General features: G+C 42.2%; 2 protein-coding genes across 2 annotated transcripts; both read left to right on the top strand.

The window, feature by feature from the left end:
• The first annotated feature begins 32,914 nt into the window (after nucleotides 1–32,914).
• LOC133345943 (inactive dipeptidyl peptidase 10-like) lies at nucleotides 32,915–120,195 on the top strand. The gene is given in 28 exon segments (XM_061557086.1): nucleotides 32,915–33,014; nucleotides 36,230–36,409; nucleotides 56,146–56,260; nucleotides 59,293–59,388; nucleotides 68,683–68,780; nucleotides 70,671–70,745; nucleotides 77,619–77,671; nucleotides 82,315–82,396; nucleotides 89,556–89,676; nucleotides 91,703–91,857; nucleotides 95,710–95,810; nucleotides 96,447–96,570; nucleotides 97,696–97,734; nucleotides 98,091–98,198; nucleotides 98,941–99,029; nucleotides 99,344–99,391; nucleotides 100,314–100,432; nucleotides 101,616–101,663; nucleotides 102,147–102,245; nucleotides 105,324–105,393; nucleotides 106,475–106,669; nucleotides 107,834–107,888; nucleotides 108,217–108,316; nucleotides 113,265–113,323; nucleotides 113,857–113,929; nucleotides 116,530–116,603; nucleotides 117,297–117,311; nucleotides 117,313–120,195. Coding segments are annotated over 28 exon segments (2,532 nt in total). The 5' UTR covers nucleotides 32,915–33,008; the 3' UTR covers nucleotides 117,448–120,195.
• A 4,069-nt stretch (nucleotides 120,196–124,264) lies between these two features.
• On the top strand, nucleotides 124,265–134,806 carry CCDC93 (coiled-coil domain containing 93). Its single transcript, XM_061557085.1, has 23 exons — nucleotides 124,265–124,424; nucleotides 126,037–126,150; nucleotides 126,514–126,608; nucleotides 126,900–127,011; nucleotides 127,178–127,276; nucleotides 127,372–127,428; nucleotides 127,563–127,663; nucleotides 127,907–127,940; nucleotides 128,197–128,286; nucleotides 128,513–128,563; nucleotides 128,721–128,807; nucleotides 129,272–129,388; nucleotides 129,619–129,681; nucleotides 129,927–130,000; nucleotides 130,829–130,910; nucleotides 130,998–131,072; nucleotides 131,460–131,531; nucleotides 131,678–131,786; nucleotides 132,182–132,264; nucleotides 132,754–132,791; nucleotides 133,189–133,273; nucleotides 133,712–133,825; nucleotides 134,259–134,806. Exons 1-23 carry the CDS (start codon nucleotides 124,332–124,334, stop codon nucleotides 134,313–134,315), a joined length of 1,902 nt encoding a protein of 633 aa, XP_061413069.1. The 5' UTR covers nucleotides 124,265–124,331; the 3' UTR covers nucleotides 134,316–134,806.
• Nucleotides 134,807–144,179: the final 9,373 nt, after the last annotated feature.

Raw genomic sequence — 144,179 nt, 5'->3', positions numbered from 1 at the left:
TCGTGCAAGTGCTCTCCGAGACTGTGGTCAAGCTGGGTTGGACACTTTGTTAACTCTTCGAGAAATATCCCTGGATAGGAAATCCGCCTTCCTATGGACGATTGCTAATGTAAGTCAATGTCGTAGGCTACCAACTTAAGTCTACCAGCATCAAGGTTTCCATCAGTGCCGCTCCATCCTCCATCCCCACTCGCCTCAGCTTACTCAAGGTCTCATGAGGATGAAGGGTGAGGGGATGAATTCTAACATGACCTCTAGAGTCCAAAGCTCTGGTGACAGCGTTATTATATTTTGGATTACTCAAGGTATATCACTGCGATCTGGAGACAGATTTCTTAAAGGATAGCACCAGACCATATCCATGGGAGCAAGCTTTTCGAGGGGATCTGCAAATAGAAACGTATTATTTGATGATCAGACAATCCAAAAGGTTCTGCCACCAAATCAGAGATCTCCATCCCCAGCAGGAAGACCAGAGCCAGCAAGTGACCATGCAGAGGTAATAACTTGTGTGAATCCCACCAAAATCACAAAGCTGGAGGAAGTCCTGACAAATTTGAGAGAGTCCCATACCGACCCAAGCATTGAAAACCTTCAGAACCACCCACATGGCAGACTGCAATACCCTGTCGACGACAACGTCTATGAATTGCTTCTCACCCTCTGGTGGACGGTAGTCGAGGACATTTCTGTACCCCAAACTTGCACGCATGATACTGTACTTTCAAAAGACTTGGTTTCTCATCTACAGGGTCCAATTTTGACCTAAAGCAAATGTCTACACCCCCACCTTAAATATACACCCAAATGCGGTGTAATACTGATAACCCGAATGGAAACGCTGCTTCCAAAACTGGGCCAGTATTTTCATCCAGCCAGATCTCGGTGATGCAAGCCAGGTCAGATGTCCCATCATGATCCGCAATTACTGCTGTCTTGTGTGTAATGGACCTGGCAATGCTTAACACCACCTGAGTAAGATGTGATTCCAAAGCAGGCCGTGCCATTTGCCTCTCCAGCATGAAGCCGCTGGGAATAAGAACCAGGCAGGGAGGACCTCTCTCATAGACCTATTTTAACGCTGAGTATATTCTAGATTTCGATTTAAAGCTTTCGTGACTGCAGGGATCCATAAAACATAATAATTATTATGTTTTATTTTTATTATTTTATTACTTCCCTTCTACGTGACTTTACCGAAAGAACCAAGAAGATATATTCTAGATCTCATGACCGCAATGCACCAACACAACTCCATTCTCACCCCAGATCCACGTGGCTGTGTATGCTCCCAACTAGCAAGAAAATAAAGAAATGTTTCAATGTTATCTCTTGCTGTTGAGCAGCAGTGCTCATTTTGTGTAAATCTGTGACTTTTCATTCGTCATACATTATTTAGTCTTAAGAAATATCATGCACAATAATATACCCTAAGCACAGACACATTTGTTATGGCACTGGATATCTGCCAAAGCCAATCTCAAAAAAGAATCCAAGTCACCAGAATTCATAAATAGTAAACAAAGCCTGACATTTCCATGATATGGAGATAAAACAGACTTTCTTTTGGTTTCTTTAGCACCTCAATCTGCTGTAAAACACCTTTACGAAAGCTCCCAGCACTTTCCCGTGCATGTGTCACCGCCACAAAGCCTGCTGATCAGTTGGGTGGGATTGGTGTGAGATTGTGGCACGAAAACTTCATCAGAGTTACAAATAATTGACAGACTTTCAGGAGAAATTAAACACCAGGGTTTTTAAAAAAGATTTTCTCAAGTGAAAAGAACCCAAAATTGAACGGGAGACACAGCAGAGCCTCACCATTCTGGCGAATTGCCCGATGATGCTGGATGCAATTACCAGCGAAACGTCGTACTCAAATTGTAAATGTTGTGGCTTCAACACACCGGTGGGCTAAAGCAGTGAACTATTTGTCTTTTGTCAACGTGACACTTTTTTACTGATTGGCCGTGTCGGGTGGTGGAGGGTTACGACACATTTATAAATAACGCGATCTAAACCCAAAAACGTTGATTATGAATAACATTGGTCGCGAAAGCCTACGTGTTAAATTGGTATTCTTGTTCTATACACATTAGTAACACGAATACATTCTTAATGGTGTATATAATATGGTATATTTGTTTTTTTTGTGTGGTATGTATTACCTCATCACAGGTGTATGATGATTGTGAGTGCATTTGTTGGATTAATATTTGTATTATTTAATATATTTGATACAGATTATAATATCCTCAGGTTGACTCGAATAGTTATTGAAGAGCAATACATGTAGTCCTGTATTTGAACTGCATTGGAAACAATTGTATTTCAGAGTAAAGTTTTATATATATTAGATTTTACTCAGATTTAAGGTTTCTGCAGCCTTGATTAGAATAAAGTTATAATCTGAATAATTCGTTTTTGGATTCCGTATTTGTTTATTTTATGCATCCGTGGGTGAAAAAAATGAATGTGTTTTTTATTTCTAATTTAGCATTCGGAAAGAATCCACAGACTTCCCATAACCATGACGGGAGAGGTGTAAAGTCAAACATGGCAAAGAGATAAAAACGCCAACTCTCTTTTTTTTAATGGAAATGATAGTTCAACACTTATGTTATCAACACTTATGATGTCACTGGTCTAGATAATGGGTGATATTCATGGAGTAGAATGTGCTTGAAGTTAATTATAGTGGATTATTTTGTGAGCAGGGCAATGCGTCTGAAATACAACATCTCGTGTTTACTGTGGCCTTGATGGTGCAAAAGCGTTATTGTCCTAATCTTGAAATATGGCACAACAAAGACAACTCTCTCCATCTCGTATCTGACATAGGCCAGCAGATGGTCAATAGAAAGCACATAATACATGAGGCTCGTAAACCAGCGGCAAGGGACACTGATGCGATGAATCAGTTTTGTGGCAAACTTTAGTGGCCGATGCAGCTCCCCGGGCCATTTCTGTGAGCTTTGGAATACACAAAGCTTTAGAACCACTTAATAAATGTTTCAGCCACACAGTCGTATGGGTACTATGGGCAGCTGGGCAGTATGAACCCCCAAGGAAGCATTCCCTTTTAATGGACTTTTCGGGACAAAAGTCAGAGGTTTGTATTATTAAAGGTCCATTCAAGTGCAATGTATTCGCATAGTGAGTTACCATTCGTTCCTTGTGCTGTTTCTTTGTGTTGTAATTTTTTGTCAGCATAAGAATGGTTTTCATAGAATTCTTTTTAAAATAATTACGTGTAAGATGTACTTTGACGGACGATATTATGCTTTTAATTTGTGAAATGTGGTTGCGAAAATATGCCTCACTTTGTTCACATTTATGTTTCGAACACTTTCTTACAACTGCAAGTTACAATAACATTTGTTTCAAATGCAATGTTCATTAACATTGCACTCAAACTACATTTTATTCTTTTTATACATTATTTTCTGGACTAAAATTTTCATCCAATCTCACCCCAAACAGAAATATTTTTCAAAAAAAAAACTTGCTTTTGCAAAAAAAGAACAGCAATAAACTAATAGAGAGTTGAACGAAAGCTATAATTTAACATGTTAATATCCAACAGCCCAATATACGCACAAGCACACATATACGATTAAATGAACAAGAGTGCTGGTTCAGTCGTTTTAAAATTCGGGGCCATATCGATAGGGGCCTAATGGACATGCACACTGAGAAAAGGAAACACATACACATGCTTGAAGTGTGATTTGCTGGAGAAGACCACGAACAACAGCTGATCAGCTAAATATACATACAAGGCTAATTTAAGGAAGCTGATTTATGAAAAAAAATATTTAATGAGATTTTCAGAACGTAATGTTGTGTTAGTGCAATGGTCTCATCTACATTTCACTTGAACCGTGGGTTTATAAACTCAAGAAATGCTCTAGTGGTTGTATAATATAAATAGATTCACTTCGACATTGGGGCCAAGTCAGGTAAATAGCAGACAAACAGGTCGCTAATCCATAGCGTGACCCTCTTGGCCATAGTAAGCTTCTAAATACAAAAGGTTTCTGGAGACAGCTCTCTGGGAAATAATTTTGAAAGAATTTACAAAACAGACCGTGATCATTGGCTTTCCATCTAAAGTACTGCATTATCTGCGCAGAGTAAAATGTGATATAAAAACACGTGGATTACACGAACAATGTTTAATTCATTAGTGCTGACAACAGATATATATATGGTGCAGGGTAATTTGGAAACGAGGATGAAAACAACTATAGGTCTTTGAAAATGTTGTATTTTTGATAATCATTACATTTAACGGCAGGATCATGTAACTGAAGTTGAGCTCTGTGATATGTTGGAGCGCACTCCACTTACTGATGCTGTGATAAATCTGGAATAATGACTCCGATGGGATGGCCATGTATTCAGGATGTCAGAGAGGAGAGGACTTTGAGTTACATTCAGCAGAAAACCAGAGAGGAAACAAAAGCACGGCAACAACAGTCAGCCATCATACTGTTCAAATTGATTTTGGGGCACTAACTTTGTTCTTAGTGTAACCTTCAGAAAGTTTTTGTTTTTTAAACAACCTTAGAACGTTGCTGAGTAATAATCGCTGCACTCAAGTGTCTTGATGATGTACAAGATACATTTTGGTGGATGATGTGTACCTGTTTGTACATATTTACATTTGTCTGATTCCTCTTTGAGCTGTGAGAGTTATAGAAATGTTGATTTCCAAAATCTTTGGGCTACATGTGGCTGACTCTGTGCCCACAAAATTTACCCAATTTGCTTTGCATGCACAGAGTGGTTTGCTTTGCGGATAAGCACATGTATCTTCTGATCCCCGGAGAAATGAGGGTGCTCAAGCCCTATTTCTCCGAGCAAACTGATTTCACGGTTCGGCAGATCACAACACGAGACCAAACAAGAACGCGGCATCCACATGGAGCGTCACTGACTGGCGAAAAGAAATTGGTTCCATATTTTACCACGTTTAGATATAAATTAAACGTTAGGAAGGGAAGTCTGGGACACCGCACAATTGCGTTTACTGAACAGCTAGCGCTTGGCAGCGCAGGTACTAAGTACACATTGCTTCTCCAGCTAAAATACGCAATGCACATTAGTGAGTTATGACAACCACAGCTACGTGATGGGTACTGGCAGGGGTTACTTGATGAATAGTGAAAGTAAAATGTACTGCATTCCTCAATAACAGCAATAAGTCGGTGGTTCGTGCCTTAAATTCATGTACAAGTCACGTTCTCATTGGTTGTTGAAAGGGCACGCATATTTGTCCCTAAATTATGGGCCCATTACAATTCTGATCACATAAAAGCTAGATAAAAACTCGATTCAAGGGATGCAGTACTGTGAAATTTCAAATCGCAACCACTTATGTCCACCTCACGTGGACCACATTACTCACGGTCTGTAGCACGCAGTCAGATGCAATGTTTTGCGAATTCAAAGATTGTTTATTTCTAAAAATAACTACTGAATACATTTTAGTAAACACTTTGTAATACACCATAATAGGTAATTATAAAACAAGAATAAAAACATATGTAATGTTTGTGCTAATGTTAAATATGTATAATGTTCATCGTGGTCCTGTGTCTGTGTTTTGTTTGCACAAACATTACATGACCGCGTTAAATTACACCAAATGACACATTGTAATTTGTCACAATGAAACACACAGACTTCGGTATAAGCAGAAGCCTCTGTGCAAATGTTCAATGTGCTCCCAAACAATCGAAAGTGGTTTCTTGTAAAAGTAAGTTGGTGCAATCGTGTTACGTTATACTACCACTGTTTCATGCGTTTCAGGTTTCTTTTTTTTTAAGCAGGTGAGAACTCCAGAAACCAGGATATTCTCATTTGCAAGAGTGACCTGGGGAAATCAGTCTTCAAGTAGGATGCAAATATTGCTATGTATAATCCAAATTGAGTAATTTGCAAGTATTTCTTGAATTTGGCAAATATGGACCCTGACGCCAGCACACAGTGGCCTACCCTTACGAACAACGTCAGATAATCTTTAGCATAGTAGCAGAATTCTTTATTACGATTATTACATCCAAAGTATTAATCAGTGAGGTAGCTGAAATCTCTGCAGCAAGCGGCAAACACACGACTGCTGTGCCGTGCCACAGAGCTGCGCTGACAGAAAGACATGCGAATTCCTCATCAATTCGTGGTCCTTCTTCGTGGTTGAAACGTGTTATTTATTTTCTCAATGTATTCCACGCTTTTAAAATAAAATTGATGGACCCTTGAAACTCATGGTAATTTTTTTTATATATAAAATAAAGTGTTTCAGACAAAAACATTTTAAATGTTCTCACTAGCATAATTCATAATCACGATAAATAGTAGTGCCACAATTGATTTCTATAAATGGAATATTATTATACTGACTACAGTGCAGTGTAATATATTACAGTTTTAGAATGCATATTTTTCCTGAAGAGTTCAAAGGTGGATTTTGCGAATTTTGCCAAAGCTGGGGAATATTTCACGATGGTGCTTCTGTTATAACATACCATTTATATCACCTTGTTGTTGTGCTTTTTGATGTGCATCAGTAAGAATAAATAGTGCTCAACACAGGCATACTAGAGGTATTTTCTATTGATTATAACTGCAAGTTCTAATGCTTATGTAATGGGTTCAATTTAGGCGCACACACTTCTTGGGAGGCAACACTCATTTATTAATTAACACAACGTTTACTCAACAGTTACTCTTACTCTACACATAGGGTGGTGACCACCGACCTACACTAGCTAACACACAATTGTATTTTAGCCGCTCCAGTGTGACCCAGCCAGGTGGCTGCTGGCAGTCCGTTCACTGTAGGTCTTCTCTTCTGGCATCTTCACGAGGTGTCTTCATTCTTCGCAGGAACAGCCCTGCTCCCCGTTCACACCACGCTTATATCTCGTCTCTCTGGCGTGGCCGGCTCCGCCCAGGCCACGCCTCCCTTCCCAGGCCACGCCTCACTTCCCAGGCCACGCCTCACTTCCCAGGCCACGCCTCCCTTCCCCCACCTCTGGGAAGGTCCGGATCCTTCCACCACGTGACCCCCCAGGCACCCCCTTTGGGGCCCCCAGCCCTCGTACGGGCCGACACAGTAGTGACCGTTCTGTCACTACATCACCCCCCCCTGTATAAACACACAGCCGTCCCCGGCTGTAACACAACTGTGCAACATCGAAAAGGTGTGCCTCCGAACCAGCAACATCAATAAATGACCGGCGACCGATAAGAAATACAATCACGTAATATATACAGAATCGACGAGGGTAAAAGCGAACCGCATAGAAAACGGGGAATTAACAACAAATATACATGAAAACTGGCTAACCCACTTACGCTACAGCACAGCCCCCCCCCCCCCCCCCCCCGTTAGAATCACGCATGCAATGACAGTCACCCGTTAGCACCCCCCCGCCTTTCCGACGTGGCGTCACAACCAGTAGCACGCGTCGGCCATATCGGGGGGGGAATTTCCATGTTACCACCCCACCGCCTTTCCGACGTGGCGTCACAACCAGTAGCACACGTCGGCCATATCGGGGGAGGAATTTCCATGTTACCACCCCACCGCCTTTCCGACGCGGCATCACAACCAGCAGCACACGTCGGCCATATCGGTGGGATTTTAACCCAGTCTCTCTCCAAGACTCGCATCGCAGCATATAGCTGTACCGACCGAGCTGAGACGACCCATCGTTCACTCACTGCACAACATGCACCCTAACAACTGAGGGAAACCGTCTCAACGTAACAGGACAACTCCACCTGAACCTTACGAATCTCCAGCCCACTGTTTCAACGCGCCTCAGAGGGTCTCAACCTCCGAGCCGTCAGGTCAAGCTGTCAGCCATAGCATGACGGGACCACCCTCCCTGAGCCATGTGAGCGCACAGCCCACAAGGCTAGACAAGCCACAGAGTGTCTCGATCTCCGGGCTGTCAGGTCAAGCCGTCAGACACAGCATGACGGGACCACACTCCCTGAGCCATGTGAGCACACAGCCCACTAGGCTAGACATACCACGGAGTGTTTCAATCTCCGGGCTGTCAGGTCAAGCCGTCAGACACAGCATGACGGGACCACACTCTCCGAGCCATGTGAGCGCACAGCCCACTAGGCTAGACAAGCCACGGAGTGTTTCAATCTCCGGGCTGTCAGGTCAAGCCGTCAGCCATTACATGACGGGACCACACTCTCCGAGCCATGTGAGCACACAGCCCACTAGGCTAGACATACCACGGAGTGTCTCGCTCTCCGGGCTGTCAGGTCAAGCCGTCAGCCATTGCATGACGGGACCACACACTCCGAGCCATGTGAGCACACAGCCCACTAGGCTAGACATACCACGGAGTGTTTCAATCTCCGGGCTGTCAGGTCAAGCCGTCAGCCATTGCATGACGGGACCACACTCTCCGAGCCCTGTGAGCGCACAGCCCACTAGGCTAGACATACCACGGAGTGTTTCAATCTCCGGGCTGTCAGATCAAGCCGTCAGCCATTGCATGACGGGACCACAACGTTCATGTTAGACACGCAACACTCACTGGGCCATCCTGGTCAGGATCTGCGCCCCAAGATAAGTGACAGCCAGCACCACAATTCCAAATCCCTGGCAGCATGTCACCATCGCAATTTAACACCATCACACCACATACAATTTGAATTATGATCCCCCACAGAACCGATCCAATGCCGAACAGGTACGCACAATTTGTGACGATCCCGAATATTCAATAGTCACAACAATACACCTCACATCCCGTATCCGTAGACATCATCTCCGAGACTCGCATTGCAGCATGCAGCTGTACCAACCGAGTGGAGAGAGCAACGCAATTTGACGTCAATTAACGGAAACGCACCCCCGATCCATGTAGAACACAAGGAGCATTCCCGCACAAAAGACATCATCTGTGCAACAACGGACAGGAACCAACCAGTGAGTTTGAAACAAACCGAACCTGTCATTTCAAAATCCCCTTCAACATTAACCATGGGACTCAGGGCATTCGAATTTTGAGAGCAAAAAAAAACTATACACAAACGCCAAGAATCGCCGAATTGATTAATACAGTATATACAGTATACGAAGTTCGTACAGTCAATCATTTGGCGCAATGTTCCATCCAGTCCCCACATGGCAACACACATAATCAATACTCCAGACAATCCGTACATAGTAAATAATCACCAGCAAGTACCCAACAGTCCATACACTGTTAACAATTTCAAGCAAAGCTCCATACGGTCTGTACATTGGCAACAATGACGATCAAAGTTTCTGACAGTTACAAGTGACAATCACGAGCGAAACTCCATACAGTATACACAATAACAATGGCGATTTCGCAACACAACGATGTAACAACACGAGTCATTAACACGGCAACATACAGGATATCAACGGAGCTCGGGACACCAACAACGAATTAATCATTAACTACACCCAGAAGATACCGATCTCGACGCCGTAATTAACAACAAACACTGGTCGCCGCGTCAATTTCTCACGCACACAACCGGACGAACACGCTCCGCAACCCAGCGAGTAAAATAAAAAAAACACACGATCGCAACCCGGCACACGCAAGATGGGTGAAGATTATTATTATTTTTCTTGGGGCCGGGTGCTTGTCATGTCATGACTCGCCTTGAAAACTGTGCATAGCGGAGGGCGGCAAGGTGGAGCACTGGGACGGCCCGAAGAATCTTCCATGGTGAACACGGCCTGCTCTTGCGAACGAACTCCCCCTCTGCAGGCGTTGATGTCGGCGGGAGCGGCATTTCGGCAGCAGGAGCGGCGTTTTGGCGGGAACAGCGCACCGACCCGCCGCCGAAATGGCGGGAACGGCGTTTTGGCGGGAACAGCGCCCCGACCAGCCGCCGAAATGGCGGGAACGGCGTTTTGGCGGGAACAGCGCCCCGACCAGCCGCCGAAATGGCGGGCCCACCGCGTGGCCCGCATGCCCGGGCCTCCCCCGCCAGCCCCCCGCAGCGACGATGGTGTCCTCTCGCCGCGGCTCCGTCGCTCCGTTCCCGATGGCGGCGAAACAGCAGTGTGATGCAAGTCCCGCCGCTCCGCGTGCAGCGCCATCTCTCTCTCTCTCTGTCACCGGGGCTGCCATCCCCGGGGCTGTCCGAAGGACGGTCGTCACACCATCCCCGTCGTACGAAGACGTCCAGATGAGTTTTGTATTTGTTTTTCGTGTGCCCATTTTACTTCCCTAGGATAACACCTAGCAATATTTATTTTTCCACAACTTCTGACACCAAATGTAATGGGTTCAATTTAGGCGCACACACTTCTTGGGAGGCAACACTCATTTATTAATTAACACAACGTTTACTCAACAGTTACTCTTACTCTACACATAGGGTGGTGACCACCGACCTACACTAGCTAACACACAATTGTATTTTAGCCGCTCCAGCGTGACCCAGCCAGGTGACTGCTGGCAGTCCGCTCACTGTAGGTCTTCTCTTCTGGCATCTTCACGAGGTGTCTTCATTCTTCGCAGGAACAGCCCTGCTCTGCCTTCACACCACGCTTATATCTCGTCTCTCTGGCGTGGCCGGCTCCGCCCAGGCCACGCCTCCCTTCCCAGGCCACGCCTCACTTCCCAGGCCACGCCTCCCTTCCCCCACCTCTGGGAAGGTCCGGATCCTTCCACCATGTGACCCCCCAGGCACCCCCTTTGGGGCCCCCAGCCCTCGTACGGGCCGACACAGTAGTGACCGTTCTGTCACTACACTTAAAAGGTGCATGCTGTCAGAAGATGATGATCTCATTATCTGGACAAAGTTTTACAAGGCACTAATTTAATGGGTAACAGCTATTAATTTAGAACTTTTACATATATTGGGAACTTTAACTGTTGTTTAATAAATATTTTGTTACGGAGTTAAAACTTTCAAGAAATAAATGAGAAATTATAATCACAATATGACAACATTTAGCAAAATGGACGATTTTTGTGGATCTTATATTATATAATATATCACAGTATCTTCTCTTGTTCGTCCATCAAAGTTGATGATGACCATGGCACGTTTGTCATTTTGTTGGGTATTGATGAGTGTGCAGATGGCTGAAGAGGCCAATCCGAGCCCGGCATTCTCTGTGGCACACTGGACACGTCAGGGAGGATGTAGAGCTCTGAGGTGCAGCCACACGTCCTTCCTTGGTAGATTTGCGTTGCTGCCTCTTCAAGATAGCACAGGAGCGTCTCCTACTCTCACAGAGGACTGCACCATCCTGTACTTTTCTTCTCCAGGCAGGTCGGTCCTGTGCTAGGGATTCCCAGCTTTGCAGGTCGAATCCAAAGCTCTTCACAGTATCACCACATTCCAGTCAGTAATCCTAGTTCGTGGTCATAGACCGAGAGCTGGAAATAAAGTTGTATGAATGACACGGCCAAAAATCTACAACATAGCAAAAAAAAGATTTGTGATTGTGCATTACGAAATTAACGAAACTGATTAAAGACAACAGTCTACCTATGGGCAATAAAGCATGGAAAGCCTGCTGCATATTTTTCATATTTTCGATCCAGATTGTAAAATATATGTCAAATGTATGTAGAATTTTAATAAGAAAACTCACCTTTGATGTGTTAAACCTGTTGTGGTTTTCAGAACTACACACGTGTGTAACTTAACTCTTTTATGTTCCCAGAGTTCACCACACCGTGATGCACGTACTTATTTCTAAAATAAACGTCAACAAATGCATCAATAACACTGTGGCTTTACAATATTTTTTGAATGCGCTTTGGAGAAAGGCCATTCCCCAAAACTAAATGTATTTTATATTTGTATAGCCACTGTTATTGATTAATATGTTGAAGTTGTTTTTGTTAATTGTGCTTGTGCATCAATGCCAACGCAGCAGCATCATCAAATAAATGACGCACTTATTTATGGCCATTAAGTGCACACGGCTGCCAGCAGGGAAGTTACATATGGCTTTCTTACATCATTTACTTGCTATTATTATTATTATACCCACAACTTTCACGCTGTTATATAGCAGAGCAACGTCAACCCCTTGATGTTGGCAGATACTTGATACCCTCTGATTTATAGTGGTGACATTCAACAGTGGTATACTAATCATTTGCATCATGTATACGCAAACCAACATACATTAATTTATACGGTATTAAATACGCAATGTGGATGTATGGATGCATATCAACATTCACGCATTGTTACACACATAGCAAAATGTTTTTGCATGCATAAACAAATGCAAAGCAAAAACAATTCGTGTCCACCATGGTCCAATATAACGTGTTGTCTATATTACAATTGCAAATGTTAGAATCGATGGTATGGAGTATGCCTACAATATAGAATTATAATCCGAATTTGACAGGCTGCAGTGACATGAGAAGTTCGCGAATACGATTTTTCAAGAAAGTAAAAGTAAAAACGTTTTAAAGTATTCACATGGCAACGTATTTCCACACTCATAAACTGCTTAAAATGCTGATGCTGCAACATAAAATACCGCTCATGGTCAACGATGGAAGCTACTCTCAGCGCTGTTGGCACTTCTGGTGCTGGTAATTTACAGGGATCTGCCTCGGTGCGTTTGAAGAAAAAAAAAGAATGATCTGGTGGGGAAAAGTATACCCTATTTGCCACTGTGGATACTATTGGCTCCTGTTAATAAATGTCCAAAATCGAAAAAAGACTACTTTTCCCGCAGGAATCATCCTCTGTGCAATTCAATTATCTATTGAGTCAAAGTTACAGAAGCCCGCAGCATACATCACCTACGAGACATTGCTGGCTGCCATGCGGCATTGTCATAGGCATGACAGGACCCGTGTTGCGATGCACTTTAATACAAATGGCGAAATGGAATTTGATTTACAGTTCTCTCCTTTGACATACTGCATTTTAAGCTGTACTTGACGCAGACACTTTTTTTCGTGTTATTTACAATACATATAATATATGTTTGCTCATATTGCTGCATGCAGGAGACATGATGGATATATATGTTGAACTTCTTTTGCACCGTACGTAGCCAACCGTGCTAATCGGAAGTGCGGGGGAAGGACACCAAACTAAATACAAAAATCAGTTCTAAAGAAATTAGTTTTAAATTAGAATTAAAATAAGGGTTTAACTCTGGGACGGACTGAATACAGTTGTTGTGTTGCCCTGGATGCCTTGCCACGTGTTACAAATAGCGTGCTATTCTAACGACATCACGACATCACAGTTACTTCGCGGCTTCTTCTACTTACTTATGTGAGCGATGTCTCCTGCGATTATGTGTTTTGTGTGCAAGTTCAGCCCGATTTACTTTGTACAATAATAACAATAATTGACGATACATATAATATTGTCCAACATGCAATGCCCTATAAATGATCCCACAGCGCCTTTAGAAACTTCTCGATGGCACACAGCCCGTGCTGCTGATGGCCTGCGGCACGAGCACACGTCCTGCCCTTCCCGGTGCTGGTGACAAGTACGCGATGTACCAGAATTGTCACCTGTGAACAAGCACAACAAACACCCGTGGCAATTGTAACGTTCAAATTATTTGTAAAGCAATAAGACAAAATACAGCTACAAACACGGCTGCCGGGGTGGTCATCTAATGAGGTCTTGGTTTCCTATGTGAGAGATTGCAAACCGTGCAAATATGCAGAGACCACAGAATGTATATGAGAATGTATATGCGAATGTAAATGCAATCGTGGCTTGGCTCTGGAACAATCGTGATGTCAAAACACAGCAGAAATTAAACTTGTAGGTGGCATCTTCTGGTGTAGGAACGATTTTCAGCAGCTCAAGTACAATCAACTTGGCCAAGATTCGTCACAGCACCAGACAATTAATATCAACCCATAATACAGTTTTTTTTTAGGTTAGATCGCATAAATATAAATGTGTTGTTAAACCCTACACCACCCTACACAACCAATTAGCAAGGTTTGTCACGTCAACAAAACATGCCAATTAGTTACTAGTGTTGGAGAGTAAACCCAGAACATTTAAAATTCGAGAACGACGTTTCACCGGTAATGAATATGAATTCGTCAAATTGCCTATCAAATCTATTTATACATCATAACTCGATGAGGTATGTGTTTAAGTTGTTTTGCTCGTTCCTCGGGTAATTGACTCAATGCCTTTCACACGCATTCCCAACGACATGTATTGTGGATTAAGCAAGTACCAAACCACGACATCCAGACAACTAATGGTCCACAGCAAAAGATTGTGGGCAGCATGTAGAATTGGTTTTATGAAGAATAGACCGTTAGTAATTACTCATTTAAAACACGAATGAGAAATGCACCATTCATGGTAAGTTCACGGGTAATTTGTAAGTTCGGTCCAGGCATGACAGCACATTCATGTAATGCAGCACCTTGCAGGTAGGGTTGGTAGATCACACACACACACAACTCATTCCTGCGGAGGGAGCTGGGAGGAACGTCGGGTTGCTCGGTCAATGGCCTGCAGGGTCAACGGCGGCGTGGTGTATTCCGCAAATATGCCCGACTGTGAGGGCGGGCACAAGCCGGCGTGAGTAGGTTAAACGTTGAGTTTTATAAGGGCACCACGGGGTGACCAGCCTCTCCACACCCAGCCCCTCCCCACCCAGCCCCTCCCCACCCAGCCCCTCCCCTCCCTCCCCTCTCCACCCAGCCCCATCCCTCCCATTTTTGGATGCACGACGGACGGGCGGACACAATAATCCCCTGTGGGCTGGTGTAACCAGGAGGTTCCTACCAGTATTACCTTGTGCATGAGGCAATTGTAGAACTGTGAGGTGGCCTGCAGAAGGCAGTACAGTGAGCAGGTTGTTGGCAGCACACTTTTTCAGCATTCGTATCTTGTACGAGTGAGTTGCCTCCAAGTACTCAAGTTTGCTCCCACACTCAAAAATGATCAGTCAATTGGCCAAACATAACCAGGAAGTGCACACGCCAAAATATTTTTTGTGTAAAAGCTGAATGCTTCTTGCGATGGCATGCGTGTATTTACAAGTGTGTAAACTACAAGATAATTTGTATTGTAATAGCTTATAATCATTACGACATTTCAGGACGCTGCACAGAAACAGTGGGCATATTTATTGTATACACTGTGGAGTTTATATTTGGTGCTCAGTCATATCTGTAATTTATCTGGTTTATTAAATTTGTCTTTTTAAATTCACATTATGTAGATGTGTGATCCATGGTGTAATAATGCAAGCAGCTGTTCAGCATTTAGATATGCTCAATCATTGGCTCTTTTGATACTGTATGGGAAAACATCGTTTGAGATAAAGTTGAACATTATTGTTTATAAAATAAATACAACACAAGCTTTGAAGACAAAAATGGTGTGTAGAGAAATTATATTAGAACGATTATCATGTTAATGCAACAAAAAGTTCCCACTATCTATGCAGTACTAGTTAAAAGTACATCATAGCTACACGTATCACATGCTTCTGCAGTGTATTCCTGGTGGATTCGAGAGATGTTAAAGGTTGCCTGTTGATCACCCTGGAGGATGGAGCTGGTATCATAGAAGAAATCTGCTCCAAAACACAACTGCTCTCCTATAGATGCATTCGACTGGATAATACTTATTTTATTTTATATCTACGTGACTTTACCGAAAAAAACCAAAGAGTATCGATAATGCTTGCTATGTGAGGTCATTATGGAAAATTTGAAGGCCCTGACTGTAGAATGCTTTACATGACCCCTTATCTTAGCAACATATCTGGCCTGCTTTCTGTCATGCTCATCACTGCATCTGTAGCCTTGTCTGCAAGATGTGGTCAGATATAGACTTGACACAGGCAGATGTGAACAGATACGACCTTGTGGTCATCTTGGACAGAGATGTGTTTGATTGGGGGATGAAGGGATTGAGTACATAGAGTCTACCGAGCTACACGAAAGTGTGGAAATGATCATTGGCTCTAACAACATAAGATATTTTTTTTTGAACAGGCATGCCGGCCCATGCAGTCCATGCCATCAGCGCTGGTGATTTACTCCAACAGGTTGGAGGTCACGCATTCTGCTGTATCCGGTGTCCCATGCCGGTCTGTGCTATGGCTATGCAAGGTGCAAAGTGAAAATGCATTGCAGTAATTGTCACATGGCGTGTCAAAAAGAGTCAATGCACACGGTAGTTTGCTTCTGTTAAACTCCTATGCTTACCCTCTTCATGTTGTGTGGACTGACTCAATGGCGATGCACACACCATGTATATATTTCATGTATTTTAAGCATTTGGATAAGCAGCCTTATTCTCTTCTATCGGAAAGAGTCACGTGTTTTTATTGGTAGCCAACAACGATGGCATCAGCTATGAACCAGCAAATCATCACATTTTATGATAATGTAGGAACAAAATACACCATTATAATAATCCCCTTCATTCAGCAATGAATCACCAAGTCGCATTGCTTACTGCTTAGGACAACACATTCCGTTTTTTTGTATTTTTAACTTTTCCTGTAGGAGGAAACTGGAGCAATAACAAAAAACTCGCAGCGTTCCAGGAAACGATTGAATACATTCCATACCTGCCAAAATTCAAGTGTACACATATTTACCAATATACAGGTATTCAACCCACATCCTCAGCCTGGTAGTTGTAGTTATGCAAGATCCATCTCTGCATGATCCATCAACCCCACATCTAAGTGGCAGGTTTATAGGCTGTGCCACTCCCTACGTGCCTGGTGGGCACTGCCTCATATTCTCTACAGAAAAGCCATCACGTGGCTGAAACTCTTCGCATTTTAAGAGCATGCAGTCCACTGGGCTAGAGGCCAGGATATACGAGACCATCCGCGAGGTTGCTAATGAAAGAGGGCCATTCAGTCCATCTCTCTCCTTCGGGCAGGAAACTAGAGACCAGCTGGACGGTTGCCAGAAACCTGCAACAAATATTTCCCCAAGCTCTGTGGTCCACCAGTAGGGGGGGCGGGATACGTGGTATGCGTAATCCCAATTGAGTACATTTTACAATTTGGCAAATTTGGAACAAGATACCGGCACTCAATGACCTACTCTTGCGCATGACGAGTTGGGATATTTAGCGTCCACTGTCATGCAAATGGCCAATACACCCACAGTATAAACCAGAGCTGCTTTTGGATTCGAACCGTGACGACAATGCAACAAGCGACAGACGCCTTACTGCTGGGCCCTATGGCCGAGCAAAACGGTAGAAGTGACCAAAACCAAGCCCCTTTAATCTCCATGCCCCTCGTTGGGCATCCCTCCCTGGATGAGGCTGACTCCACGGTGTGGTCTCGAGCACTACGGTTCACAACGACACGACGAAATGAACGGTGCGGTGCTCACTCGCTCACGACCTCCTCCCTCCACGTTGACGATAATTAACGGAGTCGCTCGCCCTGTGCCCTTAACGGAATTGGAAATTGTAAGGGCACGCCGGCGTGGGAGTCGTATATCCTGAAGGGGAATGCGCTAATGGGACATCGATGCGGACGGAAACATTTGCGTGTGCCTTAAGACGCATTACGCCGCACGCGGCCATAAAGCACCCGATGAGGGTCGGTGCAAATGAATAAAGCAGCCGCAGTTGAGGAGGAGGAGGAGGAGGTAGGAGGTGGGAAGTGGTAGGTGGGTGGGTGGGGGGAACCGGCCCATTAGGCTTAGGCAAACCCGGTGCTGCCTTCGGCTTGGAAGCGCGAGCGGTGGGCATCACAATGCGCATTGCGATGCCGGAGGGGCGACGAGGACGCGTCTTCTGTTCCGTTTCCATTCTTTTCATTTGATACATCTCGCTAACAGCACGTGCTGGAGGTGCCGCGGTGGCGAGATGTTAACTTTCTCGCCTGGTATGCAGCAGGTTCGTGGGTTCGATCCTAGCCCTTGACGCCTGTTTTATATTTGGAGTTTTCATGTTTCTCCCCGTGTCCGCGTGCCTTTTTAAATCCTTTATATTAAGTTCACTGGCTTGCTTGCTTGCGCGGTTATGACCGTGCAAATATTTCGGTCGTTTTTTAACCCACTTCCCGTGATCCAATCGAGCTGACATTTTGCACACAGACTCGTTGTGCGAGACAATTTATTTTCGTGAAATTTTTTGTTCCCAAAATTTTACACTTTTTAGGAAAAAATCAATTATATTTAATTACCAATTGGTTAATGGTGGCAGGCAATCATCTGACCCATAGGTGGCAGCCATCTCAAGCCAGAGGACGAGAGGAATCTAGCCGCCACGCATATAAAGGATTTATAGTGAAAAACTTTGTTTTTACGGGTTAATTTGTTCTCCTCCAGTTTATCCCTCCACATTTATAAACGTGGCTGCAGCTATTTCCTCTGAATAAGCCACTTTGTTCAGCTATCAACTGTGGCAATGTCGCTTCTGAAAAAGAGCTATAAAGCTCAGTGGGCCTTACCTAGTCAAATAAAAATTTTTACAGTTTTAATATATTTCGGGCAGCACTGCACGAGCTGCACTCGATGGGGTTGCATATGTGGCTATTATTTGTTTGCTTATTTTCACAACAGCTGTGCTAGGTAATGCTCATTTAAGGCTGAGTTGATTTAGGGGACAATTGACCAAGCTGGCTTCAGGTAGCACGTGTGTATGACGACCAGCAATCGAACTCGAGTTGTGGCTATTGCAGAGATACAACTTTTAGCACAAATGCCACATCCGCCAATCGCCTACACAGGATTTTGGGGCAAGTGCTGTTGGCGAGCACCTCTGGAGACTGAAACGGGGCACGAAGGGGAGTGGTGTGGCTTGCATTGCGCCCGGTTGCCTCTGTTCTCCCAGGGCTGATTGATCACGCGCCCCACCGAAACTCAAGTAAAAGTGCTTTGCTGCTCAAATGAGCATTGAGATGCTGCTCATTTCCCGTTTACAGCGCTGGGCCAGTGGTGTAAACTACACATTCATATGGCGGGGGCGAGTATATCCATTGAACAACCACTGTCAACTTTCCCACAAAGTGGTAACAATTGTATCGACCCCCGATGGATGATGGGCTAAATGAACCCCCAAACCAACATTTACATTTAGAACCTTTCGATTGCGAGCCTCTTGCTGCTCTACCGCTGAGCCACCAGGATGAGACAATGCACACGACGCCAGGTACTCATTTGAGGCTGAGTCGACGTTGGGGGAGCTGTTCAAATAAATCCAGCTGATGTTAACAGAGGCCGTGGATCGAACCCAGGTCTCCGGGTTCGCACTACGGCTCCCCACGCACACTCCCGCACACACAACCACACACATTGAGTACACACGCACGTGCACGTGAGGATACGGGGCGTTCTTCTTCAAGAGCACTCGAACGCGCAGAATTAATGCACTCGCTGCATGCACATGCACAACCCACGCTACATCAAGGAACACGCGCACGGGGCTGTGGTTCCCAGCGCACGGACTCTCGCCCCCCTTTCTCACCCCACTCCCCTCCCCCCCTCCACTTCGAGCTCCATCCCTCCACTCCTCCCCGCTCTCGCTCTCATCCTGGACTTGCTTCTAAAGCACCCTTTTGGGGCAGTGGTGTAGCCCCAGCTGCGTTAATCTATCGTGATTGAACGCCAAAGCGCACGGTTCTTTATATGAGAACTATCAAGGGGCCTTTAGAGAGTCCATGAATCATATTATTTTCTTCAATATTTTCTCTTCATTCATTCTCATTCACTCGCTCGCTCGCTCGCTCACTCTCTCTCTCTCCTCTCCGTGAGTGGCGGAGTCTCGGGATCTTTGTCCCCTCGGGTGGGCTCGAGAGTGCGAAAACCGAGCGACTCTCGTTGCGCGCCAGCTGCCTCCACCGCTGCTGCAGCAGCCGCCGCCGCCGCCGCCGCCGTCGACTCATCCTTCCCTCCGAGATGAATCAAACGGACACAGTGAGCAACGTGGTGCGGAGTCACAGCGGCTCCATCAGCGTGGGCAAGGTGAGCCACGGGGGCACCTCGCCAGCTCACCTTCATCCCGCCCCGGCAATTTCGCCAACCCCGTCGTTAATTCACTTCCACCGCCGTGCTCATTTGCGCTCTTCTCTTGCGATTGGCACGCGCGTGGCTGATAAAGGAGCGTCGGAGAGCGTTAACTGCACGTTGGGAGTTCCCCATCTCCGTCGCTTTTGTGTCGTCTAATGGATCGCGCCTCGTTCGTGTTCGGAATTGGCACAATTACAGAACGCGGCCATGCGCTCAACTTGGCAAACGCTCGCCAATTGAGCGACCCTGTATATTTCATGTGAGTGCACGGAAAGGATGCATGCATAATTAGTGTACACACACACACACTGCAGCTTGTGCACTCACATGTATTATGTATGGATACAATAACGCAGAGAGCGCCGCGTGGAGATGAGGGTCCTGGGGGAACGCAGCCTGAAATATGTTGCGAGGTGCCGAGGGAGGGTGCGGGAACTGAGCAGGTGTTTTGAGATGCATTGAAAATAAGTGGAAATTTGACAGCCCTGTGAAAGTAGACGCGGTCGTCTCACAAGTCGAGATCAAGGGCTAACTCCACGTGTCATCGTCGGCGGCGGGTGCACATCAGCCGACTGTGAATCATCCGCATTGCAGTTGCAGTGTCGTAATGATGATCGTAATAAACAGTAATAATGTGAACGAGCAGTTGCCGATATTCATTTGTGTCTGCGCGTGTTTAATTAAATTGTTTTGTGTGACCGACGGTCATCAGGCATTACACCTGGAAAGACATTGTTTGAAACTCGTGCGAAACAGGTGACAGAGGCGTCAGCAACGTGCCATTCAGTGGCTTTAATAAAAACGCTTTCTCTTCAATCAAATGGGATACATCATTTGTGTTTACACACCTGGAGGCGCGTCGAGAGAGAGAGAGGCGGGCATACGAGGTGACACTATCTCGCCTTGCCAATGTTCCACGAAGCTAATACCAATCACGCTTGAACACGGGCCTCAGCACAAATGTGCTCTCTTCACAGCGACAGGGAGCGCGACCACAATCAGCGCTCTAAAGACGCCGCACGCGTGGCCGGCTCTATTGGCCGGATTGCACCGGGGGTTCACGACAAATACGCGAGCGCGGCTTTCGACGCGCGATTGGGTGCACGGCTGCACGGGAAGGTGCTGCGGCTTGCAGAGCTGCCACTCACCCAGCCACAACGGAAATCTGCGGCGGTAGCGTTTATGATGTAGTGGGGGGGAGGGGGGGCGTGGACGCGTGGTCACGAGAGCGCGAGTTCAAGTCTCACACAGAGTCGACTCGACTCCCGAACCTTGCAGAGTGAGCGCCACTTGATGGGAAAGTCAATTTGCAGTTGTCCTGCGGATGGACTAACCCCAAACCGTCGGAACGTGGACATATCCACCAAGAGTTGCTCACGTGTGTAAACTAAATTACGTTGGATTAAAATAAAATGTGTTCGCTCAAATGATGTAAACGACGTTGAGACAAGTGAGAATGTTTTGCTCCAGGTGTGCATCTTGGACGATCGTCTTCGTCTCCATGATTTCGATGAAAGGTGGTCCTCCGTTAAGAGAGTAACGCATTATGACACCTATTTTGTATTTCATAATTAAAACCTCCGTAGGAATATAAAACTAAATTCTATTCACTCGAAAAGCATGCAAAATTGCCGACGACAAAACGTTGCCCCAAAAAAGCGAGGCGTCCCGTGAAAATGGAAACCAGGCGCGTGTGTGTTTCTGCAATCATTCACGGCCACGCCGATGTCAAGCTGTGTCCCAACTCATCGTTCCGAATCAAAAATCCGCGCGGCATCTCCAAAGAGCTGGAACGCGGCTGCTGCTGCTGCTGCTGCCCGGCGAGATGGCTTTCTGTCGGCTGCCGCAGTCAGAAAATACACTTTGTCTGCAGCGGCGCGCTATTATCGCCGCAAGAGATCACCTCTTACGTGGAAATTGGAGGCAAACTCACGTTCGGCTCAGCTGTAACATCATCCGCTCTTGCGCATCGCGGCTTGTCGATAGGCGGTGATGCATTTACGCACCGCGAGTACAATGCGAATGAATGGCATTGCAGCGGAGTGAGTCTCGTGCTGCTGCTGCGTCCAGAGTTTCCTGGCTCGAATCCAGCCCCCACCCCGCCCCTGATCACCCAACCGCCTTCTTCTCCACGATACGCTGCCGGGAGAATACGAGAGAATACGGTATTAAACGATCCGAGTAGGTGTGCTAATTCTCCGCCGACTTTAAACATTTGCGTGAGTCGACATCTCCCCGCGCGCGCACCGCGTGCTGCGGCTGTAGCTACCGGATTTGCGAACTTGCGCTGAACAACTGCGTCTTGATTGCTGCTTGGCACGAGACACAAAGACAAAGATCCCCTCCACCCCGTATAGCTTCAATAGACTGTTGGAGCAAGCGCTATGAGCGAGCACATGTGAAGGCCAGAACGGCACACGAAGCGGTGGGTGGCCAGCACCACGCCCGGCCGCCTTTGTCTCCCGAGTCACGATGTTTACACACCGCACCGGGTACTTATTTGAGGCTGAGTCGACCTAGGGGATGCCCAGGACCGGTTCAGATAATCGTCACCGGGTTTTGGTCGTGAGCGGGAATCGAACTCGTGCCGCCAGGTTCGTAGCGCGGCACGCTAACTGCTACGCTACAGCTGTCTCACACAAACACAGACACCCACACACACAGACATCCACACACAAAGACACCCACACAGACACCCACACACAAAGACACCCACACACAAAGACACCCACACACACACAGACACACACACACAACAACAACCGCTATTCGCCACTAAGTGGCGGTGACGTCACCATGACGCTTGTGCCAGGCAATGTGCACCTTGAGGCCACGTGAAGTGTCGAACGTCCGCTGGCAGGAGGTCACGGGGCAGACCCAGCAGGTGCCACGGGTCGACTGACTAAGATGACTGGCTGATGCACCACCTGTGCCCCCTACTGTGCCAACTTGCTGCGCTTTAGCCACTCGGCGCTCTGCTCGTTGTTGTGAGCGTCGCTCCTCCGCCCTCCGTTGTTGTTGGAGGGCGACTGCCTCCAACTGCCCAGTAGCGTCCTTCACGAACCTCCTCCACAGAGGCCGATCTCGACACCGCTGGTACCAGTCATCGGCAAGTCCACTCAGCTCCACATCCTCCTGTACTACATCACTCCATCTCTTCTCTAGCCCGTGCCGCGCCCGTTTATTCCCCTCGATCTGGCCGAACAAAAGCTGTTTGGGCATGCGGTGATTGGGCATGTGGGCTACATGGCCCAGCCAAAGCAGCCTTGCCTGCCGGAGGAGCTCACTGATGGGACTTTGTCCAGATCTTTTGAGGATTTGTGAGCTCCTCACACAATCCAGCCTGGTTAACCCCATGATTGATCGTAGGCAGGCCAGCCTAAATGTTTTTAACAGGCGAAGATGTTCCATTAGGGGGGTCCACGTTTCGCATGCATAGCGAATTGAGGGAATGACTGTGGCCGAGAAGACTCGAAGCTTCATGCGGAGCGACATACCAGGTATCTTCCACACAGCGTTACGCAACCGACGAAAAGATAATGCTGCTCGACTGATTCGGAGTGAGACCTCTGCTGTTAAACCGGAGCTGGTCATGAGCACACAGCCCAGGTACGGAAAACTCTCCACTCTCTCCACAACTGCCCCATCACCGATTGGAAGTTGTGGGGGTGGAGTGCCCGATGGTACAAAATACCCAGGCAGGTGCTTCGCTTTGGTGAGGCTGATGGTAAGACCCCACCTCATAGTGGCACACTCCAGTTTCAGCAGCTGCGCCTCCAACTCCTCCTCTGAGTGAGCAGCAATTACCAGATCATCGGCATACATAACATGGTTTAGCAATAGGGAGCCATCCATTGACCGCACCCGGGCATCGTTCAGCCTCCTATTGTATCTGTACCAGATGGAAATTCTTCCGGTACAGCTACTGAAGGCTTCACGAACTATGTGATCGAAATAAATGTTAAATAATGTGGGAGCCAGAGGACATCACTGTCGCACCCCAAGGTGTACAGGGAATGGCTCTGACTCCCGGCCACGAAGTGTTACCCGAGCCCGCTCACCATCATGAAGGTCCTTAATGAGCGTGAGCAGAGGGTCAGGGACTCCGAAAGCACGAAGAACACACCCAGAGCCCAGGCCTACTGATGGTATCATAGGCCTTGATCAGGTGCAATAAAGCAGAGATGGAGGTCTTGTAGGAATTCCCTACACCTCTGCTGTACTCTTAGTTATTTAGGTAAAGTCACGTAAGTAAAGACGGACAGAAAATATGGCATCTGTGCAGGACCGCCCTTTCCTGAAACCGCATTGGGGCTCCGCAAGCCTCTCCTCAGCGTGCCTAGAAAGGTGATGTTGAATAATCCTTGCCAGGACCTTTCCCGGCACACTGAGGAGTGAGATGCCCCTGTAGTTGTTACAGTCTGTGCGGTCCTCCTTCTAAAAGAGGGGGATCACCAGGGCATCCTTCCAGTCCTGTGGAACCCATCCAGTGGTCAAGACTGTTGTTATGATGTCATGTTGGGCAGTCTGTGCACAAACACCACCCTCCCTCAGCATTTCGCTTGGGAGATCATCTCTGCCCGGTGCCTTTCCTGGTCTCAGACTCTGGATCTCCTTCAGTACTTCCTCAACAGATGGCACCTCAGCCAGCCACTCACAGGAGGTGACTTCTTCTTCCAATATTCGAGGCACCACAGCTTCAGCAGGGTCATCCCCACTTTGTGCCACGATGTTTTCCTGGTTGAGGGATTTCCCCTCCCCCAGGACCTCACAGAAATGCTCAGCAAATCTGAAAACCTGTTCCTGGGGGTCGGAGATTGGATCACAGTGTTTCCCCTAATGATGGTAATAGGTGTGGCGCTGCAGGTTACTTTTTTGATGGAGTTAAATAGGGATTTGTGATCACGGGCCACTGAAGCAGACTCCATCCATCCTTGCAGCGCCTCACGGTTCTCCGAACCTCCGTCATTCTCTGACGTGGGATGCTGTAGACGATTAGAGTGGGCCTGTCGCTTTTTCTCAACCATCCTGAACACCTCCTCTGTCAGCCAGGGTCTCTGGGGAGGTCTGGACCGCGTACCCAAAGCAGCCATTGCACCTTCTTGAGTCACAGTCTTGAACCTCGCCCATTTACCCTCGACATCAGGAGTGGGGTACGATGCCAACCCCAGCTGCAAGCACTAATGAAATTCTCGCTTGCAACTTTCATCAGCTAACTGAGACCAGGCCACCTTAGGTTGGAATGGGGTCCTGGGTGTACACCCACCACCGGAGTGGAAGAATGGCAGGCGCATCTTATAGATGACTAGTCGATGGTCAGAGGGCAGATCAGCTCCACGGTAGGTCCTGGTGTCAAGGACATCGGCTCGCATCCACTGGTTCGTCACTATGTAGTCCAGCAGATGAACACAGACACACCCACACACACAGACATCCACACACACAGACACACACACACACAAACACTCAGACACACACAGACACCCACACGCACAGACACCCAGACACAAAGACACCCAGACACACACACACACAGAAACCCACACACACACACAGACACACACACACAGACACCCACACACACACAGACACACACACACAGACACCCACACACACAGACACCCACACACACAGACACCCACACACACACAGACACCCACACACACAGACACCCACACACACACACCCACACACACAGACACTCAGACAAACACACAGACACCCACACACAAAGACACCCACACACACAGACACCCACACACACAGACACCCACACACAAAGACACCCACACAGACACACACACACACAGACACACACACACAGACACCCACACACACACACACAGACACCCACAGACACACACACAAAGACACCCACACACACACAGACACCCACACACACACAGACACCCACACACACACAGACACACACACACACTGACACCCACACACACAGACACCCACACACACACAGACACCCACACACAAAGACACCCACACACACACAGATACCCACACACACACAGACACCCACCCACACAGACACCCACACACACAGACACCCACACACACAGACACCCACACACACAAAGACACCCACACACACGCAGACACCCACAGACACTTGCCGAGGTGAAGTCCTCCGGGGCGCAGACAGGCAACCCCTCGTCACGTGTCGCTTCGGAATACCTCGCTAATTGCAATGCGACGCATAATTAGTCGAGTGCGTTCATTATTTCCGTTAAAACGAAAGTGATTGAACGAGCATTTGTCTTGACGAAGGTTTTTAAAAAGCGACGTCGGTGGATTAGAATGTCACAGTAGGTGTCCCCCCGCCCCCCTCTCCCTCAAGCCAGGTCCCCCCCCCTCCCCCCACCGCTGTGTCATAGATTGCGTCCTTGCTGATTTCCTATTGAACGCTTTGTCGATTAGCGGAAGCCTGTTCAGGTGGGAGAACAAAAGAGTGGAGGCGCGGCCGCATTCGAACGCGGTATGAAGGTAGCGTGCCGCATTACGCACTTCCCGCTCCCATCGGGGATGAGCAACGCTTACGTGCCGCGCGCTCTTGTTTCCGCGAGCAACGGGGTCGCAATACAAACCGAGTGCGTCACCCATCGAGTACACGAGGCGTGGTGCCTGGCAGAGAGCCGTCACGTGCGCAGTCGGCTGTGTTGAGGCGCCAGAGAACGACTCGATGAGATACGGAGTCGTTATGCAAGCACGAGACAGATACTGGATAGCCAATGGAAAGCAATGTCAGATAAGTGTCAGCAACCAAATAGAGGAAAACATCGTCGATTCCGGCATCGCTGCACGGGAATTGTCGCATGGATTAACATCCAACACCTCGACCCCCCCTCGTCATGCTCGATCCTATGCTCAAACCCGTAACACCTCGATCCCATGCTCGACTCCATGTCTCACGGAATAATGGTATTGCTTTACAGCGCATCCATATGCACAGAGCCCACGTGTAAAAGTCACTGTAGAAATAATAGATCACGACGTTTCGATCGCTACAACAAGCGACCGTCTTGAGGTGAGCGAATCAGACTGCTGTGGACGAGGCATTATATAGACCTGAGACGTGGGGAGGGGGGGGGCATCGGGAGAGAGGGTGGGGCCAGCGATTGTGAGAGATGGCATGGAGGGCATGTGAGAATGAGAGTGCAATCCAAAGGGCATGTGAGAATGAGAGTGCAATCCAAAGGGCATGTGGGAATGAGAGTGCAATCCAAAGGGCATGTGAGAATGAGAGTGCAATCCATAGGGCATGTGGGAATGAGAGTGCAATCCAAAGGGCATGTGGGAATGAGAGTGCAATCCAAAGGGCATGTGAGAATGAGAGTGCAATCCAAAGGGCATGTGGGAATGAGAGTGCAATCCAAAGGGCATGTGGGAATGAGAGTGCAATCCAAAGGGCATGTGAGAATGAGAGTGCAATCCAAAGGGCATGTGAGAATGAGAGTGCAATCCAAAGGGCATGTGGGAATGAGAGTGCAATCCAAAGGGCATGTGAGAATGAGAGTGCAATCCATAGGGCATGTGAGAATGAGAGTGCAATCCAAAGGGCATGTGGGAATGAGAGTGCAATCCATAGGGCATGTGGGAATGAGAGTGCAATCCATAGGGCATGTGAGAATGAGAGTGCAATCCATAGGGCATGTGAGAATGAGAGTGCAATCCAAAGGGCATGTGGGAATGAGAGTGCAATCCATAGGGCATGTGAGAATGAGAGTGCAATCCAAAGGGCATGTGAGAATGAGAGTGCAATCCACAGGGCATGTGAGAATGAAAGTGCAATCCACAGGGCATGTGAGAATGAGAGTGCAATCCAAAGGGCATGTGAGAATGAGAGTGCAATCCACAGGGCATGTGAGAATGAGAGTGCAATCCATAGGGCATGTGGGAATGAGAGTGCAATCCATAGGGCATGTGAGAATGAGAGTGCAATCCAAAGGGCATGTGGGAATGAGAGTGCAATCCATAGGGCATGTGAGAATGAAAGTGCAATCCAAAGGGCATGTGAGAATGAGAGTGCAATCCAAAGGGCATGTGAGAATGAGAGTGCAATCCACAGGGCATGTGAGAATGAGAGTGCAATCCAAAGGGCATGTGAGAATGAAAGTGCAATCCAAAGGGCATGTGAGAATGAAAGTGCAATCCACAGGGCATGTGAGAATGAAAGTGCAATCCAAAGGGCATGTGGGAATGAGAGTGCAATCCAAAGGGCATGTGAGAATGAGAGTGCAATCCAAAGGGCATGTGGGAATGAGAGTGCAATCCAAAGGGCATGTGAGAATGAGAGTGCAATCCAAAGGGCATGTGGGAATGAGAGTGCAATCCAAAGGGCATGTGAGAATGAGAGTGCAATCCAAAGGGCATGTGAGAATGAAAGTGCAATCCAAAGGGCATGTGGGAATGAGAGTGCAATCCAAAGGGCATGTGAGAATGAGAGTGCAATCCATAGGGCATGTGAGAATGAGAGTGCAATCCATAGGGCATGTGAGAATGAGAGTGCAATCCAAAGGGCATGTGAGAATGAGAGTGCAATCCAAAGGGCATGTGGGAATGAGAGTGCAATCCAAAGGGCATGTGAGAATGAGAGTGCAATCCATAGGGCATGTGAGAATGAGAGTGCAATCCAAAGGGCATGTGAGAATGAGAGTGCAATCCAAAGGGCATGTGAGAATGAGAGTGCAATCCAAAGGGCATGTGAGAATGAGAGTGCAATCCATAGGGCATGTGAGAATGAGAGTGCAATCCAAAGGGCATGTGAAAATGAGAGTGCAATCCATAGGGCATGTGAGAATGAGAGTGCAATCCAAAGGGCATGTGAAAATGAGAGTGCAATCCATAGGGCATTGTGAGAATGAGAGTGCAATCCAAAGTCCAAAATTCTCACATGTCCAAAATTCTAAATTCTCACATGCCCTTTGTATTGCACTCTCATGCCCACATGCCCTCCATGCCATCTCCCACAATCGCTGGCCCCACCCTCTCTCCCGATGCGACACCCACCTCCGCCACCTCTCGGGTCAATATAATGCCTCGTCCACAGCAGTCTGATTCTCTCCCCTGAAGACGGTCGCTTGTTGTAGCGATCGAAACGTCGTGATCTATTATTTTATTTATTTTTTATTTTCCATCTACGTGACTTTTACCGAAAGAACCAAAGAGTATGAATTTCTGCAGTCACGAAAGCCTCAAATCAAGATCAGTCACTGTCGACTATGACATTGTTTCCTCACGCCACTTCTTGTGGAAGGACGTTTACTAATAGGGAGCTCTAGAGAACCCCTCTAGAGGGTGTTTGGCCTACTCTTCCATGATGGCCAAAAGTCTTGTAAGAGGTGGAAATACTTACACTTTACTCTACCACACACAAGCTTCCGAACGGCAGAATGTGAGAGATTTGAGAAACGTGCCCAGAGCTGCAAATGCCACGCTGGGGGAATGAACCGATGACCTTTGGGATGGCAGGTCTAGTGTGTTAACCATTACACCACAGCATCAGCACCCCAGAGTGTGCGGGTACTGAAATTTATTTATTAATTATGCTCAACATCCAAATCCAGGTGCGGTGTATACCTGCGTATTCGGTCATTGGATACTCGCTATAATAGTTGGACCGGTGCAGCTGGACATTGTCCACCCAAGAACGCAACTGCATGACCCAATCCTCTTGGGTTCTAGACAGGCCAAAGGTCAACCTGTGGTATCCTGAGCAACAAAATTCGAGGGCGTCTTCACGCCTGTGTGAAAAGTCCATATTCACATAGCAGGCAAGTAGTGTTAGAAGTACTTGAATATTGGCTTTCTAACACACAGACAGACACACAAGCAGAGAGAGACTCACACAGAGAATAACAGAGAGAGACACACGTGTCTATGTTTTGTCTCTCTCTCAAATCAACCAGGTGGGGTGTTGACTATTGAGTTGGCCGACTCTTTGTGTTGTATTGCATTATAGTTCTAAGTTTACTATGTTTGTTTTCTCATTCATTTGTACCTGATGATGGTTGCTTGTGTTGCAATCGAAACGTCGTATTCTATTATTTAATTGAATTTCTACGTGACTTTACCGAAAGAACCAAAGAGTAATTCCTGCAGTCACGAAAGCTTCGAATCTAGTTTTTTCATGGGTTTCGTTTGCATATTTTGTTGTATTTCGCTCTGTTAGTGTGCACATTCCCACCCTGCACGTGTCCCGTAATTGCCGCGACTGCCGACTGTCTTTGGCTGTGGCCGTCCTTGTAAAAGAGCTGCTCAACTCAATGGGCCTTGTCAGCGGAAAGTTCGAGGCTGAGAAGTATCGTAATAAGATTTTGTCCAGCGTGGGGAATGGGTGTAAGAGGGGACCTTGGTCAAATGGAAGTGGTGTTAACATTTGAACAATAATCTGTTGTCATTTACCTTTGTTTACATTTTAAACTCAATTGTTTTATTCCATTTCTGCTCTCGGGTTTCATGTGGTAACACGAAGACATGTCCGTGCAGGGCTTTGACAGCGAGCAGTGTACCAACTTGTGTTGGACAACGACTCCAGAATTGTTACTGAGGTCACTTCAATAGGCAGCTTCAAAACTCAGCTGAATGAAGTGAAACTCAAAGTTTTAATACAAAAATGTTATGCAATAATAACATTTTGTTTCATGCAGTAAAATGAATGGCCTGAGACAATCAACTTGCCGGTTTAGTCACGGGTATAGTTTAAATATGGATTGTAACGTAGGCCCTCTGTACCGTTCGTCTCTTGCACTGACAATCCATTAGATAGATTCTTGAACCACCTGGCCACCTCTTCTCAATATTTCACGAATCGATATTGGCGGAAGGGGAGGGGGTGGTAGACTGGCTTTTCAATCGAGCGACCCACGTTTGGATTCCAAGCCACGATAAACCTCAACGGAAAGTGATAGCCGAAGCGGTCCTGGCCCCCCTCTCTCCGCAGCCGGTCACACCTCCTCTTAACCAACATGCACTGGCAAGCATGGCGAAGCATGACGGAGGCCATGACCGACACAGCTTCGGCAGACTTTTATTCAGCTGTGGATTTGGACTATCATGAATGCGTACTCGGAAACGGACGCAATCGCGGGCTTGCCATGGGTTTGACATCAGACGCACCAGCAGATGAACTCCTTCTCGCGAAGCGAGTACTCTTTAACAACTCGGGGGAGGTTTGCGTGTTTTTTTTTTGCAAGCGGGATGAGTTTAAATCAACGCTTTAGCACCGCGTAATTTTCACTTTTTCTACGCTCGGATGCAATTGCCAACTTCACGTTTGCCTTTCTTCCTGGACGGCTGAAGGTAAAAGCGCAGCCCCGAAATTGCTCGCTCACGCCACAGCTGGCGGAAGGGCTTCCCACTCGAAAGAGCCCCCCACTAGGAGACATTTGGCCTACTCTTCCAAGCTGGCCCAACGACCTGGAAGAGGTGGGAGCACCCACACTTTATCCAACCACACGTGACCTGCCGAGCGACCGTGCTTGTGTATGCTGTAGGTTGGACAGAGCGGGATTCAAACAAGCAAACAACAAAGAAGTGTACGACATTTGTTTTAACTGCTGCTCTGGGAGATCGAATCGGCGGCCTGTGTATGGAGTGCAAGTCCTGTTGCGCTAATCGTTACACGACGGCAGCGTCCCCTGCTGAATAACACATTTGATTTGGCTTCAAAGGCAACACCGACCGGGCTTGTGTTCTTTCCTGAGTCACTTGGTGAGCCGTGTACAAGGCCACTTGCCTCATCTGTCCAGTAGACATGCAACGTTGGGGCAACCTTGGCTTGTGGTTGGAACCGTTGAGCCAAAGTTTAGATTCCAAGGTTGGCATAACGATCCGTGTTTACTCGGTGCCCTCTAAAGTTACTGCACAGAGGGGCCGATAGTTCTCGCGATTCTTCACGGAGCAAAGTGGAGTGAGTACGTGTACATGGTGAAGTCGGGGCACGGCTCACGCAGTGTGCTTTACGTAACACTCCATTTCAAATGCGTGTTGGAAAAAAAAAACAATTGCGCTTTTCATAGTACACCCTCAGGGCTGGGGAGAGGTGACATTCTCAAAGTTCCACTTGACTTTTGTTTTTGATAATGCAGCACCATCGTAGTAGCGGCAATTCTGTCGCCACGCACGCCTGGAACTTTTTAAAACAACGTGGGTGGTCGGGTGGGTGGGGGGTTCTAGTGAAAGGGCTCTCTTCTTATCAGCATGTCAGTGCACACAATTACCGGCCGACTCTATTTTATTTGTTTAATATTATTATTGTATTTCAATAGGAGCACGGTACAGAGCACAAACCGCGACACGAGTGGGGTGAGAAGGGGGGGGATACAGAAAATCCGCGGACCTCAGTCCCGAACACTGTGCCATCTGGGTTTAAAGCAAGGTGGGGGAATGGTCTCGCCGCACTGGAGGACTCTATTAACGCGGCCCGATTGTCGTCTGATATCACGCGCCACTGCCTGCCACCAGGGGCTACACGCCAGGCCCGCTCTGAGCACGCCGCTAAGCAAACACTCACGGCTCCACGTCGGGGCTTAATGAAGCGGCCAGCGCACGGGGACATCTCTCCGTGCGCATGATGATGGTTGAGACCTTAGGAGCTCGTTAGTTAGGACGTGCTCGATTCTCTTCGGACAGTGCGCAAGATTGTGATGACTATGACAATGATGCTAATGATAATGATGGTGGTTGATAGTGGCCGTAGTGATGATGGTGCCGATGTCGATGATTTACTGATAGTGGTAGTGACCGGTAATGACATTTGGTGGTGGTGGTGGTTTACGTGAGTTGGACGCCAAGGGGCGCTCTCTGCTCAGGCAACGCGCTGCAGTCGCTAATTGTGATGGACGACGCAGCGCAAATACCCCTCGCTGTGCCCACCGTTAAATCCGTGATGATGTTGGACACCAGCGAGAGGCATCTACGGCAGGGACACGGAGGTGCTCCGTCACCATCTACACACCGGCTTGCCTCATCCGTGTCGGGGCTGTCATAATAATGCAGGTAAACATAGAACACGTACGCCATTCAACTCGACTCATTCATTCGTCATTGCTATTCATTTTCAAGTTCAACGCAGTGCATTCACAGCGTGCGTATTTTCTGTATTTGAATTTACACGTAGGTCTTGATCTATTTTAGCTCTCACTTTTCTTCTTTTATCACTTACGATTGCCCCTTGTTCCGGTGTTCCACTGTAATGTTCTACACCCTGCTTTTACATGCTGGTTTCTATGTCGATTTTGTTTCTGTTGCCGGTCTCTTTTCAAAAGGCACGAGCTCTCTCAATGTGACCTAACCTGTAAAAGTATTGTCTGGGTGATTACGCTTGACATTGGCAGAGCGAGTGGTAAAGCGCTGCCCCCTACTGCGTTGCCCAGAGGGAGGGATCTTAAGCCGTAGTTCTGTGATATCAGCTTCCGTGAGCCGTTCTATGTAATTCGGAAGGATGATCCACTGCTCTACGAAAGATCGGAATGGATGAAACGTCGTCTCCTGACATGATGCCTACAGCAAAATGAGGATAGATTTGGGAAACAAGACAAACATTAAATCAAATGGTGGGGAAAACAAACTTGACACGTCAGAGCGAGTTGCTCTTCCTATTTCTGAATCACGAAACGCAAGGCTCAAGACGCGCAGCAAATCAAGGCTGTCACGCATTGTTCGATGTCATTTTCGTTTTCCCATTAAAGTTTGTTTTATCATGCCAATAATATCAATGCTGTCATAAGTGCCGTTCGATTAGAAGCATGCACCGACAATAAGCTGTGCATAATCTGTCAGTGGATGATTTTTTTTGTACTTTCGCCATATCATTAATCTGGTACTGTAATGTGAGTTTTTATTTTGTGATATAGTTTTTCACGGTGTGGTCGGGAAATATATAGATATCCAGTCGTAAGGTTCATAGCACGGTGCGCTAACTACGGCGCTACTGCTCCACCCCACAAGTTGGATATTGCAAAAGAGTTCAAGAGATATTTTAAATGCTCCGCTGCTGCCGCTGTGAGTGCTGTTGCTCTCTCGGTCGATCAATTCAAGACGCCCGTGACAACGAGACGTGTCATCTCACAGGGGGTATTCCTGGTTCAACGTTTCACCGTATAGACGCACTGACCGATACGCAACATTAAATATCTTATCAATGGGCGATAAGCTGGCATTTTAGATGAAAGCACTATCTCTCTGACGCGAGCTGTGACGGTTTCCAGGTGATTTTGTTTTATTCGAGTATGATTTGGGCAGCGATATTTGATTGCTGTGCACGACTTGGAGCAGAACAATATTTAATAACAGCAGCGCGTGTTCCAGAATCGATCAACAAAGAGGGCCCGTCAGTGGCCGTATGTGCCTTCTTGTGGCCGAAGTCTGCAGTCTCTCGTTCGCTAATGTCGTGTCGTATTGCAGACTTTTGATCATTCTCTTATGGCTATTAATGCGTGTACTTCACGAAACAAAAGCGTGTTTGAGTCGGTCCGGCTTTTGTGTGATCCCATCAAGTAGCGATTGTCATAGAGTGTCGGATGCAAACTAAATAAGATTTCCGTCATTTATCCGTCTCTCCGCGGTAGAAAAAAAAACCTAAATTTCTTTCACAACCCATTAGTCACACGGCCTTCCGGCATAATTTCAGCAGCAATTCAAGACCTGCAATCTCCGGACCGGTTTCTACACACAATGTCTCATCAGCGCGGTGTATGATACACGATCATCTGCTAAAATAGATCAAGTACAATTTTGCTTCAAATCTTTCGCGTCTCCGAACCAATCTTCAATTACACGTATTGCACCTTGCCCGACGCTGCAGGTGTGATTTGCGTGCAACACTCAGTGAGCTCATTGCTATCTCGCAGTCTTGTCGCGTACACACGCGGTCATGCATGTGGCCCCAGCAGAGAGAAATCTGCGGGGGTCGCGTCAGGCGAACGTGACGCTCCGCAATTGTTCCACCTCGATCCAATCCAACACACAAACGTCTTTTGTAACCAATCACGCACTGCACGAGACACCAAGTCATTAGAAAATCAGTGCGGTATCTTTAAATCGATATGCCTGGATAATGTGCGTGTATTGTATACCAGCGCTTTCTAAAGCATCTTTGTCTTAGCGGCATCAAGCACATGATGTCTATAAAACGTAAACCAATTTTACCGCACAAAAACGTTTTTATTTCTTCAAGGATACTTAACTAGATTAGACATTTAACAATTTACGTCCGTTTCAGCGATTCTTAGCAGGTGGTGCCGATACGCGGGCTGAAATCCCTAAGGCTGTCACGATCTGTCCCGATTGGATACATCCCCGCTATTGATACATTCCGTCACCGACCAATACTCTAAAGGCATAACAATAACGATCTGGTCCACGGGGGTCGCGTCTTTCGTTATTCTCGTCCAGTAGCAGATAACGCCCCTGCTCCTGCTGTACCCCGCTATCCTATCCCGTCCCACACCTCTCTCACCCCGACCCCCCAATTCCTTCATCTCAGCCCGCTCTTCCCCCACCCGACCAAACGCATACCAAGCCCCATGAGCTGCGCGTGACGCACGGGTTAGGCGCGGGTCAGAGCGCGTCGCCCTCGCGACCTCCTGCCCAGTGGCATCGACAGAGAAACACGAGCTCAGCGGTCAGGGTTTATCCGCCACAAGCGAGGGTAGTGGTGGTGGTGGTGTTCGTAACGAGACGTGAGCCGCCCCGCTCCGCCAGAGCCAGAACGCGAGGGAACGGAGCATGCGCGGAGAGTCCGGCTGGGCGGAGAGATAATCTCACATATATCGGCCGCATGTCAAATAGTTTGCGGATCGGAGCGCCGCGCATCACCGCCGCCAACCCGGGGCCACTGCGGATGAATGGAGCGAGCGGCGCTCAACTTGGCCGCGTTTCGCACTCCACGCTGCACCGCTGCCCACCCCCCTCCTCCTCCTCCACCACCACCGCCTTTTGTATGCGCTCGCGTGCGCGCTCGAGTCAGCAGTGGCCGATACCAGCGCAGTGAAGAGCGACACAGCCGTGCGTACAGCACCCACCGCGGGCGGTAGCTTATCGCGCTCTGCCGTCTGCCTATTAGCTCATACAGTCTCATAATCGAACATTCCACGGCGCCGCCGAGCGCGGGATGCGAGAGGGGGGGTCCCGTGCGGGGCAGTAGCGAGCGAGCTGGCGAGGGAGCGAGGGAGCGAGCGAGCGAGTGTGTGACCATGGCTTCGCTCTACCAGCGTTTCTCGGGGAAAATCAACACGTCCCACTCGTTCCCGCTGTCGGCCGAGGGCAGCCGACTGCTCGGCGCCGGGGCGAACCCTGAAGAGGGCGCGGCGCCGGCGGGGCCCCCGCGGCGTTACCAGCCCGCAAAAGCCGCGCTGCCGGACGGACACGCCAGCGACTCTGACGACGACTACGTAAGTGCCGAGCGCCGCTTTGTGCGGCGCTGCCTAGGGGGGGCGGGGGGGTAGGGGGGGGGCGGCTGAAGTGTGAACGCACGAGCTTGAGAGCATCCCTGAACGATGGGGGGGTAGTAGTAGTAGTAAAAAATAATAAAAACCCTAAACCAAATCACGTCCATTTCCGCGCTTCGGTCCCATCACATGACGCGTAACTGACCTGCCAAACACATTGGCTGCTCGGTTTGGCTTTTATCGGCGCATCGGAGTGCCGTTTGGGCCCGCGAGTGTCAAGAGTTTGCACCGTGAATGTTGTGAGCCATTTGCTCAGTGCTAAAGAGACCACGTGCTGCAAGTTTTAGCGTCGATCGCACATTTGCTCTTGTAATAATTAGGTTGTGTATGCCAAATGCACGACTCATTTCACCCATTAAGCATGTCATGTTCGCAACGCTTAATTTGCGAACATGTAATGTCATTTAATATTTTAACATGCCGTGGTCATACACTTCCTGAAAGTGCATGCGAATCTTTCAGAGCTTCCGCCATAGTCGCGTACCTTCCTGTTGAGCTGTGCTGTGCGCTCAATTCTGTTGATGCCCAATTATTTGAAATACGATTGCCTTCCTGGAGTTGTATTACACAATACCGATTTTACGTCACGATATTGGCACGTTAATGTATGCGCCTGTGCTGTCGTTTCGTGTTTCTGCTTAGCCTATACAGATAGCTAACACCGCCTCTGTTTTGAATTTCAGATAGATAAATAAGACATCAATACGAATAAACACAATACGGAAATAAATGAGAAATACTTTGAAGATGTAATCTTAAAATAAAATGATTCAAAGTCAAAATTATTGCAGCTTCCCTTCACAATGAGCTACGTGGCGCTGTCCGTGGTCCTGATCCCAGTGCTCGGCAACGGACGTTTCGTCTTGACATTTTGATTAGAGTTTGCAAATGCAAACGATACTCAGAACATTACCGGCGTCATAACACGACAATACACTTGATGTTCATGCCATATTATGCATCTAAGTTGTGCATATGGTATTTTAAAAAATGTGTAATGTGCTTCCGACGTCAGTATGTAGTAATCTAAAGCAAACGCATAATGCAATCCCTAGATACGTTCATTTGACAATTCATATGCGAAGCTCTCGTCTTGCCGTTGTGTCTCATAAGTGAGCAAATCTTTACCATGTGAAACGATGCTTATCCAGGGCACGGTATCCGTGGCTGTTGAACACAGACCATTAAAGGCATCAATGGCATTCGTGATAGCGGCCTGACCCGGGCTTGGCTCTGTGCCTGCTTGTGCTTTGGGTGATGTTAATACGCCTGGTGCACACAATCAATAAGCGTGCTTGACCACACAACACATGAACAAAGATCCCAGCAACAGCTCAATTAATGATGAAGCACTACAATTAATGAAGTGTGAATAGTTAACAGTCGTATACAATTACACATTTTTATTATGTAAAGGTAGGTGTCCTTTTTTTGTAATTCACTTCCATGCTGATAATTGTAAGGATGTTATTTTTTTTATATACGTAACAAAATTGTATGTACTATTGCACCTATATATCCCGCAGATAATTTATTGTGCTGGTGGAAGGTAAAATATTTGTTGCTAAAAATAGTCTGCTGCCGCTGACTGCCTGCTGCCTTGGAGACGCTGTGCAGAGAATAGCTGCGTACCGCTTGCTGCTATGATGATGAGTTGATTCTGAAGGCAAACCGTCATGAGCTGTGCAAGGGAAAACTGATGTTACGTTAAATAATGAAAAATTTGTGCAAATGCATTTTTAGATTATAAAGTATGACAATGAGTTCTAGGATGATTCGAAATTCGCCAACACATTCAGGAATGAGCTGACAATAATAACCCGTAAATAAATGTCCTTCGTAATGTATTAATAAATCAATAATGGATATATTTGTGTAATTTCTGACATGTCAATTTGCTTAAAATGTGCATATTAATATTAATCTAAGGTGATGTTAATATCTAGATGATCGATAATCTTGCATGACTGCTTTATATGTAATGTAATCCGTAGTTATTGATTTAATCTTGTTTAATAATATAATTCTCGATGAATCAATGTATTGTATCCAGCAAAAAGCACGCGCATACTCGGTACGTCAAATGCCTATTCCGATGACTTACGAATCACAGTTCACAATTTCGATCTTTGTGAATCCCAATGGAATTTAAACTGCATCTGCTCGGGGCTTTGGAAGCCATCATTGATATTCACAGCAGGCTTTGTTCTATTGACCTAACAGGTACCAAATAATTTTTTATACATTTAATAAAACCACGAGAACAAGTAAACTAAAGGTGTGTTACATGGACATGCCTGTTAATTCTATTATTAGTCATGACATTTAACAAATGTTAAATGCATGTGTCTACATTTCACGTTTTAAGGATACATATATAGGAATGCACTTATTAGTTTAAATTTGAATGTTTATAAGGGTTTTTTTTTCGTGAAAATGTGTAATACTTGTGTTTTTTTATTGAAACATATACCTATATAGATGTGTAACTAAACCACGGTTTCTGCCTGAATGTAGGTTTAAAAGCCACGTGGCTTCCGGTTTCATAAACAACCTTTACCTGTCGTACATTACTCAAGTCATTAAACACTAAAATATCCTATTATACATATAGGCTACTAAGATTACTGCAACATTAATTCATACAGATGTCGATGATTATAACAATCACATTAGTCAAAGTTGTAACTATGCAACCAAGGAGATAATATTTCAGGGCGTAACATTTTTTTTTATATAACATTGTAAAGTAGTTTAATGGCTTCAGATATGTTTTACTTTTATAACATAAAACATATCTATTACATAGAATTGCATCTCATATTTTCAGAAGTCAATTTCCTAACGTTTTGGCACAAAATAAAATTGGTTTTGTACTCAAAAAATGCAATCCTGTTGAAAAACACGAGGGATATGATTATATACTGGAATATGGTGCATATTTGCATTAAATTTTGTGTTTGGAAATAATTGTCGGCTGGTCTGGCATTTACTCAGGATCATAGGTCATGTGGGAAATATTGTACATCGTTGAGTCATGTATTCAAACCAATTTCTAGAGTGTTAAAATCCATATCCAAAATCAGCCATCCTCCCTCAGCCTGTGAGATGACATTTGGAGTCACGCTGTAACATCATCACACTTTTCAGGTCTCTGCTCAAAGGAGACTCACATCACTGTACAACAAAGGAAACTAAACGTGGAATTCCCACATCTACATTTGCACAAGTGTACAATGCCCCTGATGTTCAGCATTTGTCTTGGATAATTTAAAATTGAAGGGTACATTTAATGTATAAAACAGGGTCCACATATCTCCAAGTATGGGATAGTGTTAACACAAGACATGTATAATGTATAATTGCCCTTATACTTCATGCACTCGCAATGATCATGTCAATCTTAACAATTTGTATTCCAGGTCTGACAGTATATTTTACTGCTTTTATAACTGTTAAAATATCAATAGCTTACCAGATGTTGCATTTACCTCAACTTGAGCTGAGCGAGCAATTTGAGTTGATTAATTAGAAACATTAACTTAGAATTTTTTGTGTCTTCATTAAGCACTCATTTTTTATTTAGAAACCTCAATGATATATACCTAATAAACGAATGCATGCATATTTGCAATGAAATTGAATGAGGAAATGTTCATCATTCACTTAAAATAAACTTCAGGGGACAATGGTGCATCAGCACAGGTTAAAACAAAATACCACATCATCTCTCCTCTGAAGAAGGGCGATTAAAAAAGGGCTTACTCGAAAATATATTCAACAGTGATAAAGCACTGGTAATGATCATTAATAGCAACGTATTTGATTTATCATGATGTAGCCTATGTACATACTATTCTACCAACCGCAAACAAATATTACATGGAGTGTTCCTGTTATTAATCTGGAGAAACATGTCGTGTGAAATGATGTCCAGGAGCTAAATGACACTGTCAATTTCCCAGTCACGAGAGGGCTGCAGGAGAGTTTGCGTAGTTTTGCTGCTCCTCCGATCAAGGAGCACAGAATACAATGTGGGTTCCATGGCCACAATCCAAATGGGTTTAATCCTAAAAATGTTCAATTGAAAAGGGAATGTGCACACCGGCCTGTTGATGTTGTGATGTGGTTGATGGTCACGCCACTGTTTTCGAGGAATGTGAAAGTCAGGTGGTGCGGTGATGTTTGTGTCTCAAATGAGGTGTTTATTCTGTATGTTCTCGCTGTTTCACTCAATTACTGAGGCTTTGTTGCTAGTCATGCCGCACAAGGTTACATGAATGAGATGAGAGTGGCACCTTTTCTCTTTTTACCTTGCCAAATTGGCAGTGTGTTTACGTGATAACACGCAAGATTTGAGAAAGTGCATGTTTATTATTAATTGTATGAAATACATACATATAAAGTAGCTGTCCCTGTGGGATTGACTAAATTACCAAATGTGTCCATATGCGAATTTACCCATTTCTGGCCGTATCAATATAGCCCAATATTTGCATACTGTTCTGTTAAAAAAAGATAATTTTAATTAGGTTGACTCTGATACTGGAGATGTCAGTTGCTGTACAATGTAATTGTGTTCTTGCCAATATATATTTTTATATGTTCATTGCAGATATATCTTAAAAAGAAGACATATTTCACAGGTACTTGGGATATAATTGTATGAGTTGGGCACATTAAGGTGAAAGCTTATGTCTGTAGTTTGGAATTATTTAAAAACAGTAATATTAATTATTCCAATGGTATGTGTCAGTTATTTAAAAGTATATACTGTATATCTACATTATTTCCCACAATACATAATAAACAAAACCAAATTCACATGCAACTATCTGCAGGAATCATATACTAGCTTAGATGCCCGCCATTTCAAATGTTAGATGAGTTTATGGTCATCATAATAATAATGGCTCTATTATTAGAATGTAATAATATTGCGGTAGTGGGTAGGCCCCAATTAAGCTTACACAGGGAAGCTATTCTGCTTTCCCTGAGCCTGAGTTCTGACCCAAAGAGTCCCTGCCTGGGGTTACAAGGTTATTCGTAGTGACTGGCTAGGAAAACACCTAGTCAGGTCGCGCATTTCCAGACAGATTAACACTTGCACCGGTCAAGAAGGTGGCATAGAAGTGCTTTAGTCACTCGTAGCATACAGCAACACAGACTTGTACTTAATCTAGTCAGGGAATAATAAACTCAGTTTCATAAAGCACCTTTCAAATTGGTAATGCCAGTCTATGGAGGAGATGGGCACCAATGGGTGTATCATTGTTACTGAAATATGGGAGAAAAGCAACCTTGCCCTTTGCACTTCTTGTATATGCTTATCAGGATTGAGGGTAGGTTCCGTCTAGAGTTGTCCCTGTAAAAACCCTGCCCTAGAAATCTAAAATGTACTTTTATCATTCTCAACAATGAGGAGTTTTCCTCACACAGCTGCTCTCCGACCGAATTTTGCAGTCCATGATGTGTCTGCGGCAAATCATCTTGGACATCTAATTCTTTTTGATGGGAAGGGGCACTCATAGACACCAGGGGTCATGTGAGAATAAGCATTGCTGAGTAAGTGCTAAGGAGGAATGCTCAAGAGTCTAACTTTGTATTTAATTCATGGTAGACTATACGAATGGTAACTTGGAATATATTATCTTTCAGAAGTGCCAGTCATCGGCTCCTGCTTTTGGCTGAGATACGTATACTGAGAGTTGAGATGGATACTCTTTCTGCGGGGTATTGCCTCAAGAGTGGTGAAATAATTGAAGGTGGATACAGCTGCTACGAGTCTGGTTGCTCTAGGGTGAGCATCAGAATGGGGTCACGGATGCAATCTCATCGAGTCAAAGAGTTACTGTGATTGATGAACGTGTAATGCTTTTTACGCTGAGGCACTTTCGGGGGGTCTCCCTCCTTGCTAAGCTGCGGGATCTTGAAAAGAAAGATAATTGAATCAGTGTTACACGTGCATCATTCTCATGATACCGTGTTTATTCTTGGTTGCTAAATGCAGTTGTTGATACCAATTGGGTTGGCTATGACTTGTGTATTGGGGATTGAGAATCATTGGTTCTTCTTATCAGCATACTAACCTACACGGCTGGACTTTGATGTCCAATGCTGGCAATGCAGTGACAGAAATTGATCATCTACTTGAAAATAGCCGCTGAAAAATCCTACAGAATTGCAATTTTTTCCCAAAATTCTGAGTTATTCTAATTTTGCGACATGCTTGTTGTAGCAACTCTCAGGGTTAATTTGAAGTCCAAGACGATTCTGATCTCTGGTTCTCCTAGACTAGATTTTGAGAAACTGCAGGGTGAGAACGGTCTCCAGTGCGTTTGCCACATGGAAGTCTTGAACTGTGTTGATCAGCTAATTAGTTTTGAAGACCGATCAATTGTCAGAGATGACTTAAGCTAGAAATCCTAGAATCTGCCCATGGCTGCCTGGGAGTGATGCCCAGGACAGGAAAGGGCTGTGTTTCTGAGCAGATTCTTAAAACCATGGGGAGGAGTCGTTCAGCCAGGTTGGAGGGAAAAATATGGTCTGCCCACACAGCTAAATCATCAGTGAGGAATGACAAAGAACATTGGGTTCAGAATATTTTGCTATTGAGGCTGAGAGCCACCTTTGCTTATGTATTACTTTCCAATCATCAAACCCGTCAGTTCAAAGCCTGTGCTTTGTGTAATGGTTATGAGGGCAGCTGGTGGTAGATGAGTGCAGGACCCAATGGGCCAAGATCATATTGTGCAGTCTTTCCACGTGTGTGGTGAGGATGTCAAGGTCTTGGATAGGTTCACTTCAATTGGTGGCATTATCGAGAGTGAGTGAGCAGTCATAAGACAACCTACCCTGACCTACAAGGTAGGAGCTTTGCTTAACCAGAGTGATTGGAATTGGTATTATGTTAGCAGAATGACGAATTTTCATGTTTTCAAGGTCAGTGTGCTTTGTGTCTTGCTCTTCGGAGCTAAGATATGGCCAATCAGAGTATCATTGGGGCATAACTGAACCCCTTGGTTACCATGTCGCTTTGCTGAATATTTGGGGTACGATGGGATGACTTTTTGTCCAAACATAGACTTCTGCAGGAAACTAATTCAAGTGAGGATTGCTTCCAGGATGATATGCGAATGACAACTATGTCACTTTGGGTATATGAGTTGCTTCTGCCTGGTCCACCCTACTCACCGGGTTCCTTGTGCGAGGCTGAGAGGCAACGGGGGCCTTGTCTTGAGGGACCCTAGGGTTGGCGGCAGTGGGTGGATGCTGACACTCGCTGTCTCTTGAACTTAATAATATATCAGCATGGTAAACATAGTGCTGAATAAAGGCCATCGCCATCTCTCGCGGTCGTGCGATGCAACAATACGCCTAGCACCTGCACGTGAGATGATTTCATCGTTCCGTCTCTGCGTGGCGTGCGATGGAGCACACATTATTGTATTTTTGTTTGCATTGCACCTTGTGAAACCCCAACACCGCTGGGAGCCATTGACGGTCGTGGAGAGAGTGTCGCTTTAGTTGTGCTGACCCTCAGCCGTGTAGACATAAACACGATATTTACATTTAGCACTACCGCATGCAGTGAGGCTAAACATAAAGTCCGCAACACTTGCTCCACAATTTATAGCATTTCCTCTTCTGATATGTCCCACTTTATTATATAAGTTACAACACATTCTATTTTCATGCAGCCTGTGTTAAATATATTGCATGCATTTTTTTTTTACCAATAAAAATGCATTCAATATATTGCAGTTTAAATATGTTTCATACATAAAGTTTAGGTGAGAATATGGCATTTAAATGATTAACGTACCAAACTTTCTATTTGGACAAAAAGGGAACATCCCAATGCATTGTTCTTTTTATATCTCTCCATGAACTTTGTATATTTAAAAGGTGTTTTTTTGTGCACAGTAGTTCATTTAATGTTCATCATGCAATGTTTGTGGCTTCCCAATGCTTTGGAAGAGAATGAGCTTATAATGGGCATTAGCATGGAGCAGGTTGTATATTTAATCATCTGGATTGCTTTGGATGAATGCTGTGAAATGGAAAAATATTTTCAGACCAGATGAAATCTGGTTATATATATAGCATGACATAAACAGAACTTCGTGTATCGTTGGATCTGTGTCTATTCGAGAAACTGTTATTGTGATGGTTGTTTATTCATGTATCTTTGGAGTATACCTATGTTGATTTCATTTCTATGTCACCGCATGTTTGATCAGAAAAGACTAAGTCTTCCAAAAAAATGTGGCCAACCAAAAATGTAACTTGAATTTATAGTTTGCAGCATTACGTTTTTTTTCTATTGAAATGCTGTGGAGAAAAATCTTATTCATACATCAGCCTCAGATCTGCAGTTATTATATCTAGTATTCTGGAGAAATACTTTATACCTATACTGAAATGAAAAAGTAGACATTTGTTTGTACATATACACCCACCTATTGGTTCTACAGGATCAGACTTACTTAAATGTACTCGTAAGTACCACATAAACAATTGGTTACATTGCTAATGTTGGACAATTTGATAAAAATACATAATGAAGGAATACAATAGACACTTGGAATCGCTGCACATTTGGGATGATATCTCTTTACCTGTCCATTAATAATGTATTCTCCCTTTGTAATAAGGTCATGTGATGACTGCGTAGTCATTAATGATCTATACTGTGAAGAGACTTAAGTGTTAAGCACTAATGACTAAATAATGTGTTTCAAGCACTCAGTGAATGGGAGAGAGATCAAGGTAACTGAAGCCTCACTCTTCTACAGCTGCTTTGCCCGATTAAGTTTTCGGAAATAAAAGCGATGTGAAGAAAAATAATAGACCACAGGTGATCGCTATATGTGTTTTTGTTTATACCTTAACAGCTTTATGCGAGGATGGCATTGCTTGTTTCAGGCTAAGCGCTTGTCCCTGCTATTTAAAAAAAAATGGTTTCTTCCACAAGGCTCGCAGCAAAGTGAGTTTGACATTGGCATTAAACTCCCCAACTGACAGCAGGGAGGGAAGAGGAGAAAGATAGGGGCAGATTGAGAAGGGGGAGAGAGAGAGAGAGAGCGCGATACCGAGAGCAGAGGGATACACCGTTTTCCATTGGCGGTGCTCTCCAGTTCGCCGTGGCACTGAGCGGATTGCTCCCATCCCAGAGCACCCACACCGTCGCTTCGTGCCTGACGTTGCATGGTGGTGGGCGTTTGGTTTAATTGGGACAGGGCTTGGCGCACGGCGTTGTGCGCGCTCGCTCGCACCAGCCATCGGCGCGTCTCGTTAGAGGCTCCGTTTGTTCGGTTCCATCAACTCGGAGCTCAATTTATAGCCGCGCGTTTTTTTTGTTTTGATCCCGGTGGGTGGTGTTCCATTGGCCATCGTGCCCTTAAACTTGTGAAGCGACTGCTAAAATTGGACAGGCAGATTGACGTGCGGGGACCATGGCGGTCGGGGCGGAGCAATCACTAAAGTCTGGGCACATGGACGAGGATGAGGAGGTGAGAGCTGTCATAGCACACGTGTGCGGTGTGGTTTATTACCGTTGTATTTATATATTTAACTCAATACCGTTTCTATTTTTAAGCCTTTAATGACATGCGTTTGCAAAACTATAGTCGATGTAGGAGAAGCAAGATTACATTTCAATTTGCCGCAGTTTCTTAATGTTAGTCACTGCTCAGAGTACTTACAATATTCATCACGAGGATTTGATTAATTATACATTGATTGCGAGTACAACACCTCTCCTATTAATTTGTTTACATTTGTGTCCATGAGCTGAATGTCGGGTTGTATTATTTTGCGATCTTTACTTCGAGTATACATGAACTACTTTCATCTTTAAGTCACATTTGTCCTATATTTCAAAAGTATGTACAATAGTAATTTAGATTTTTTATATTTAATTTAATAATTTACAATACTCTTGTGTTCACGGTGGCACTGAGTTGAAAATATGGATGCTGCCTCATCATTGCCCCTGAATAATTGACCGTTACCATTTTTTTACGTCTAATTTAATGTCCACGATGGCCATGTTTTGACTGCTGACTCGTCAACCTTTCCTCCCCACCGTGCAACTTCCCATTCGTTGTTCATTGTCAACCTATTTACCTAACAGCCGTGAACACGGTCCCCCCTCATTGTTTGTGGCTTTGAAGAGCACAGTTTTAATGGCGTTGCCGGGTAATTAAAAATTCATTGTCCTCGCAACAAAGACTGCAGTGCCTACACCGCCAGGGGCCGGGTGAACGAAGATGGATTAACGTGTTACATTTTCCACTTGAACTGCGCCGCCCTATTCTGAATGGATGATGTGGGCTCTTCTGCTCTGATTGGCAATGCTGCATCGGCGGTGACTGCACTCTGCAGGCATGCATTAAAGCTGCCCACGAAGGTTTACTCTATTTAACTATTTTTTTCGCGGACATAGTACTTTAATGTGGAACTGAGATTTCATAAATGCTTCATCTTATTTTATATGTTATATTGTCATTGTCCATTTAAATCGTGGTCGACTCGTAATACGCTCAAGTGTAAACGTGACGTGATGAAAGAGGTGCACCTGCAATGTTGAGTCAAGCTTACTTTTGGTCGGCAAGTAATCACGAGCCATGATTCTCTCTGTCGATGCCAATAAAAACCACAGTCCTTTCGTCAAGCACTCACGCACAAATCTGCAGCACATTTCCAGCCTCTGTATTCTCCGGAAAGATTAAAAAAACAACCTTTGCGAGCGCTTTAATCTTAATTTAAAAATATATAATGGGAATCAATGCCCTATATGTGCCGCAAATAAAACATACAACTTTGATGTCAGGAGGTTTCCTGCCGCGGCCATTACGATGACAGAATGAGGATATGGGCACCGAAATAAGCCTTGCTCTGGAGAGCTGCATACACAAACCACCCACCCACCCACCCCCTGTGGCAAAGGCAACCTGCCTTTGCTTCTGGAGCCGCGCCACATGACATGCACATTCTCCGTGCCCTCCCTTCGCACGCGCCCTTTGCTATGTACGGCAACTCTCCATCACACCTGTACAGCCGTGGTTTGTGGACACGTTTATTCAGATGCGTATTGGTCCAATGGATGAATTAGGGGGTGGTGGGGGGATTGGGGGAGGAGGAAGAGGTGGTGGCTGCGAGTTGACTTGCATTCGCGACACCTCACACGAGCACTCCAGACGAACCCGTCGGCATGTCAGATGTGAGATGGGGCAAGCGAACGCATGGTAATGATGGTCCCTTCACACCCAAGCCCATCATTCACTGTCTGTGTGCGCGAGGTGGCCTTAATTTTCTAAGCATCCGATGATAACGTCAAGCGAGATAATTTTGCGATGAATTATTTCTGTGTGTAATACGTTGTTGTCATTTGGAAGCTATCATTAATTTTCTCCTGGCTCCAAAGCTGCTTTTGAGGACATCCGTATATGTATAAAGGGCTACGTGATATATATTCTAAAGTCACTTTGAGTTGTTATTTTTCAGGTTTAAATATGTGCTGGAATTTCTGTAAATATTTTAGGGAAACGTCAAACACGTAATGAAAACAATACATGTTATCTTCTTTGGGTCTTTCAGTAAAGTCACGTAGATAGGTTTAAATTAATACAAATAAAATGAACAAAAAACTACGACGTTTCGATCACAACACAAGCGGTCGTCATCAGGAGGAAGAAAGAGGGGGCGAATGATCGAAACTTTGTAGTTTTTGGTTTATTTTATTTGTATGAATTTTAACCTATCTAAGTGACTTGAACGAAAGACCAAACGAATATGAATTCCTGCAGTCACGAAAGCTTTAGGTCAAGATTTAATACATTTTATCTAATTCTTAGGTTGTCTGTTACCTGAGGATTTTGGGTCGTGGTGTAATCTTTCCTCTCTCTTAACATATATGCAAGTGGGTAGCACACATCGGCAAACGAGTAAAGTAAGTATCTGTTGGCTAATTAACATAATGTGCTGCCGGATATCTGAGTTTTAAAAGTCTGCGATCAATATGGGTGCTCCGACCAAGCCATATCGACTCAGCCTCGGGGCATATTGGTGTTCAAAGGTGGCGACTTGTTCTCATCCCACATTTCAACGTGATTTTGTTTAATTAAAAGGTCTAATTTCAGCCCGTGGAGTAATGGACCAAACATAACCTTATTCAGTGACAAGAACAAAAAAAAACACGTCACGTTTACAGCTTTACTGATGAGGTACCTATAATCTGTGGGTGCTCTTTTAATTCCGACCATATTACAGTGACAACTTGCTTACTTTGTAAATATTTTCTTAAAAACCCTCATCGCAATTGTAGAGTCTCTCTCAGGAGTTGAAATCTCAAATTTGCGTGTCTTCTGCTGTATGCTCTTCAGCACGTGATGCCTCGAATAGAAAACAGAAAGAAGGGGAAAGAATGAAAGGACAAGATGAACATTTTCATAGTCTTTGGAACGGCAGTCCTCTTTAACCTTGTCCCTTGGCTAAATTTTATAGAACACAGAGTGATGATATCTACGAAATGCACAGGAAAGGAAAAGTCAGAATTCTAATTAATGCGGCGATTATAATGTGCCCCTAATAGATGTTGGGCTTTAGGGATTCCAGGAGTGGGGATGGATTGCCGGCCCAAGGGAGGAGAGTGTTGATTCATCATTCCTGACCATCGCTCTCATGTAGGTTAATTGGATACTTTAAAATGCCAGTTAATGTGTGCAAGCTTCATGTTAGCATGAACGCCTGAAAATTCATTTGACAAAAATAAAAACAAACATCGTATAATAAAAACAAACATCTTGGATAATGACTACAGTAAGTATTACAAATTAATGTTCATGGGTATGTTTGCTTTTACTAAGCATAACTAGTGTTAGCTTTTGAACAATTTCAAAAAGTCAGTGCTTAATACGCATACGTGTCAATGAAGCACACGTGCATGTGTTCATATGGTAAATATGATTATTGCGGTGATTCACAAAGCTTAACCCATGTGTATTATTCTCCAAAAAATATTACGAAAAATAACACACATATGAAAAAGAAGCAAAATCCATGTAATTCTTAAAACAGCAGAGTCCGAGAGTGTCCATCACAAGCTGGTAAGAATCCATTGAGACCAATGGTCTCCTTTCAAGCGGAACATGTTATCCTTCTACGTTCTGTCTTACCTCAAAATATAAAAATGGTATTATTTAGATAACACAAACAGATGCTTGTTGTGTTGTCTGCTGAGTCATGCTCCTAACTGGCCAAGAGAGAAATTTAAGAATATTGAGATGAAGTTGCATTTAGATGTTCGCCAAATTCAAAGCTCTAAACTGAGAAGTGTTGTATTATGATGGTTTTTGTGAGAGTATTGGTGACAGGGCTGAAGTGGAAAGGCAATGGAGTTGGAAAATAGTCCCATAAAAACATTGTGGAAAGAGTAAGCTGTAAGTTGCAGTCGTTTTAACACCAGCAACTTATGAGGTAACTATTTTAATTGGCAGTAAATCTTGTATTAATTTGTCAAACGTTCCACAGTGAATCCAACAAATGTCCATAAAACATGAATCAGGTTAAAACATTTTCTGGCCATAACAGTATCGTGCTGTTGATTATGGTAGTAATAATAATAACAACTACATTTGTATTCTATTATTTATTTTAATTTATTTCTACGTGACTTTACCGAAGAACCAAAGAGTAATAACATCTACATTTGACTGCAATGAGAATATTTGATCAAGTCATGGCTATGAATGAAGACAAAAAAGGATAATTATCGGTGCCTATCATTAAAGTCCAAATTGTATTAGCATTACAGAGACGTCTGTTAAACAGACGTCCTGTTCAATCATACCTGTCAACCCATTCGGTTTACCCGTATTCTTGTCCAGGGAAATTGAGTTTTCAGGTCCATATGGCGTTTCAATACGGGCAACAAAAAAAATACATGTTTTTTTCTCCCTCTCTTTGTGTTTCTTCCTTGTGATGGGACTTTGTAAGATGAACGTTGAGATGTATAAGGGCACGGGGTGACCAGTACGGTCTGAATTGGTCTGTAATAAGGTAGAGCACTGATAAGGGTGTTTTTTACAGGTATGGTATTTGTGTATAATGTAGTGTATAGTGTAGTGTATAGTATAGTTTATAGGATAAACTTTGAGATTTATAAGGGCACGCGGTGACCAATAAGGTCTGAATTGGTCTGTAATGAGGTAGGGCACTGATAATGGTGTTTTTGACAGGTATGGTATTTGTGTATAATGTAGTGTATAGTGTAGTGTATAGTATAGTTTATAGGATAAACTTTGAGACTTATAAGGGCACGCGGTGACCAATAAGGTCTGAATTGGTCTGTAATAAGGTAGTGCACTGATAAGGGTGTTTTTGACAGGTATGGTATTTGTGGATAATGTAGTGTATAGTGTAGTGTATAGTGTAGTGTAGGGCACTGATAAGGGTGTTTTTGACAGGTATTTGTGTATAATGTAGTGTATAGTGTAGTGTATAGTGTAGTCTAGGGCACTGATAAGGGTGTTTTTGACAGGTATGGTATTTGTGGATAATGTAGTGTATAGTGTAGTGTATAGTGTAGTGTAGGGCACTGATAAGGGTGTTTTGACAGGTATGCGTTGAAGCTCAGGGAGGCACGAGAATAGAGAAAACAAAATCTGCCACTCGCACACGTCACGTGGACGGCACGTGACGGAACGACGTCACCACCGCCGGCCAATCGGCTGCGACGGGGGATTTTGGCGCCAATTTCCCCGGAGGCTCCTTCTCGTGCAAGCTGCTGCTGCTGCTGTGGCCACGGATCTGCTTCTTTTCCTCCTCCTCTTCCTCTTCTTTCTCCTCAGGGAGAGGAGCCATACAACTTTGCGTCTGATGAGGTGGACGCCCTTCGATTATAATGCGAGTGGTGTTCCACCTCTGTGACACGCAATGAAGGGGCACGCGTGGCAGAGGTTTAAAAAGAATGTTAACCGTGTTATGAAGGTTATCAGTTTATATCGTAGAATGCAATGTTGTTCATGTCATATCTTGATAAATACTCTTGACGTTATCTAGAAGTGCTCACACACAGTCATAAACCATTGAAACCACAATCATACATCTCAAATAGTTTGCGAACGCTCCTACGAACACAAACAACACACACAAGCACAGAGAAGACAATGGACAACAACAACAACGACAGCCATCGTTGGCCATTAAGTGACGGTGCCAAGCTAGGTGCACTTTGAGGCCACGTAAAGCGTCGAAGGCACCGCTGGCAAGAGGTCACGGAAGAGACTCCAGCAAGTGCCATGGATTGATGGACGCACACAACAGCTCAAACACAAAAGATCTCTCCATTCGCGAAGCAGCCGTGGCAGTGAGGAGTGATGCCACACTTACGGGCTATTCGCTATCACTCGTATATTCTCGCGGAAATGTGACACAATCCCCCGTGCGTAAATCCCGTGGGGAATCAGAAACGGCGAGAAATCGTAGCCTGGGCAATTTATAGAATCGTGTCGGCCTTTCGGGACTCGGGCCCCGTGTTTTAATGCGACGTGTTGCTTTTTAAAAATGTAAAGGCTTCCTTCTATATTACAGTGCAGTATATTGAATTTGACACTGTACGATAGAGCAGTGTAGCTGGTCAGTTTTTATGAAATAGTTGTTTTTTATGTATAGATACGTTATGAATGCGTTTTTTTTAAAAGTTTTGGTTTGTTCTTGAGAGATTGGATTAATTTATATTTCTATTGACTCTACACAAGCCAGGCATATGTCTTTTTTCCAGAATCTGATTGATTGTGTGCGTGTGGCCGGTCGAAACCCCTTTCCTAAGCTGCATTTGTTGCTCTGGTTGGTTGGCCTATAAATGTACCATTGATCTTCGTGAACAATTTATACAGATGTGATATGAGCCAAAAGGTCTACAGTTCTTCTCCTGTATATTTGGAGTTTGCATGTTCTCCCCGTGGTCGCTTTGATTTTTCTCTGGGTTATTCGGCTTTTCCCTCCAGATTTAGAAACATGTGTTTAGAGTATTAGGCTGCTAGACATTTCCACATGATAAGTCAATTCGTTTAGCTATCATTTGTGGCCAGGTTGCTTCTGAAAAAGAGCTATAGAGCTCAGTGGGCCTCACCTGGTAATATAATAAGTTTAATTTAGTTTACATTGCCTGCCATTCCTTCATGAGTCTGAAATAACCGGCCATTAACCCGTCTAGCAATGTGTCCTGCCCAATTCCCCTCACTTCTCTGACAGTTCCTTCCTAAATATCCCTTAACGTTCACTCTCCTAGCTTAAAAAGTAAATACCAAACAATTTTTCTAAAGTAGCCGTTAACTTTAGCAAGGAGGTACCTCTGTGTCAGTTGTCGCCTCGAGGCAGATTTTCGTCAAGATCCAACCATCTTAGGTTTAAACTTAAAATGGTTGGAGCTGCTGCGGGCACTATTTAATCGTCTAGAAATTATATTGCATACAATAGCGGCACTGGCTGCATATATAACTACGAGTGTAGGGATGTCCCTCGGATAATTTCCATATACGAGTGCAGGGTATAGGAATGCACCATTACCCTACAGTAGGCTATCGGGTTACAAAAACAATTACAATATACCTACATGATATAACCCAAAAGAAACCAATTATGAATCGTATATCAATCGTGAAAGCCTACGTGTAAAATTAAAGCTACAAAGTGGAGCTAATTAAATGTGAGAAAAATAAGGTCATTTACAACACGTTTGCTAAACAACTGAAGACATTTCTCAGAGGAACACAATGGGAAAACATCACAATATGTATAACATAGCAGTTATTAAAGCTGGACCAGGATCAAAATTATTAAATCAAGAGGTGCACAAAGTAAGTCAGAGTGCTTTGGAAAACAGCTTAAAAATTACCACACTTACCAAGTATACCATAAGAAGAACAATTGTATTCAGTGCATTCTCACTGCTATAACATGTGGATGAAATGTATGGGCATTGACAAAGAAAATAGAACAAAATCAGAAAATTGCATAAAGAAGCATGCAGATGTGCATTCTTGAAATGGCACCGAGACATAAATAGAAAATTGTGTATTTGAGAACAATTGCAAATTAGGGACGTAATTTTGACTACCAAAATAAGTAAGTGGGTTAGAGCAGGAAAACTTCACTAGAAGGGATGATGACTACTGAATGAGACTTAACAACATAATAGCAGCCGGATATGGAGTGATGAATAAGCACATGTGCAAGTGCGAGATAGACGGTTTCGTTGTGAGACCAAGAAAGACGGATATGGCTTTGAGAGCCTTCTTCCAAAAGTGGATAGCCCAAATTGATTTTGAAACTGAAAGTACATAATAAGTGCATGGTAGATATGTTTTTCTCCATATACTCTCTGTTGTGCTTTTTTCTATGCATTTAAGAAATGTAAGTCGAAATCTATATTTTGGAACTGAAAATTCCAGATTGTTGTATACTAGTCATGCGTGGCAGGTTTTCCACACTTTTTGGATGCAGCATCATGTGACATTGGGGATAAGGATTTGTGACTGACATGGTTCACTGAGGATCGGGATGTATATTTGTAGGTATTTAACATGGGACGTAAAGCCATTTAGAATTGTAGGTGGACCTTCTGCCCTATGGGTGATACCAATAAACCTCCGCGCCATATTTTTGTGAACTCACATCTTATTTTGTTGTTTTGTGGATTTTTGCAGCAATAAGCATACATACCTACTATAATCACCCAGGAATGTCTGTCCTTAACGCTCGTGACGTAACTCCACATCGACCAGCACCCCTCAGCAATATTCATGAGCAGGTGACGTCCTCCAAATGGACATCCCCCCACCCCTCCTCATTCATAATCATGAGCGGGTGATGTCACTCAATATGGAGTACTCCCCGCCCCTCACTAATAATCATGAGCAAGTGACGTCCTCCACATGGACACCCTCCCCCCCATTCATAATAATTAGCGGCTGACGTCACTCCACATGGCAGGGCCGAGTCGCCTCCTACCCCCTTCTTGGCGTCAACTCACAACCCTCACTACAAAGGCAGAACCCTCACGTCACGTGATCTCCGGAACGCTGTTGAGACATCAAAGTAAAAAGGACGTCATGATGAACAAGGGATTATAACCTTAAGATGAAATAGGTCTGTGTCACCGCACCCTTACAAATTGCACACGCATTAATGCAATGAATATATCACGTGGCGGTCTGCTTTTCGCTTGCAAGTTTCAGATTTACTGCAATACACCCGTCCTTGGACGGGCAAAAAGCTAGTTCAACTATATTTGTGCTCACATTTGTCAAACCGTTCTAGATATATTGTTACAATCTACATCAGTCACTCATTCATTTGCACTTTTTTCCATGATTGATAAGTAATATCGCAACACCAGCTGGAATTTCTACACTTACCGAGGCAATATACGTGTTCTCGTAACTCCACTTACAGCAGGGCACCGCTCACTCCCTACGAATTGAAGTAGTCTGACTGTGTGCGAGTGCATCCAGCTGCACGAGAGCCTCTTTCTGCTGTGATGATTACTGTGTGGATCCCATTCAGCTTCAGCTGAGTTCTGATAAGCTATTTCTTGGTCGGTGAAAGTTCATGATATCAGTTAACTTACAAATCAGGTATTGGAATTGATAAGCAATATTCTTCTAGGAAATAACTTGATCAGTCAGAGTTCATTATAGTTTCAAGTTAACGATAAGGTCTTGAAATTTTTCAACGTGGAACTTTTCTTTTTTAGCATTGATCAACAGGAGACATGACTGCTGTATTTAATGGTATTCGTATTTATCCATATTCTTTGCGCCTTTCGGTATGAATTAGACATTAACCAAGGTTATATGAAAGTTTATTTTGGGCACTAAGCCAGACCTATACCTGTGCCCTTTCTTCTTAACCTTTGTTTCCGTCATCACTCACCCAATTGTGAACCACGTAAGCCCACAGGCAGCAGTCTGCTTGGGCTACTGGGTAATCAGACTTCCCTGGCTGGGCTCATTATGATTTCATTCGAAACTTGATCTCAGCATCATCATTCATCATCATTCAGAGTAATGAGGCTGTGCTCCTTTGCCCCCCCCCCACCCCCTTGAGAGCTGAGCAGCACACTATAACATACTTGGAATAATGGAAAACTCAGGCCTGATTTAGTTTTTTTCTCTCAAAGTATATTCAGATTATGTTATTGGCATCAAAGCATGAAATAAAATGTATATTCAAAACCCTTGCAGCGAACAGTAACATCACCTGCTTGATCAACAGCCCCCACACGATATCACAGCGCACCTCAGGAGTCACTTAAGTAGACCTCTTTATGCATGCTGGGGGAACAGTTTATATGTCCTGGAAAGAATATTGAAAGAATGTCAATGAAGCGTATTTTGTTTGAATTCTCAGACCCGAAATAAGTCAAATAAGCAATAGAAAACAACAATTTTAACGCGATATATTTTGTACAGTCATTGGTGATCAGGTTTAGACCATCAACGCATTACGCTTGAACCCCCAGTTTTGAGCACTTGGGGCTGCCTGGATTCGGATCTCTGCATAGCAAGCTGAGTGTTCTGCCATGATATTAGCCTCCGTGATTCACCAGGCTATATCACACAGCATGATGTGCATGCTTGCGTGTGTGTCACCTGTGCGCACGCATGCAGGAGCTGTCCAGCAATGAGAGCAACAACCGCAATTGGAAGGGCATGGCCATTGCCCTGCTGGTCATCGTCTTCGTCTGCTCACTTATCGTGGCCTCCATCGTCCTGCTCACTCCTCGTGAGTGTTTTTTGAGCACCCTCATACCCAACACTAAATCATTATAAATGTGCCCAATCGTGTGAGATCTAAAACGGGGTCGAGTCTGGTTCGTGCTTGGACGGGTGACCACCAGACCGTGAGGACATTGTAGACGTGGGGGTGTGAGGTGGCCAGGATAAGGCGGTGTCTGAGTGTCACCTCCTCTTTTGTTGGGCATTATCGTAACTAACTAATTTGTCCAAACATTCCAATGTAGGAACCTCCTGAAAAATGAGTATTGAGACTCAGGATTTCCTGGATAAAAATAATTGATTTTAATATTATTTATCAAGAGTGCGGTCCTATGCCTGCAACGCATACTGGACATGTTACCATAATTTTTCGATTTAAAGCTTTCGTGACTGCAGGGATTCATCTTCTTGGTTCTTTCGGTAAAGTCACCCAAAATGGAAACAATAAAGATAATAAAATAAAACATAATAAAAGTTTCTCACGACGTTTCGGCCATAATGAATTCAGACTCTGTCTCCTCGACAGACCTGGTCTTCACCTGATGACGGCTGCTTGCGTTGTGGCCGAAACGTCGTGAGAATTATTTAATTATGTTTTATTTTATTATTTTTATTGTTTCCATTCTACGTGACTTTACCGAAAGAACCAAGAAGATGTTACCATATCTTTAGCCATTCTCCAAACAACATAAGCAGGTTCGCTTTTTGTTTAGGATGTCAGCAGTTAAGCAGGTATGGGTATGGATAGCACCTGGATGGGTGGCACGTGAGATGTATCCGATTGATATGGATCAGTGGCGTTTAATATTTTGTTGGGATGGAGTTTCATCTGATATCAAAGCTTAGTGGTCACTAAGAAATAGCATGACTTGTAGAACGCATTAAACTGTGCTCGCTCTATAAACAGAGAACACGAAATATTTAATTGCACATTACAATTAAAATGGAACATTAACTACAATGTTGCGCCCACAAATCCTGCTGCTGCTGGAGGTCAATAAATGACCTGGCCTGACCAAAGTCCCCATACAACTTTAATGTGAAAAACACATAGAGCCCGTGTGTGGATTAGACGTCTCTGTGAATTATACGTGTCTCTCCTGGGACTTGATGCAGGATCAGTATATTTCAGGTGAATTAATAAATGATGCAGTGATGGCTTTCAACACATGCCATAGCTTAGCAATAACATAACTAAATCCACACATAGGTGCATGTACTTATTATTGAAAACGCGTGTTGGCAGACAAGGGTACAAGCAAAAGTGAGTGCATCTGGATTTGTGGCACTAGTTGGAGCATTCAACTCACAATCCCTTTAATCATAACGTCATTTATTAGTATCACATGATATTTCTGAGGGTACATTGCTTAGCTTTTTAAGCTAAATGCTTTGTTTTTTTTGTATTCTAATTATCAGGAAAGTATGTAAATATTATAGTATGTAAAGATAATTTGAGACACCTTAAATGATATGAAGTGTGCTATATAAGCAACAACTGATTGATTGCCAATCTAGTCATGAGTTCAAATCTAAGTCAGAATTGACCAACCCTCTGAGAATAATAAATTCCGTGTTGCTTTGTTATTTTGTTTCTTGGGGAGACTGCAATTATCCCACAGGAATGTGATTCTCAGCTGTGGCTTAGGGAGACCAGTTTCTCAAGAGTACTGCCCTTAGCTCTCTTGAGCAGTGAAGTGCTTCTCCTGTTGGCTTTGAGTTTACTTGCTGGGCGATTTTCTGAAATTAATTAAATTAAATGTTCTCTCTGGTAGATGTTTCATACCAGCTTGTGTATGGCACACATGGCTGAAAGTGATTACAAAAGAGGAATGCTTTATTTAACCATGTGAGTCAATCACATAGGCCAGTGTGCAGGTTCAGCATGCATGCAGTAATCCCAGCTTCATGATGTACAAAATAGCAAATCTCGGCCACGAGCATTAAAAAAACATGTGGCGATGCATTTCTGTGCTGTTCTCTCGTAGGTCCAGGCAAACAATATTTTCCCTGTCATATTGGGCTCCCAGTTATCATAAAACAATGCCCTGGTTTCAAATGTCGGCAGGTACCTCAATTTCTTACAAACGAAAAAAAAATAATTTTGAAATAAAATATCTGGAAGGAGCACTGAATAAACAAAAACACCCTTCAGGACAAGAGTACATTCAACAATAATGAAAACAATATCCATTTTATTAATTAATAAGTAGAATTGAAATAGTCTCAGAGAGCTAATGAATTCAGACCTTGAAGTAAAGGCATATCATTTCTATCAGAGTCGACCTTCAACCCTTAACTGTCAAAATGTACTTTGTATATTCTGCATCTGATTTACTTCATGAATATCTTGATGATTTTTTTGCAATCATTTTGACAGGTCCTTGAATGAGTGTGACATCTCCATCTCGAAAGGGTGCTACAGTGATTAAGCATTGTAACTTGAGTAGCCATCACCACGCGTTTAACAGCGAGAGCATTGAAGGTTATGTCCGAGAAAATAATTCTATAATAAGGAGAGGGCAGCAGAAAGGACCCTGAGGTAATGATCTGCTTAACTTTAGCATTTTAAGGCAAAGCAGCCCATGAAATGCATCTTCGGCTAAAATGAAGAAACTCCCCATTTTTTTCTAACTTAATTTTGGTGCTTTTTTTGAAACGTGGAGCAGTGCTGGAGTAATTAGTGCATTGCGCTGTGAATCCGGCGAGTTTATTTTACATTTCTGGCCATGGGTGACATCAGCGGTAAGTGATATCTGAACCAGTTCTGGATCCCACAACTTTATCAATCTGCACTGACCACCGCGGTGAAGTATGGTTAAACAACCCCCATGACTGATATGGTATGATGCGGCCTTCGTCCAGCAGTGGTTTTACAAAGGCCCAAACATTGTTTTTATTAAATGGCCTTGATTGAGATTCTGTATCACTTGTTACCAAAAATGGTTTTACTAGCATTGTGTTCCATGAAATGCAATATTTGTTGTTATAATGAGTAATGAAAACAGTTTGAATAATTTGTTTCATCTTTTTGTGCAGCTGAAAATACCAGCCTCAACCAGGCTAAAATCAGCCTGGAGGACCTTTTCAGTGACGACTTCCAGCTTCAGGAGCCAGATGTCAAGTGGATAAGTGGTGAGAACCGTTGACATTTGCATGCTCTGTATTGTAAACTCGCACGTAATGGTAAGAAAATTATCTAAAAAAATTTAATAGTAGATAGATACAATTTACATGGTACTTTTTTAAAGCCTCAAACAAGGCAATCAATCTTAATTTGAAGCTTTCGTGACTGCAGGAATCCATACTCTTTGGTTCTTTCGGTAAAGTCACGTAGGTAGAAATTAAAATAAAATAGATCACGACGTTTAGATCGCAACACAAGCAATCGTCATCAGGTGGGACAACCACAACAAGAAAAAACTGCTCAAGTAGGCGATCAAGTTTCACTTCATCTTGTACGATTTCACATCTGATAGGTTTTCATTAAGATTGGTATATTTTTAAAATATCAGATAGAAATAGGCAGATTTGTGCCCATGTCTTTGAAGCTGAGCATTTAGCGAGTGCAATGCCAGGCTGAGGGTCACCTGGGCTGAAGCCTGAACAGGGTACGGTGTAACACACGGATGAGGAGAGGTCCAACAGTTGCCAGGGTTACCAGAGCCCATTTTTAGCAGCGGGTGGCTGAGAAAAGCGCCAGATGCAAAACGTTAGGTCAGGTCTTATCCTCGTGGGGTCGGTGAATTCCTCCCCACACTGCCAAGCCCTGGCCCAGCTGTGGCAAGGACACTGTGTCGTCTATTACAGTGAACGACACATTGAGGTTATTTTCACACATTCAAATGAACATGAGACAGGGAGTAACCTCTTGATTTGAGCAGTCAAATAATGTAACCTTTAAAACGTTTATCAGCTCTTTAGGATTTTTTTTTTGTTCAAAGCAAAAAAAAATTGCAAACATGTTTTGCATGTTAAATTACAGTCACTAAGAGATTATTCCTGTGAAGCTCTGATAATCTGCAATATAAGTATCGACGCCAAACTAACATCTCTTTGTGACCCACCAGTCATCAACCCTAAAGCACACACCACACCCGGTCCCCCTATTTAAGGCTGAATTGCCCTAGGTAGAGTTCACAGCGTGTTCCACTGACTTGTGATGTTCCCAGTAATTCAACTAATCTTAGTGGATTAATAGCAAGATGCACAAACCACTGTGCCACTGCTCTCCACACATAAATACAAAGGTAAAATGCACTGGCTGGGAATATATATATCAGTAAATAATTATTTACATGACACAAGATGAAATGCAGATATTAAAGACAGCCTTCCTAGAAAACAACAACAACACCTAGATTGCTAGTCAAAACCCAAGACTTAAGCTTGCTTAGCCTTTTTTGTAATAATACAATGTATATAATTAATAGCCCTCCATCAAAGCAGTGCTGGACGAAGGCTTTCTCAAATCATGTCAGTCATGGCGCCTGTTTAACCATACTTCGCACTGGTTAGTGCTGGTGTCGGTTAAGTGGGTACCCAGTACCAGATCGGAAATCACTCGCCACAGGCTGACATTATCCATAGGTGGAAATAGACCTCGCGTTACCTAAGTGCATAGTGGTGTGCCAAAAAGTGATGGATTGATGGCCAAAATAGCGAATCAGACACATTCCTTTGTGGAATACACTGTCACGTGATGACACAAAGGCTAGAAAAGGAAAAAGAAGCACTCGCTGAAGAAGAGTTGCACACAAGCGAAAGCCTCTCCTTTAGCACAGGGCGTGGAAGCTCACAAACATCTGCAACGGTGAAAAAAACAACGAGGGGATGTAGAGCGACCATCGTAAACAATTCTGCCACCATTAGCAGACCTTCTAACATACACTGCAGCATGGACATTTCTGACATGCATCACAGTGAAGGCTTATTAACCGCGGAGTTGATGAATGAACCTTATAATTACGCTCTAGTGAATACTGTACGACAGTCAGCTCAGCGAGTGTTTGATGATAAATCGGTGTTTTAAAATTAGTCATCTGGAAATGTGCCTTCTCATGCAGGCAGCTCATATTTTTGAACTGTCTTTCATCCTTTCAAAAACTCATTCTTTGATCTAAAAATATAATTAACACAAAATCGGTGAAGTAATGAGCCTCCAGCCTCGTGTTTTAACGGTGTCATTTCAGAGATGATGGGACCCTTTATCCCAATATTTAAGTGCCAAATGAGACTTGGCAACAGCTCTCTGTAAGTGACATCTGTGGCACTGAGTCATGTAGCTCACAAACATTAGTTGCTTAACAAAACAAATTTGTGCTCTAGTTCAAGGTTTTGACATATGGATGTGATCCTGTCATTCTTAAATGTAACCAAGCACTTGCCACCATGTATGACGCTCTTCTTCTCACGTGTTATATTCATCCGTGCAGTTGCAGTAAACGTGCGTATGAAATTCAAAATCTGTATTTAAATTGCAGTATTTCTCAAATGAGACCAACATTGGGCAATGTTTATGGCTGTTTTTCTTCAGCCTCGATGTCGCTGCTGAGCAAACAGCACAAAATACAGAAGGTATTCTCAGATTGCGGTGAAATTCAGCACATTGTTACCCTCTTATTTCTTGAATGACATTTTGATAAAGTTACAGTTTGTTTTGGCATTAATTAGCGAATGCCATATTAGCATCTGCTGATAATGCTATTTTCGTATTGAATTCTCACCCACAAGCCTCGGCCAATAGGGAATGCCATCCGCCGTCTGATTTCATTGGTGTGATGCGCTTCATTGAGCCAATGGCGGTTACGTTGGAAACTTTGGGAAGTTTCAGACCAAAAGGTCAGGTTATTTTATGCAATAAAATGCAACACCTTGACAGCAGGCAAAAAAGGTCAGTTGCGAAATAGACCGTCTTTGCTGAAACGCTTCCGCACACACGAGAAGATATCAGACCAGTTTATATGAATTACACAAACAAGTCCCTGAGTGCAATATTTTACCTGGAGTTTGATAGACAAATGAGTCCATAAATTAATAATGTTTGTGTGGCGTCGGTGGTATAATTACTATTTTCGTTTTTAAGTTGGGTTCAGTACAGTTTACATGTATGAAATACTGTAATATACGTACTTTCAACATTTCCAATACACCCAACTCTTTCACTTTGATTAAATGCCTGGTTATAATGTACTAAGCCTACAAAACATAGCACACTCCTCGTAAATGCACCTTGATGATTCGTACCTAAAATCACTCCATTCATGTGTTTACAATCGATTAGCAGACAATACATCTGTAACATCTGGGAAATCACGAGTATTGATTCAAGAAAGTCTGACTGTTGACAAGACGCTGTATCTTGAAACTGGTTTAGAGTTTGATTCTATAGCATAAATAATGCTGAAATGATGCACTCCCAGAAGACCATTGGGATGATGGGTTGTGTAAAAAAATATACGAATATATGTTTGTGGGCAGATATGCGACGGATTAATTATCACTTATCTATTGTGTTACTTGGCATTCCCTTCCATAATCTCTTTCCCCAAGTTCTTTTCATCTTGGTCAATTAAAAACAATCGTGTACATTACACATCCAGCATGACAGTACTGTTTGTTGCTGGCTGCTTGACATTTTATGCCTTTGGCCCTGTGCTCAGACAGCCGTGATTTAATATTTATATCATATACATTGATTATTAATGTACGTTTTCTTATGCACACTACCAACTGAGCGCAAATACATGCGCCTGACGTGCCATTGTATCGTATCATAGGAGAGGCTAATTGTGGGATTAAGGGGTAATGAGGGTATTGCCTCTGTGCTGAATTTCCATTCATTCTGTTTTTTACGTGAACTTTTTCTGATGTGTACAGTATTCGGATTAGACTGCAAACGGTGACTCCATCATTCATGCATTAGCTTACATAAGTTGCTTTATTTACAACCAGGTGAGAACCCTTTTTCCATGGCAGGATTGACTGAAACGTTTCATGATATAATAATTTAATATGTAGGCATACGTTCTCAGTTGACAAGTTGTTTGCTCCGTTTGAAGCATTGCTTGCAATCGACCAGCATTTTGTCTGAATTTAAATAAACGTCCTTTGACAACTTGCCCAAAAGGAGATCCAAATGACAGTAACAAAATGCAAAAGGTACAAATAGTTCAATGGTGAGAACAAATATTAACACAGCGATTCACTTGAGGCCTTTCAAAATCACTTTAGAGCTGTTTGGCATGCACAACGTATTAATTATGTTTGGTTGCTTATCCATGCCATTTATCACTAGTTATGCAAACTTAAACGATAATGAGGACATTTAGGAATTGTAATGACATTTCTCACTTTTAATATCCTGTCAACCACAGTAAACATCAAAGCAGATGTATACTTCCACCTTCCGTCTACCAAACAGATTCAAGGTTAGGTAGTGCTCAGCATTGGCTACATGCTGATGTATGGCATTTATTTGTACTGTGAGAGGTAAAATAAAATTGCAATAAATGATAGAATACAAAATATTGGATTAGATTCAGTTGGTTTGCAGATCATTTACAGTCTATGTCTGCCTGGAAAAAACACACTTTAATTGATGATTTCTAGTATCGCAAACATATTTGGGATGATTAAAAATTGTATATAAACACTCCATGTTATTGTCAAACGTAGTTTACGTTGAGTAGCATTATTATTTTGACCATTATAACGTTGAATGTGCATCTACTACAACGTAACGTACTCTATGTCAGTATTTAATGTTTCCTAAGAATGGCTCTAAAATGCCTATTACTTGCTTACAGTGGTTGACTGTACAATTTGCATGGGGCACCTGTTTTTTGTTGGCAGTCATGTGTTTCTGAAGTCTGGTCGACTGCATCATCTGCGTATACATACGAATAAAATGGCACGGATACGCGTGCATACCCTGATGGAATACGGTACCCCTCGTGTGTGCGTGCACATGTTGTGCCGACGTGTGCTCGTGTTTAGACACCGCATTTCACGTGAATAGACAGCTGACATTAAACTTTCATCAGCTGATAACAACCCCTAGCTTTGTGCACAGCTGTTGCTTATGCTATGTAATTCCTTTCAGAAGAGATTTGACTTGCATTCTGGCATTTTTATGCAGAGCAGCGTTTTAGTGCATAAATTAGGCTTCTGAATTAGACTATACAAATAATGTTCACATTTAAACCACTCGTGGAATTTTTCACAGGTTTTCATTCACACAGCCAAGTAGCAAAAAAATGGTCAATTATGTCTTCCAATTTGCCGCAAATTGCCGGTTTGTTCATTGTCATAAAAAATATTGGATATTAATTGTCGTATAAGTTTATTGATATTTTTTTCTTCAAGTCTTGTAATTAATCCCTACATTAGTCTTGACTGTACTAATGTTCCGTTTGGTCCATTGCATTGACATTTCAGCAAGAGGTAAATACTTAATGAGCATGTGAGCATAGGTAGCGAATGTGTACGGATAAACGTTTCTGCCTTAAAACACGCTGAACGTGCTGCATAAATTATAGAATAAAAAAAATCGGGGGGGGGGGGGGGGGTTGGTGGCGGTGCGTCTGTTAACCATAAACATTGTCATCCTGTTTTTAAATTCCAAAATTAAATCTACCCTTCACGTAGCAATTAGATGTTTCATAGAGCCATTTTTGTGTGTGGGGGGGGGGTCTCGCATTTTCATGTTGTTGACTGAAAAATGTCGCTCACAATAGCGGACCACGGTATGGTTTGAGCGTGGTGAGAGGTGGTGGGGTGGGTGGGTGGAGGGTGTCGTGGTGCCACTGCCACAGCCGCTGTGCGTGGCGAGAGACGCGCTCTGCCTGCGAATGAGCCGCCTCGCGTGCACTGCAGGCGGCGTGACCCAGCAGCCACCGGCGGCGCGATCTCATCATGGAGAGTTAATTGAGCCGAGAAGGTGACTTCTCCTCAATAAAATTACCTTTTAATCTTCCATTTATCCTTTTGCCTCTGCACTGCCGCGCTGTCTCTCCCTTGTTATTAGCCCAGACACGGGTTCCACTTATTTCATTTGTGTACGTGCAGCATTTCAAAAAGAAACGCGTCGTTGTTTTATTTACCCACAAAGGCAACACGCGAGTCCCAAAACCGCCTGTCAGGAAGACTGCAGATAAAATATCAATTTATATTTGAAGAAATAACATTCTCATTCATACCATTGGAACCTCATTTGTCAGTAAAAAATATGATAATTGTTTTTTTACCCTTCTATCTGGCAACAAAACTGACACCTTTTTTTACAAGGAGTCATGTTTGCATAGACCACAATACCTGCAGTCATAATGCAAACAAAAGTGCGCCTTTTAGCGTCATCCGGTCCAACCCATGTGAGACAAGGCTCTAAGGAAAGCTGTCCCGGGTGTGAACCAATCAACTTCAAGGACAGTGCATACATTATCAGAGTTATGTTTTTTGTTTGCATTATGACTGCAGGTATTGTGGTCTATGCAAACATGACTCCTTGTAAAAAAGGTGTCAGTTTTGTTGCCAGATAGAAGGGTAAAAAAACAATTATCATTCTCATTCATATGAATATGTGTACATGTTTGTGAATGTGTGGTTTAATCAAAACACTCTCCCAATTAAACATTAACATAATGAAGTCACACCTAATTTTCTTAAATACATATTGACCATAACATGAATTAAATACATTTTTGTACACTATTAAATAATTGGACATCATGATTAGGATATTAGATGGGTTTTGAAATCAACCTAAACTAATGTTTTTTAATGTTCATTTGTACAACGTTTTAGCACTTATAAACTTACGAGAATATACTCTGCGCATGTACAGTACATTTGTAGTCTGCACTGAGTTCAGAATTCATCCAACATTTGTAGGGATAAAACGCACCTCTTAGATTTCCGATTAAGCAGCTCAGCATGGAACGTAGGGATGGGATCGGATCGATGAGCATGACAATCCTTTTTTTATGGTAAGCTTCAAATGTATCGGGACCGTGATACTACAGCAGCCTTCTCGGGAGCTCGTCTAGACTGTCACCGCCAGAATTTAAAAATATACCCTGCTAAAAATGAAAATGTGTGATGTGACTTAACGTCGCCAATGGTGTGAATGTCTTCCGTGGGTATAGCAGCGGTGGCAGTCTGAATACATCACGGCGCAGAGTACGCTGCAAGCCTTAAATGCCAAAAAATCCATCACCTCTCTCCAGCAGGTGTGTGGAGAAAAAAAAACCTATAATGCCAACAATGTCTAAAACTAAGATTTGTGGTCGCAGGACACCGTATGTAAGATAAGTTGTTCACGGTGGGGGGGGGGGGGGGGGGTGAGAACAAGCACTGGCATACAGACAGGGTTTTACGGCGGCTTGCACATGGAGAACATTAAAAAAAACATCGAATACTCGTCTTGTTTAACCCAGTTGTTCTTAACCTGCGGTGCACGCACACCCTGGGGGTGCGAGATGCCCTTTCTGGGGGTGTGAGACATGGCAGATTTTTTTAGGAGGTAAATCATAGAAACACAAATTAAGCATGGGCACATAAGTACATACTAACTAAATTTCGATTTAAAGCTTTCGTGACTGCAGGGATTCATCTTCTTGGTTCTTTCGGTAAAGTCACGTAGAAAGGAAATAATAAAATAATAAAAATAAAACATTATATAATAATTATCACGACGTTTCGGCCACAACGCAGGCAGCCGTCCTCAGGTGAAGAACAGGTCTGTCGGAAAGACAGCGTCTGAATGAACACCACCAGGCTTGGCAGCGTATATTTAAGCTGGGTTGGAGGGGGAAGAGCGCCTTGACAAATGAATTTGCATATCAAAGGAATTTTCATACTTTGTTTCATCAAACCTATGTATTCATTCAAAAATGTTTACGATTGAGAACCAAAAGGGTACAAGATTGCAGTAAAGGTTAAGAACCCTACTGGTTTAACCTGACTGCAGAGAGTCGAACTCGTCGAAGCCCCGATGCAGGAGTGACCTGGAATTCCACCTGCGTAGATGACAAAGGGGTGCGCCTAATAATGTTCGAGCAACTGCACGGCGCGTGCGGCTATCTCGCTCACACAAATGGGAAATGAAAAAGTAGACCTTTTGTGAATGTGGTGAAATGCGTTTTGTTCATCACATAACTGACCTCTGCGCGTTATCCGCTTACACGGGAGGTACGAACGCTGTACATGAAGCAACGCTGATTCCATCGAGTGGATTAAACTCAATGTTCGGGCAGTTGCTTTTCATTGCCATAGAAAAGACTGCACGAAGGATGTTTGGCACTTCGTAACAAGGTTTAACTGTGCCCTCTTTGCTACGCGCATCCCGTGACACACCCTTTAATTCATTATTATTTCATGGTTTATGCTGAACTTACAAAATGAATATAAATATATGAGCACAATTTTATGAAGTTGATAAGTGTTCCATTTATTCATTTTGTACCTTAAGCTATGTATTTACAAGTCATATTGAAGGCAACGTGAGTCCTGCATGGTAATAAGGTAGCCTATTTTTTCTGCAAAACTATTTTCAGAAATTTTCATTGATGGGATTAGCTCTTATATTCCAGTAAAATTCGTTTTGCCAGAATATCACCTTATATTTCAACGTAAACTTAATACGTGTAACATAACACATACATTTGTAAAACATTTGTATTTTTAAGAATCCAGTTTATTTTAAATTAACATACATAAATCTAAACTTTAATTGCAACCATGTTGGATGAATTGTACAATCTGTATTGAGAGGTTGGGTTTGGAAAAAATAAGTAAAATTATAAAATCTAATTATCTTTGTTTTGTTTAAGGTTTACAAATAGCTTTTGGCCAACGCATTAATGAGAAAAATCGCTTCCAGTGCTGCTTGACGGAACGGTGAAGTCTGGAAATATAAACAGCGAGGTCTGCTGCCTGTTCCGCCTGGGTCTGAATGTGTGCGACGATTATGTGACACAGCCTGTTTCATGTTAAGAGCTTCCTACGGGGATTATACTGAGGGGGGTTTCTTGGATGAACACGCCATGGAGGAATTTGGAGGGCAGCTGATTCTGCCATTACATTTTCCTGGTCATACAATGATCGTGGATCTTGCGATGTTACACTTGGGCTGTTGGCTTCTCTCGCGTGTGCCATCCTCAATGCAAGCAGGCGTGTTTTGTATATATATAATGAACTCGTCACTGAAGGGTTTCTAATAATAGCTATTTAGTGATGAATATTCGGCTTCTTTTAGAAATGTAATCATTGTTATTATGGCCTTCATTCTCTCAAGACATGTAAACCCCCTTCACACAAATCAGTAATGTTGCATTTTAATGACAGGAATTAGACCGCAAATGTAATATAGAAATGGACGTTTTGCTAGGTATCAGATGTCACTGTTTTCTCTTCCTTTGTCAACCACAGCCAGCGAAGTAATTTACCGCACGATGGAAGGTCACCTGGTTAAAATGGATGTGAAGGAAAATGAAAGCGTGACGCTTTTGGAGAACAATTTCCTGAAGGTATTTTTTTCTGTGAACATAATTTGCTTTATTCAATTGATATCATGTGTGTTCGTATGTGTCTATGCCCACTCATACGTGTCTGTGATTAAATGTGATTACTTAACATTTGATAAAACTGGCACCGAGGACAGGGTGTTACCACCACACAGTTTATTCTAAAACTTTAAAACAACTTTGATTTCACTGTATTAGCTCTTCGGCAAGTGTTAAGTAGAAAACAAGAAGAAACACGTTATGAAGTTGCTGCTTCAGTGACATTATAAATTAAATAATACTTTTTAATGCTGTCAAAGATGAGAAAGGAATATCTTAACATTTTGGCAAACTGTCTGTCTTTGGGAAATAATGAGGTTAACACAGAGTCTTTGTGAGTGAAATTGTGGGAATAACATTTTTTATTTAAAATTTCATTCACCATTCCACGTAGCCTACATTCACACATGAAGAAATTTACGACACACTATGCAGGCCTATTGCTCTTCCAAAGTCTTATTCACATTCACAGTCCCATTCATTGAAACAGCTTTAATCAAATGATCAATGAGATAACTCAATAAACTTCAGTCAGACTCCTATATTAATCTCCTGGAATTCTTTCAAATGACTCCCAATGATAAAATTAATGACACGGCGTACTCCAGTAATTCCATTCGCTTACAACACCCCTCTCCCAACGTCAGGCACCGAAACTATATTCAACTCCCTCTCTGTAAACCTCAATATTTCCTGAAGAAATTCCGTTGTGCAAACCAACAACATATTAATGTTCCTCTTAGTGACAGTAATGAATCCATTTTATGTTGAATTATGCAGAAATAGGTTTCTAGGAAGAGTGTGAAGAATGGCAGGTGAGTGTGGTATAGTTAATGGGTGGTTAGATGTTAATGATAATGTACTTGTAGTTGGATCAATTGTTGTTGGGATGGGGTCACAATTAAGTTCCATTCAACAATCGAATCTTAACAATTCAGTAGCACTCTTCGTGCCTGCAGGGGTAACGTGAATCCATTACGCAACATATACAAATAAAAAACTTTGATTCTATAAAAGATGTTTAATGTGCCCATCATAAGCTCAAGAATCCATATTAATTCATTACTTGATTGACTAAATGTGACACCCCTTGTCTGGGTGTTACTGGACAATTAATGCGCCAGTTCCCCCAGCATTTGGTATCAGTAATGAGATACTGCAATGGTAATCCATAGGGTTGCTTGTGTCCGTGTGTGTGTGTCACAGCGGTAGTGTAGCGGTTAGCGCGCTGCACTACGAACCTGGCGACCTGGGTTCGATTCCCGCTCACGGCCAACACCAGTGACGATTATCTGAACCGGTCCTGGGCCTCCCCTAGGTCGACTTAGCCTCACATGAGTACCTGGTGCGGTGTGTAAACATCGCCACTGGGGAGACAAAGGCGGCCGCGCGTGGTGTTGGCCACTCACCCCCTCGTGTGCCGTGCCAGCCTTTATAGGTGCTCGCTAACAGCACTTGCCCCTACAGTCTGTTAAGGCTATATGGGGGATCTTTGTCTTTGCGTCACAGAAAAAAATATGGTTCGGTGGCCTTGCGGTTTCCACATTGTACCATGATCCCAGTGAGCCAGAGTAAATTCAGGGCTTTAACACTCGTGGCAAATGGTATCAGAACCTAGCCCAAGTCTCCGTTAGGTTGACTGAGACTAAAATGAAATGAGTCGCTGGCGCTGTTAGTAAATATCGGCTTGTACTGCTCTTAATAGGTGCTTAATTTCAGAACTTGGTGTTGTCAATTATTTTTGTGTGCAATGAATTCATACTTCCAAACCAGACCTTTGACCCCACCATGCTGTTTATGTGCACCGTTGCTGGACAAGGTAAATAAAATAACCAAATGTGTCCTTGCTTGTAGATGAACCTGCTGAACTCAAAGTTCTCAATGTCTCCAGACCGCAACTTCATTCTTCTTGCTTATGACATCCGTCAGGTGAGTGACTGACACCCTCCTGGTGCTGTTGTGTGAGAGTGGTTGTGGTGGGCACAAGTGTGGGATTAACATAGCGGAGTTCACATTTTCTTGGTGACTTGGATTTTACTTGTGCATGAAATAAATTGGTGAGAAACTTTAATTGTATCAGGTGGCCTTAAGGTTCATAATTGACTTGAGACAATTTGTTTTTATTCTAGAGTCTCAAACCACCAGTGAGAAGCGTTATTGATCAGAATGTGATCAATACATTGACACATACAAATAATATCTTCATGTGACAATCATGCGAGGTGGTGGAGGGTTAATGACAATAATTTTGGCAATAAAACTATCACGTGGCCTAACCTAAAAACAAGTATGGATTATCATAATGTATCATCTTTACAGCGTATAGTCCTCATTGAAGTATTTTGCCCTGATGAGAACTTTAAATACTGTGTGTAAATGGCATGGTTGCTCCCACAGAGAAGCGATGGCAGAGGGAAATAATTCATGATTTGTGACTTGATGCAGTCTTTGACAACTTGCAAACATGGGTGTTATATAGCCAAGAGAACTACGTTTAACCATTTTGCCTACAAATTCCATGAGAAGAAATGTGTGGTTTGGTAGGGGACTTAACTCTGGTGCTTTATAAATAGCAAGGCGACAGACAGGAGCAACAATGAAACGTCTTGTGAGCCTTCATATTCGAAGAGAAGCAAGCCGAGAGCACAAACAATGCCTCTAAAACCTATCCTCATAGATGCTTTTTGTCACGATGGATCTTTGCACTAGAGAGGGCAATAAAAAATATAATCGATGAAGGGGTTTACCCCTGGCATGGAGATGATGGAGAGCTGGCAGCCTCCGTGAGCCATGGCGCGTGGTGGAGGAGCTAACACATCAGCCCGACAGCAGGAGCTGTCTGTCGCACAAAAACAACCCCCTACCTCCTCGTTGGTGCGGGACGGCAACGCTCTGGTGGGCAGTGCCGTGGGGGGATGGCCTGTTTAGATTTGCCATTTCCCTCATGGCGTTTGTAACCACCACAGCGGCCAAATGAGGGCTCTGGATGGGTACGAGGGGCTGGTAACCCCTCCACCTTCAATTAATTAGCACCAAACCACGACTGAAAAGAATAATAAGCTTGTACCGGAGGACCCGGGGGGACAAGCGTCTATGACATCTCCTGGCTAAACCCTATTTGGCGGAGCCAGGAGACTGAATCCTTACCCTCGGGGCTCCTCCAGAAACAACAAAAAACCACTACGGATGGCCACGTGGAATGTTCGAATGCTCACTGCGGAGGAGAGGCTACCACTCCTCTGTTGGGAGCTGGATCGGCACCGCCTGGATCTCTGTGGTATGTATTAGGTCCGGTGGACCGGCTCTGGCTCCTGCCACCATGAGGGTGGACAGTCTTCTACTCGAGGCAGGAGACTGCCAAACAACAGGCAGTGGCTCTTTTTCTGAACAAAAGAATGAAGGGGGTGTGGGAGTGTGGCGGTGAGGTGTGGGAAGCTGTAAGCCCCAGGCTTCCCATCAACCAAAGGCGAGGAGTGGTGGTCGTGGTTACTTATGCCCCCACTGAAGACGAAGATCCGTGGAGGGATGCAGGAAAGTCCAATGAGTCAGATACCTTCTATGACCTGCTGTCACAGGTGCGAGCTAAAGTAGCCCCTTGGGATAGAGTCATCTTGTTGGGTGACTTCAATGCCCGAGTTGGTCATGATGCTGGCACCTGGTCTGGAGTGATTGGAAGGCATGGGCCATATCAGCTCAATAGCAACGGCAGGAGGCTGCTAGATTTTTGTGCAGCCCATGGGCTTGTAATTACCAATACGCTGTTCCAGCATCCACACAACATCATGGATGCATGTCGGATCTAAGCAAGACCATCTGCTGGACTACATAGTGATGGAACAGCGGATGCGGGCCCATGTCCTTGACACCAGGACCTACCGTGGAGCTGATCTGCCCACTGACCATCGACTTGTCATCTGTAAGATGCGCCTGCCATTCTTCCACTCTGGTGGTGGGTATACACCCAGGACCCCATTCAAACCATAGTGGCATGGTCTCAGCTAACTGATGAAAGTTTCAAGTGAGAATTTCATCATCGCTTGCGGCTGGGGTTGGCATCGTCCCCCACTCCTCCAGATGTCAAGGGGAAATGGGCGAGATTTAGGACTGTGGCTCATGCAGCTGCAATGGCTGCTTTAGGTACACGGTCCAGACCTCCCCAGAGACCCTGGCTGACAGAGGAGGTGTTCAGGCTGGCTGAGAATAAGCGACGGCCCACTCTCATCGGCTACAGCATCCCACGTCGGAGAATGAGGAGGCTTACCGCAGCCTTCGCTCGGAGGTTCAGAGAGCCGTGAGGCGCTGCAAGGATGGGTGGTGGTCGCAGGTTGCTGAGGAGATGGTGTCTGCCTCAATGGCCCGGGATCACAAATCGCTCTTTAACTCCATCAAAAACGAACCTGCAGCGCCATACTTATTACTATTATTAGGGGAAAGAACGGTGATCCAATCTCTGACCCCCAGGAACAGGTTTGCAGATTTGCTGAGCATTTCTGTGAGGTCCTGGGGGAGGGGAAATCCCTCTGCCTGGAAAACAACGGTGGGACAAAGTGGGGATGACCCTGCTGAGGCTGCGGTGCCTCAAATATTGGAAGAAGAAGTTACCCCCTGTGAGTGGCTGGCTGAGGTGCCATCTGTTGAGGAAGTACTGAAGACAATCCGGAGTCTGAGACCAGGAAAATCACCGGGCAGAGATGATCTCCCAAGCGAAATGCTGAGGGAGGGTGGCGTTTGAGCACAGACTGCCCTACATGACATCATAACAACAGCCTGGACCACTGGACGGGTTCCACAGGATTGGAAGGATGCCCTGGTGGTCCCCATCTTTAAGAAGGGGGACCGCACAGACTGTAACAGCTACAGTGGCATCTCACTCCTCAGTGTGCCAGAAAGCTCCTGGCAAGGATTATTCAACATCGCCTTGCCAGGCACGCTGATGAGAGGCTTGTGGAGCCCTAATGTGGTTTCAGGAAAGGACGGTCCTGCACATATGCCATATTTTTCTGTCCGTCTGCTACAGCAGAGTTGTAGGGAATTCAAACAATACCTACATCTCAGCTTTATTGACCTGATCAAGGCCTATGATACCATCAGTAGGCGTGGGCTCTGGGTTGTTCTTCTTGCTTTCGGAGTCCCTGACCCGCTGCTCACGATCATTAAGGACATTCATGATGGTGAGCGGGCCCGGGCAACACTACGAGGCTGGGAGTCGGAGTCATTCCCTGTACACCTAGGGATGTGACAGGGATGTCCTCTGGCTCCCACATTATTTAACATGTATTTCGACCACGTAGTTCGTGAAGCCTTCAATAGCTGTACCAGAGGAATTTCCATCTGGTACAGATACAATGGGAGGCTGATTGATGCCCGGGTGGGGTCAAGGGATGGCTCCCTATTGCTCAACCATGTTATGTATGCCGATGATTGCTACTCACTCAGAGGAGGAGTTGGAGGCGTTGCTGTTGAACCTGGAGCTTTGCTACTAAGAGGTGGGGCCTTACCATCAGCCCCACCAAAGATGGAGTTATGTGGTATAGGAGGATGTGGAGCTGAGTGGACTTGCCGATGACTGGCACCAGCGGTGTCAAGATCGGCCTCTGTGGAGGAGGCTCGTGAAGGACACTATTGGGCAGTTCGAGGCAGTCGCCCTCCAACAACAACGGAGGGCGGAGGAGCGACGCTCTCAACAACGAGCGGAGCGCCGGGTGCCTAAAGCACAGCAAGTTGGCACAGTAGGGAGCACAGGTGGTGCATCAGCCACTCATCTCAGTCAGTCGACCTGTGGCACCTGGGTCTGTCCCGTGACCTCGTGCCAGTGAGCATTCGACACTCCACGTGGCCTCAACGTGCACATAGCCTGGCACAACTGTCGTGGTGACGTCACCACCACTTCGTGGCGAAGGGCGGTCGTTGTTATATTGCTATGGGTACCAATGTTCCAAGAGCAATGTTCCACAAGCGAATTACTATATAAAAAAAAAACTCTGACAAATAATAATTTGTTTCGGCACATTTTTGCTGAAAGAGGAACGATCAACGTATGTGTTTGAAGCTTTTTAAATTATTCATGATTTTCCTGTAAACGTTTTTACGATATTTTAAAGATTTTTTGTAAGAATTTTTTTTTATTTTTAGAAAGGATGTAATGCTAAAAGTACGTTAATACATGTTCAGAAAAAGCTAATCCTTGCTAAAGAGCTTTGCGAATGGTGAAGGTTGTTTTATATATATAGTGTGTGTTCTTTCATCCATGAAAATTGTTTATAAGCATATCTCTTTAGTGCCATTGTTTAACTTGATAGAGAATTTCACGAGGTCTGCAGCGCATTGCATCAAAATTTAACGAAACAAATATTTAATTCCATTTTCTAAGCTAAATTTGCCTTTATTTACAACACGCTGAATTACACATTGAAATTGCAGCTCCTGTATTATACCTGAGAATTAAAATATCTTATTTTGCATGATCCTCAGCATCTCAAATGTTAAGATTTTCTGTAGTCTGTCCAGAACTTTCTTTATCCACCCATGTTGTCCCATGCCATGTGCAGTTGGCATGTGTCAAGGCTCTGCAGTTTGCACGATTATTGTCAGGAAATAGCAATCAGTGAATGCATCGCATTCAAAACGCTAAAAGAATAATTCGGTGCTCACTTGGTTGTGGAAGTTTACAGGTGCTGACATATATACGTGCTTTGTACCCAGTAAACATGCAACGTCGGGCCCGCGTTGGCATGTGGTTCAAATCATTGGACCAACGCTGGCCTAACTTTGCATGTTTCATGGGTAGATACTAGAAGTGAGAATTCATTGTGTTTTCCCTCAGTCTTTATTACTGTATGTGGCTGTCTTCTTGAGATTTCATCGTTGAGCTCAACTGTCTATTAAGTGAGATAATGCACGTGGAGTTGCCATTGTACACATTGTTATGTGCACTTTAGCTAATGAATATGTTAGAAGAATGGCTAAGTAAATCAATATTGGGCAATGCTTGCTACTTTACAAGTGGATGAGCATTGTATTGTTTTGTAGGTGGTGTTGGCAGTGCCTGTTGATGTCATGTAATGACACACATTTATGTAAGGGAGCATACTGAGTTCCAGTAAACTTAGAAATTAAATGTATGCGAACATTTGAATTCAAATGTATGCATGCTTGTGCACATGAATGAGAAGGAGAATGTACCAAATTTAGATTTAAAGCTTTATTATTTTATTGTTTCCCTTCTACGTGACTTTACCGAAAGAACCAAGAATGAGAATGTACCAGTAAAATAATTTCAATATGCACTTGCTTTGTTCCTTTAAACGTCTAGTGTAATGGCAGAAGCTTGCATTTTTAAATACCTGGGACATACATATTCTAATTTTTATAGCGTATAGTTACATCAAAATACTTTTAATATTCTAGGACAGATCATCTAATTCACGCTCATCTTTTATAATCGCCGAAAACAAGCCTGTTTGAGTAGAATGTAAAAATGCCATGCATTGCCCGAACATTCTGGGAGTGAACAGAAGGCTGGAATTTGTGTTGGTGCATGGTGGTGAGGCAGGAATGCTCTCTGCTCACAGGTATAGGTGTTCAAGCTTTACATTTTCACTTGACATTTCACCCATACGGGGCAGACAATTATTATGCTGGGAGATGGGATACTGCCCATGCATCAATTAGTACGAATTAGAAAGCATTCAGTTCGTGATGATGCAATTAATTCAACTCGTGTGTGTGGTTTTGTGCCAGTAAAATACAATATTTGGTTACTCAGAGGAGTACTGTGAAGTATAAGAAATGTTACACCAAAATATAATATTTAATGGGTCCTCGCGTAAATTTCACGAGTGACATCTCAAAAGTCACCCGATATATTGGTTCTATCAAACTTACTTATGGTGGGACAGTGTCTTAGAAAACCTTGGTTAACCACACGTAAATTTGATATGGCCCATGCCAGCTTCATTGGAGCACTTTACAATGCAATTACAACAGTTTTATTGTATAACCTGTTCCCAGATGGCCACACAATGAACTCAATGGTTCACTTTTTATCCACTTAATCCACCTACACTCAACAAAAGCCTACTCTCTGGACAATGCGATTTTGTGGGTTAGTCAGTTGTTCCAGGACACACCTCAAATTGCCAAATTACTGCATATCATAGCCTCTACGCTGACAATCATTGCAAGAAAAAAATCTATCAATGTCATTTTTTTCTGCCCAATATGACATTGTCTTACGCATGATGTGATAATCTTGTAGAATTTAGTTTTATGATACATGTGTGTATACATTTCCACTGCTGAAAGAAGGCCTCCCCAAGCCATGCAGGACATGGCGGTTATTTTACCATACTTTACCATGCTGGTCATTATGGGTTGGTGAAGATGGAGTGCACAGACGTGGAAGCTTATAATTACGATGCAAAAATGTAGTTTTCTCGACTGCCCGATGCCCAAAACGCAGCCCCGCAGCCTATGACACCTGTCTTTTGTGAATGGTGGTCACTCATCCGGCACTGTTATCGAGGCCCATCCTTGCAAATCTTTAAACATCTAATGGTTTTGGGCATATTCCGAGTGACTTAGTCTTCAGGATGGTATATGCAGGGTTTCCCTAATTTCTTATTCAGAAAAACCGAGTGAATGGTCAGATAGCATTGCACCAGCGGCTTTGTTTCAACCAGTTATGAGTACAATTACTTGTATACGCTTCAAGCAAAAAAAAGTATGTGCCTAATTCGTATTTCATTCGTTTGTAAATAACACGTGACATGGTCAGGAATAATGCCATTGTTTATTTTTTAGGTTTACCAATTCTCCTACACAGCGCTGTTCACCGTCTACAGCCTGCAGACAAGGTACATTAATATCTGGTTATATATATATATGTATGTCACACGTACGTTTTCATTCACCTCGTGAAGGTCCTCACAGGAGTGCGTGGTGAAAGCTTGACAGAAGAAATGCTCAACATGAGGCGCAAACCGGAAAGGAAACTGCACTTGGATCCATTCCTCGACAGTAGCTCCAGCATATTATATTTCAGGCAGTGTTCCGATATTGGGCTTAGGACCTTATTCCAACATACAAATAGTAACAAGTTTTCAAAAGAGTGGGGATGGCTACACTGAGACTGCATGAATAAAGTACCAACATACATATTAGAAGGTGGTCAGAAAAGTAGATGTGCATTCGCCAAAGTTTTCACATTAACATTGAGGTTATTTTCCAAAACTAGAGTGGTAAAACAACGGAATACATATCAGTGGAAAAAATATTAACCTCAGATTTGCAAACATAATATTCATTATATCAACCAAAGGCAATTTACTTCACAAAATGACCTTAAAATGAAGCCTTTAATGTGGAGCTCAAGATAAATATGAGCGAGGTAAAAGTCATGAAGGACAATTTGTTAATTTGAAAATATCTGTCAGAGAGACGGAACTGTAAAATACATCAGGGACGCTTAGGTCAGTTCCTGAAGGTGGACCGGGATCTAGACGACTGAATTAAGAGGCAATCAAGAGGGGGTTGTAATTCTTATGGAAACTGAACTGAAGAATTAAACTTACCATATACCAATCTTCCTGAGGAAGAAAGTTGTTTTCAATCAGTGTATATTTCCTGCTATGTCATATGTATCAGACATAACAAAGCAAATTAAACAATCTGAAAACGAAGTAAAGAAGCGTGGAGAAGCGTGTGTTTTTAATTATACTCCGAGACAGAAAGAGGAACATATCGATTACAGGACATGAGTGGGCTAAGGTTATGACATCGCTAGAAGGGATAAATAATGGTTAGGAGTCAAGTTTCATGACAAGTGACAGCGAAAGCAGGGAGTATGCCCAAGAGGACTTTGACCGCAAATATGAGCAATAATATCAGCTCATGTGCCAGACAAATTGTGGAATCGCAGGACCATGAAAGATGGTGACAGCTTGCAGTGACGGTTATGTAGCAGTGGATTCATTATGGCTGGTGATTTTGACCATTACACAACTTTCCCATGTGAGTGTTAAGCTAGACCGGCTGAGAAAATCACCACAACTTGCATTGGGCCACTTATGTGATATTTTTTATTTTAGATTTGTATCTCAGTCCGTACAACATTTTTCTATGTGCACTTGCTGATGATTTAAGCAGGTACCACAATGTTCAGACAGGCTTCAGGGGTAGGCAGTCACCTCAGTGCATGAGGTCTCGTACCTTTGTATGACCAATTGTTGTTGTACCCTTTGCCATGACACAAGAACACAATGGGCCATTATTACAAACGATGCTACGGAGTCTTGTGCAGCAGATGAGTAGGTGGTACATTTGTTCATGGATGTCCCTCTAGTGCATTATTACCGGGCACAGGTTTTTACTGAATCACAAAACATCTGAATCCAAAGGCAAACTTGCCAAGCGCTGTATGTTTTCAGCCTATTATTGTCGTTCACACTTGAAGGCTAAGAAGGATATTTTGACCATACATCAGAACAACAATGGATTTTGCATCACTGCCCACATTACACACAATGCCCATTCCACCAATGTTTTTGTACAGGGTCGTCACCCATCTAAGCACTATCCAGGATCAAGCCTGTTCAGCTTCCAAGTTCTGATGAGATTGCTCCCATGCCTGGTGATTTGGTCATATACATGCAAAGTATGAATTGACAAGAAACAGAGAAAACCCCTTAAAATTCGTGGGATTTATAATCGTGGTGTTGCGTAGCTACGCCATATTTATTGTAGTGCTATTTGAAATTCGCAGGGCTATGTTTTAGATATCCGCAACCGTAGCACCATACTACCCGATAAGAAGTGGTGAGGCGTGGGAGGTGGTGACGGTGCGACGGTTGCCCTCCACGCTACGTCGTTCTGCCCTCTCAGTCTGCCTTTGTCTGCTGCACTGTTTACACGCGAGTGCTTTACTTTACAAATGTTGGGAACTATGTACTGCGTAATGGATGTTTTTTATGCATTCAATGATACTTGCACTTGTAAATATGTTTATCATTAATACAGGTAAGTTATTTCACGTAATAATACTATATATTCATTAATATGTACATGCAGTGTATATGTGTATGTTTAAACGCAGTGTACGTTTGTGCCCCCAATCCCTATTTTCCTTTTAAGTTTTAGGAATTCATATTCGCGGATTTATTGTCCATGTCGTTCTCCAGGCACATATCCCCCCGCAAATATTAATGGTTTATTGTAAACGGTAAATTTTCAAAGTTATGTGTTTTCTTATATAATCCGTAGTGCTTATTTTACTATAATGATATCACAATATTTTTTGGAAATATAAACTTATATATTACTTTAACACCAAACTTGAGCATGATAGACTTCATATGTTTAATCGAAATGCATCATTTTGATCAAAGTTCGTTAAAAAAAACGTGTTTTTTTATCGCATTGAACTAGAGTACGAGACCATTATTTATGCAGGTTTTATTTTTTCCCTGGAGATTACAAACTACACCCACCTGCAGCAGGGCTAACATTCTCTGGGACCGACCAGACTGTTGCGATGTTACAACTGGGAGCTAGATCTCAAGTTCTGACACCGCTCACACATGATAATCCTGAGACTTAAGCTGACAAATCAGAACGAGTTTTTAGTTGGTAGGGAAACTGTTATTCAGAGTCGGTGAAGTAATCACCCATTTGGGGTAATTTCCAAATTTGTGGAGGTCACATTTCAGCCGTGCCGTGTAAATTGCAGCGTAGCCTACGCTTAGTTCATATAAACATGACTGAGGAGCAAAAGCACTGCTCAGCAGCATTTTGCCAGTAGCCACGATGAAACAGATCACTTGGTGAAGTGGATTGGAGTAATCTTCACAGTTTTGGTTTCCATCAGTAAGTTATATGGTCCCCTGTCATATAGTTTGTTTAGGTTGTTACCTCCAAAGCAACACGTACGGTGCGAAGCAAGTTCAGCATATATACATTTCATACATTTTCAACGTGTTTGTATCGCAAACTGACTTGTATATTAATCAATTCATGTTATTGATGCTTTCTTTTTTTAGTAATGTAATTAATGGGTTCTTCCAGCAAATAGGCCATCTGGATTTTCTCCTTTCTTTTTTTTTGCTGTAGACATCTTATCAAAGGCTCTAGTCACGTAGGGTCTCTGGAGAGCTGTCACCTTTTCTCAGTCTTGTTCGGCGTGCTAAATGGCAAGTCATTCAGCTGTCGGTGCATACAACACCAATAAACAGCTCGTCACGTTCAAGGGCATGATGGTCATAATTTTCCCATTCTAAAATAGACCTTTATCTCACATAATAGTGGCCTTAATCTCTACGTCTGCGAGTCTGCTTTCAATAATCTAATTTCCTAGAGACACAATTATAGGTATTTCGACTATATGTCATTGTCTCTTTCCTTTTCAAACTGAATTTGTGTTTTCATCTGAGATTGCTCCTTAGAAAGTGTCCTGTTGGATTACTGCATTACGCGTGTGCATATCAATTCCACCCAATAAATTGATAACGTGCAATTTTTGTTCAAAATAGATGTATTCTCGTTACCATTGGGACAGCTTTTAAGTATATCGTTTAAAATTGACAATAAATACTGAATTCTACGTGACCAGTTTATTTTTTGTTGTAGCTTTGCAATGCATTTGCTTATTATGTTTACTTAAATTATAGTAATCCTTTTTAGGCCACTTACTGAGTCTGGCATTCCCATGAATACTGCAATCTACCAGTACTCTCTGCAGTGAATAATAATTATGTCCTATTTTCTTTGTTTATCAGATGAAAATCTCACTGAGTCTTAATACTCATTCTCATGAGGGTCTTGCATAGGAATGTTTGCCTAATTTTGTTAATGAGAGATTGGAATATGGGAGAATACCACAGTCCCCTGTGAAAACCCATGCATATAAGGGGATAGATGACACAAGGTGGATTCAATGTATTTGCTGTACTGCCATGAAACCGCCTCGCAGGCCAGTAGGTTTGGGAGTTACACAAATGTGTATGATCCACCGACCTTCTCCTGTGAAGTTCTTCATCGCGGGTGTGCGTCTCTGTGCCGCAAGCTGTCCTTCTCCTGTCATGGAAAAAAAACACACAATATTTAGCATTTTCTTAGGTTTTTACGGTAAAGTCACGTAGGTAAAAAATTAAAATTAATAAAAGTAAAATAAAAATAAAATAAAAATCACGACCTGAAGACGGAAACTTGTGTTGCCTCCGAAACGTCGTGATATTTATTTTATTTTACTTTTATAAATATTAATTTAAAAATTTTACCTACGTGACTTTACCGAAAAAAACTAAGAATATGAATCCTTCCAGTCACGAAAGCTTCAAATCTAGAATTTAGCATTTTCCTTAAGTATTCCAAATATAAATATTTTCTCATCTGACAATTTCTCCCCCTTGTGTGTCCGTGTTGTTTCATACCCCCATGTTGTTGCCACTGGTTAAGCCTCTGAAATCTGCAGAATGATATCGTCTCTCTTGCTGGTTTCTCCCAGGGAGTTCCACGACGTGCTTCCTGCTGGGGAGGAGAGAGAACGGCTGCAGTTGGCTGGCTGGTGCAGTCATGCTCACCAAATGGCAAGTGCTAACATATGTCTTGCCTTGTAAGCGCACGAATGCAACCACCGTTGGGTATCCATATGTACAGTCATAGAGGTCACGGCAGTTCAGACACTCAAAAGAATGCATTGGTTGAGGAGTAGAGTTTAGGCAACGTTATTACACTATGGGAACCTCATTTGCCAGTAAAAATATGATAATTGGTTTTTTACCCTTCTATCTGGCAACAAAACGTGTTTGTATAAACATTGCCGATCAGATGGAATGTGTATTTCAATACAGTTCAGGATTGTGTTGTCGCTGGTAAAGACAATATGGAGAAAGGCTTTAAGCCTCGTTTGTTTAGAGAAAAATGCATTTTCAGGATCACCACCTCTGATGTCTAAAAAACAGGACACGCCATGGGAATACGGGATAATTGTATCTATTTAACAAAAAGTGGGATTCTAAATATTTTGAAGTTCTTGCAGATTCTCCTGAAAATCTGCCTCAAAAAGAGTGTGTTCCTGCCTGTGTATAGAAGCACCTTTGGCAACCATGAGAATTATATTTTTATTAAAAAAATGTTGTTGATATGCGTTCAACATGCAGCCTATTATACATTAAGAGCATATTAACGTTAAAAAAACATTAACTGTATTATGTGTCAGCAAAAGTTCCAGTCGTGAGAGATTATGCTTTACCAAGCAACATATCGAAAACACATGGACGATAGAGCTCTTTGCAACGGACATCCTTTTAAAATTGTGCAAAGTAAATTCCTGTAAATATGAAAAAGAAAAACAGCATTTTCTAACATATTAAGAAAATACTAAATACAGTAGGGGAGACCAGGACTGGCTCATCATTCTACAGTGAGAGAGCCATTTAAAATACAGGCATTTTTTAAATCTCTTCATGTCTGACCCATTGAGTTTATTCACAAAAGATATCTTACATATTCAAAGTTCACATTGTGTATTTAAGTGTGTTAGGTCAATGGCATGCATAAGTGTACACCGAGTGTACAGTCCGTTTACTTATAGAGGTTAGGCACCACTTCAAAGGTCATGCAATCTGAAATAGCTCACCGCCACAGCAGGATACTGAAATGTAATTTAGGACCACAGCTGGGAAACACTGCTGTGTAGAGGCACAGCCTCTGGCCTACGAAATTGCAGACTGTGATGGCGACTGCTGAGCAAGGCACAACTAGCACGTCTGGTGCTCACGGTGTGTTTTTACTTCGATAATGTACGTATGTTGATGCATGATTTGTATGTAAAAGGCTTGATGGGACATTTGTCGCCTGCTCATAACTGATGGACCCATTAGTTTTGCCTGGGAAGGGTCTTGCTTTATGTCTGTCCATAATTTGGCTGTGAGTGAGAAACAGTAGGACAACATTACCTGGTAATGTGTTCTCCTCTGCATGCCTCACTTAGGCAGGCAAATACACATGCAGATTTGTTGAAGTGGTTTTACGGGACTTTGTATTCAGATATATATATATTCACTCTGATGCACTAGTCTCCTGTAGTTACGAGTGACCTTTTATGTTGTACACCAAGTGCTCACAAAGAGCACGAGTGATTTGTATCTTCTTTCATGGATTGATGTTCATAATTCTCTTCCGCATAAACGTTGACTTGGAAAGATGTCTTTGTTTTTACTCGTTAAAATGGCCTGAACGTACACAATAAAGAGCAAGCAAATTCAGGCTAATCATATATATGTACAGTAGGTCAGTGCCTTAAACCCTTTACTGCTATGATCCTTTGTACGAATATGGTTAGACGGTTAGCAACGACTGCACGAAAATTTCATTCAATTTAGAAAACAAATCCTGGTTATGAAATGAAAAATTACATTTATACTGCTACGCGGTGAACATTTATCTGTGAAGAGCACGTGGGGAAGTGTTGGATATAATGAAGAGTTCTCACAAGTAGTTATGTGATATCGCCTTCCGCAGAATCCATCATCCCATTTTATACCACACTGCAAATTGTTACTTAATCTCATGATATGACACCAGTATCACAAATGGAATAAAATTAGGAAGTAAATAACACATTCTAAACGGAACCAGCACTTCCCCACATGCTACGTGACTTTACCGAAAGAACCAAAGAGTATGGGACCAGCAGATTCAATCAATTGTGCAGTACACAAAGAAAGAAAAATAGGTACGCCAACTTTAAGTTCACAAACTATTATACTATTGTGTAACATAAACGTTCACTCATTCACACAATGGTTGTGTGGTGATTAAATAGGTTATCATGGCATGGAACACAGCGTGAACTGAGCAGGGAAGTCAACTGGATATGTACGCTGTAAAATATGAGCTATTCTGAAAGCAAATACCATTTGTAAATACAATTATATGAAATACACATTTCAATAATTATCAAGTGGACATAAAAAGCTTCAACTGGCAAGAATTGACATACAATTTACATAAAGGACTCAATGTGCCATTGCCTTGCTCTATATAAGGCTTTTTTTAAATATTAAATGTTGAAGTTGATAACATTCCCCTCCAACATTGAAGATGAACTATATTTAAACATTCAAAAATAAGTACATAAATCATATTCACGCAATTATGCCTCGGATAAAAAAATATTCCTTTCATCACTTTAAGGTTTTCAGTTAATTTTATGGGTGCCTATTAATCATTAGTACAGGATCCAACAAAATAACAAGGGCGGATATGCTAATTACAACACCATTAGCTCACTTCCCAGAGACATTAACTCACATGATTATAGTTTTGCAAAAAATCTATATATTTTGGAATAACTCCCCGCACAACCCAGCGCATGTGGGCAGATTTATAAGACCATCCAAGCTCCATGCACATTCAAACCTAATTAGTGCCACTGGCCTCCCTTTAATTAAGGGATATAAATACTCTTTTTGAATGTATAGTGCCCACTACAATTCCAGAAAGGCTATTTACTTGCATACTTTATTGCAAATTATGATTCGTACGTGTAATCTTTGTCTCAACTGCAAATAATGAATGTCCTGATCATAATTTCTCTCTTACAATATAATTTCTCAATGACATGTGAGAAATTATCTGCGGTATGGGTTGTCAATGGGTTGCAGGCATTGGAGCCCTTGATCTCTAATGTTGTCACATGTGTAGGGATAGGCGTGCGGTCGTGGAGTAATGCTTAGCACACTGGACTTGCAATCTAAAGGTTGTCGATTTGGTCTTGTGACACCGGCAGTTGAAACACTGAACAACTTTCTTAACCCCCCACCCCCGCCTCTGTCCACCCAGCAGTATAAGTGTGTACATGACAGTGTATCGATTGGCATGTCTTCTAGGTTGGGGCAAAGTACGCGTGTTCCCGCCTTTTCCAAGATGCTTGGAAGAGTAGGCAAAAGATCCTACTAGAAGATCTCCCTATAGCTTCCTCGACGCTCGTGCTGAGAGAAAGCAATTCTAGGGCTGTACCCTTACCTCTACCTATGTGGGTTGAGATATTCAGTTGTTCTTGTCAAACAGTAGAACTTATGATCCCGTGAGTAAAACATAACATGCTGTCTACAAATAATGTAAATTTTTGACATTTTAATATATTAAAACACAAAGTTGAGTTATTGCATGCATGGCCGTATCGGCTCATGTCCTGATCACTTTTAAAAACTGAACTGGATTAAGCTGCTTTTAAGGCCAAAGGGGAATTCGCAAGAACCCACACACCAAACATGGACATCTTGCAGCCTATGCGCCATTTACAAAGAGTAAGAGTGGTGTCAGTGAAATGAAACTTATGTTTAACAGTTTGTGTTCGACGAGCTTCAAATTAAAGTATTGAAGTGTGTGTTTTTATTGTTGTTCATGTATTTGCGGGACACTAAGCAGATGTTATCCACCAAGGCCAATCTTTTGACGCTGTAATCACAAAATCTGAAAATCAAATCGAGCGAAAAGGGGTCTGGCGACGTAGTGTATGTGGAGTAGGGGCTGGTGCCCCTCGGTTTTTGTTACATTTTCACGTTTCCAGTGCGCAGGTTCTCTTTCCTCCTTTCTTGGCATGTGTTGTGCTGCGAAACGTTTAGCCGTAGATTAAACTAAACTCTGATATTAAACATGTTAGCTTTGTAGGACATGCAACAGGATTTTCACTGGGAATTTTGAAGACAATCTTCACGTTCTATAAAGGATAAATATCCGATTATTTGGGTTCACACTCTCTATTAACAGGGCTCTGATTGTTTTACACTCTTTCATGAAGATTACATTTATTTCCAAGGGGCTCACACTAGGTTATAAATAAAGCACATATATAAGAACATAAATATTAATCTCTGGTATGTCTTATTATTGAATTCATGATCATTGTCGTGTTAAACTAATGCTCGCTCTCTTTCATAATAGTTCACTATCTTTTCATTCTACTTCACATATGTAGTGACTCAGTCGGAGACAGGGTTCCCAAGACACCTTCTTAATTCTACACGTTGGAGAACTACAAGCGCTCCACGTGCTTACACGCTAGTCACACATCCGCCTCTTTCGACTGCCCTATCTGGCTAGAACAGTTGGCAGGCTGTCTAGCAAGCGGCGTCTAAGATGGTCGAGACGGAGGCGACGAAGGTGACGAACATTGACACAGCGAGGGGATCCACTTCCAGCAACAGCCCCGAGCCCCCCTCCCAGGCCCCGTTTACCCTCCTGGCGTGGCCTGGCCCCGCCCTTGCCCCGCCCCTTTTTTCTAGAACCTACTAGCAGGTTCTCGGGCTTCCAGATCGACCCCTTCCTGAGCTTCCCCTGAGATCTCCTTTTGCTGACGTGTGTACTGCCCCCTGCTGCCAGTGTAGTGGGTTCACTCGTGATGCGGACAACGTAGTTGAGGCACAACGTTTATTTTGACACCTGGGCAATGATACAACACTTGAAGGGGTAATGGCCCCTTCACCCATCCTGAACAGGGAAGACCCCTAGCACTATCCCCGGCTGGTCTGCTCCCAGGTCCTCCGCTAAGAGTGCTAGGGGAGGCTGTCTGATCCGGCTCTGGTTAAGCACAGATCACGGCACCCAGCCGACCAGACCGGCTGTTATGAGAGCATCGGCTCTGAGACTCTCAGGGCCACGCCTCTGGCTTGCCCTGCCCGGCCCTGAGAAGGACAGCGAGCCAGGGGAGTTCCAGGGCCTATCTGCCGGTCTTCCGTCTTCACTGATTCAGCTTGTATACTCGACCACGAGCCCTCTGGCTCCCCGCCTTTTATACCAATTTTCCCCGAGGGGTGGGGCTATGGGGGATCCCAGCGACCACCCACAGCCCCCCATGGTTAACCGTTGCGGACGTGGATGTAGACACCCCTGTGTGTGGGTGTAAGACACCCCTGTGTGTTTGTCCCCTTCCTCTCCCGCAACACCCCTACACCAGTACCACTTCCCCGTCAGCAGCCCGCGTTATTACACTCCACATACATGGATTTCAAATGACATTCCAATTGGCTTGCATTAAGAGTTATTTATAAATGTGTGCGTATGTATAATTGCATGCAATTTTTGCTTCATGAGAACTTAAAATACACGAGTGCATTATGCCCTTTTAAATGTGTATGTTTGCATATATGCCACACATTTTAGAGAGCCTTATGTTTAATATCAAGACATTTCACGAGACTTTAGAAGAAACAAATGTCGGACATACATGTCGGATATTTTTGTTGTAAAAGTGTTTATTTGTTTCATGATCATTCTTTATTTATTTGGGAGTAAAGTTTCAAGAGTGAACAGTATTTTATACCTGACGTTGCACTCAATCTTTACTGCTGTAGGCCTCGGTTACTCTTTGTAAAAGCTCTCGAATTTTACCGCTCGTAGCTTATGTTTGCTTCTGTGTTCTTTCAGTAACTCTTCCCCTTTCACCTTAATGGATTTTTTTTCCCAGCAGACTGATGACTCATTGCAACATTTATATGAACACCAATGTCATACTTAATTTAAGACCAACAACCTTCTCTGCACACTTATCTTCTCACCAATAATGCTATAGTCACCATGTTCTCAATTCTTCTACTCTGCACACTTTAGATCCATATTTTCCACAGCTGTGAAGTATGGGTGTGCTTGTCATTGTAAAAGTTTGCCACAGAAAAATAACAGGAACTCATACTTGGAGTAAAGACAAAAAAAAAGTTACGAAACAATTATTTTGATTTTCATTCAGTATATCCAAGAACATATGACTTATCAGAGGTGTCATTTTTTATATTAAATATTTTTTTGCTAATTTTAAACATTTCATGACAATTAGCTGAGCTTCAGAATGTTATTGCAATAACAATAGGATAGACAGCACGTTTAGCAATTAAAAACGATGACAAATAGGGATAGGGTGTGCAGTTTTTTTTTATAATCACAGTTTTTTACTTGTTCATATTAAAAATTTTCACAATTTCATTATAATTTTAATGTACAGTACGCATTCATAGTTGATTTTTGGGTCAGATCTCGTAAGTAAAATGCGTGTTGTTAAACCCTCATCCACCTGACACAGCCAAGTTGTCACGTGAACAAACGGAACCATGTACGAGTGCGTCGGCACGCCGATACGTTGGAGATAAATCTCACAATTTTTCAATGTTGTGGAGGGTGGACAACACGCATTCCACTTTTGCAATCCGACTCAAAAATCTACTTCGAATCGTAATATTGGTTTGCGAAAGAACTACGTGTTAAGTATACGGTATCGACATTTGCTCTGAACGTGCAGTGTGAGTAAAAAATATGTTTTAAATAACTTACAGCTGCTTGGTGTATTTCATAATGTTTAAACGGTTTATCTGCATGTGAAAACATAACCACAAATTTATTTGATAACCAACCGATCACAAATCCAATGTAACTGTTTTGATGCAATCTGATTCTCATGATTTGCTTTTGTAGCCATGTTATACACTTAACTCCCAAACCAGCAGATAGATCAGATGGATCGAGGATGCTGCATATTCTGAATCTGACCTGCTCCGATTACTACAGCCCTAGAAATGGTCAATGCCCAAGACGTTACCTGGTCTATGTTTTTTCTTTGAAGGCTACAGTTTTTTTGATACATGCGTTGAGTTTATCATTATAACATGGGTCATTGTGTCAACATCATTAGAAGTGCAATACCACTGGTCAAAGCTGATAGACCTTTTCCCCCTCTGTTTCTGTGTGCAGGTATACGTCTATAACAACGACCTTTATTTCAAACCGGACTTGCAGTCAGCGCCCATCCAGATCACCTCCACTGGGAAGGTGGGCTCAGTCTACAATGGGATATCCGACTGGCTGTATGAAGGTATGACATCACCACATGTATGTTGAACTTCTTTCGCACCGTACGCTAATCGGAGGTGCGATAAGCGCGGTTGGCTGGTCGCACCTCCGACAAATCGCACCTCCACTAATCGGAGGTATGATGTGTGGTTACATCTTGGTCCCTCTATCTTTGTGTCTTGTATTATAACATGCGTCTTACTGCAGTGTCACTATGTTGGTGAGATGTTAACTATGCCTCCTGGTATATAGATCATGGGTTCGATCCCGACCCTGACGCTTGTTGTTTTATTGGCCTTTTATAATAGGGTATAAGTTACAGCTGGTATTCTTCTCCAGTCCCCTCTCCTCCAGCCCTGCACACGGACAGTTCAATCTGTCAGCCGAGTGAAGGCTGAATGGTAGTACAGGGCAGGTAAAAGTGGTATGTTTGAGTTACTCATTCATCAGGATCCCAAGGTATCGTTTGCCCACATAAGGTGATGCGAAACACGGTTGTTGAGTGTGTGCTATCCACATATATACGTGCGTGAATTGTATTTATAACTTGATTTTTGGTGTAAGATACTTATTTCCTGGATTAATTGGTGTGTAAAGAAGAATCATAGAGAGGTATTAAACTTTAAAGGTGACTTTGCCATCAGTTGAGCAAGTCCCATTGAAATGATTTGACTGAGACTTCACTCACACGTGATCCACACGTTCTAGTAAAGTTATTGACGAGCACGCACGGCATTGCACGCCAATACCTGTAATTTCAGCAATACAAATATGCTTCATTTGCTAATGGCGTGAGTGAGTTCTCAACACAGACAGAAAGGTGGTCACGAGGCATCACACTGTGCCAGATTACCTTTATAAAACATTCGAAATATAGCGTTTCTTTTCAGTATTTGTTCAGCATTGCATTTCAGAGATGTCTGATATCTGCCTCAGCAAATCTGCGGAAAAGGATTGCGCTGAGCAAGTATTTGACTACGAAGGCAATTATCTTTTGCTCAGCGCATCATTATTATGGCGCAGGTAGAAAGTGTACATGGCAGCGAAGCTTGGTTGCCGAGCGAATAACAAAAGCGGGGGATTGTACTGCATTGTTTAACAAAAAAATTTGTACGACAAGATCCCCAAAAGTATCATTCATTCGTGTTCTTACCCATGAACATCAAGTAGATTTATGTGGTGACAGGTTTGGATGTTTAGTGTAGCGCGCATTGAAGTGAGACTGTCTGCAAAAAAAACATCACGCTGTAGCACTGTACATAATTTTCCGATGACCGGGGGAGCCTAAAATCTTTACATTCGTTTATAATGTCCCTTCTTTTTGAAAGAAAAACAAGGTGTTCATCGTCTTCATGTTCCTGCTGCCGAAGAACCCAACTCTTCTTTTGTGTTTCTCTCTCACTGTAAAATTTGCCAATCATTCTCCGAGCCCTGCTGCCACGTACCTTTGCATTGAGGTCTCCTAAATGATGGGAAACAAAAGAGGGGGTTTGCTTCAAGAGTTGGCAGGCTAACATTATAGCACTTGCACATCTGCACGATCGAGGTAATTCAAGTATATAATCATGTCTAAGAAGGGCAAAAGTGTGTATGAGGGCTGTTTGTATACAGTACATGAGTCAGACTCGGTGAGGCTCTTTTGGATAAAGGAAAACAAATTGATAAATTGATTACAGTGCTTGAACAAAATAATGGTTACTCTGTCGTGCTTTAAAATAAAAAATAAAATCTTTATTGCGTGGGCATGCACATGTGTGCGTATTTTTGCATCAGCCCTGTGAGACCAAGTCAGCCAGGCATGGTGCAGGCCACACCAACAGCGCTTGTTCCTACGGTCCGTAAGGCCACATGGGGGATACTGCGTTTGTTCTCGCAGTTGTACTTTATGGCTCTCTGAGTTTGTTGGGGGGTTTGTACCGAGTGTGCTACGGCATGATGTCCGACGTTTCAAGCACGTGGGGAAAAAAAGTCAGACACCATGCCAAACAACACGCACTAACACTAACGCAGATCAGAGAGCCACATGGGTGCTGTTTGTGTTTGTCCAGAGGAAGTGCTACACTCGTCCGTGGCTCACTGGTGCTCTCCGGATGGAAGCCGTCTTGCCTTCGCTTCTATAAACGACTCAAATGTCCCGCTCGCTGAAATCCCACAATACACCGGGGCTGTTTACCCCACCAGCAGGAAATACCCTTACCCCAAGGTGAGTCTCTTGCAAGTTACCAGATGTTGGCATCCACAACAAACCATGGCTGTTTGCCTTGATTTTTTGATAATTCATGTCTGATGGCCTCAATTAAGTGCAATACTTTCACGTGATTCAAGATGTAGTGAGCACCTATAATCTATCTGAATTCACATTCAAGAAAATGTCACACTGATGTTTATTTTTTTTCCAAGATGCACAACCAGTGAGTAAAGTGAAGGTTAATAGTACCCGGAATGCTATTGTAATGACATGATGACACCTGCTGGCTGGGAAAGGGAAGCACGGGTACAGGCATGGTTAAGATAACATCCCATCGGAGAGGGAGAGGTATCTGGGGCAAAGGTAACAGGTGGGGTTGGCCGGGATGCTCCGGGAACCTGCTCGAAGGTTCCACGAGAGGGCGTGGCCATAGGCGGGGCCTAGTCACGCCTGTGGAGATATAAGGGCGAGCCGACCCGGGGCTCGGGGTTCGTGGGTGGGTTCTTGGGTCGCTGCTTGCCGTCATCTCTCTCTGTCGTCCGGCCACGAGGAAGATCTCCTGCGGGGTTTCCATCGCCATCCTCGTCACGCCGCCAACCAGCGGCGTAGCCGAGTGAGGGCGGTGGGACCACGTTAAGTGATCGTCTGTGTGTTGCCAGTAGAGACGTTAATATCTAAGCGGTTTACTCAGAGTGAGAAGAATAAGGTTGGCCTGTGTTGTGCCCGTGTGAGAAATAAAAGAAGAAGTACCTTCGACATGACGTGTCGCGGAAGTCACTCATTACACTATTACTGAATTGAACATTTCACGTGTATGTTTTAGACATGTATACATTATTAATTGGAAGCTCTCTGTGACACATAAATGCAAAAATACTTTAATTAATTTTAAAAAGTTCAGCTACGCACTGAGACAGCATTCAAATGAAAAGATCATCAAATTCAGTCAGCATTACACTGGGGGAAATCTAATAATAATTGTCACATTCAAACAGCTTGAGGCTATATACTAAAATGTTATAAGGAAACTAGACCATTTGATTATTCTATTTCATAAATGATGGTGTTAATACTAGTGCGTTCACAGTACATTAGGCAATTATAGTGGGTGGGCTTATCCATTGCTTTGCGGCTGATAGGGCAAGGTTTCCCACCATTTTTTTGCATCACACTCGACATGGTATGGATGCCATCCCTCGAGGGGACTGCACAGTGAGTGCATTGCTACGCAAATCCAATCGCCCCTGGCGCTTAAATTGCTCACAGCGCCTCTCCCATTTGGCAGACCGCTGATGCAGAACCGTACTGACAAGTCCAGATTCTTAATGTCCACGCATGTCACCTTCAGAATACAGGCGCGTCTCTTTCCCATTCCTTGCGTGGGCTGGTAATGCTGATGAAGGGCTATATGAATTAAAGTGCTGTAAAAATTATCACAGTCTTTTGCCAATTAAAATATGTTTTACTGTCTATGAGTCTCGTTTTTGTTATTTTGAACAAAAAATGGAAATACTATTTTTTTACAGTTTTAATTGATTTGTTTTGATGGGCATGGAACTTTATAGATGACTTATTATTATCTGGACAGAATTGGAGAAGAGTTATCAATTCCAAAATAACTAATGACCAAATCCATGAGCCTTTGATCAATCGCTAAACCTTGATGAATGTAAATCTAACGTTAACTTGTAATGATGGAAAGCGGCAGCTAGCTGGTGAGTACCATCTGGAAAAGATTTTCCCATGTAACCCAGCATCTTCACTTAAAATGTAGTAGCTCTGCTTTCTCTCACAGCCAAAATACTGTGCCTGTAATAGAGCGATTGTCTCGCTCGAGTGGGCAGCAGAGTACAAGCGGAAAGCCGTTTTACTGGTCGGGTACTCTGTTTCATCGAACGGCAAGGCTGAACTCATGCCCTGCATGTCAATGATATGCTGGTCATGTTGGGGGCATGGAAGGTATCCTGTGGGATATGTATCCAAGGGTCTGCGTTTGTACAAAAACCTATGATATATCGGCGTGCACACGCACACACTGACACACAGGCATAGGTGGGAATGTGCAATGTGTGCATATCGACGTGTGAACCTATGAGTGTGTGCCTTTGTCTTTGTGTGGTTGTTTTATGTGTGTGTGAACTCGGCAACCAGAATCCGATTCTTGCTCACAGCAAACATCAGTGCTGTATATCTGAACTGGTCCTAGGTCTTCCCTAGATCGACTCAGCCTTAAATGAGCACCTGGTGCAGTGTGCGAACATGACCACTGGGGAGGCATGGTGCTGGCCACCCACCCCTTCGTGTGCTGTGTCGACCTTCATAGGTGCTCGCAAATAGCATTTGACCCAACAATCTGTTAAAGCTATGTGGGGGATCTTTGTTTTTTTTGTTAACCTATGAGTCTGTGCGTGTCAGGGTGTGCGCACTGTATGTGTGTGTATCAGTGTATGCATCTGTGCACACCAACCTATGTGCGTGTTTCGTGTCATAGGGTTTAGTGCAAACGGGGCCTCGTACGCATTAATCAAGCAGCCCCTGGGAAAAAGGGGCTCAGCATCGATGTGATGTACCCTGCAAACGGGATGCATATAAGCACAAACATGCAGTGCACCTGCCTAACCTGCGTGTGTGTGTGTGAAGCATGTACAACCTACACAAAGCTAATGCACGTATGCACTCAAATAAATTCACGCGAATCGACTCGTGCACACAGACTACAAGTAAGGGATAATGTGTTCAAATAGCAGAGAGGAAATATGGTACATTTACACTGCTGCCAGCATTCAGAGAGGTATGCACAGTGGATCATTCTGTCTCCTCACCAGCATACATCGGGGACCTGCCAAATTTAGTAATTTAACCTGCACTCTGAAGCTGAGTAGCTTTTTCAATTAAAGAATATTTAACATTTTATATGTTTTGCATGTTTTCATTATTACATCCAATCAATTCATTGCTTAGCCACGTTGCATTTCCTCCAGTATATTGGACTGGAGGAAAGGCACACAAACGCCAGTGAATGTTCTCTGCATATTATCTGGCATTCCGGTGTTAATATGAGCTGTAGCTATATGCGATTATTAAAACTGCATTCCCATGGTCACCGTGCAAGATAAAGGACTCTATCAGCAAAGTCTTTTGTTGGCCTAATGGACCAGTCAATCAAGGGTGACACCTACGCTCTTTGTAAGGAAATGGCTTACACTTAATATTTTAATTAAAATATTGCAAATGGTGAATGAACATGTAATAATAACAGTGCACACACTTTTTTTTATGTAGGCCAGAAACTGAGTATGGGGAAATAATAAAAATGTCCTGACAGTATTTTGATATAGATTCAACGTCTCAAAAAACCGATCCCGAATATTTGTATTGTTTGGAGTGGGTATGTGCACAGATGAAAAATATCAATCGAGCTTACTGCATTTCAACAACAGTGTACATATATAAAAATACAAAAACACATCTGTATGCAGTGGCGTAGTGTTTATGGCACTCTACTACAATCCTGGTAACCTGGTGATTTTTCTGGCTACGATAGCACCAGTGGTAATGTGTGTTTAGATCTGGCCTGGACTGCCACCACGACCACGCTCTAAAGGTCTGCTCAGACTCAAATGAGGATCTAGTGGTGTGTGTGAACATTGGAACTGGGAAAGCTATAAATGCCACTCCGCCGTCCACCATCCTGGCCTTAACGAGTGCACTTCCCCAAAACAATCCAATTGGTTTCATGAGGGGTTTTGTGTATACACACCAGAAATGGCTTGTAAAGTTACGTGTTGCTCATATGATTAAACAAACAATGTTATTAATGAACGTTCAGTACGTAACACATATTCCGTCAATGTTGTGCACACTTAGGCAGGGCAGAACAACCCAAGAGCGCGACTCTTTTTGGCCGATCTGAACTCACCCAGCCCTGCCGCGACCGAGCTCCTTCCTCCTGAGACTCTCAAACAAAGGTTCGATTACAGACGTTGCACCCTTCGGCATTCCACACTTTCCACCTCACACCCACGGAGTTCGCATTCCCAAGTGAACACAGCTCACATTGTAGTCTTACACAGGTTTTACTGTGAGGCTGATACATTATGTAGTTCTAGATCATATTAGCTGGTTCTTTAAAATGGAGGAATTTCCCCAATTAATTAATTAACTTGTCTGTCCGTGTTAAGTTGGTGTCTTGTGTAGTGGACACCACAGATGAACAACGAATAATGTGGAATTCTAGTCAAAAATGCTGAACGTGAGCTATTAACACATTGGGTGATTGAAATTTTCTTGTGCTGCTTGTCTTTTGGTGGCCATTGTCAAACACTGTTGAGACAACCCCAGACCAATCAGTTTCAAGGGCAATGTATACATTATCAAAGTAACATATATAGTGCGCTTATTTCTCCCAAACTTGTGTCACTGCGCAATTGTGACGCCTTGTAATTGGTTTATATTTAGTGTTTGAACATGGTAACACCTTATATTTATGCCACATGTTACAGCCAGTTTTCTTGCATTTATGAATGTGTAATTATGGTTTACAATTGTTTTGCTTTGTCATTGACATGTTCCTGTCCGGTCAACTCACGTTCCTCTTTCAACAGGGAATTTTACATCCCCATGGTGGCCTGGGTAATGAACAGCATGCTGGCCGTTAATTGGCTCAGCCGGGCTCAGAACTTCTCCATCCTCACCTTCTGCAATGCCTCGTCTGGAGTGTGCTCAGAGGTGTGACTTGCTTGACACTGCTTGGCCTTTATGGAAAGCAGGCCAATTTGTACGACAAAGACCAATAATGTGCTCGTTCCCTTAATGTTTATTGCGGCTGCAGGCTTTTGTGAATGAATTAGCCATGCCGTTAAATCATTGACATTTAGAAATGAGGTGAGGGCCTGGGATCCAGGCTGGGAACCAGGCTGGGTACCAGGCTCTTCAGACCCAGCTAATGGCGCAGGACTGTCTCAGGAAGGGAACCAGTATATGGGTCCTTGTGCCCATGAAACATCGGGCTCTGTGGGTTCATACCCCGCATGCCCCCCCCCCCCCACCACTTCTCTGTCCACCTCACTCCCTCCCACATATAGATTTCATTGATGGGGGATTAGAGTTACAGTGTGCTTTATCCCAAACATTTGAAATAAAGTTTAATGAAGGTCTGGGTATAAATTTACATATTTTTAGTTCAAATATATATTTGTTACTTTTTGGCCATATATATTTTTATCACTGACATTGAAAAGAAGTTGAACATCCTACAAGCATCTTGATTGAACATTGACTCCCCCCCCCCACCCCCCGGAGCATTTTGACTGGTTCCTGCCAAGTTCTGAGCATGTGGTTCAGTTTGGGAAGGGGCTCAGAGGACCAGATCTGGGATTAAATAGGAACCTCTCTACCAGGGACTTCTTATTTCTGGACCTAAGCTGTTGGGCCTGGCTCGGTTCCCACTGACCATGGAAACAAGGCATATGTCTCTTTGGCATGGTAAGCCTAGAAACTGAATACAATAACAGGAACTGATAGTCTTCTTCTTGGTTCTTTCGGTAAAGTCACGTAGAAGGGAATTAACAAAATAATAAAAATAAAACATCATAAAATAATTCTCACGACGTTTCTGCCACAACGCAAGCAGCCGTCCTCAGGTGAAGAACAGGTCTGTCGGAAAGACAGCGTCTGAATGAAACATCACCAGGCTTGAAGCGTATATTTAAGCTGGGTTGGAGGGAACTGATAGCCCACATTATACAGTAGTACCCTTATGTTTGTTTTAATAACTGATGAAGTAGCATATTTTCCTTCAATAAATATTTGTATTATTGTGAGATTTAAGATTGTTTTCATATTTGTTTTCAGCGACACAAAGAGAGTTCTGAAGCCTGGCTTTCTGGACAGGTATGTGTTTGTTTTCTAATGGGAATCCATATATACTCTAGCTCCACAGAGTTTGTTTTACTCTGGTGTAGTAAAGGAAACACATTGTAATTAATTCCTGCCACGTTAAGACGCATTTTACAATTTTAGCACCAACCCCATGCCCAGATCCAGAGGCCATATCCCCATCTATAGCATATAATAATAATTTGCTGCTAGTTTATTGAATTCTATAATGTAAAATCCGGTAAATGGCCATCCTTTTAAAAACATTAATACCTGTGGCCACAGGAGTTGCGACTGTGAGAGGCCGCCCGTGGCTTCAGTTATCTATTAATGGATCATTTTGTTTGCATTATCTGGACTTTTATCTGCAGACTGAGCCACCGCTTTTTTCTCCGGATGGGAAGAGATTCTTCCTGCCATTAGCAGCGAAGCAGGGCGGCCGTGGGGCTTTCCACCACTTGGGAATGTTCAGCTTGCAGGTACCAACATCTCCAGCCATGTTCGTCCAACAAAGGGCCCAAAGGCACATGTGCAAACAGTGTCCTCGAATAAATCTCACAATTTAACATGTGCATTTCATGGTACAGTATATTCAAAAAATCTTTCATTGATGTTCTGGAGAATTTACTTGTCAATTATGACACGTCAAAAAAACTACAGATGCAGTAATACTTCTTGAAGCCGGACTAATTTGGGGAGGGGGGTTCTCCGATTATAGGGGATGTCCGCCATTCATTTAATCATTAAACCATGCCACATCACCATCATAACATTTACTTTACACATAATTAACACATGACACATATCATTAACACTTAATAGCGTCAGAGTAACTAACATACTTTTTACAATTTAGCATTTACAATTAATATATGCTTTTTAAAATCAAGTTACTTACCATCGCTATGAAGCACAGTTGTAATGCTGAAGTTCACTGGATGTTACAGAAATCAGGTTTCTGATGGACTAATAATTCAATAAATATACTTTTCAATTAATTTAAGCACATTACCGCTTTATATTTGTGAAAAATAATTTTCTAAAACATGAAAGAGAGAGAGAGAGGTCTCGCGGAATGCTTCACTGATTGCACACCAAGAACACACATTTGTGTCTATAAACTGAAGCTGCAATATGCACACGTATTTGTATGCAGTGCTAATGAGTTGTATTGAAATAGATTAATTAAAATGTTTAACTTGCTTTGCTGGTGGAATACAGGAAAGGAGAGGTCACGACGTGCGATTTATCACGTCTGGTGACTGGGAGGTGACAGCCTTGCTGGCTCACCACCCTACCCAGCGCAAGCTGTACGTATGTGTGCTTGTGTGTGCATGTCTGTTTGTGCTTGGCCTCAAGGTGCACATAGCCTGGCACAAGCGTCGTGGTGACATCACCGCCACTCAGTGGTGAATGGCGGTTGTTGTTGTTGTTGTTTGTGCTTGCAAATGTGTACCTGTGGTTTTCTATTTCCTTTACATTTTCACTGATGAATACATATTGTAATCGTTGGGTTATAATTGTGCATAGTTTCGAACAAAATAAATAAAATGTTTACTTTTTAACGTATGAAAATGTTAAAAGTATATAAACAAATCTAAAGTATATTTATCTCATTCTCTAGGTACTATTTGAGCACGGAGGATGGCCCAACAAATCGGCATCTGTACAGGTGGGACTCCATAGTTTACATATTACCGCAAAACACCTCATAAACCCAGAAAAACGTTTCTCCTCACAATGTATTAACTGTTAAATCTTGACTTAAAACTTTCGTGGCTGCAGGAATTAATATTCCTGGGTCTCTCGGTAAAGTCACGTAGATAGGTTCAAAGAAAATAACAAAAATAACAAAAAACTCTTTTTTTTCGTTTTTTTCTTTGAACCTATCTACGTGACTTTACCGACAGACACAAGAATATGTCCTAACTCTTCTTACATAATTTAATAGTTTATTGCTTTTCTATCCTTGTAAACCATCACACTTGCTGTTTGATTGAGAGATGTTTGTCCATCATTTCATTTATAATACGAGAACGGAAAATTGTACAAGCTGGAGCAATGCACCAAAACTCAGAAAATATTTAGATTTTAAAAGTTTTTATTTTCAGAGGTTGTAATCTTACCCGTAGAGTGGAAAAACATATCGAATGAAAACAACTAACAGCTCAGTACCACTACCTCACTGCCATCTGCAGTTGCAACTCAATAGTCATTGAGTAATTACCAAGTGTGTGTTTGGACAAGGCGAAGAGAAAAAGTGGGGATTGCATGCCATTAATCATCCATTCTTTGCTGTTCAAGTTCCAAGTTTATTTTGTTTAACCAGACAAGTTTTCAAGTAACCAGGATAGTTTCATTTGCAAGAGTGACCTGGGTCACCAAAATGACAAGAGCAAAAACTAATAAAAGAAACCACAAGAACGAAGCAAGTACAAATCGGATCAAAACCTGCTGCGGCCATTGTAGTGGGCAGCATTAAAGTCACCGCCAATGCTGTGTGTTTTCGTCGTAGTAGCACTGTTTACGTTAATTCTGGTCTCAGTGAGCTGTAAGCGGTGGCTAAGCAATGCGTGACCGCTGGGCCCTCACAGTGTGGAGACGGGCGGCTCCTTTGAGCGGCAGTGCCTCAGTTGTGGAGTCATCCCGAACTGCTCCTTTCACCACGTGTCCTTCAGCCCAAGCACCAAATACTTCCTGCTCTTCTGTGATGGTGAGTTGATGCAGAATCAGGCAGTGGATGTCACCAACTATATGTACATCTCAAAACACTTTTTTTATCTGAACGGCCCTACTGCTTGAGGTGTTTAGCCAGTTCCTCATAGAGAATCCAAGATAAAACTCAAATACACGAGGCGATAACACAACAACAATTTATATATATAGATTAATTATTAACCTACTTGATGTTATGCTATCTGCAGACCGCCTCATAGGACTATAAGTTTAGGGTGTAAACTCACAAAATTAGATTTGCACAGTCTACCAACGCCATCTTAAATGATGGAATACACGCATGTGACACTGACCAAATGATCAAAGCAATGTTTTTAATAAACTAAAGTATAGGTGAGAAGAACAATGAGCTCGCTGAGCGTATATGGTATCTGGTATAAGGGCCTCTTGATCCAGGGTGGCTGAGAGGCAATACTCACTGATATAAATCCCTGGGCCCAGCATTTTTATGGACCAAGGAGATTGTTCTCTTGGGCATGGGAGACTTTTAAAGTAAGTTGGCCCATGGTAGTACAGAGTCAGAAAGGTTAAAGAGTTTTGCAATATATAAGATACATGACTCATAGGAACAGCATCATCTTATTTATTTCTGATTGTTAAATCTTTCAGAGTCAATGTAGGGGCAGAGGAAATGGATTTATAAAATAGAGTTGTAAAAAAATGGTGTCGCTGTCTACAAGTCTAGCATGAGCACAATGGCACAGCTACACAGAAGATTGCTGATTACTTCTCAGCACCGTGCCTAGCTTAACAACTACAGTGTGTGCCTTCTGTGTGTCTGTGCATGTGCACCCGTAAGTGTGCATTCGCTAGCAGATTGTACTATAATCTCGAAGGGCACGTGTAGGGTCTTGGCTGGTCATGATTGTGATTTTACCTGAGAAGTGGAAACATACACTTTGATGAAATGCAAACACAGGCGCTCCTCTTTGATATAACCAAAACATGGTGCTCATTTTTTAATCAATGTATTGTGGGGCTTTTCACCTGATTGAGAATCAAAAAGGAAAATGAGGACCATCCAGTGCCGTTAGAGCATTGGGAAACTTTGCTTTTACTTTATATGTACGAATGTGTGTATACAGGAAATAGGATGACAACAAGGCTTGTAAATCAATACTTAATTTGTGTGTTGTTGCCTGCATGAAATGTGTTTCCAGGCCCTACTGTCCCAATGGTGACAGTGCACAGTACAGACAACCCAGGCAGTAAGTGCTAAAGCTTTCAACCGGATTCTTTGTCATCTGCTTTTTATTCCGAAGGCTGCATATTGCTTACACTTCTCGACCTTTGCTGACTACTCAATTATAAATTATTTAAGTTAATTATGAGTCAATTATAAAACTACGAATTAGAGATGTTCTTTCATTTTTATCACAGCAATTAGGTAAGTAACGATACAACGATTCACCGAATAAAATGTATTATTACACAATGCCCAGATCGAATCTTACACTTTACATAGCAATTCATAATTGTCTCTTCCTATACGTTGTATGTTATTGGTTCACATGACCCCTGTCGGAACTTGTGACTCTACACCCATCACAGAGTAAAAAAAACTAGAATAGCCAATTGAATTGAATTGTGTGACAAGTCATTGGATCGTGAGGGGGTCAATTGTTAAATCTAGCAATCGTTCCATATATTGTAGACTGGAAATCTAGCAAACTAACCGTGTGGGTTTTCAGGCTTTCACATCTTGGAAAACAACACTGAGCTGAGAGGCATGCTGGCTCAGAGGCAGACACCCACCACTGTCTATCGCAATGTCACCATCGAGGATTATGGTAAGGAGTGTGCACAGGGGCACTGATAGAAAAAAGGCGTTCCATTGAAATATTTATAACCTCCACAAGAGGCCTAATTTCCATGCAGCGTGTGGTGCAGCTAATAAAATGGCTGCCTTATTAAATTATCTGGTCACTGAATCGATGGACCCAAAGTGAATGAGTTTTAAGACAGATCTGTTAGGTTTCTTTCCAGTGTTTTTTTCAACCATTTAGAAATATGATTATTAAATTACAGCTCAAATTTAATAACGATGTAAATCTGAAAACCACACCAGAAAAAGTAACCAAAACTGGGATAAGTCGTTGACACTGGAGCTCCGATGCATATTATGCTCCGCAAATTACATGTGAATATAGAACGTAAATTGGAGCTGCTTTGTGGATGTACATTAGACAGCTGTGGCAGCGTCTAGTTAACTGGAAATGGACAATATAATGCTTCTGAAAAATTAGAATTCACACTTTCAGTAATTGGTGACTTCTACTAAACAAAATTCCTTGAAAAAATACCCTTGTGAAAACTGTTCTCAGCAAATTCTGGCCTTACGATGAAAACACAATTCTTAATAAATCGTTAATTTCGTGAGGAGGAAAATTATCAAGAATAATGCAGTGTCCTAGGCCACCTGTAGTTTCACACGTCTAAAATATAATTTTCACCAGTCTTTTCCTGTCACATTGTAAGCAAGTGATTAATTTATCTTCTCCCATTAACATGCAAAGACGGAGTAGGATATATTATAATTTATGATGATGTATGTACGTGTAATATTGTACGCCACTGCTGCCGGAAGAGCCTCCATCAGAGGGAGCTCCAGAGAGCCCCCCTAGAGGGTATTTGGCCTACTCTTCTTCGCTGGCCATTCGTCTTGGAAATTGTACGTGTATATAAATATTATGTTAAAAGTATGTTTATGGTACGTATGTTCAATCGTGACATGAACTAAATATCAGAAATGTTTAGGATTGCTTCACAAAGCATCTCGATTCTGAAATTATAAAGAAAATAAAGCTCGCTCAGAGCAAGCTTTCTGATAATTATCAGAGCGAGCTTTCTTTTTGTTTATAATAATTATAGTAATTGATTCATATGATAAAAATAGTATAGTTCAGGAGATAATGTGTGCAACAGTTTCAGTTTCTTAATTTCTTAATCAATTGCAGTTCATGAAAGAAAATAATTGTCATGTATGTGTCACTTAAATGCTAATTCGTTTCAAAGTTCCTTACAAAATGTCGAAAACAACATAATCGGCCGCACAAAAACAGATGAAAAAGCAGAAAATGAAACAGAGCAAAAAAGAACAAAGGAGTTGGAAAACATGAACTCAGGGACCTGGCATTCCCACGCAGAACTGACAGGGGTGTTGGAGACCAAAGTAACAGAGTCCGGACGATGGCTCGTGGGGATTTGTTGATTCTTGCATTTGTACAAAACAGTTGGAAACCAGGGTTTGAAGCGGGCTTGCAAAGCATCGGGTGTATTGCATTTGGTTGATGGTCAGTTTGTTGATAATTGCTGTTGTTTGGACTTTTACACCACGCTTATAGTTGCACATATCGAACAACATTGCGTGATGATTATAGAATTTGGACTTGCGTGTCATGCATTCCTTCCACATGTTAGTATCGGTGTGTACCATTTCCAAACCTCTGCGATAAAAATGTAACGTGACATTTTAGTTTTGAACATGGTTTCATTTTTGTTTTATTTTTGGCCAATGTTATTTTACTACAATATTAAAATAAAATCGTCGACATCATCACAGTTTCAAACTTTATACATATATATGAATCATCGAATATGTTTTTGTATATATGCTAGACAGTTATAAAATAACAACACAAATATATTTCCACATTCCTATGATTCTGTCGAGGAATGCAATAGTTGTATTGTAACACACCTCCACATCGTTCAATGATGATAGCCATGTGAGATGAGCCTCCTGCACTCTGCCTCTGTTGCACACATTTCTCTTCTGGGCCATGGTGAAACATTGGTATCATTGTCCAAATATATCGCTGACAAAGTGCTGCCAAATTGCCATTTTGTTCAATTATAATTTTTATTTATGGTACCTTTCAGTAGGTAATGGAGGGTTAAAGGTTAGATTGAATGTGATCATGATAAATAAAACACAAATAAATGGCATTCATAAATCATTATTCGAGGCAGCAGACCACTCCTACAAATTAACCGAAATGAGCCCCAGGTAAAGAGAGAGCGACGCACGCTGTATATAGATCACTATCTTTGTGTGGTGCTTTGAATTGTGGCCATTTTTATATTTCTATTTTGTGTCCATTAGTACAATTACGACGTTTGATGCACCACATGTGGACACCTGGCTTTGATGGAATATATCTTCTCCCTTATTTATTTTCTAGTATGTATCTGAATTACAGTATGGGACACAAAACCTGCTAACCACAAACATTTTACATGAACAAAATCTGGTCTTTTATGAGTTTAGAAACGTCGGTGAGATATGAAAACGAGCATTACACCATCATGTCTAATGTGTCTGGATTGTTTGGGCAATTCCGTTACCGTGGAATTGACCATTTAGCTAACATTATTGCAGTTGTATCGTTTGTATGTGATGAATCAACTTGCAACGATGCGTCAATTCTTCAATTAAAACCAATTTTCCTTATGATACACGCATAGGGTGCATGTAAATTATATGCAAATGTACGATAATGCTATATTTAGGCGAATAGAGAAAACAAAAATACGCAAATTACACAATGAATGAGAACATACAAACAAGAGTCTTGAATCACATCTTGACCTTGATTTTGTGATAATGCATCAATTAGCCATGTCGGTGTCTCATTCTATGCCTTGTAATTGATGGTCTGTTAACTTCTTACTGATACATTTAAAAATACAGTACTGTAATGTCTCCAAAGTAACCTGTTAATTTGTTTTAAACCAACAAATTCCATGTTCACTTCTAAGTTCTATAACATTGTTATTTTATATGACATTATGCATGCACATTTCATCTAAAAAAAGACTGATGGATGAAGGATAGTGAAAGAAATGAGTAATTCTGTGTTTTGCAGTGGTACCTCTACAGCTGATGCTTCCTGCAGGTTTTACTGAAGAATTCCTCTATCCTCTTCTGCTTATCATGTGAGTGCATCGACCTTCAGACTGTTTTACATTCTGAAAGCGTGCATGCACTTCAGCTGCTTATCTTCCGTTGGATTTATATACTGTACATTTTGCATATCTACACGTGAAAATAACGTCATTGTTTTTAATCATACACTACTGCCATTGGAAACTTTACAATATAGATATTTTTAGTGACTTTTTATTAAATTGTATAATATTCAGATGGATATATATTAAATATATATATATATTTTATCAATGTCAATGCAAAGCACTTAAAATTATAATTAGCATAAACTAGTGGCTAAGATGCCCATCGTTATAATCATGAGAATCGACTTCGTTTTTTTTTAGAGTACGCTCCAGTCATTAAAATACATATCTAGCAATAACATAAAATCACCAGCTAATTCAAATATATTAAATGTACTTCTTCTGCTCGCGGACATTTACATTGAGGCGCTATAAATGTATCTTCTGTATAAAGTCAATAGAGAAACCCTGCTTTCGTTAGTCAACATTGTGTACCATACTGTCACGGATAGCAGATTCCATTGTGCCCAGTCGACGCTGTCAGTATTCTAAATCTATTGACTTTTTGTCATGAAAAGAGTCCTATCATGAAAGTAATCCTACAGACCTCGATGCCATTTTAATAAGATCTATGGGGATTGTGTTTTCTGGGAGGACTTATATTTCAGCTTCTCCTTTGATTTGCGGTGTATTCATCGCATTGCTTTTTGACCCTAAATGGATTGTCCTTCCCACGGGAGATATGAAACGGCGCCATGGTGATTTTTGTACAGAAGGAGACTTAGAGAGAGATACCTCGAGGCTTTGCTGCAACTTCACAGATATACCTTTTGCCTCTTTGGCCATTTAACTGCACATCAATACAATGGCTTTAGTCACCGTGCTTGACTTTCGCAAGCATGTAAATGGACGGTGTGCACGTGGCCTTACACAGAGAGCATGCCCCATGGCGATGATCAATTGTATTGCGTTACTCCTGGGGGTCTCCTCCCCCGCTGTGCAGGATTGACGAAAGGTGCCGAACATGTACATGTAACCCCGGCCCCCGTGTTTTCGGTGACAGCGATGGTGTGCCCGGGCACCAGAGCGTGTCCGAGGTGTTCGGTTTGTCATGGGAAGCTGCGCTGGCAAGTGGGCATGCAACGATTGTTGCCCGGTTTGACGGACGTGGCGCGGGTTTCCATGGCAGTCGCTACCTGCACGAGGTGCATCGCAAGCTGGGCACAGTGGAGGACCACGACTATGTCACTGCGTTACGGTGCGTTACCCACACGCCGAGCAATGACTCCAGCGCATGAGAATCCCAATGGCTGTGGGACCTGTGGAGATATATTTACCGGTGTCATTATTTTGTCATGTGTTGTGGGACGGAGATGTCGGTTTGCGCATTACATAATGGTGATCACTAAAAGACGCTGCATTGGAAGTTTTGGGGACCTGCAGGAATATCTGTTACGTGGTATTAATATTTGAATGCTTGTTTATGATTCTTGGATGAGATCGAATTGTAAGAAGGTTGACAGTTCCACAATTTACTTTGAGCAACAATCAATAGACTCCTCTTGTTTAGTATTGCACTGATATGGAATTGATGGTAACTTATGCAACAGATTGTGTGCAGTAAAATGCTTCTGAGTAATAATAATAAACACCATCTCGCTCAAAGTATGTATTGCTCCTGGAATTCGTCTTGAAAATAAAGCAAAAAGTACTGGAATATAACACGTTGGCTTTCGTAAACCAATATGATCAATTTATTTGGCTCAGATCGAGTGGATATGTTGATCACATTACGCCATCTATATAAGGCCCAGGGAGGGAGGAGATTTTCACAGTTCTGGAAATCATCTGATGATGCTGGTTACACTTCCCAACGAAACGTCGTACCAAATTGTTAAATGTTGTGGATTGCTCTCCAACTTACCGGTGTGTTGAAGCAACTCAAAATGGTACGTTTTGTTCATTGGCAGATTTTGTGACAACTTAATTTATTAGGCTGTGTCGAGTATAGGAGGGCGTACAGCACACCTTTTGCTCGTGCGATCTGACACATATCAAGTATGAATCTTAGTACTAGAATACTATAAAAAAATATTTCCAATTGTGTGATATTAAACTTCACAATTTAACTTTATATAGCAAAGTGTGCACGCTTCAATGTCTACGTTTAAATTTAGACAATTGAGTATCGATTTCGTAATAAATAAACTGTCTTGCAGTGAAATTAGTTTATATTGTATTTTTGTTTTATTGATCACGAATAGCTGTTTGTTATGAAAATATAATAATGGCTATGTGTAAAAACAAATGGTTGTTGTTTTAGAATGACTTTTCAAAGTATTTAGCAAAAATGCTGTAAGCAAAAATAATGTGTATTTGGAGTTTGACAGTTTGTGTTCAGCACGAACGATTATCATTTTAGGTCACTGCTAGAACTGCCGTACATCGACAAGAATAGGATTGGGGTGTATGGCAAGGTATGGCAACTTTAATACCTATATTTTTCATTTCGGCTTCTCATAAAATGTTATAAGCATTGTTGCAAAACACACATTCAGTTGTTGACTCGTAACCCAATTAAATATATGTCACAAATGTATTTTGAATCAATATATCTATAAATGCACTCACAATTTTTTTTTCAAATCTACAAATAATGTAATGGGGAGCTCTTTTTGTGATTTACCATTTTATAATCTCGCAATTGTTTCCAGGACTCTTTGCTGCAGGCAATGACTACGTGAGTGTGCTGCATTATGTCCTTCACGATACATCGCTCCGTGAACCTGTGTCCTGTCCTCTCAGGGCTATGGGGGTTACCTGGCAACCCTGGTGCTGGGGATGGGGGAGGCACAAGCGCGCTGCGGTGTGGCTGAGTCGCCCATCTTCGACCCCATGCTTTATGGTATGCAAAGCAAATTCTGCCGACTTGAGCTATTTGGTAGTTGCTGGCTATGCCAGGGATACCTCGGATTCATTAGTGTCACAAGATGGTTAGTGTGTAAATATTTGGAAGCTGTGACATTGTGCTAATGCCTTAATGTATAATTTTGACATACTGTAAAATTATACAGTCGTGCTACATGTGTAATGGGTTCAACTGTGTTGCAGATGTAGACTTGGAGGCAACACATTTATTCAGTTCCAACACACGGGGTAACTTTCCCCTTAACAGAATAACAACCTATGATGGTGACCACCAGGCTAACTACACTAGTTACAACGTAACTGCTACTACGGACTGGCACCAACAGCTTCGGCCCGGGTCCACGTCTTGGAGACAAAGGGTTTCTTCCAGAATGAACAACAACCCTGGTCCCTCTCGGGACCCAGCTTATATTCGCTGTGGCGTGGCTGGCTCCGCCCTTGGCCACTTCCACCTTCCAGAATCCTCGGGAAGGATCTGGGTTCTAATCACGTGACCACCCCTAGCCCCCTCTTGGAGCCCCTTTGTAGACTTAACCGGTCACGTGTCCTTCCAGGTCAACCAGAGTGCCATGGCCTCGAATAACCTCATCCTTCGGCCGACACCCACACCCTGTCCTGTCGGGTCGGCACTGTACGCAAAGAGTGGTGCCATCTAGCGCTGTAATTCAGCACTCACTGGGCCCCTCTAGGGCCGGTACTACACCCACACCACTGTGGTGTCCGCGATGTCGCTACACCGCACGCCGTGCCTCTCGAGGGCCGGCACTGCACTCAGCATGTTGACATCCAGCAATGTCACTACACATGTATAAGATATACAAATATGAACGCAAATTGAAGAATTACCAATCATCAAATTATTATTAGAGCTAGAGCCTTGTCTTGTCTTCTAAGTGATAATAGCTCTAGTTTTGACAAATGTAAGAGAAGGAATAATGTTGTGTTAGATTTCCTAATCATTTTGGCCTTGCAGCCCAAATCCAGGAAATACTGCAGACGATAGCAGACAAAAAAAGTACAGAATGCAAACACCTAATAGACAAATGATGATAAAAGTTGGGAGAAAAAGAGGAAAAATTGGACAAGTTCACATGCCTAAGAGGACTGATATCACACAATAGAAGTTGTGAGGATGAAATTAAGAGGATAATCAGATTGGCTGCTGCAGCTTTGCAAATACACTACAAGGTCACATAAGATGGCAACATCTCAATTAGAATGAAAACGAGAGTGGTTGACACCAGTTGTGCCAGTGCTGCGATATGGGTCGCAGTATTGGGCCTTGAGGAGGGCTGAAAATATGAAAAGACTCACTGCAAAACCAGTTGACTGACAAGAATCATGAGTCTACTGATGCTCCAATTATTGAGGATCGAACAAATTAGAATACAATTAATACAGAAAATTGCCTTGATGGAGAAGATTGAGGAGAAAAGGTTGCAATGGTTTGAACATGTAATGAGTATAAAACGACACAGAATACAATACTATTTGCTACTATATATGTACGTAGAGGGAACAAAGAAAGTAGGAACGCAGAAAACCAGATGGATATACATAGTATAGAAAGGTATGATGAAAAAGGACTGTAATTTTCTGAGCGACTAGATGGATTGAAGACATCAGGCAGCGGAAGACCATATCTCGCTTAAGAGTGAGATATAGCCGAGCTATTTTCAGAGCTACATGCATAGAGAAGCTATTTAAAAATGTGACGAAGATAAATTTTTAATTAACATTTCCAGAACTACAAGCTTGCTTGTGCTACATCTCCAGCCAAGTATAAAATTGTTGATCTCTCCGTTGTAAGTGAATGTTGCTTGAGAGCGTTGTGCAGACAAGGCACCTGCTCACACGTACTCTATTCCTCCTGTAACATTCTTCTCATCTGCATTTTGACAGCATGGTATAAAACACAAACCCCTTTTATAATGCGAGGTTATGGCTTGGCTACGGGAAGCATAGAGCACATCTGTTTCGCACTGGTGACCAAATGGGCTTCATGAACGAATTAAAGGTTCTTCATTAGAAAACGAAATGACACGGGGTTATAGAGGTCATTCATAATTGGGTCCATATCAACATGACACTCAACGCTTGCTTAAACCAGGCTGTCAGCACTGAACTCTGAATATCGTTTTCCACTCTATTTGGTATACATTATACTGCTTAGGTTCTTGTGATTCTCAGTAATGCTGTGAAATAAAGACATTAAGTTACATAGTTACAAAAAAATACGAAAAATATAATAGGACAAAAGGAACATTTTTTGCATAAAGTATAATTTAAGGTGCTGTGATTCATCATTGTATTGTTAAAGATTTGCATTTACAGTTCTGGTTTCCATTGCCCTTGATGTGCCCATGGGTAACACAAGGTTTCGACAGTGAGGAACAGCTTGGCATGCGTACCCCCCATTTAATTCTTAATTTAATAGACGACATTGGCTTGAAAACACATACCCTTGCAAAGCAGCGCTGGAAGAATGCACTTGTCTTGTGACACTTTGGAGGTATTGACATTGGTAAAGATCAGCTGAGGTGGAATGGTATTGGACTTGTGAAGTGTGTTTGTGTAACCTCAACTATTAATCACAAGTTGTCGTCTTCAATATGGTTCTTTGAGGTTGAGGTTCTGAATCATTCTAACGAATGTGGCGAGAATGCTCGCTCATTTATAAGCATTACATAGCTTAGAGGCCAGGAAGTCATACTGATAGATTTTCCGGTCGGGTTCGGGTTAAGCCAAAACCAATTGAACTGTAACCAGGTGAACTATAACCAATTTAGTTGGTTAAAACAGTCTTAGAAGGTTTCAGTTGCAGTTAAATGTTTGCTGAAAAAAAACTTGTTTCAACCGGTTAAAATTGTTCATGAGCAACAAAAACCATACCTATTTTTTTCCATTCCAATTTAGGTTCCGGTTTCAGTTCTGATTATGGTTTGAGTACTTGAACCAAAGCGTTTGTGGTTAGACTCTCTGTAGTATAGACAATAACAAACTATGTATATATGCAACTCATTAAAGTTTTATTAAATTGTACTTTCCTTTTTTTTACGAGATAAATATTTTGTTACCAATGGTACAATATATTTAAGAAAAGCTCGGGGAGTTACGCCAACATCTGTTTCAATATTTTTAAGCCAAACAAGCCTGATAATTGTAAGTAGCATTGCATTACTGACTGTGGTAATGATGAAGGATGTAAGAAAGACGGAATGCTCTTGTGGGATTGCAGGTTTAATTTAAATGTGTATAATGGGAAACCAAAGAGATAAATCAGCTTGAGGCCCTATGCCTATGAAAGTATATATATTAGAGTGGCACAAACCCTGACTATTTAGGCAGCTGCTGTTGAACCATGCTCATAAAAGATTATTTGTTTACCTTCATATATCTCCTTTTTAAAGTGATTTGCGAGTTAATGTACGGCAAAAATACAAGTCTCTTGTAAATGCATCCATTCTTATAATAGATTTTCCATAAACCCTAAAAACCCAACATAAAAGCTACTAACAAAAAAAAACCTTTTCGTTACATTTTATTATTGTTTGTTGTCTCATTTCCACTCTCCTACGGTATCCATCACCCACAAATTCACCCAAATCAACTCTGCATTCTTCCTCCTGGCCCCGAGCACTTGCTTAAAGAAGGGTGATTTACAGCTTATGTGAAAATGTACAGTGCAAATAAAATGGTATAATGAAGCAAAATATTACAATAAGCTGCAACATGGTGATGAAGCTTACAATGACATAAGGGATAAGGATGAATCTGAGATCCCTGGAGGTCACATCTAGGTGGCCATTTTACTGCAAATGTCACCCAATTTCCTTTTGAGTATTTCCTAATGGCTTCTACAATATTGTCAATACAATGCCCTTTTGTAAATTAGGCTGGAAGGTTTTTCATTGTTGGAGATACAAGCAGGGACAGGGTGAAACAAAATACTGCTCTGACATGAACAGAAGGTCTTAGGTTGTGTGACTGAAATTTCTGTTAGAGCAATTTTAATTAAATTCTGCTAGACTGGTTTTCCATCATCCGCCCACAACAACTCACGTGGTTTAATGCCAATTTCTTTTTTCCTTCTTATTTTCTCCTTTTGAAGGTAATAAGCTCACATCGCTTTGTGGCCTGAATATGATATGCCAAGCTAGCTATATGCCTCAAACCATAGGGTAGAGAGTGGGAACACAACTAAAGAGACCGTAGAGAGGACAGCAGGAAAGGTAAAGAGAGAAGAGTACGTTCGATTGAAGTCGAAAGGCATTTCCATTAAAAAAATACCAAGCCTTCGATTCCTTACGAAGCTAAATCTGCACGTACAGACCCACAGCCCCCAGATACATTGCCGTGGTATTTTCTAATCTGGTACCGTTATTGTACTTTAAAAACCTCAGGGATACCCTGCATTGCATAGATCTTGGAGAGGATCTGTAAGATGATGCAGCAATCCTGGTGTTGGGAATGGTTTAAACTAGTATTGGGGCACACTGAGGCGCACTTTGTGCACAGCTTGGAGTTTGTGATATGCGTTCTCATTGTGTACAATTTAGCGTTCAAAACATGTACAATATCCTATCGGCTATTGTATGGTGTTCCAACGCTGACATTCGCCTTAGTGTGTGCTACAGGTCATAATGTGTGTCTGGAATTATGGTGTTAAGCTGTACTGCTTGGCCCTCCCTAATAACGTTAATTTAAGCAGTGATATTTAACAGAGAAGGAGAGCCATTTAAATATTCATAAAACATCAGATAATCATATCATCACATCACTGCATGCAATACATGTTTTAAAGTATTTTTTTATATATTTATTTGTGTGATGTATACGTTTACATCATTTCTAAAGCGATTTAAACACAGAAATAGAGTTGAAAATATTCGTGTGAACTACAGTTTGTATTCTGACTCCCACAGCCTCTGCATTTTCTGAGCGCTATCTGGGCTTGCCAGCCCGTGAGGAGAATGCGTATGAGGTGAGGACCAGCCTTGAATACAAACCCACTTCTACATTACTCATCTTCATTGTGGAAGACAGAGCATGTGCAGGAGCATTCAATACGTGATGCATTTTACATCCATGTCTTTAACATTGTGCACCCACATGTGTGAATTACTGTCATTACATTTTCCTTGTGCTTTTAGGAAATGAGATGCACATCATCTGCAAATAAATAACATTGCCCCCGTGAAAAATTAACCCTGTATTTGGAAAGATTACGATGGCTTTGTAAGCCCTTAATAATGGTTTCTTACAGAAGGAGTAAGAATGTTGTTTAACAAATTTGTTTTGCTATATTCATGGGAATCTCCCTTTACATTACATATTGCGCCTTTTATTGATCATATATCTTCACTAACTTATATATTGTGTTGTTTTTAACAATCCATCTTTCTTGACCATTATCACGTAATTATGTTCTTTGACTGTATTTTGTATGGAATTCTACCCTAATATTTTTTCTGTATTTTTTTATTCTGTTCAAATGTCTCACATTCACTTTATCAGGCTGCCAAAGTGAGCAGTCGGCTCAGCTGCCTCAAGGCCGAACGATTCTTAATCATCCATGGCACAGCTAATGGTAAGAATTCTCTGAAAAAGCTTTTACTATAGCCCTGGTGCAGTTTGTGTGTGTGTATATATATGAAGTATTGAAAACAAGTTAAAATACCATTTATATTCATCCTGTAGCTATCAATATTTTACGAGTTATCTTGCATTATTATTAGACGAATAAAAATAATAATTCATAGCCCATTGTATATCCACTGCTGGATGAAGGCATTCTCATGGAGATTGTTTGACCATATTTCACTACTGGTCAGTCCAAGTTGCCCAGGATCAGTCCAGGAATTCAACAACTCAGGTCACCAGGTGCAAAGTGAGTGTGCTAACCACTGGGCCACAGCTCCCCGCATTATTCTAATATTAGATGCATTTATTTTTCACAGATCTCCTGAACTTCCTTACTTGTCCCCTCCCAGGTTTATTTTGTTTAACCATTCATTAGGGTCTGTTAAATATGTTACAACTTAACTTTCATTTCCAATAAGATAACTAAGAAAGATAGGAGAGGAGGTGGCATCAGTACCAGTGTAACATTGTGAGTTAGGGCAATCGTCAGCAGAGGCACATACCTACAGTACTATAATAACCCAGGTGTCCTTAACACTCGTGACGTCACTCCACATCGACCAGCCCCCCTCATTAATATTCATGGTCAGGTGACGTCCTCCAAATAGACACCCCCCCCCCCCATTAATAAAAATTAGTAGGTGACGTCACACCACATGGGGGGCCGAGGCGCCTCCTCCCCCCTCCTCGGCGTCAACTCACAACCCTCACGACAAAGGCAGAAGCCTCACGTCACGCGATCTCCGTCACGCTGTTGAGACATAGAAGTAAAAAGGACGTCATGATGAACAAGGGATTATAACCTTTAAATGAAATAAGTCTGTGTCACCGCGGCCTTACAAATTGTACACGAATGGATGCAATTAATATTTTGTCACGGTCTGCTTTTCGCTTGTAAGTTTCAGATTTACTGCAATACACCCGTCCTTCGACGGGCAAAATGCTAGTTGTAAAATAGCTTTCTAACCATCTAAGAAGCCTTTCTAGCACAGGTGTTGTTTTTTATATAACCTTCATCAATTACAGACGTTAAGCACATTTCACAAGAGCATTGACAAGTATTTAAACAACATACTCTTTGCTTCTTTTGGTAAAGTCACGTAGGTAGAAGAAATAAAATAAAAAAAATTCCCTCCTGAGGACGACCACTTGTGTTGCGATCGAATCGTTGTGATATATATTTCAACCTACGTGACCTTACCGAAAGAACCAAAGAGTATGGATTCCTGCAATCACGAAAGCTTCAAATCAAGATATTTAAACAACATGAGATAAGTGTCGGTAATTAGACAAAAAACTCAACAAAAATAGAAATGGGTCTTTAAGGAGTCTATAAAAACAAGGCTAATTCACAAAGCACGTTTGAAAGACGATAACATCCTCCTACATGGAACATGTGATATTAAAGTGTATTTCATTTAAAAAAACACATGAATCAGTCTGATCACCAACTGAGAAACCCAATTACAGAAAATTGGAAAGCAGATAGTTTTCATGATTAGATTAAATTATTCTGTATCATGGGATTTGTGATATCTTAGAAAAATGCAAGACATATTTGTTTTTTAAATCAGGGGAGTTTATAATAAGCATCACTCAGATATTAATGATATAAAAGTACATATTGGTTAATTTTACTACTTCAGTTGCAGGACTTTGATGATTAACTTTACAGAATAACTTTTTTTTAAATTGGAATTTGAAATCAACCAGGTAGGGTGTTGACTGTTATATTATGTTATCCAACTCTCTGTTGTATTACATTACATGTCTAAGTATACTAGATTTGTGTTTCTATTTCATTTATACCTGCTGATGATTGCTTGTGTTGCAATTGAAACGTCGTATGCAAGTATTTAATTTATTATTTTATCTTTATACGTGACTTTACCGAAAGAACCAAAGAGTTGTAATTTGGGGTTTTACTACTTTTAAACGTTAGTATTTTTTTAAATTATTTAGTTATTTTTCCCTGAAGCTTATCTTTGTTCCAGTGTAAATGTAACTAATAAAATAACAAAATATGCAACACATTGCAATGTAATGCCGAAGCCAAAACAACTCCTGGCCACTACTTATGTCCTCTCTCACTGCCTAAATGCAAAGAAGGTGAATAAAGAAGATGTCCTCATTATAAATAGTGTACTTTTCGATTTAAAGCTTTCGTGACTGCAGGGATTCATCTTCTTGGTTCTTTCGGTAAAGTCACGTAGAAGGGAAGTAATAAAATAATAAAAATAAAACATATTTTATTATAAAAATAAAACATAATATTTTATTATGTTTTATTTTTATTATTTTATTACTTCCCTTCTACGTGACTTTACCGAAATAACCAAGAAGATGAATAGTGTACTTCATAATAAATATCCAGCACCAGTGCTCCTGCATACAAAGTTGTTGTACACTTGAATTAAGGCTGCGCTATTACACCACATGCATTGAGGCTGTGCCATTTCTTACAGGTGTGTTTGATCTGCCAAGCTGTGGGAAATGTATTTGAATTATACCAAATATAATGTGGTGGTATGTTTTTTTCTTTTTCAGAGATGGTCCACTTCCAGCACACTGCAGAACTGATTAAACATCTTATCAGCATTGATGCAAACTACACACTCCAGGTCGAGTACCACAGTTTACAATCACAAATATTAAATGATGTTATAATCAGGCTTTGACAATGCACATTTTAGATACAGCAAAAAAATATATAAAAACGGTTTTCCGGAATATTTCAACGTATTTTTTCTCTCATAAATAAAAATGAAAGATAAACGATGATAAACTGTGTAGATGTTAATAGGCACCAGTGTGTTATGGACCTGATTCAGGTGTTGACAATCATACCTACGCTTTAGATTTTTGTTGGGTAAAATTGTGTCGTTTACACCACCTACAATGGTATAAATCACCAATTAGGTGGTGTGTTTCGGCCATTGCATCAAGATGTCAATATGATTTAAAGCTTTCGTGACTGCAGGGATTCTTCTTCTTGGTTCTTTCGGTAAAGTCACGTAGAAGGGAAATAATAAAATAATAAAAATAACACATAATAAAATACAATTCTCACGACGTTTCGGCCACAATGCAAGCAGTCGTCCTCAGGTGAAGAACAAGTCTGTCGGAAAGACAGCGGCTGCTTGCGTTGTGGCCGAAACGTCGTGAGAATCGTATTTTATTATGTTTTATTTTTATTATTTTATTATTTCCCTTCTACGTGACTTTACCGAAAGATCCAAGAAGATGTCAATATGACCTTATATGTAGCGTCCTATGGAAATAATCTAAAACCCAAGCAAAACTTTACATTGCAGATCTATCCGGACGAGGAGAAACTCTGTGCGCGAGCTCAAGTGGAGGCGGCACCTCTACAAGACGATGACAGACTTCTTCGTTGACTGCTTCAGCCAGCTGGCACCACGTGTGCGAGACGAACGCGAGGACGACGATGATGAGGACGAGTGAACTACGCGTGTAATTACTGTCGTGTCTAAAGGTGGAGACAGAGGGCGGCACAATAGGGTGCATCGCTTCTCATGGGGTTTCGCCTGCTAGTTGATGGCCATACGCGTGAATAACATTGGAGCAGCCACCAGAATTTCTAGCTCATGTACTAGTTTGTACTAGTGTCACTTGCGCATTCAATTAGGTCTCCGTAGGAAAAATAAGGGGAGGAGAAATGCCTCCAGCAATTCCCTGAGGTCACCTCGATGATATGCTATTGGTAATCGAATCCTGAGTTTGTAACTCATAACTCAGCATATCAATTATAGAAGCAACGGTTTTAAAGTCAAATTACGAATATCTTAAATAACTCTTTTAAAACATTTTATTTTAAATAACAAAACATGTTTTATTTTTAATTATTAATATTTGTACAGTATAGGATTGCATATACACTGAAATAACAATATATAGAGTATTTAATTTCGTGATCAAATTGATCAGCAATCATTTGATCCAAGCATGAGAGTGTTCATGTTGAGAAATTCAACCATCGCTGCATGGTAGTTGGAGCTCAGAGCAGCCACATGAGAAACCATGCATTCTAAATATTCTCCTTGATGTCCCCATCCCCGCCCATTGCTTTCCAACGTGCGCACGGACTTACAACATGCTTTCTTTAAGCAATGTCTTGTGTCTCTTTATATTGCCACATCATAATTGAAAATATAGTCACTCCAAAAGAAGTTGAATGCGAAATTGTTCATATTTCGGTAATCTGAAGGAAAATGAAACGGAAAATAATAGTGCTTGCAAACAACATTCATTTTAAATTAATGAATAATTTAGCTGAGTTGGTTGTTGACCATAACTACAGTTTCAAATATGTATTCCTCTCTCTACACCAATTACTGATTCAATAATTTTCACACGGGACTATGCACAAAACTAGGAATGACAATAGTAACTAAATATACTGCTCAGTATATTTTAACTATTTGCGGTGTTAAAAATAAAGTGATCCTGTGGAACCTGATACCAAATTCTTTTGCGAAATACACCTGCCTGAAAGATTGCAAAATACAGTTGTTAAATACAGAAATATTTCATAAGCCTACACTTGTTTGCATTCATAAGCATGTATTTCCCAGGACTTGTTAACGTGCATTAGTGTTCCACAGGGTCGCCTTTTTTAGGTGTGTATTTTATTGTCACACTATAGCACACATGTTGCATCAATTACAATTGATTAAAGTGAATCCCTTTTCAATTATTGACAATAGGCTCAAGAGGAGCCATCTATTGGATAAGCACGAGTCAATGTTCATTCAATAATCGATTAAAACTCTTTCAGAAAACTATTAAGTGCAATATATACAAGTGTATTTTTGTAAACATTAAAAGCGTATTTAATTATAGAATGGTTAATGGTAACAAAAAATATTAACTTCTGTAATAACATGCTGAAAATAACTTACTTTTCAATAACCATCATATCAAGCTATGAAATAGCAAATGTACTCAAATTCTACTAATATTCCTTGTACGATGGTAGGCATTTTATTTATAGTTTTTATTCTCTTTTTCTAACTTATGAAAATCTCAATTATAAAAATGTATGATTGTCCTTATTCAAGTTAACAACCAAATTTAATGTCAGTACTCTGTACTTAAAAATTGAATCTAAAACATCTGCTACTGCATCATTTGAACGGTTATCCAGTATTCCACCATGTTTTTGACTTTCATTTTTTAAGAATGGCATATCACACACAGTACAATCGTGGAATATCTTCAATCACTATTCCAGGAATGTCTGTCCAGAAGTTGTGGACAGTTTCCAGAGGTCTCCATGATACACATCCATCTGATCTGTATAAAATCAGACAATTCACAGGGTAAAACGTGAATTTATTTCCGATTAATTATTTAATAGATCTGTGCTTAATTTACCAAATGTACTGTACGATCACAGTGTGTAGTGCTCTGCTTTGAAAACCTTTCTGGTAAAGTTTTACGTAACTTATACACACACACACACAATACATATACAATCATATGAAGCTGTGCAGAGCCTCCACCTGTTTATTAATTTGCGCACGTCCTCTATAGAGTTCAGGATTCTGAGAGTTTGTCTTGCATTTCTGATGTTTGTAGCAATTCTTTGGTCCATAAAATGCATAGCCCGTGAATGCTTTGAACTGCTTGGAATTTTTATCAGTGTCCTGTAAATATGTTACTTTAATAAGCACTTTAATGGACTCGTTATTGTGAATAAGTGTTAAATGTTACCAGTGTTAATGTTGCTGTGTCACATTATGCTTTAGGCCAGTTCCATCATCAATGTTCTAAAATGATTGCCACATTCATTTTTGCCTCAGTGTTGTGTTTTCCCAGTTGATTAAAAACTGTGCCAAACATCACAGTGTGTTTGTAAACTTTTTGAACTAAACACTATGTAGTAAAATAGTATTGTTTACAGAAATTAACGTGTTATATTTACTTATTCTTTTCAGGTAGTAATTATCCAATATAAAGTTGCCCATTTGAATTTGTTTAGGCCTTTTACAAATATTGTAATAACTTAAGCTGCATTAAAGTACCAGATATAAGGAATGCTTTTCAATTGGGACTCCAGAACCTAGAGTCTGCTGGGTGGCATTACACACTGGGTGAGTCGTTTGAGAATTATGGAGAGAAGAATGGAGGACGTTGTGGTTTTGTCCACTACTGGACATGTGTGAAAAAGAGCGTTATAGCTCATCCAATTCCTCCATGTATAAACATTCCTGATTTTATGTTCCACCTGTGGGACGTACACATATGATCATGCTGCCACCTGCTGGTGGGATTTATCACGGGTCACAATGTTTTGTGTCACATCGCAATTGGCACTATTGTAGGTAATGCAATGATTTGTTATTTTTTTGTGATGCATTATTTATATAAAATGCTACAAAAATATTATAAATTTAAAGTGATTGGCTTATAAGGGTCCATGTACTCATGTTGTGCCACGATGAAAACAAGCTCTGAATTTAAGCTAAGTGTTCTTCATAGCTATCGTTATCTCGATACCTTCTTTAGAAACGTAAATTAATTATAAATGCACGTGTGTATGGTGGACTTCCAATAGGAACTGCTGACTGAAAGCTATGCAAATACTTTTTCATGTCAGCGATAGCACACAATATACAGCTTAATTTTAAGAACAATAGCCTGCAAGGTAAGGAGTGGATATTCTCATTTATGCACGATCTTGAGCAATTAGAATTTAAAGTTCAGATGTGCACACAGCTGTCCTTGCTGGTTTAAATACAAATTGAAAGGTAAATGCAGTTCTACTTTTATAGGTCGTTTGAAACAAATCTAATCAGAAAAGCAGCATCCGTTATCTTTGTAAAAAGTATTGGATATTAATTATACATTATTGCACATTAGGCACACAAAATGAATGTTTTCAAAATAATTCGAAACATTCTACTCTTCCCTGGAAACTAACGGTTGGACCCCAAAAAACGTGTTGGCGAGTAAACCCTGTGTCTGTCAACCCATACGGTTTACCCGTATTCTTGAACAGGGAAATTGAGTTTCAGGTCGAAACGGCGCACATCCTTTTCAATAGGGGCAACAAAGACATCATACGGCCAAAAAAATAAATTGTGGGACAGCTTTTTTTTTACTCTGAAGAGTAGCGATCCCCGTAGCAGCCGAAAAATGTGATCCTGAAATTTGTAAAAACAGGATTGGGATGTACATGAATGATAGTGTATTGTTTAACCCTTCATAATTTACTGTTTAGTGTTGTACATTTACAAAATAAGTGTGTGCATCCACATATCAAGCAAGCAGCATCAGCATGCAAGATCACAGAGTAAGCATACTGGTAGGATCCTCCTGGTTACACCAGCCTACAGGGGATTATTGTGTCCGTCCGTCATGCAGGGAGGGGCTGGGTGGGGAGGGGAGGGTGGGGAGGGGCTGGGTGGGGGGTGGGAGGGGTGGGGCTGGGTGGGGAGGGGCTGGTCACCCCGTGGTGCCCTTATAAAACTCAACGTTTAACCTACTCACGTCGGCTTGTGCCCGCCCTCACAGTCGGCCATATTTGCGGAATACACCACGCCGCTGTTGACCCTGGCCATTGACCGAGCAACCCAACGTTCCTATCAGCTCCCTCCGCAGGAATGTGTTAAGTAGCATCACTGACACCAATTATCAAAAGTAACACAAAAAAGGTTTTTGTTTAGTAACATAATTTTTGTCGATGTGTTTGTGTTTCTCCCTTGTGATGGGACTTTGTAGGATGAACGTTGAGATTGATAAGGGCACGGGTTGACCAATGAAGTCTTGAGTTTATCTGTAATAAGGTCGGCACTGATAAGGGCTTGACAGGTATGAAACCCAGAACATTTAAAAATCGAGGACGTTTCGCTGGCGGTTACAAGCAGCGTTTAAATGATTGAATCCGAAAGCATGACGTCACAGGGAAACTGTCACATCCCCCACGTGGCACCGAGTAGCACGCCGGCAGTCACGTGAGCAGCTCGCGCGCCGGGGGGGGCGTGGCTGGGAGGGGGGTGGCGGGTCACGTGAGCGAGCCAGCTGCCCCTACGGCGTGTGGTGCTCACGTGACCATGACGTACTAACCCACGTGATAAGCCACTCCGTTAAGCCAGGGGTCTGGAACCTTTTTGACTGGGAGAGCCATAAAAGCCAAATATTTCTAAATATATTTCATTGAGAGCCATATAGTATTTTTAACGTTTAATAAATTCAATGTCTTACTTTTAATGCGACTTCTGGTGCTGCATGGTTTTTGCTGATGGCCTTGTAGTCTGGTTCATACGTGGTGAGGTTGAGCTTCGTGCAGGCGTGACCCGTGAAATTTATCTTCAAAACTAATTTCTGTTTACTTTAAAATGACACAGTATTATTAAACAATATCACAAGTATTTTAAAATCAGTTCCAAACGGATTTTTAGTTTTTTTATTATTATTTTTTTTCAACTCAAAATTGTCTGGGAGCCATATGCCGTCACTGGAAGAGCCATATATGGCTCGCAAGCCATAGGTTCCCGACCGCTGCGTTAAGCTGTCGTTTGTGTCCAGATCGCTTCTGCAAAAGAAGTTAGTAGCTCGGTTGTATTTACCTGGCAAAATAAAACAAATAGTTTCGTTTTATTTGTGTATATATTTTAACCGACTCGTTTACCTTTCCTATACTTTGCACTTCTGTAGTTTTTTTAATTGCCTGTGGTTGTAAACGTTCTGACCCACCTCTTCTGTGCAATCCGAGGGACAAAAGAGCTTTATAGCTCATCGGATTCCTCCTGCAGTATAAAAAAATATTCTGGATTCACGGCGGTCACGTGGAGAGTGGTGGGGGGTCACGTGAGCTTAGCGGCTGTCACGTGGAGAGCGGCGATGCAGCGATGAGCGCTTCGCTCTGCGCTACGAACTCGTCGACTCGAGTTCGATTCCCCGCTCACGGCCAACAACCCGGTGACGATTACACTGTGGAACATGATTTTTTTGTTCCTGGGTAGTAAGGGGCCGTCCATAAATGACGTCATGCGATTTTGGACGATTTTTGACCCGTCCCACTCGTCACACGGCGTCACAAAGTCAGACCCCTCCCTCAAATATGACGTCACAAAGCTCTGCCCCCCCCCCCCCAAATAAAACATGCTTCAAATCGCTTTAAACTGCTGTCATTGTAGTGCGTATTTAATGTGCTTCTGCACTCTGATGTTGTAGGAGAAAACATTTATTTAAAAGTCTATTTAATTAAGTAGAACGTGTTGTCTATATTTATTTAAAGTTGCGCATTTTGATGTGACGTCACATTTCTCACCCCCCCCCCCTCGTCACACATCGTCACAAATGTCTGACCCCCCCCCCCCCCTAGGTGAGTGACGTCGTTTATGGACGGCCCCTAGGTGTTATTTTCTAATTGCTTATGCCTTTAAAGTATAGAAAATGGCTATTATTCCCCACAAACTTTGCTTTTGTGACCAGGACTTTATATGAAAGAATGACACAAATGCACAGGTTTTATCATTGAAAATAGGTACATTTCAAAATATAACTGTCCTGGTCACAAAAGCAAAGTTTGTGGGGAATAATAGCCATTTTCTATACTTTTGAGGCATAAGCAATTAGAAAATAATACTACCCAGGAACAATGTTTTTGTTACACATTGTTATCTGTATCGGTCGTGGGCCTCCCCTAGGTCGAACTCCGCTGTCAAATGAGTAACCTGGTGCGGTGTTATAGTTAAACATCGCCACTGGGGAGACAAAGGCGGCCCGGGCGGACTGGTGGCCACCCCACCACCCCCTCGTGTGCCAGTGGCCTCCACAGGCGCCGCTCGCTAACAGCACTCGCCCCTCCAAGTCTGTCTTTGGTGGTCACGTGGAGAGGGGTGGTGGTGGTCACGTGGAGAGGGGTGGCGGTGGTCACGTGGAGAGGGGTGGTGGTCACGTGGAGAGGGGTGGTGGTGGTGGTCACGTGGAGAGGGGTGGTGGTCATGTGGAGAGGGGTGGTGGTGGTGGTCACGTGGAGAGGGGTGGTGGTGGTCACGTGGAGAGGGGTGGTGGTGGTGGTCACGTGGAGAGGGGTGGTGGTGGTGGTCACGTGGAGAGGGGTGGTGGTGGTGGTCACGTGGAGAGGGGTGGTGGTGGTCACGTGGAGAGGGGTGGTGGTGGTCACGTGGAGAGGGGTGGTGGTGGTGGTCACGTGGAGAGTGGTGGTGGTGGTGGTCACGTGGGCGGAGCGGTGGTCACGTGGAGAGGGGTGGTGGTAGTGGTCACGTGTAGAGGGGTAGTGGTGGTGGTCACGTGGAGAGTGGTGGTGGTGGTGGTCACGTGGGCGGAGCGGCGGTCACGTGAGCAGAGCTACTGCGATGGCGGCGGCTGCACCGCAGCGATCGCGTGCGGGGTCGAGAGTGGCGGCGGCGGCGGCGGCGCAGTACGACCAGGACGGGCGTCTCATCGAGGCGAGACACACACACACACGGCGGCGGCGAGATGTACACGCGCACCACACGTGTACTGAGAGAGCGAGAGGTCATGGGTAGAAGCGTACACGGAGGTGGCAGTGAAGGGTGGGGGGGGGTGTTTTAAAAAAAATTAAGTTTTTATTTATATTTTGTATCGCCCTGAGATCCTGTGAGAGCCATCGGCTCTGGAGTCTGTACCCCCTGCGCAGTGCGCGGTACAGAGACGGCTGGGGGGGGGGGTGGGGGGGCAGCTGTGTGTACAGTAATTACGCGTGCGGAACTTCTTTCGCACCGTACGTTGCCGACCGTGCTCATCGGAAGTGCGATGAGCACGGTCGGTTAGGGGGGCAGGCACTTAGGGGGGCCGGGCACTTAGGGGGACAGACACTTAGGGGGGCCGGGCACTTAGGGGGCCGGGCACTTAGGGGGGCCGGGCACTTAGGGGGGCCGGGCACTTAGGGGGGCAGGCACTTAGGGGGCCAGGCACTTAGGGGGGCCGGGCACTTAGGGGGGCCGGGCACTTAGGGGGGCAGGCACTTAGGGGGCCAGGCACTTAGGGGGGCCGGGCACTTAGGGGGGCAGGCACTTAGGGGGCCAGGCACTTAGGGGGGCCGGGCACTTAGGGGGGCAGGCACTTAGGGGGCCAGGCACTTAGGGGGGCCGGGCACTTAGGGGGGCAGGCACTTAGGGGGCCAGGCACTTAGGGGGCCGGGCACTTAGGGGGGCCGGGCACTTAGGGGGGCAGGCACTTAGGGGGCCAGGCACACGGAGAAACGTGGCGAGAGAGACGAGACGGTGTGGAACTCGCACAGAGATGGTTTACACGGAGAGGGAGGAGTGAGGAAATCAAGTGGGATCCAGACACGGAGGGGTATGCAGAGAAATAGGCACACATTGTGCACAGAAACACGCACGGGCGTTACAGAGAGGCGCAGATATGCACCCATGTAAATATGGTTCTAATATAGTCTATACCGTACATATAGATGGGTATACAGTACGAGAAACGGATGCCTAGGTACACAGTGACAGTGAAGGATGTACAGTACCACTGCACGCAGATACACAATGGAGATATTCACCGCACAGTGGGTAGAGTGTATGTACAGCATATAGCGAGAAGGAGGAAGTGAGATTCTGAACCGTGCAGATATTTTCACGACTCCTAACCGAAGAGAGATGACCGACTTACACGGACATACACAAACGAAATATATTTGGTTTATAATATTCGCTCGTTTTGCTGCTCTCCTGGTAGAACAGCAGCGAATCGTGTTAGAGTAGCCTTGGCCCATCGTCTTTTCGTCTGGGGTTGGAAACAACAGCACCACCTGCTGGAATAATCACTGTAGTGTCTGTCATGATTAGTTGGTTGTCCTTTGGTTAGACTTACAGTCACACCGCTCCCCGCCATAGGAACGTGGAGTTTTCAACACTAGCACAATACCTAATTGAGATATGTACCACCAAGGGGTTTTTGGGCATTGCAACAGCATTTGTTTCAATGGAATGAGCCACCCTTCTGTTCAGCAACAATGATGACTGTTCAGTTAGGTACATTGTTGTGTTTGTGGTTACACTAACGATTAAAGTGCATTACCGTGTGTAGGTGGAGACGCGAGAGGATGAAGAGCAAGGCGTCAAACTATCAGAGATCCTTGAGCTGTTAGTTGCTGCTGGCTACTTCCGTGCTCGCATCAAGGGGCTCTCATCTTTCGATAAGGTGGAATTTATGTTGCCTATTTTTGCATATTGAAAGCATTCTTAGATGTGCAAAATGTCAGTGTAATGCTGCTGGGTTTTTTTTATTTCTGATTAATATGCGGAGCGGCGTGTGCATGTTTTAATGAATGCATAGACCTTTGTTAATTTAGCTTATTGTATTATAGAGACCTGAAAAAAACCTTAAATGCAAGACCCAGTTATGTATTTTTGCTTTGAGAGTACTTAACTGTTAGAAACAATTGACAAACAATATAGTTTATCGCCCAAAAAATGTCTCACTGCAATATGTATGTTTGGTTAACTATTGAAGCCACCGTTAAATAAACGTGCTTTCATTAAAGTTGTTGATGTGTGTTTGTAGGTGGTTGGAGGAATGACATGGTGCATCACTACGTGTAGTGTTGACATTGATGTTGACTTGCTCTTCCAGGAAAACTCCACCATCGGCCAAAAGATGTGAGGTTTGGAAAAGCATAACCAGATTTAAAACGTGAATGTCAGGCTATTGATGTAATACGTGTAAATGAGTTCCATAAATGATATTCATCCTTCTTCTTGGTTCTTTCGGTAAAGTCACTTTACCGAAAGAACCAAGAAGATGAATCCCTGCAGTCACGAAAGCTTTAAATCGAAAAATATTCATCCTTGTTATTCATCTGTTTGTACAAATGAGATTTTTTAGTAATTTGCCATGAGACAGTTTTACTAGTTGAATGCTACTGCTGCTTCTGTGTATTTTCTTCACAGAGCCTTGACTGAGAAGATAGTGTCTGTTTTGCCGAGCATGAAGTGTCCTCATCGGATTGAACCCCATCAAATCCAGGGTTTAGACTTCATACACATATTCCCTGTTATCCAGGTAACTTTAACAAGATTGTAACACTTCGCATTCTGCCACTAATATTTTTCCAAAACATAAGTGCCTTCTATAATAAATGTCTAATTTTGTATATGAAACACATTCTATAGTTTTACATGAATCTATACAAACTGTATAAAAACACAATGAAATGTTTGTTTTTAAGTGGTTGGTGAAGAGGGCCATAGAGACACGAGAGGAAACGGGCGACCACATTAGGGCTTTCTCCATCTCCCAGTTTAACAAGAGCCGCAGACTTCCAGAGGCAAGAATTTCATCAATTGTGAATTACATTTAAGCGTTCTAGAACATGCATGTGAAGTTTTGAAAAATAATATATTTTTTGCATTTTTTTGTCAGGATGAAGAATTTTTGGAGCGGAAGGGAAAGGCGACCATGGCTTTGCTAGCTGCTGCTGTAAGTTTCTGCATGCAGTATCTCACTGTACGCAGTGATAACATGTCATAATTTTACATGAGTGTATTGTGAAATGCTTCACAAAGCTACTTCACTTTGCACTCCCTTTTTAACCTTCTCACCGATATCCACAGGAGGAATACAAACCCCAGAGACGATACCGGCGACAAGTTGGAACAGACTCTCTTCTGGATGAAGAGTCACGTGTGCAGTCTACGCTTCTAGAGTATGGCAGGTAATTAGTGAGTGAGCATATAGGTACATCATTAAATAAAGCAAGATTAAATGAATATAATTACTTCATAATAAAAATGTATTGAGCGCACTAGATCATTAATATAAAATGTACAGGTAACACGTAATTAAAGCTGTAATTCAATAATTGTCATTTTAGTCATAATTGATTGTGCGCTTTCATCCGAAACGCTTTTTTTCAGTGGTTACTTTAACCAGGCCCCACCCTTTGTCCGTTTTGCAGGAGGTATTGCTTTATTCAAAACAAGAATGAGAAGGTGAGTGTATTGTTTTTGTATGTCTGTAGTTGCCACTGTCTGAATTATATAATTAATATATACACTCTGACTGAAGACCAACACATACTAAACATTCACATATACATTTTTATAATTGTCAGTATTTATGACTTTTACAACTGCTGTTGCATATTTACAAGGGAAGTATGACATTTAAAATGCATTATGGTTAGGTCAAGCAATGCAAATGTGAATTAAGTGTAGTTATGAACAGCATGTGCCTTGTGTGCTTTAGGTGGATGACCGGAAAAAATCTGTGCCAGGTGCCGCAGCAGTAGGGAAAGCACAGACAACTGAGGAAGAGGAGCTGCAGGCTGCTGATGAGGTAAGTCCTATTTAGAGATTTAAATAATCCATCGGTATTTAAAAAAAAACATGAAGCTGTTACAATCATGTTTTATGCAGTTTGAGTGGCAGTTTATCAAATGGTAAATTTTGGTGATTGAAAAACATTTTCTGGCCAATTATTTGTGTTTTTTAGTGTGTACAATAATCATACATACTGAAAACCACTAAATATTGATTTGGTCAGCTTTGTTTTATTTTTGCAGATTCGCATCAAGACTCTGATGAGCAGCATGGCTGCCATGGCAACAGAGGAAGTATGTATTTCGAAATATTAAACTACATTCACATATAAATATATATTGCAATATATTAACTTTAAGCACATTTGCCTACTTGGTACCCTTATTTCACTTGCTATGCTTATTATTTTAGTATTGTGAAATGACCATTACGTTGTATTTTTTGTTTCAGGGGCGTTTAACAGCCAGCACAGTTGGTCAAATTGTTGGTCTTCAGTCAGAGGAGATCAAACAGATTGCTTCAGAATATGCAGAAAAGGTATTTATTTTGGACTTTAATTTTCATATCAAAACATGATTTGAAAAAAAAACAAATTGACAGTTCTGATTTCTTTTAAGGGTTCAAATATTTCCATTTACATGATTTCATTTTAATGATATCTTTACCATACATTGTCAAAATTACACCTGAATTACTACACTTAATTTGAGACAATTTAGTTGTAAAATATCAACATGTATCACAAAGCAATTGCTGTATTAAGCTACTTTCAAACTTTTTCCCGATCACATTTTTTAAGTTGGTTCTATTAAATTGCAGGAATTCGTAGGTTTTTTTACCTTAAGTATAAGCTACTTTTCATAGTTGAAACCATCGTATAAACATGCAAGACTTGATTCTACTATACGTTCTGTGAGCTATGGCTTAATTTCATTATCGTGGTTATAACATTTTTACATCTTCCTTGGAATACTGATTAACACTCTGAATTCTCTTTTCAGCAATCAGAGCTGGCAGGCGAAGAGAAGACAGAGAGGCTTGGTCCAGTACAGCAGCACAAACGCTTGGTTGTTTCGCTTGGCAAGCAGATTTCTCAGAAGGAACTACAGCTGGAGGAGGTAACACTTGTTTAGCTACACATGCAGACTATTTTTATCTTTCCGCAAAACCTCTTTTTCAAAATTGGGGCTGGGGCATGAAAAATACTTAAAAAGTTATATTTTATGACTAAATCATTGTATAAAAAGAGCTCTAAGGAAATTGTATATACATATGTATGTTGACGATAGTGTTGTTTTCTTCTGTATTCCCACTTGAAAATTCTAATCAGCTCGCATGTGTGTTACAGATAAAGGCCAAGCATACTGAGTTGAAAGTTGCCTTTGAAGCTGCGAAAGAGAAGCTTATGGAGGTACGCGTGCAATTGAAGCTCACCATTTTTAGACATGTTCAAGTTCACTATGTTATTGTATTGTATTACAGCACGTGTAACCTTAGCTTTAGACAATTGTAAAAAAATGTCTCCATTCCCATGATTTATAATTACTCAGACTCATAATGGCATGTTATTGCATGGTAATACTTTTTCTTTGAACATAGCAATACAGGTGTGTTCATGTGAAGGATGTTGCACAGATTTAAGTGTGTGTTTTCCAGGTCGAGAAGCAGGGAGATAGTCTCAGGAAGGAGATGGGACAGTTGGATTCTATGGAGAGCCAGGCTGATTCAGCGTAAGAAAGCCTACCAAATACATGTGTACATTATCCATGTATAGTTGTACTAAATACATGTGTACATGATTCATATCTAGTTGTATTAAAATGAGACTAGACTTTACTTTGCTACCCTGCACATTATTCTTCCCAGCATGGATTAATGTGTGCCTTTTCTACCATCATTTTTAAAAGCATAAACATATGCTTAAATATACACAAATAAATGTGATTCATAACATCCACTTTTGCAAATGTTTTATTGATTGTACCATTCAGAATCATGTAAGAGTTTGTTAAATATTTCTGAGCTTCCATAGTTACTGTGTATGTATTTTTCAATAATAGTTTTGCATTTTCTTTTTTTCAATAAGAACTTGATACTCTTTGGGTCTTTCAGAAGCAGGGAGAGATTCTCAGGAAGGAGACTTTACCGAAAGACCCAGAGAGTATGAATTCCTGCAGTCATGAAAGCTTTAAGTCAAGATTTAAGAACTTGATCATTTATATGATGATATTCTGTAGATCTCACTGTTTAAACATATATATGCATTGTGGATGCATCTAATTTCCCTTGGACTGTTTATATTGTGTCATACAATATATATTAAGAACATCTTGCATCTTGCACGTAAATAAACCATTCTAAATAAAAAATATATATTTTCATGAAGCACATTTCTCCTTATGGAAATTAAAGGGTGTCTCAAGTTAAACAGTCCCATTTTGGCATAATTCACTCAGACATTGAGGGACAGCACCATTGTGTTGTAATATTACATTGTTAGGAACTATAGGAAAGTAATTTCTGTTGATGTATTAATACTAATTCCACAATTGCTCCAGTGTCTTGCAGAAGCTGAGAGCCCTGGTGGCTATGAATGAAAGCCTCAAGAGTCAAGAGCACGAGTTCCGTGCTCACTGCAAGGTGACATGTAATTCTTCATTGTATTGTTTTGCATGATTCACATTTACTACGTGTTTGTAAATAACATTGAATGTATGTTTTTTATAGGAAGAATTGACACGTCTACAGAGCAGCATAGAAGAGTTAAAGCTTCAGACCAACAATACGACTGGAGAAGAGGCTGTAAGGAGATGATCCGCATTTGCATAAATAAATTGGCCTCATAAAAAAAAAGAAGATACTTTATAAACTGCTGAGCCTGTGCTTTGCATTTAGAAAAATGGAATTTAATCACTTTCAGTTATTTAAATCGATGATAATGTTTTATTTAAATACCATGAACACTAATGCAAAAGCATAGAAAGTACATAAGTGATTTAAATATTTTAATTTATAATTTATGTATTGTTCAATATATAATTTATAGTGTTCATTTAAATATAACTTTACATTGAATCACATTACTTATACATAGATGCATAGCAAATTGAGTACAGATATTCTGAAACCATACGTGTATGCCAATCCAATCATATTAGTACTTTATAATTAAACAATAACTTTTTTTAGGAACAAGACCAGTTGATTGAAAAGCAATACCGCACGGATATCGACAAACTGCAGAAGATACGCATGCTCTTGGCAAGTAACACAAACTGTTGAAACAAAGCACAAATGGATAAAATTGCACTCGCTAAACACAACAATGGTTTACTCGTAGAATGCATCGTGATTATACAAAACATATAATTTCTTCTGCTTGATTTTGGTGTGTTTTTTTTTGTTAGGGGAGGAGAAACCGAGAGATTGCCATCTTGCAGCGCAAGATTGATGAAGTCCCCAGCCGGGCTGAGCTGACTCAGTACCAGCGTCGCTTTGTCGAGCTCTACAGCCAGGGTAGGAAGAAATAATCGTCATGAAATATAATAACAAAGAGAACAGAAGCATTTGCAGGCACCTACAAAACAATACGTACTTCACCCTCCTGTGTTAAAGATTGTGAAGCATTAACCACATTAGGTTTGACTGAAGATACCTGAACTCTCAACCAATTTTGCGATAAAACATCGGCGACACTTGCACGAAACGGCGATGATAACTTGCCTCTTTTTGGAATGTTTTTTATTTTAACAATTTCCAGTGTAGTTTTATGCAAACGTGTATGCATTGGTGCTGAAGAAGAGCATTCACGTGAGCTTCATTATTTTATAACATTTACCGAAGTGTTAATAATATCCCGTGCTGTATTGTGGTCTGGAGTATATGAAATCCACATTTTCTCTGATGTGTAGTGGCTGCCACCCATAAAGAGACAAAGCAATTTTATACTTTGTACAACACGCTGGATGACAAGAAGCTGTATCTGGAAAAAGAGGTATGCTATGTTATTTTGAAAAAAAGTGTATCAACTATAAGTAATACCTTTGATCGGGTTTATTCAGAATATTAGTTTGTGCATGGAAATGTGAGTAATTACAACAAGGTTATTTTTCCAGTACTGAATTAAAAGGAATCAACACTTTTTTGTTTGTATAGTTTAACATAATTGGCACAGTTGGCATCCACTTTTTTACTGGAAGGACCTTTCCAACTAAATGTGTTGATGGTATTGATTATTGTAACAAAAATATTGTGTAATGTGCCTCACTTGTTTATTGCAGATAATCATTAATGTATGTTGCACTTATTTCGCACCGTACGTAGCCAACCGTGCTAATCAAAGGTGTGAGGGAAGGACAAAAAACTAAACCCAAAAAGCCAAATTATTAATAAGATGGAAAATGTACAGGAGTATTTAATTGTTTTATATTTAATTGAGTTGCCTATTCGTAAAATGAACATAACACATTTTACTGTCTCTTAGGTTAATTTGCTGAATTCCATCCATGACAACTTCCAGCAGTAAGTATGTTATAGGTGATTGGTTATACCATGTATTGTTAAAAAATATATAACTTTAATAATGACACTTATTTTCTAATACTGCATCCACAACCCTCATGCAAAACATATTAACCACATTTGGCTCTACTTAATATAACTGACAGATCAACCGATGTCTTGAGAGAACATCAGCTTTACTTTAGCCAGGACAAAACACTGATGATAATACTTGAAAACTACGTAATTAGACTTATCTTGCATCAGGATTGGAGCCAAGAGAATAGTTTTCAATCTATGTCAGGTTTCAGCTCGTAGAGAAACAATGTCGCTAAGTCATTTGGAATAGCTGGACAGTTGGTGTCGTCATTTTTATCTCAATTGTAAGAAAGCTCCCTGTGCATTGTGATTTCCAAAGGGCCATGGCTTCACAAGGTGGCAGAGAGCAGTTTCTGAAACAGCTGGAGCAGATTGTGGAGGGGATCAAGCAAAGCCGTGTAAAGGTTAGCGAGTGAAAATGTTCTTTGGAAGAAAAATCCCTGTAATTTTCCGCTGGATAAGCTTCATTGCTTTTTCACATGTGCAAGGTATCATTAAAATAGTTACTTCCTTGCATATATTTTTATTGCATATTTTCTGCATACATCCTCATGTATTTGTAATTCATTGTGATTGATGTGGTTTTATATAAAATTGTACAAATATCTGCAATTATGCATATAATTGCAGATATTCCCTGTGTGCAAGGGTAGGTATTATATGCCGATAAGAGGATTTCCCTTTGGCAATGCTTACAAAATATAAGTGGACATATAGGTCACAAGATGGTATACTTTTTTATTGCTACACTGATTTAATTGCACATTTATATATAAGTGTCTGTTGGTTATACTCGTGTACCTTTATGTAAACTTCAAATGGTCCATGTCATTGACCTGCAGGTGGAAAAGAAACGTCAGGAGAATAAGATGAGAAGGGACCAACTTAATGATGAACATCTTGATCTCCTGGACAAACAACGCCTTTATTTCAAAACCGTGAAGGACTTCAAAGAGGTTAGATTCATTTTTATATTTATTGGGAGTACTTCTTAATAGTCATTTATAATCCCAGGCAAATGGAGTTTCAAACATCTTATTTAGAAAGCTTACATGTAAAAAAAATCAAATAACAGTACTTTGTTAGTAATTACTTTCAAACATTTGGAAGCATACTTTCAGAAAGGTTAATTGTGTGAAATGTTGCGTTGAGTCATGATGCTTATAATAAATCCCAATGAATAAAAAATTACATTATAACACGATTAAATGTTTTCACATGAAATGTATTTACTCCTCACAACTGCTCAGAATACTTTTAGTGCACGTGACGAAGACAACTTGACAATGGCTTTTTGGGTCATTGCAGTTACATTGCTTGATCTAGATATTGAGATGAAAGTGGCTGAGTTGCATACTCTAATATGTGTATTGGCCTGTATCTTTGCAGGAGTGTCGCAAAAATGAAATTCTTCTGTCCAAGCTCAGGGCAAAGAATATGGCCTAAGGAACAAGAAGGGTGGAAACACCAATTGTCTGCACAAATTGCAACTGGTTTCACTTCGAATCACACCTGTCTTAAAAACAAATGTGTGATTCTGTCGTTCAGCTGTCATCCACAATCTGGATGTATCTGTGTTTGTCCAGAGAAGTCCTTGACCAATTTTAATAAACGGTGTCATTTAAAATGTGATGCACACATGGTAAAAATTCCCTAAATATGTTTAACCCAATTATTTAACTAGGCATGCCCCACTCTTTTTACAATAGTCTCAACAATAAATCTGTGGTTGAAAATCAGGGCTGGAGGGAAGTTTAATGTCAACGGATTTCCTGCTGGTGAATTTATATTTAAATGTTTATAATTTTGGCACGATATGATTTCATGGCTTTTGTTACAGCTTACTGCCTTGCACAAAAACATCAACCAACTGAAATTTGTGTGCTGTGAAGGTTAACGTGAAATTCTTTCATTTTGCAATAAAATATCTCAAAGTATCCGTTTGTTGCTGAACAAGTATGGTTTTCACTCCTCAGATGAATTATGAGCTTAAATTAATATCATGTTAATATTGCACACAAGGAATTCTGAAATATTTCACTCGATTTTAATTTGTTATATTGGTGTATTTTGATTAAAATTGATCAATTTTATGAGTTTTTACAGGCCTATAATGCAGGTCTGTCAAAACTCTAAATCGTGAGTCATCGTTGGGCCCACTTAAACCAAGCCTCCAGCATCTTTGAATTCACCTAAGCAAAACATCAATAGTTCGCAGTTTACCACCCCCAGTTCGAGACTTAAAACCTGCGGCACCACTGATCTGGAATCTCGGGAACCGGCAAATTCAAATTCTGCCAGGAATCTATAGCACACCACATCGGTGGTGTCCTTGGATTATATTTTATCATGTTGCGATTTGAGAATTTTTCTGCTCATGGCAAAGAGGCTACTTGCATCTTTGGTGCAATGCAAATGTTTTGCCAAAAAAAACTCGTGGGTTTTCCAGCAGCAAATACTAGATGCATTTGTGTGATCTGAGTAGCAAATTAAATATTTTTTTACTTTGATCGCAAGTATAAAATGTCAAACATCCTTTAATTTAGATGCATAGTGCAGGTTTGCTACTTTTGGGTCTTGAAGACAATTTGAACCTCAATCTGCGATTTTTTTGCTGAATAATGAAGCCGCTCTCCATGTTTATGCACTTCCCCTGCAATACACTGTTTTCACGGATTCACGGAGTTGGCCAATTCTTGTGACGAGCGGCACCACGTGACATTTGTGTTCACGGATTACGGAACTAACCTCCCCGGTGCTCTCCACAGAGGTTCTGTGCTCCATAGTTCATCCCCATGTCAACGTGGATGGCGAGTTCGGCTCTATAAAGACTTACCTTTAGGTGATATGAAGTGACTATCTCGCTCCGAACGTGACCTTTGTAGTAAATGCAGTGGGGGTCAGGGTATTTGGGGTAAATATTTTGCATCGGTTGAGTACACATTTGTATCTCTGTATTTTTTTGTTCATTTATTTACTGTAATCTTAATACATCTACCTATCCCGCATACAGTACATGTCATCTGCAAGCATTCTTATATTGAAAAAAAACATAAATCTTTCATTGAATAAATGGTATGGTACATCTATTTCCTCCTGTAGGTATATATTTTTCATTTTGAATAAATCTCACCATAATTAAGCACGGTAACATATTTGCTATTCGAAGACGGTTTCCACCTATCCGGGTTTGTCCCGGGTAATCTGGGGATTGGTATCTGTGTTCAGGTGACGGATTCATTTGTACCGAGATCCGGTGCTATTGATAATTATAAAATATTACCGCGCAATTTTAATTAACCTAGGCTGAGAAATGTGTCCGTGTTTGGTTTATTTAAAAGGTGGTAACCCTGGTTCTTCATATCGCTTCTGAATATATATCACCTATTTTTGTCTGCGTAGTTCTGCTATCCCCTGAATACGTATTCTCTACAATATTACTTTTCCTATCATTTTATGAATGCATTGCATCAACTATCATCTATCTCTTCCGGACACATCACATACACCTTATGAATGCATCTGTTTATCCTCATGAACATAACTGTGAATGCATCGCTGCCGTTATCTCCATCCTTTATGAATGCATCTCTCGCCTTTTGATTTTTTTTTATTGCTCTAACTTCATTGCATAATTTTGCATCTTTATATACTGTTTGTGCATGTGTTGCCATGTCTCGTGTTGATAGCAATTAAACATAGCATTCACAGACGAATATAGATTACACGAGGTAAGTGTTGGTTTTAATTGCTGTAATGAGTGGATCAGTACGCTGGTCATACTAAAGGCACCACACCCAACTTCTGTACAATAATGAATGAGGGCTGCTGGCGAGTTAACATGGAAGTCACATTGACTCTTGCACCTGGCATGACTTTCGTTCGCATAGATTCACATTAAACCAAAGCGCAGCATTGTGTGGTGTACAATTGACAATTGACAAATCATGGCATGTTGATTGTTTGCAAAAGCGGGAGATCATGGCCACTCAAAGCATTGTGAAAATATCACAATATGTTGCATGCATGATCTTCCCTCGCGTGTGGAGGGATGCCAGTGCCCAAGATTGTTTTCAAACAACACAGTATGGCGACAGTAGCATCAGTCAAGAGCAATTAAATGTACATTCTAACGGATAGCCCTTACCTGATTTTGACACCGTAGATCTCCTGCACAACTAAGCTATAAACTAAACTATGTTTTAAATTAAACTTTTATTTCTTTTAGAGGTAAGGCGCACTGAGCTGCATCGCTCTTTTTCAGAAGCGACCTGGTCACATGATAGCCCAATGAAGTGGCTTATCACGTGGAAATGTATCGCAGCTAAATAGTCTAAACGCATATTTATAATTGTGGAGGGGGAAACCGGAGGACCCGGAGAAAAATACACGACCACGGGGAGATAGACTTGCAAACTCCAAATAGACAGGCGTCAGTCGGGATCGAACCGACGAGGGAGTTAACATCTCGCCACCGCGAGAAATAAAGCTGTCTCTGATGTGGGCCAATCAGTTTCAAAGACAATGCATATACTATCAGAGTATGTTTTTTTTTGCATTCTGACCACAAGTATATGTAGTTAATGCAAACATGATTTCTTGTAAAAGGTTTCAGTTTGGTGTTTTTAATATCTTAACACCTGTTTTGTTGGCAGAAAAAAATTAACCCGTAAAAACAAAGTTTTTCACTATAAATCCTTTATATGCGTGGCATCGGTTTTATTTTATTATTAATTTCTGTTTTTCTTGAGTAAGAGTTTCATTTTTATCACATTGGTATTTTAAATAAAATATGAAAAAAAAAATTTCCTAAAAAGTGTAAAATTTTGGAAAAAAATTTTCACGAAAATAAATTGTCACGCACAACGAGTGTGTGCAAAATGTCAGCTCGATTGGATCACGGGAAGTGGGTTAAAAAACGACCGAAAGATTTGCACGGTCGTAAGCGCGCAAGAAAGCAAGCAAGTGAACTTAATATAAAGGATTTAAAAAGGGGGAAACCTATTAAGCTGTCCCATGTTACACTTGCTAGTGAATTGCTGACGAATTTCGTTTATTGATATTCCAATGAAAATTATATTTTTACCACAGTATATTCAATTTAACGTATGTCTTTCATTAAATTCTTTATTAATTTCCACGAAAACAAGATAATGAGATATCTAAGAGTAGCCTGTTATATGTGCAGCGACATTGCTGTTACATTCAGCATGTGATCGATGTGGAGGAGTTGTCTCCTTTGGACGCATCTTGGCTCCAACACATTCTGGCACAAATACCTCCACACCTCCTCTCCCTTGGGCTGTCTGTGGAGGCACCAGTGAGGTCGTCGACGACCATGTGTTCAGTGTCTAGAATTTCATTGGTAAGTCCCTCTTGTGTGTGCATCAGTGATGGATGAAGGGGCCACTTCAGGGATTGTCTGCAGACACAGTAGAGCAAGATGTGGCGAACGTCTGGCGTGTGTTACATAATCTGGAAAAAGCTTCCATCACTCATCTGAAGCCCATCATCACATTACCGTGTCAATGAAAGCCATGGTGCATGGCATTAGACGTGGGACTGCATCATTCCGCTCTAATATTTTCTTTGGATGCCCCTTATAAGACCCATCATTGTGACTTGTCAAAAAAACAAACTAAATTAACATCATTCCACGAACACAAGGCTATGTTTAGTTACAATGTCCGAAGTGGTAACTTATATATTTAAAAAGGGATAATTTTTATCCTGCGATTATAATTTGCTATCTATTTATCTCGCTTATCTGTTATTGTTTATTATTGATTTTTTTTACTGTGATTTGCGCGTATGACGGAGAAGCGGTGTTGTTGTTTTTTAGTAATAGGTTTTTACCCCTTCAACTGGTACAAAAACTGACACCTTTATAAAGGGGTCATGTTTGCAATAACCACAACGCAAGCAGTCAAAATGCAAACAAAAGGAAACAACTCTGATAATGATATGCACTGTCCTTGAAGTTGATTGGTCCACACCCGAGACAGCTTTTCTTAGAGCCTAGTCTCCATTGGTGTTGGACCAGATGACGCCAAAAGGTCTTTTGGAGACTAGGCTCTAAGAAAAGCTGTATCGGGTGTGGACCAATTTGCCAAGGGTGATGTCATCGAGGCCATTGGAGCAGTTAAACATGAGGCACTGCTTGGCCATTGCCTCGGCAAGGCCCTTGGTGGTCTCCGTTTTGCCAGTTTCAGCTGGGCCCTCTGGAGCACCGCTCAGATGTAGGCTCAATGTCCCAAACCGAGTCCTGTTGGCAATGCTTACGTGATAACGAACCCTAACTACACGCTTCAAGTCGTGATAGGAGTGTATAGCACCAATACTAAGTATTCAACGTGCATTCCGACTACAAAAAACATGTACGACATTTCTTATATTTAAGACAGAACTTACTGCAACACGAAAGCTACAAGGAAGTATCGTAATTACAAAGTGCTCTCTTCAAAAGTGTTTGTGCTGTAGGGTGGAAACACTGCACCTACTAGTTAGCAGCGATCCGTGAGTGGAGTGATGACCATACGTGAAGCGTTGCCGAGGTAATCATCGTAGCCATAAGGCAGCTGGGCATAAATCACGTGTGTCTGAATTTGCTCCTTCTGCACACACTCATAAAATATGGTTTTATGGGCTTCTAAGTCAATAAGACATTAAAGAGATGTTTAATGGCAGTCAAGGACGTGGAACAGCAGCACTTCAGTTACACAATTTGTCACTGCATTGAGGCTTGTGCTGGTTCCAAACAACAGCATAACACACCTTTCACAACATATAGTTACATGCAAAAATATCTCTTTAGATTTGTCTCATAATGAAGTGTTAATGAGATAGTGTTTTTGGTTTGTGCTTGCACATCACTGCCAGCCTCGTCCCTTAAATGTATCTGTTTTTATGCAGTTGTAATTATTTTGATAAGCAACACACTAAAATTATAAATTACGGTTGTATAGTACACTGTTAAAGAGGGGGAAACCCCATACAAAGGGAATAACTCATTAATATTTATTGGCAATAATGTTAAGGTCTCCTAAAATTGCTCTTGGCATGATGAAAGTGAAAGTCCAGCAAAGAGGAGGCTGCTATCGTTGTGCGTGCAAATTGCCACAACTATCAGGGCAGTTTGCATTGAGTCACCGTCCAGTAGTAGCGGAGCTGGCTCAGCCACTGGAAGTTTTTTTGTTTCTTGTCGTCCACCTGGCGCCGCACCAAGGTCGACAGAATGTGGCACGTGCGTGAATGTCAAACACCACCAGGGCACCCAGCGTCAGGTGCGTCTGCTCCGCCAACCGGCTCCTCTCGAGCGCCAGGGTGTCAGTGGTATATGCCTGTTGTGCTCTGTGCCAGGTCATCATTCGTGGCCTGCCACAGGAGAATAATGAAAATGCCATTTTTGTATTTGGGAAATTGTTTTATAGTTTTTAAACAAATATGGTCTGTTTTATGGCAATGCTGATCTTTAAACATTATTTTTGAACTGGACTTATGAGATTGCAAATGTTACATTTTGACGAACAAAACCCTAGTAATAGGAGTAAACTATTCAACGTACTCATGAATAACGCTGCTTAAAAAGGCACATATAATAGGCGACATCAGGCAATGACCCTTCTCCATTCAAGTGCTATGAAGAAGGCTCATTGCTTGAAACACCGCCTATTATATGTTTTCCTTTTAAGGCAGTGCGAGTTATGAATGTGTTGAGTTTATTATTTTGTACTTGTGCACTACTGCCAATGCAGTGTCACCAAATAATTTGTCTCGTAATAGGAGTACATGAGCGGGATTTCATGATTATATTGCATGCTATGGGCATGTGATTTTACTCATCTCAATTAAGATTTTATTACAAGTCATTACACTACGCCATTACTAAATATAAAAAGCACTTAAATGAATGCCCCACTTGGCAATAATATAGGCATATGTGGTTTCCACTCAGTTAAAATCTACACATGTTCCAATGATAATACATTTTAAGCTTCTCCAAAATACCTCTAGATTTGAAGCTTTCGTGACTGCAAGGATTCATATTCTTAGGTTTTTTTTCGGTAAAGTCACGTAGGTAAAAAATTAAAATTAATAAAAATAAAATAAAAATCACGACGTTTCGGAGGCAACACAAGACGGAAGCTTAAAAAGCTTGTGTTGCCTCCGAAACGTCGTGATTTTTATTTTATTTTACTTTTATTAATTTTAAATTTTTACCTACGTGACTTTACCGAAAAAACCTAAGAATATGAATCCAAAATACCTAACCATCTGCAATTACTATGTCAACTGAAGTTGAAATTTTCAACTTCAGTTGACATTCAGAGTCCACAATATTTCTCAAAAAAATATTAGAAAGTGAAAGGTACATGTGCCAATAAATGCAGTCTCACATAAGGACTTGCACGGATAGTCTGGTGGATCTGCTGGATCCAATAGGCCTGAGACACACTCGCACCCAGTCCGTGCGTGCCACCGCCGGGTACGCCTCCATGGCCACACGGATCACGTGACAAGCCCAGCACACTGAGCATATTTGCATTAAATGGCTTTAAGGGCCACGTTTCGGTGAGATACACATTTTTTGTATGCCTTTAATTCCCTGACGCCTATCATTCCTCGATAAATTTTCTACAATATTTTCTGTTGGTGGAACATTTACTGTCCACTTCTTACCAAAGGTCTCCTTCTTTGAAAGATTTAATCTTATGTATTTTCCATCCAATTCTCAACTTTCCACTTTTCTTATTTTTGCACTTCACACCAATAATTAAACAAGGGCCATATGGCTGGCTTCTGCATTCACAAAGCAGCAAGGGAGTATTATATCTGAAAAACATGTAATAAAACTAGCGTTCCCAAATTAAATGCAAGGAGGCCGAGAAGATAAATTAAACTACTGATCTATGCGGAACAAATTACCGAGTCTAATGGTCCAAACTTTAAGTTATAACTGTGACAGACCGTTTGTGCTCAGTAATTGGTGGCTACGGTACATCAATTTGTTGCCACAAAAAATAATGTCCGTATGTATCTCTTTTCCCATCCATTTGCTTTGAGACATTACACTTTTTTCATATACGCAGAGCTGCCACGTTATTGCTCAAACCACGAGAGAATATCACGGAACTGCAATCATGTGCGACATCAAATGTCAAGGGCCAAATGTTTATAGGGGTCACTTTGGATTGACACATTTCTGACCTTGTACACGGAGGGGACCATGATGGATTCTAGTAAGAGCAACCACTTCTCCACCTGACCACGGACCAGTGGAGTAGAGATGGCATCTACTAGCTCCACCTCCTCCTGCTCCTGGCTGCGCACGTGTGTAGTGTCCAACTCTGCTGTGAACGTCACTTGTGAAATCCCCTCAAGGCACTGCTTCAAATGGAGCCGAACTCCGCAAACCAAGCACAACGAGTCCTATCCAAAAAATGGTTCAACGACTACCAATTTGACATGGGGACATTAGCACCGAAACAAATGCACAGTAAAAATGCAAATAACTTACGAAGGAAAATCTCGATGTGTCTCAACACTATTTTTTGTAGGGTTATGCATTGGGATGTTTAGCCAGTTTTATGAACGAGTGTTTGCCATGTAGAAGGAAACCGAAGTAGCAAGTGAAATCCCATGTAAGGAGGGGTAATACTCAAATTGCCATCTCCTGGCCAATTCATAGCGCCAGTTTAATTGCTCGTACATGTCAAGAGCGAAGACAAACCCTAACCTGGAAATTAACATTACACACGTCTAAGACTGAAGTATGTGTAGATGTTGCTGTGTGTGGGTGAGTGCTCGACCACGTGGGCTCAGTGGTCTCAGAGAGGATATTCCAGGACATGTTGTTGGACAGAAGGAATAAACGTGAAACGAAGACACGCTTCTTCTCCAAGTACTGGTTGAGGCCTTTAAAATTAGCTCAATAAGCTCATTGGACCTGGTCAGTTGTTGCTTGTCCTGGCTGACATAGTCACACAAAGCAGTTAGGTGGAAAGTACAGTCAATAGCTATCACAACTTCAATGACATTAACATCTTCACTGTCATCTTTATAGCCAGGTTTATAACACTGCTTGACCATAATTGTTTCACAAACCGTGTCATATTTAACAAATAAATGTTAGTATTTGATATAGTACAGATACCTATTGGGTGTATTAACAATCTTTATATTATTATTCACAGTTAATAATGATGCATTTTTATATGGGACAGTTGTTTTACTTCCAGTGTCACTCTACCTACGTGCTGTTTAAACCTACATAGTTTCTTTCACAATTTTAAATGGAGGGGGTCTTATGTCAGTCCTCCTTTAGACATATTGTGCTACACAGTTTATGTTATGAACAAAAAATTATTTATTTATATATTCTAGATTTTAAGTTTTCGTGACTGCAAGAATCCATACTCTTTTGTTTTTTCGGTAAAGTCACGTAGGTTAAAAGAAAACAAATAAATTAAATCACGACGTTTCGGAGGCAACACAAGCTTCCGTCTTCAGGTGGAACCGTCACAGCAAAATTACTGTATCGTAATTTTTTTAACCTACGTGACTTTACCGAAAAACACAAAGAGTATTATCTATATACTTTGACATTTATCATTTTGCAACCACCTACTCATCTGCCATGAGTAAAATGCAACACTTATGACTCGCGTGCTTACATGAGCTATGTTGAAATACGTTTTTCAGAAACCGTCTTATTAACAGATTTGTTTCCATCACATTGCAAAGTATCACCTGCACTGCTAGTGTCATGGTGTCGCGCCATGTGCCACCCACGGTGATAAATCTCTTACTCTCCTCTGACATTTGGCATCTGGGCCATGATGTCAGGTGAGCTGAAGTTGGGTTACAAATTAAGCCATGTGTGCCTGCACCTTAAGCCACGCATCCAGCACCTCCTGCAGCAGACGCAGTGTGGCCTGGATCTTGTTAATCGATGATAGGATGTGCGTGCCCGTCTCTCAGTATGCAGCATCACAAACTCGAAGCAACTCCACTCGACCATCATCTTATCCAGAGCCATCTCCATGGCGTACTTTTTGCTGGCCAGCTCACCCATGGCACTCATGGCACCCAGGTGGGGCCTTAGTTTATGCCCCCACAATTGGTCAGGCTTATGCTGTGGTAAGGTATGAGTGGCGTGCTTGTGATGTTTGACATGGTTTTGCAGTTATGGGGTCTCAGCCCAGGATTGTACACCACCTGAAATAGAGGCAGCTACTCAATAAGTTACAAACATACGTGCATATAGACAATATACATGGTCAATGTATTCCATTAGGCTTTCAAGAATAA

Source organism: Lethenteron reissneri, chromosome 23 (genome assembly GCF_015708825.2).
Source record: "Lethenteron reissneri isolate LAM-NWPU_2019-01 chromosome 23, ASM1570882v1, whole genome shotgun sequence".
NCBI lineage: Eukaryota > Metazoa > Chordata > Hyperoartia > Petromyzontiformes > Petromyzontidae > Lethenteron > Lethenteron reissneri.
Note: the sequence above shows the minus strand (reverse complement) of the source record. Positions and strands in the feature narration are given on the sequence as shown.

Coding starts and splice junctions, on each gene's coding strand:
- CCDC93 (XM_061557085.1), top strand. CDS start 124,332: ATGGCGGCGGCTGCACCGCAGCGATCGCGTGCGGGGTCGAGAGTGGCG. Junction 131,073..131,459: donor ATACGACTGGAGAAGAGGCT/GTAAGGAGATGA, acceptor AACTTTTTTTAG/GAACAAGACCAGTTGATTGA. Junction 131,532..131,677: donor AGAAGATACGCATGCTCTTG/GCAAGTAACACA, acceptor TTTTTTTGTTAG/GGGAGGAGAAACCGAGAGAT.